General features: G+C 43.4%; 1 protein-coding gene across 1 annotated transcript; it reads right to left on the reverse strand.

Moving 5' to 3' along the window:
• Positions 1-30704: 30704 nt before the first annotated feature.
• On the reverse strand, positions 30705-103826 carry TNFSF11 (TNF superfamily member 11). The gene is made up of 5 exons (XM_029602944.1): positions 103546-103826; positions 88552-88713; positions 42144-42189; positions 41508-41600; positions 30705-32994 (listed from the first exon to the last, which is right to left on the reverse strand). The coding sequence occupies exons 1-5, from the start codon at positions 103729-103731 to the stop codon at positions 32561-32563; spliced, it is 921 nt and encodes a 306-aa protein (XP_029458804.1). The 5' UTR covers positions 103732-103826; the 3' UTR covers positions 30705-32560.
• Positions 103827-144179: the final 40353 nt, after the last annotated feature.

Here is a 144179-nt window from a genome sequence, read left to right on the forward strand (position 1 = left end):
ATCCGTTTGCACATCGTATCGGTTTACATGGAACTAAAATGGCAACACCAGGAAACAATGGTGTTGCATTGTTTATGTTTATAGGTCTGAAATTTCATTTTTTAGTTCCTTCAGAACTCTGCGGTGTATACCATCCGGTCCAGGTGATTTACTACTCTTCAGTTTGTCAATCAGGTCTATCACATCTTTTAGGTTCACCATGATTTGATTCAGTCCATCTGAATCATTACCCATGAAAACCCTCTCCATTACGGGTACCTCCCCAACATCCTCTTCAGTAAACACCGAAGCAAAGAAATCATTTAATCTTTCCACGATGGCCTTTTCTTCTCTAAGTGCCCCTTTAACTCCTCGATCATCTAACGGTCCAACGGACTCCCTCACAGGCTTTCTGCTTCGGATATATTTTAAAAAGCTTTAACAGTGAGTTTTTGCCTCTACGGCCAAATTCTTTTCAAATTCTCTCTTAGCCTGTCTTATCAATGTCTTACATTTAAGTTGCCAATGCTTATGCATTATCTATTTTCTTCTGTTGGATCCTTCTTCCAATTTTTGAATGAAGATCTTTTGTCTAAAATAGCTTCTTTCACCTCCCCTTTTAACCATGCCTTCTTTCCACCTTTCTTAATGTGTGGAATACAACTGGACTGTGCTTCTAGGATGGTATTTTTAAACAATGACCATGCCTCTTGCACACTTTTGTAGCTGCTCCTTTCAGGTTTTTTGTAACAATTTTTCTCATTTTATCAAAGTTTCCCTTTTGAAAGTTTAGCACGAGAGCCATGGATTTGCTTACTGTCCCCCTTCCAGTCATTAATTCAAATTTGATCACTATTGCCAAGCAGCCCCATCACCGTTACCTCTCTCACCAAATCCTGTCTCCACTGAGAATTAGATCTAAAATTGCTCCCTCTCTCATTCCTCAACCAATTGCTCCATAAAGCTATCATTTATTCTATCCAGGAACTTTATCTCTCTAGCATGTCCCGATGATACATTTACCCAGTCAAAATTGGGGTAATTTAAGTCTCCCATTATTACCGCACTATCAATTTGGTTAGCTTCCCTATTTTCTCTTAGCATTTCACTGTCAGTCTCACCATCTTGACCAGGTGGACGGTAGTATACTCCTATCGCTATAGTCTTCCCCGACATACATGGGATTTCTACCCATAAAGATTCAATTGTGCATTTAGTCTCATGCAGGATGTTTATCATGTTGGACTCTATGCCATCCTGGACATAAAGCGCCACACCACCTCCCGGGTGCTCCTCTCTGTCATTGCGATATAATTTGTACCCCGGTATAGCACTGTCCCATTAGTTGTCCTCCTTCCACCATGTCTCTGAAATGCCAATAAAGTCTATGTCATCATTCACTGCTATACATTCTGATTCTCCCTTCTTACTTTTTAGACTTCTGGCATTAGCATACAAACATTTCAAAGTTGTTTTTTTTTGTTTGTATTTTCATTCTGCTTTTTAATTGCTAGGGATAAGTTAGAATTTTTTAGCTCAGGTGAGTTTTTAGTTACAGGCACTTGGACTACTTTTCTTATTACTGGAACCTCATGTAGGGATGCCCTAATTCTAATGCATCATTAGTATCCTTTGAAGATACTTCTCTCTGAACCATGCGCTGTTGAGCGATTGTCAGCTTTCCCCTTTGTTCTAGTTAAAGCTGCTCTATCTCCTTTTTAAAGGTTAGCACCAGCAGTCTGGTTCCACCCTGGTTAAGGTGGAGCTCATCCCTTCGGAAGAGACTCCCCCTTCCCCAAAAGGTTCCCCAGTTCCTAACAAAACTGAATCCTTCTTCCTTGCACCATCGTCTCATCCATGCATTGAGACTCCGGAGCTCTGCCTGCCTCTGGTGACCTGCGTGTGGAACAGAGAATGCTACCCTGGAGGTTCTGGATTTAAGCTTTCTACCTAAGAGCCTAAATTTGGCTTCCAGAACCTCCCTCCCACATTTTCCTATGTCGTTGGTGCCCACATGTACCACGACAGCCGGCTCCTCCCCAGCACTGTCTAAAATCCTATCTAGGTGATTGCCCTAACAGTTTGTTGAGGCCATGGTCATGGCAGACCTAGCTGCACTACAAGCCATTCCAGGTATGGCCCACTTCATTCAGCAGCAGCAGGGAGTCTTTGATCAAGTGATGGGGATTCTAGAGAGGCTTGCAGCCTGGTTGGCACCCTGTCGACTCCTCCAGCTCCACCAATATCACCACCAATACCAGCACCAGCTCCTCCTGTAACACCCAATCCTCAGCTGCCTCCAACACCTTACTAACATGGGAATTCACAAGAACTCAGGAGCTTCATCAATCAATGCCACATGCATTTTACACTTCAGATGTCATTCTTCCCCATGGATAAAGCCTACGAAACATTTATCTTGTCTCTACTGGAAGGTCTTGCATTGACCTAAGTCTCTCCTCTATGGGAGTAAAAAGGACCCACTTATGGAAGATCTTGACCACTTTCTCAGAGACTTCTATCTTATATTCGATGAGCCTGGATGGTCTTCCTTTGCGGCTTAAAAAGTCCTCCAGAACTGCAAGGGATCTAGAATGGTCAGAGAATACTCCGTGCACTTGAGGACACTGGCTTCAGAGCTGCAGTGGAGAGATGACAACATAAATGCCATCTTCTGGCAGGGATTATCCAACCCCATCAAGAATGAGTTGGCTGGATGAGACCCACTGGACTCATTGGAAGAGCTTATCAGTCTAGCCATCCAGTTGGACCGATGCTTCCAGGAACATGCAAAAGAGAGGGGTCAGTCTCAACGTCATATCTGACTAGCACCCTTCTTCCAGTGTCCGGTAACTCCCATCAGAGTTCCAGAACCACAGGAACTGCCAAAAGACCCATGCAAGCGGATTACCTATGGATTTCGCCTAAGAAACGTCAGAGTTGAAAGCACCTCAATCTTTGCTTGTACTGTGCAGCTCCCAGGCACTTTGCAGCTAATTGCCCAGACAAGCTGGGAAACTTCCGGACCTAGAGTTGGTAGGAGATGCCACCCTAGATCGACCTCGCGCCTATTCCAATTCTACTTCCAGTCTATCTTGCTGTCAGGTACGTGAATATACACCTTTCTAGACACCAGTGCAGCCGGTAATTTCATTAATGAGACATTAATAAGCCAACATGACATCCCCACTGAGTTAATGAAGTCTGCCTTCATGGTTTCGTTGGTATCGGAGGACCCATTACTGGGGAGGATTTCGGAATCATGGTTCTGCTACAGATGCAAACTGTTCTGCTGCATCAGGAGCAAATCAGCCTCTATGTCTTATCAAGGCTGTCAATGAGGTAATACTGGGCTTACCTTGGTTAGTTCAAAACCACCCCCATATTGATTGGGGATTCCTGCAGCTTGTAAAATGGAGTGCCACCTGCATGAACAGTGTATTCCTCAAATCCTGCTGGCCCCTCTTGGGCTCTGACACACTATTGCTAGGTTATCCAGATTACTATCTTCATCTGGCTGCTGAAGAAACTGGCAGCATTTGTCTGCTATGCCAGAAGGCTTCTGGTGTCGTAGGGATGAGTGCTGCTGAACATGGGATGACCCCACAACTGGAAAACTTTTCAGTTCCTCCTCCTACTCCCCCTCCCCGGGTTCCTTGGCTTAGGCTTCTGGGGAAAGCATCAAAGTAAATCCTTTACCATCTGGGGCTTGGGGATTGGATGCAAGTTCCCATGAGTTCTCCTCAGAGCAGAAGCCTTTCCAAGCAATTAGGTATTCAAGCTGGTTTACAATGCCTTCTTTAGTCAAGGATCTCCTGAACCTTGAATTTGGTATTCATTTCCAATATTGCTTTCATTGGACTGGAGGGATGATGTGAAGGCTATGATAGAAGAGGTTTTAGGAGCAAGACGTGAAATACATTCTGGATCCTCAATATGGGTGGTAGTTTTATCTTGTAGGCTACTGCCCCTATCTACAGAAGGATGGGGAATGGCCCAATGAACTTAGGTGCAAACTTGATTGAAAGCTTCTTGAGATGCAAGTTTCAGGTGCTTAGCTACACCTATTCACTAGAATTGTCAGCTTGTTTTTTGAATTGCTAAGCTGCTGTGATGAGAAACTGATGTGTTCTCTGCCAAAGAACTTTGAAATTGTGACTTATGGAATTGGTCATGGTACAGGAGACAAAGAGTGGAATTGGGAGCAGCACCCTTGGGTGTTAGTTGAAGACTATATGGAAGGGCAAGGATCCAGAACAGCTCCCCACATGGTTGTTGTGATTGGACTCTGCCAACGGAAATAGCAAGGCCCATTTGTCTTGGGACTCATTAACATATACTCTTAGAAACTTTTTGAGGATCTGGTTGATCTTTTCCATCTACCTATTGCTTTGTGGATGGTATGCAGATGTGAAGTCCAGAATAATATCAAATTTTTTACTGTAAAGAGGCAACTTTTGCTGGTGTCAGGGGTTAGCCCTCCAGCCATTCCATAAACCCTTTCAGACTGAGTATATGTGATGTGGACTGTGTGGAACTGTAGCCAAAGTGCCGCAAAGGAAAGTCCTGGTGTCTACCTTGATTATACGAGGAGAAAGTCCAGGTCCAAGCACTGAATGGATCAGGCAGAAAGCAACAGAGTCCAATAGAATATCCAGGGTCAGGACAGGCAGCAGGCAAATGAGATCAAACTCAATCTGGGGGCGAGGCAGGCAGCAAGCAGGCAGAATCCAGAATGGTCTGAGGTCAAAACAGGCAGCAGATAGGCAGAAGCAGGGACCAGAACCAGGCACATGAAAAGCAAGGCCAAGGACTCTGTTGCCGAGGCACAAAGTCCAGGTCTAGGCAGGATAAGTAGTCCTATGTTTCTCCCTCCTGGGTTCTAGTAACACATGTGTCACTACCATGCAGTAAGTATCCAAAGCTGAGGAATCTGGGAAGGTGGCCGGATTCTAACATTTACAAAGGCTCTTCCAAAACCAGGCTGAGAACTGAACTACTCAGAAACCAGAAAGCGGTGTTAAGAGAGCCATCTTAGAAAAGCAATCTACCACTACCCATGTAGTGGTAGATTGAAGGGGAAGGTCAGTGACAAGGTCAGTGATAAAGTGGTTTCAGGGCTCCTAAGGGGCAGGCAATGACTATAACAGCCCCCAAGGGAGAGCATGAGAGCTCTAATGCCTTGCACAAGTGGGACAGGATTCCATGTAGTGCTTTACTTCTTGCTTCACCTGAGGTCACCAATAATGGCAGAGGATTAATTCCATGGTTCTGGTGACCCTGGAATTTCGGGGCAGACAGGAGTCATGTGCCCATTTAAGTACCTTTTCTCTGTGTCGCTTGAGATTATGGTTTACTGGGTGGTATTGGGATTGCAGCAGTAGTCACAATACTTGCAGGATCCATTATGTGGCGAGGGGGTTCCAGGGCATCTTCATTCTCAAAAGACAATGAAAACGTATAGCTCAAAGTCAAAGTGGTTGAAAAACAGTGACCATCAAGCCTATCGGGGGTTTAGACACTGGGTTTGCAGCAGAGATTCCAAGTTCTTGAGGTCTGTATAAATGGTAATCAGATGCCTAGCCCCTCTAATTGATGGCAAACTTTCTGGAGAAGTATAAGCATGGAGAGAGAGCCCCTTGGTCATTATGTTGAGCGAGGACAGCACCTACCTCAATAGCAAAGACATCTACCTCCAAGATGAAGAGTTTTGATGGGTCTGGGTGGTGAAGACAGGGTTCCCAGAACTCTTGTTTGAGGTGGTTAAAATCCTAGATCACCTCTTCTGGCCAGTATCTGGTGTCAGTTCCCTTCTTCGTAAGGGCGATGAGGGAGTCACTAATAAGGAGCACCCAGTTATCAATTGCATGTGGTAATTCACAAAGCCCAAGAAGTGTTGTAATGCCTTGTGTCCAACAGGCTGGGGCCAATATAAAATGTTTTTTTGCTTTTCAGAGTCCATGTAAAACCCATTTCGGGAAAAGATGTACCCAAGGTAGATCAATTCTTCTTGTTCAAATGTGCATTTTTCAAGTTTGGCATACAAGTGGTGCTCCCAAAATCTCTGCAGGACTTGCTTTGTGTGATCATTGTGATGTGCTAGAGATCGTGATAAGATGAGAATATCATCTAAATATACCACCACATGTGACTACAGAATGGTCCTGGAAGATCTTGTTCACTATGTGTTGGAAGATAGCAGGGGCAATACATAGGCCAAATGGCATAACCCAATATTCATAATGGCTGTCCCTGGTGTTAAAGGCTGCCTTCCATTTTTCAAACTCTCATATCCGTATCAGATTATATGCCCCATGGAGATCAAATTTCATGAAGACCTGTGCTCTGTGAAGGCAATTGGTGATAAGAGGCAGAGGATAATGATTTTTCCAAGTGATCACATTGAGGTCCTGGTAGTCTATGCAAGGTCTGAGTGAGCCATCCTTTTTCCCTATGAAGAAAAAACTTGTTCTTGTAAGTGAACACTTGGGCCGGATGAATCCTCTCTCCAAATTCTTTTGTATGTATTTGGACATAGCTTCTATTTCAGGTGCTGATAATGGGTGGATCTGACCTCTAGGGGTGTGTTCCCAGGTAAGAAACCTATCAGGCAATCACAGAATCAATGAGGTGGCAATATCTCAGTCTGTTGCTTGCTGAAGATGTCCGAGAAAGGGTGGCAAGCTTGGTAACTTGAGGGCAGTAGTCCAAGCCACAGTGACTGGAGATAGGACCCAAGTAAAGTAATTCTTTATTTGGAAGGGCCCCAATGGGCAATTTATAGCATGTCCCAGTATATGGCCGGCTGGTGAAGTCGGAGCCAGGGCAGCCTGAGGATGACAGGCTTGACTACCTTGGATAACACACAAAAGTCAATGTGTTCATTTTGGAGGCGACCTGTCTTCATGATGAGGGTGCCAGTGATCACATTCTGGCAACCATGCAGAGGCTCACCATCTACGGAGTCGATGATGAGGCTGTTTTTCAAAGCGATAGTGGGCAGGTTGTGCTGCTAGATCAGTGACTCTTCAATAAAATTACCTCCTGCCCCAGAGTCCAGGAAGGCATCTGTATGGATCATGGTTTTCCAAATGGTGAAGCAGACAGGCATTACTAGTTGTGAAGAGTACGAGTTCAACCTACAGATGCCTCTCTGACCAACCCTAGGTGTGCTAATTTCCCAACTTCTCAGGGCAGTGGCTGGTGAAGAACCCCTGGCTGACATAATAGAGGCAGAGATTTAACTGGCTTTGCCTGTGTTTCTCTTCCTTGATAAGCTTGGAGCGACCCATCTGCATAGGCTCTTCCGAGGGGGTTGCCTGCACGGGTATGGTCGAGGAGGCCAGGGGGTGATGGAACTGAGGAGCCAGATAAATAGTATGATGGGAGGCTTTATTCTTCTCTGAAAGTGCCTGAAATCAGAGATCCACCCTGATAGCTAGGGTGATCAGGCATTACAGCGAGAGAGGAAAATTGCAGTTTGCTAACTTTGAGTCGCCCAGATAATCTTTGCCAAAAGACAGAGACATGGCCAGGCCATGTGGCACCTATGGCCAAGTGAAAAAGTGCGCCCTCATCCTGAGCACAACACCACATTCTGGGAAACTGCTAAATAGAGGGGACTTTGAGTTTTATTTTCACCCGGCAGTTTCTTCCCCTGACTTTTACAATCTGGGGAAACAAGCATGGGGGTAACTTGCTGATGCAGCTGTAACTACCATTAACCAATAAGCCTGATACTTTTGATGCAACTCCAACATTGCTCTCTGCTTCAACAGCAAGAGATAATGGGGAATTGGACTCAGACAGCAATAAACAAGGGCCCTGACTTTTACAATCTGAGAAACTGATAAGTAATGGGGTGACCTGTACGGTGGAACAGGTGCTGCCATGGGCTTGCTGGGCAGACTGGATGGATAGATTTGCATATCATGGAGACGCAGTATATGCAAATTTATCTCATGCATATTCATTGTGGATAACCTGAAAACCTGACTGGTAATGGTGTACCCGGCCAGGACAGGTTTGGGAAGCCCTGATTGATTGATTATCTGTCTATCTATCTGTCTATTTATCTATCTATATGCATATCTATATCTATATAAATATCTACATTTGTAATGTATTTTACTTCCCTGTACTCCTTCACTCACTAAATTCCAGGATCAACAAGTTTTTGTAGAAAAGAATATTATGTTACCTGACTAAAAGTTTAACAGTGCAATAGAGTAAATATGAGCTATGTTATGTTCCAGGAAAATAGTTATTAACTTAATGTTTATTTTGAGATGTTGCCAAATTCAGAACTCTATGGCAGAGTACTAAGATTGCTTCAGATATTTGCGTTTGAGCAATACTCTTCTCTCTGTTTCTTAAATGTGCCCACATATGTAGGGGTATAGAAGTTCTTAGGATCACTGCAGCAAAAAAGCTATAACAACTCATTTACCTCTTAAGTATGAAAAACATCCAAAAAATAAGATATTTGTATTTTAAATGCTTAAATATCATATGTATTTGGTATTGCAGGACTTCCCAAATCTTTCCTAGTGGGAAAGACTAAAGACTAAAGAGGTTAGGACTTTTCAGCTTGGAGAAGAGCTGAGGGGGATATGATAGAGGTCTTTAAAATCATGAGAGGTCTAGAACGGGTTAATGTGAATCAGTTATTTACTCTTTCAGATAATAGAAAGACTAGGGGGCACTCCATGAAGTTAGCATGTGGCACATTTAAAACTAATCAGAGAAAGTTCTTTTTCACACAATGCACAATTAAACTCTGGAATTTGTTACCAGAGGATGTGGTTAGTGCAGTTAGTATAACTGTGTTTAAAAAAGGATTGGATAAGTTCTTGGAGAAGTCCATTACCTGCTATTAATTAAGTTGATTTAGAAAATAGCCACTGCTATTACTAGCAACAGTAACATGGGATAGACTTAGTTTTTGGGTGCTTGCCAGGTTCTTATGGCCTGGATTGGCCACTGTTGGAAACAGGATGCTGGGCCTGATGGACCCTTGGTCTGACCCAGTATTGCATGTTCTTATGTTCTTCTTATGTACTTATGATCCTATAGCCAGTTGGGTTTTCAGGATATCCACAATGAATATGCATTAGATAAATTTGCATACATTGGAGCCCTAGTGTTTGTTTCCCATGTTTGTAAACCGTTATGATGGCTTTATGTTGAAGCCGAATGACGACATATAAAAGCTGCTAAATAAATAAATAAATAAATAAATATCCTGAAAACACAACTGGCTGTGTGGTCACCAGGACAGGTTTAGGAGGCCCTGTCGTATCACATTCAGTTGGACCCAGAATAGCCAAGAAAGCCAATATTCAAATCCCTTTATTGCACCTTGTGACCTTGAGCAAGACACTTTACTCTCTATTGCCTCAGGTACAAAAGATAGATTGTGAGCCCTCTGGGGATAGAAAAATACCTACAGTACTTGAATGTAATCTGCTTTTGAAGTATTGAAAAATGGAAACTAGAATAAAAATAAGGAGTAATATGATTCTTTTTGTATTGTAAATAACCACCTCATTCTATGTACTAACAATATACCATGTCTGTTAAGATGCAGTAAATAGTATTATCATTAGTGCACTAATGATTATCAACAGTCTCCTATGTAATATGCCAATAGGCATACCATTGAAAAACAATCAGCTGCTCATGCATTCCACCCATATGTACTAAAGTGTGGTATATACTGTGTAATAATTAAAGGCCTATTTGCTAAGGTTTTTCTCTCATTCTTTGTCTATGAGAAAAAGCTTAGAGAATCAGGCACTAAGTCAAAGCTTGCCACCAAAAGGGATAAAGACCAACACTTGACAGGATGATTTATTTCCCTAATCTCTAACATAAAATAATGAGAAAGCTAACAGAATGCTGAGTTGTCAGGGCAAAAAAAAAAAAAGACGTTTGACTGGCGTTGAACCAGGGAGCAGTTGGTAAAGGCTATAGGAACGCTTATATTGAGGCAGTACCAGAGCAGTTGTTAACCTGTAACATGCCCCCCCTCCCCCCCCCAAGGATCCAGACAAAAAGGGGGTGCTGGGAGTAGCTCTGTGTTCAAGCAACTAGATGGCTGAGGGTTGAGAGCTGCAGAGCTGAGCTTGACTTTGAACTGGAATGCTGGTGAAGGCACCTAGCGTGATCAGATCTGGAGAAGCATTCATAGCCAGTAGTGGACTGTTTAAGTTCAGTGCTAATTGTAAATAAACCAGCATTCAAGTTAAAAGCAGAACTGTTTTGTGTCCAGAGGGCCCTAATCTGACAGTTGAATCAATGGAGGTGTCTTCTGGTCTAGGGTGGTCTGTGTCACTGGTGTGGTGTGATCTGCCTGCTTGTATCTCTTTCTGTTTTTGGGTGTGGTGTATCCATCCCTCTGTTTGTCAGGGTGTAGGGTAATCTCTGTGTTAGTGATATGGTCTGATCTATCTGCCTGTGTCTCTTTCAGTGACATTGGTGTGGTGTGTTTGTCTCTGTCTGGGTGTGGTGTGTCTGTTTCTATCTTGTGTGGGTGGTCTGTGTAAGTTGTGTGGTATGGTGTGATCTGTGTGTCTATGTAAGTATTATATGATCTGTCTGCCTGCGTCTTTCTCTGTGTCTGGGTGTGGTATGCCTCTCTGTCTGGACGTGGTGTTTTTATCTTTCTATGTGTTTCTGGGCATAAGGGGGTCCATTTTTAGCTGCTGTACAGCTCAGTTAGTTAGACAGACAACTTTATCTGGCTAACTAGCAGGGTATATTCAGCAGCATGGACACACCGCTGAATATACCTAGCAATCTTAAAGATAGCCAGATAAGTTTATCTGGCTATCTTTAGGACAGCTCTGTGGCCCGATCAGAGTTACCTTGATGTCAATGAAAATGCCAGTTTTGCCATTTAGACGGATAACTTAAATTATCTGACTAAATAGCTTTTGAATATCAACCTCAGGGTGTCTGTCTCTGAATGTGGGAGTATGGGTATGGAGGGTCTATCTGCCTTTCTTTGCCTCTCTAGATGTTGAGTGGTATAAGAACATAAGAACATAAGAAATTGCCATGCTGGGTCAGACCAAGGGTCCATCAAGCCCAGCATCCTGTTTCCAGCAGAGGCCGAACCAGGCCACAAAAACCTGGCAATTACCCAACCACCAAGAAGATTCCATGCTACTGATGCAATTAATAACAGTGGCTATTCCCTAAGTAAACTTGATTAATAGCAATTAATGGACTTCTCCGCCTAGAACTTATCCAAACCTTTTTTGAACCCAGCTACACTAACTGCACTAACCACATCCTCTGGCAACAATTTCCAGAGTTTAATTGTGCGTTGAGTGAAAAAGAATTTTCTCCGATTAGTCTTAAATGTGCTACTTGCTAACTTCATGGAATGTCCCCTAGTCCTCCTATTATCCGAAAATGTAAATAACCGATTCACATCTACTCGTTCAAGACCTCTCATGATTTTAAAGACCTCTATCATATCCCCCCTCAGCCGACTCTTCTCCAAGCTGAACAGCCCTAACCTCTTCAGCCTTTCTTCATAGGGGAGCTGTTCCATCCTCTTTATCATTTTGGTCACCCTTCTCTGTACCATTTTCATCGCAACTATATCTTTTTTGAGATGTGGCGACCAGAATTGTATACAGTATTCAAGGTGCGGTCTCACCATGGAGCGATACAGAGGCATTATGACATTTTCTGTTTAATTAACCATTCCCTTCCTAATAATTCCTAACATTCTGTTTGCTTTTTTGACTGCTGCAGCACACTGAGCTGACAATTTTAAAGAATTATCCACTATGATGCCTAGATCTTTTTCCTGGGTGGTAGCTCCTAATATGGAACCGAACTGTGTAACTACAGCAAGGGTTATTTTTTCCTATATGCAACACCTTGCACTTGTCCACATTAAATTTCTTCTGCCATTTGAATGCCCAATCTTCCAGTCTTGCAAGGTCCTCCTGTAATTTATCACAATCCGCTTATGATTTAACTACTCTGAATAATTTTGTATCATCTGCAAATCTGATAACCTCACTCATCATATTCCTTTCCAGATCATTTATATATATATATTGAAAAGCAAATGTCCAAGTACAGATCCCTGAGGTACTCCACTGTTTACCTTTTCCACTGAGAAAATTGACCATTTAATCCTACTCTCTGTTTCCTGTCTATTAACCAGTTTGTAATCCATGAAAGGACATTGCCTCCTATCCCATGACTTTTTAGTTTTCTTAGAAACCTCTCATGAGGGACTTTGTCAAACGCCTTCTGAAAATCCAAATACACTACATCTACCGGTTCACCTTTATCCACATGTTTATTAACTCCTTCAAAAAAATGAAGCAGATTTGTTAGGCAAGACTTCCCTTGGGTAAATCCATGTTGACTGTGTTCCATTAAACCATGTCTTTCTGTATGCTCCTCGATTTTGATCTTTAGAATAGTTTCCACTATTTTTCCCGGCACTGAAGAAGTCAGGCTCACTGGTCTGTAGTTCAAGATCTGGCAGGTTGATGATAAACTTTGATACCACTCCAGGAATCCAGGATACCCTTTGTATGTGTGTGTGTGTGTGTGTGTGTGAATATTTATCTTTCTATCTCATGTATATCTATATATCTTCATCTATGTATATAAAACCTCCTCTTCGGGGATCTCCAGGATTACAGAAGCTCATGGTTTCTCCAGGGCCACTCTTACTTCTAACTTTCCTTCTCCTCGGACTCTGGCATCATTCCAGCAGGGAGGAGGAGGAAGCTCCTTGTGCCCTAGACTCATGGCGGTGGAGGTCAATACACAGGCTCTCAGTTTCTCTTTGGTTCTTCTCAGCAATGTACTCACTATTGCCTTAGGGCACCTCTGACTCTGAAAAAAGTTGCAGGACACTCTGGTGGGGAGTTCAACAACTATTTTACTGAAACCGGAAGTACTTAAAGTCCAATTCACAACCAGAATTCTCCAGTTTATCTTTACACAAAATAAACTGTCCTAAGGTGTCTCTTTCTCAGTTCTGTTAGCTGAGTTAGGGTCCCTTAGGATGGCACTAGGAAAAGACCCAACATTCCCAAGGGTTAGAGAATGAGTTCCTAGTGGGGACTGTGATCTCCTAGCTCCTTCTCTGAGAGCAAAACTTGGACTCCTGATTGTAGGAAGCCCCAAAATTGTTTAAAAATCCAAAATCTCTATTCCTTTTTAGTGGGCAGGAACTGGTGGCAAAAATTCCTCCAAAAACAACAGAACCAAAATCTCTACAAAAATATTTCTCTCTGCTTCTCTGTCAGGTCATTGCTGTCTCTCCTTCGCTGGGGCGGAAGGAATCATAGCAGCTTACCCTGACCTCTCAAGGCAGGGATGACAGTCCTTCTCAAGCAAGAACAGGCGCCTAAAAAATAAATAAATAAATAAGACTCACAGGAAAAACCACAGCTCTTCTCCACAACTCCTTCACCATTCCTCCAAGACAATCCCTTCCAAACCTGGGGAGTACTGGCAAGTGCAAAGTCTGTTCCCTTCATTCCAGGCTGATGGCCCAGTATAGGGAAACTCCCAGCACGCTTCCTTATCTTCCAAACTTTACCAAAAACCCCATTTTGCCCCCAATATCAGTTTGGTGTTTAAAAATCACTCAGCACTGAGACCCTGTTACTTTCTACAATTGACACTGTCAGACATAGCTTTCATATATATCCTTGTCCTCCTTGATATTTCTGCTGCTTTTTGTGGCATCAATATGCAAATTACTGGCAAGATTGTGTGCGGGATATAGACTGCATACCGATGACATACAGTTCTATATCCCCATCCAATCCTCCTAGGCAGAGACAAGCAGTATGGTATTGTTAAGAGTGTGGACCCTTGAGCCGAGACAAGGTTGGCGCTACCACCAGGAGACTCCTGATGGTCCTCGTCGTCAGTAGGTGGAGAGGGCGGAGAAAACCCAGTGGAACTTCATCTATACCAGCCCTCATTCCCCGCAGGTTGAGCCCTTGGGTAACATGACCGGCAGGACTTAGGTGGGGTCTCTCGAGGCGAGGAATCAGAGGAGAAGGCTGAGGCAATATCGAGCAGGCAGAAGTCAAGGCAGACAGCCAGACGAGTGGAACCAAGAGCAGGCCAAAGGTCAGGACGGGCAGCGAACAGGCGTAGTCGGAGAAACAGGCTGAAAGTCAGGGCAGGCGGAGGTCAAGCAGAATCAGATACCAAGTGGAGGTCAGGCGGACGGAGGTCAAGCGGAGTCAGGCAGGCAGGATTAGAACCAGGAGATCAATCCAAAGGCAGGAACACTGGATCAGGAAAAATGAACTGGATTGCAGAACTCGCACTCAAATACAGAGCAGAACCAGTTGCTGAGGTGAAGTAGTGGAGGCAGGACCAGATATAAATACCCAGGGCGTCTAATGTCATCTCTACGACACGAGGGGGGTTTTCCCGTCCTGGTCCTTTAAATTTGGTGAAGTGGCGCGTGCCTAGGGGCCAGGCAGAGAGCAGAGCGTCGGCAGCATGGGACCACTGCGAGAGCAGGCTGTGGCTGTGGTGTCTGGACAGAGAAGACGGCAACAGGGGAGACCAGCATGGGCTTCCTGCCCGTCCAGGTAAGGGAGTCCGGCCGCAGTCTCCTGTGGCCAGGGACCCTAAGAGGTATTCATCTGTCTGTCTGCTGTACAGCCGTGGCTTACCCATAATAATTTTGTGCTGAATCTTGCAAAAACTGAAATTATGGTCCTGCAGTGGGTTAGCTTCAGCATTTGTCCTTCCATCTGTCATGTGAGAATATCGATCTGCCAATTCAATCCTGTATGAAGAGCTCAGGCATTTTAGTTGACTCCAGTCTGACATTTTCCAACACATCAAGTCAATAGTGAGATACATTTTTTTGTCAAACTGTGGTTGCTCCTGGAGCTAAAGCCTTTATTGAGGAATCATGATTTTCGGTCTGTAGTACAAGCTTTGATTTTGCCTCTCTTGGACTTCTATAACTCTCTTTATTTCAGGTTACCGACCTATGCCCTTCAGCTTTTATAGATACTTCAGAATGTCACTGCTCATTTAATCACAGAAGGAGACTGAGATACCATTATCACTCTGGCTTTGTTTGAATTGTACCAGCCACTAATTAAGTAGTGAGTAAAATATAAAATTGTGCTATTAGTACACAGTTTAATGAATCTTAATTTGCTTCCTTGGGTTAATGTAATATTGCAGATACATAATCCCTTTTGTGCCCTTCGGTCATTATAAGCTGATGCTTGATACTCCATCTGTCCATCAATCTCGCCTCTCATAAACCAGGAATCGGACATCCTCTCTAGCTCCTCCCATCTTCTGGAACTCATGGCCAGAAAATATGTGTTTGGTTTTCTGCACTGAGACTTTCAAGGCGATATTGAAAACATTTTTGTTTCAACAGGTGTTCTCTGAGCTTTTGTAATCATCTGCTTATTTTAATATGTAATCCCCCCCTTTCCTGGGTCAATTTCAGTGGTTACAGTGGTGGTGAGTGACACTTCTGCAGCCTCGGCATGAGGTAAAGCCCAACAGAGTTCACTGGTTGGAGACCAGAAAACTTCTAAGAGGCCCAAGGGGAGACTTACATCAAACAAGGATCTATTCCTCAGTTTGTAGTTCTCACCAGAGATTACATTTATTTTAAAATTATCAGGCTTTACTTATCTACCAAGATGGAATCCTGAGTTAGGAATCCTCTGTCTCTCCTTCTGCTGTCTTGTAATCCCTCCTCACATGAATGGCTGAAATAAGGGGGTCATAGCAAAGTCCCAGGGCCATGATTCTCTCCCAGATCTCTCACACAATTCAATAACACCAAGGTGTCGGGTTTCAGTGGTGGGGAGAAGGTCGCAAGTTATGCCTGCCCGGAAACAGGCGTAACTTCTTCGATAAAGGTCAGGGAGGGGGTTTAATGAGGGCTGGGGGGTGGGTTAGATAGGGGAAGGGAGGGGGCGGAAGGAAAGTTCATTCTAAGGCTGCTTTGATTTCAGAGCGGCCGCGGAAGGAACGGAAGAAGGCGGCTCGGTGTGCGCAAGTTGCACAATTGTGCACCCCCTTGCGAGCGCTGACCCTGGATTTTATAACATGCGCGTGGTTGCGCGCGCATGTTATAAAATCGGGCATAGATTTGTTCGCGCCGGGTTGCGCAAACAAATCTACGCCCGCGCGCATGTTATAAAATCTGGCCCTTAGTGCTATGGTCTCTTTATCCATTATTTTTCTCCTTTCTCCTTTTCTCTTTGAAGCAATATCCAAATATCCTTCCTCATGGAGGGTAGGAAATTCCCCTCCTCTCTTGGCATAGGCTAGCAGTGAAGAACAAAATCCGAAAAACTTCTATTTCTCAAAATTCTGGGTGCAACAACTTCTCACAAAAAAATCCAGTTGGTTATTCCTACTGTTTATTTTATTTATTTATTTAAAACATTTTATATACTGCGCCCCTACAAGGAATAGCTCAGGATGGTTTACAATAGTACATTCAAATTAAAAATATCATAAAATAGATTCAGAATAAAATAAACAACATAAGTACTAAAATAAAAGCATGATGACGTACACAAATTAGAATGTAAATAAATTCAATATGAACTACATAAACTAAAAAGGAAAGCATGATGATTCTGCAAAAAAGGAATGTATAGGACTATCACTGGGATGCAAAAGGCAAACAGTTCTCTTCAGTTTACAAATATTTAAAGATTACTAACCTGTTTTCTCAAAGGCTATTTTAAAGAGATGGATTTTTAAATTTCTTTTGAATTCTTTGGAATCACCTATTAAACGGAGAGTATCAGGTAGATTATTCCAAAGAATGGGACCTAATATCGAAAAGGCTCATTTTCATGTGAGATCTAACCTAGATATTTTTGGTGTAGGAACATCTAGTAAGTTTTTATTTGCAGATCGGAGTTGTCTTGCTGATTTATAAACACAAAGGACTGCGCATATCCAGAGGAACTGCTGTGTAGGAAATTCTGAATCATTACTAAAATATTATATTGGATGCAAAATGAAATGGATAACCAATGTAAAGAAACAGAATTGGAGATTTGTGTTGGTCAGAATATGTGCTGCTGAATTTTGGATTAACTGTAGAGGGCAAATTTATTTAATTATTTATTTTGAACTTTTTTATACCGACCTTCATGTTGAAAGAAAACATATCAAATCGGTGTACATGTAACAACAGAATTGCACAAGGCATTACATAAAATCAATGTTGCACAGGACATTATAAAGAACAAGAACAAGAACAAGAGGATACATAGAACTGGGAGAACAGGGCGAACTGAGCGGAGAATTTGCAACGGCAAATATGAGAATTAACAATTGATAAAGGAAGTGGGCAATTGAGCAATTGAGGACCTTTGTCTATTTAGGACAAAGGAGGCGAACCTGCACCTAACGTGAATGCAAATTGATGAAATAACTGAATTGGCAGGAAGACCTAGGTACAGAGAATTACAATAACCTAAACTGGTGAGGATTAATGCTTGTAGAATGAGACAAAAGTCATACTGACTGAGAAAACGTTTCAAGTGTTTGAGTAGATGGATCTTATAAAAAGAAGATTTCACAATGGAGGATATGTGATGAGTCATTGATAGCTCAGAATCTGTTTACCTCAAGGTTACAAGCTCTGTACACTATTGAAATGCAATGGAATTTGGGGGATGGTCAGAATGATTTGGTATGGTTCATAACTACATAATTTTAGTTTTAGAGGTGTTGAGTTTCAAACAATTATGTGATAACCAGATGTTGACTGAATTAATGCAAAGGTTTACGAAAGATAATATGTTAGACCATGAGGTACTGTATGGGATAAAAAAACTGAATGTTGTCGGCATAAATTTTGAAATTTACGCTGAGGCCAGACAGAAGATGATATAATCATGGGAGAAGATAAATATTAAAGAGTTGTACAAAGTGGGAGATACCTTGGGGTACATCTGAGGGGATAAAGTACCAGTCAGAACTGCAAAAGTCAATTTTCATTTGTTGAGGGTGGTTGAGTAAGCCATGCTGCTGAATATACCTTGTAAACTAGTCAGATAAGTCTAATCTGGCTATGTTTGAATTTTGAGCCTTAACATTATCCCCCTGTCTTCTTTCCCTGGTGGCCTAAAAAGCTTATTCACCCGCACACAATTATACAGGTATTATTTGCCTCCTAGAATCTCTATCCAAACTAATTAGTGCTGCCTAAGTCTGACTACCATTATGTTCTATAGTAGAAGTTGTACAAATTATTATTTCCTTCAATGTAAAAAGATATGAGTCAGGTCATGCTATCTTCTGTCATTTTATTCTTTCATTTTCCAACCACATAGAATGAAAAAGAAGTATCAGAACAGACATCACCAAGAAGGCGGAATAGCCTAGTGGTTAGAGCAGTGGGCTATGAACCAGGAGACCAGGGTACAAGTCTTGTTGTCACTCTTTGTGATCTTGGGCAAGTCATTTTACCCTCCATTGCCTCAGATACAAAACTTAGATTGTAAGCCCTCTGGGGATAGGGAAAAACCTACAATACCTGAATATAAACCGATGTGATATCTCAGATCAAATGTCAGTATATAAAAATAATAAATAGTATTATGGAAGCCTTTTTTCTGGTTTTAAAGAAATATTCTATTATGAACTCCCCTGCCCACGGGTTCCCCCGTGAGCAGGCACTCACCACTCGCTGCTGTTTCCCCGATGCGGCATGGACGCCGCTGTCGGGCCTCTCCTGCGCCGCTGGAGCTGCGGACTGTCTCTGCCCACACGGCCCGCAGGCCGCCCTGGATGTCCTCCTTCTTTGCGGCACGGTGCCACTTCTGACTTCTGCCACTTGTGGGGTCGGGACCGCCCCTGATGCCACTGCCATCTTCGTGGCGCTAGGCCGCAAGCCCCGGTCCCATCCGGCGGCTGGAGCTGCCCCCGGGGCCTCCTGCAGCAGCTGAAGCCGCTGCCGACGTCAGGGCCTGCTCCTCAGGCCCAGCCTGCGTCTGTACACACAGACGCTGTGCAAGCCGCTGTCCACTGTCCTGCACAGCCCTGCTTCCTGCTCCTTAGGCACTGGCGCATGCCTCTCTGCATGATTTAAAGGGCCAGGCACAGGAAGTGTGCTGGCCCCACCTAGGAAGTGGACTTCTTGCTTTAGCCCTATAAAGGGCTGCTCCGTCAGTCTGTCCGTGGCCTTGCATCTGAGTGACATCCCTCTGGAGGCTCCTGCCTGCCAGATCCTTGTAAGGTCTTCTGTTCTTCGTGGAGCTCCTCGTCTTGTCTGCCTTCATACCACGTCTTTGTGTCTTGGTGTCTTGCATGAGGTCCCGGTCCATGTCCTGATGTCTCGTCATGATCTTCCACATCCTGATGTGCCTGCCTGTCCAGATGTTCTTCCCTGCGTCTTCGTCTGGTGCTCCTGAGCCTTCTGTTCCTGTAGAGCTGTGGTTCTCGGATGATGTGTGCCCGAGAATGGAGTGGTCTGCAGGTGGGATTGTCCCTGTGCTCCTGAGCCTCTGTTCCCGCCAGCCATTGATGGAGCTTCGTTGACATTGATTCCATCATTGGAGTTCCTCCTTGCCTGGGTCTTCCCTTTGCTTGTCCCGCTCTCCTCGTGGTCCATGACCAGCCTCTTGGGGCTGTGTAGGGCGCACAGTGGGACAGGGTAGTCCGTGACTCAGTCCCGCGGGTGGGCTGAGTAGGGCGCCCTGAGAGACAGTGCCATTGTCCTCCTGCCTTACGTCTTGTCTTGTTTGGATCAAATTCCTCGCAATGCTTGTGATGCTGTTGCATCAACCCAGTCTTGTCCGAGATGCCGTCGCATCAATCATAGTCTTGTCTATGTGTCAAGGCTTCCGTCTGCCCTCATCCTCAGGCCAGCCTGCTGCTCCTTGCCAATTCAAGCGGCAGGTCTGAAAGGGCTCGGAACAGTCGGAGGACCGTTCCCCTACCAACATATTCTGTTGTTGGCTCTGGGAGCTTGCAGGCCCGGCAGAGGGTCAGCCCGTCAGCCATGCTGAATGCCGTCAACCCTCGGTTCGGTCCTGGACGCGTCTGGGGCCGGGCTGAGGCCCAAGGGCACACTAAAACACCAGAGCGTAACAGAATGTAAGGCCTTTGAGGCCCTACACAACAGAATGCAAGGCCTTCGAAGCCCTACACAACAGAATGCAAGGCCTTAAGGCCGCCTTACATAACATATTCCAATAGACAGAAGAGAATTAAATTTTAATGTAATAAGTAATATAGATACTAAACCATTTTATTATACTTTGAAGAATCATACAAAATTAAACTAGAAATATATGACAAAGTAAAGTACAAATATATTACAAAAACAAATGTAAATGAATAAAAATCATCTTGTTTTAAATCATATAACACAAAATCCCTGTGTCTTATACATGTCTATTTGCGAGATAAAAATACCAGTACATCACATATACAGTGTTGGATTTGTGGCATATTGTGGATTCTTGGTTGAAGTGGTGATGGCTCTTGGCACACCCATGTGACAGTAGGTCAACCCAGCAACTTCACATGCACACGTTTCTCAGCTACAGAATGAGGCAGTAAAATGGGAAATCTATCATTGAGAACTTAAACTGTCTACCTGTCCCTTTAGGCTGTGCCTTTAAGCTTCCTAGCTCTTTGAGATTTACAGCATTTCTAGAGCAGTAGCTCTCCATGCTCGAGGAGCAACTGGGGTGGCGTCATACTTATGGCACTATCTCATCCACATGTGAGTGCTAGAATTGGAGCCACTGGGGAGGGGCGGCAAGCCACACGGTGCTACTTAGACCACAAACTCTTGTGCCACACACGCCTCTCTTACCGTCACTATCAGGCAGAACAAATTATGGCAGCCACATGTATTTGAGGTAATCTTTACTTGCACAACTGTTTTTCAAGTACGTCCTATTGCTCCATTGTCAAGATGAATCCTGAGCAGGCTTATGTGTTTCTGTTACACACCGACATACACAGAGAAGCAATGAGAGAAAGAAAGAAGATAGCGAGGACAGCAGCAGCTAACAGTCTACTGGAAGGGAGTGTGATAGCTGAGGTCTATCAGGCAAAGTAGCGTTATATAAAGTTTTGGTGAAGCTGGCTGCCACTCAGCGTGATGTCCTGAGCTCATGCGGGGATACATGGGGGATCCAGAGGGAGATCCGGAACTGTATCCATTCGTAGTCCATTGCATAGAGCAAGGTTATGGAAGACACAGCAGAGCAACACTATATCAGCTGCCTTGGATGGGGCATACATTAAAGCTCCACCCGTCGTGTCCAAACAGTGAAATTTACTTTTGAGAACTCCGAAGGTGCATTCGATGATACAGTGGGTAGCACATAAGGCCTCATTGTACCTCATTGTACCTTGTCTTTGGCAGTATGTTGGGAATGGCATCGGGGATGAGCAGCTAGATCCTGCAACCGTACCCAGAATTGCCTGTGGCAATGATAGATTTAAGCTATGAATCATAGCATTGTCATTTGCAGATCTGGCTGGGAAACCACTGCCTCCTCTAAGACTGTATTAGATAGCCTGTACCTTTCCCTGAATTTTAAAGGCTGATTTGCCTAGCCTAGGTGCATATCACATAGTTGTGGGCCAGTATATGTGCAGGCTAGCAGTTGCCAAAAGTAGCTCAGGTGTTCAAGACTAGTAATTCACATCTGGGTATTCCAACAATTGCATGCCAGGCCCTCACAACTGAGCTAAGGCTACTGGTGTATAGCAAGCTGCCAACTTTGAAGCAATTCATAAGAGTTGCCACACCTGTGCTAGTTGCAAAAATGGTACCTGAAGGTATGATTGCGAATGTCCCTGCCAGCTCTGCAATATGTCCTACATTGAAACGCATTTGTGAGGCCCAACACAGGGAATATGCCACGCCACCAACATACACAGGACTCTGCATCTGGTTGAGGTGTGTGAGGCTCAAGACAAACTGTGACCAACAGTTTGAATGACACCTCACTAGCTGGCCAAATGTGATTGCGCAGTACCAGTAGTGTGTATACTTCAAGCTTGTCAGTAACCAGTAAGATTTAAATAGCTCCCAATGGGAGGATAGGAACGGTGCCATTTTGACAGTGAAGATGTTGAACATGTATAGTGCCTGTTACACCCCAAGCTTTAAGGACGGTGCTTTGTTTGCCATCACAGGATTTGCATGCATCTGCAGCATGGGGCGAAAAAGTCAGGACCTTGGCCAATGGCCTGCAGACATAATTGTACAAGCTACTTGTCATGGCAATTTTGCTTTTTCTCCCCCCAGCCACCCTCCATTTGCATGCCGTTTGCCACAAACACATAGCTAGAGATGGAATACAGAAAGAAGCGTCTGTCTTACCTACAAGCCATACCATACAGGCCGTCCTCAAAATTTTCAAACAGGCCCAATTGCCTAACTATAAAGGAATATTGCATGGCTCCCAGGTACCTGGCTACCACATCCAGGATGCGCATTCGAGTGTCACAGACCACTTGCACATTGATGAAACAGAAGAGCTTTCTCTCAAGGGGTGGAATGAAGGCCACATGAATGCAGTTGATTACTCCTAAAACATTGGGAAAGTCTGCAAAGACATAAAAGCCTCTCTTCAAGTTTATGAAGTCCTGCCTGTCCCGAGAAAATGCTATGTAGTGATTAATGCGTCAGAGACTGTTGGGATGGCCTGGTCCAGACAGCGGGAAAAAGTGGTTTGGGACATTCCCCCCACGACCCCAAATGTCATTTGGAAGGAGCCACTTGCCATGAAATGCAAGGTGGCTAACAGTTTGGTGAGGCCAGGCACAGCATGGAACCTTTGTGACGGGATTCATATCCCCTCGGATTTCTTCGTATAATTCCAGGATAGCTTGAGAGCTGAGATGATACCTGAAAACCACATAGTCCTCTGGCATGCCAAGCAAGGATGTTCGTTGAGGAAAGATACACTCCCTGTATCTCCTGTGCCGTGGGCGCCTGCATGTCAAGTGCTTGTCTGGGCCCCGACCCTGCAGGGCCTGTGGCTCTGCCTGCAGTACAGGGACTTCCCCAGGAGGGCATGGAACTGGCCTTGCCTGTTCTTGAGATTGCTGTTGTTCTGCTTGTTGATGTCTGCAGTGAGTCTGCTGGCGCATCCAGTATCCCACAACAATTAAACTCGCCACAAACATTATGGCTTTAGGAAGGTAAGAACAGGTGTTTTTATTGGACCAGGAAGGCCTGCTAAGTGTGTCCCTTACCATTTCTCTTTTTATGGCGCGTGATAATCACTGCGATAATCCCCGCAATATCGTCCATGATAAATTTTTCACCGTACACAAATAAAATAGGTGTAGTTATTTCTTGAGTTAGTCCTGCGATAATGTGCGTTACTGTATCACACACTGCACTAGCAGACCCTCATTTTCATTTACCCCACCCAAATTCCTCCCACTCGAATACCAATTTTTAATTTGCATATGCATTTTGCGATGCGGTATTTATTGTGCGCATAAGGGCCTTATCATACGTTTTACGGCTCTAAGATGCATGATAAGGCCCTAACGTGACATGATAATTTGACCCTGAAAATGAACAAATAATAACATCAAGTGAAAGGATAATCACAAACTTAAACGTTAAAATTTAACAATTGCTTTTAGATACTCTTTGAAGTCTTTGGAAACTGGATATCGTAGGTTAATAATGCAATATCAATGCAAATGAGTTGAGTTGAGGTATACATATCTGCTCAAACATGACTAGTTTACTGCATACCATGATCACCATAGGCAGGAACAGGGTGCATATTTTTTTCTTCACATGCTACAGGACTTGATGATGAAAGGTGGAATATAAATATATATATATATATATATACATATATATATATATAGCTATAGATATAGATATATAGTGTTGCTAGGTAATGTTGGCTCAATTCTTGTAAACATTTTGCATTATGCCTTCAAGAGAGTAGCAAAAACACAAGTAAAACAAATGCTATTGTATTAACTGACGTCAAGACCTGCCCTTCTCTTACTATTCATTCTCAAAGGGATCCTATTGACTTCAGTTCTGATCAGTTTCTGCTAGTGAGTCTCATGGAAGTCCCAGTTCAGCGGTTTGGTTAAATTATACACAGTGTTTCATTTGCTTGACATAAATTTCAGCTCTACAGTTCCATATGACCTTTTCCCTCACAAAGCAGTGCTGGATGGTGATGTACTTTGTCCTGGACATCTACATAGTTCTTGGTATGAGTGATGAATGTTTGACTGCCACACCTTAAATTGGGTCCATCCAGCTGGAACAGGAGTTCTCATCCTGGTCATCTCTTTCACACATGCTGACAAGACCATTTGCTTGGTTTCTATTGTGCTGGGTATGATCATAGTCTGTCTAGAGAACATGCGCTCTAGCAAGCATCATTGTGTATACAATGGCAATTTGATGGATCTTGGAACATGTCACCCAATCCGCATCTGTATGCACTTTCAGTTGTTACAACATCTGTTGGTACATGATTCTGGAGTCCCTGGTAGCATTTTTGCAGCATCCCAGTAATTGTGTAAAGCTTATAAGATATTGTATCAGCCAAAAAAACACAGCATCTGCCAATGAATTCACAGTCTTCACAGTCTTCATCTTTCTCATCATAGAAGCATGGTCATACTTCCATTGGTATTGTATCTTTTTTCATATCCAAGTCCAAAGCATTCCAAGAAGTGGATGATGTTGGTCATTTCGCCTAAGCTTCTGAGGAAAATTAAGGTCAAGGAATGGCCTTTATCATGAGCTGTTCATGAAACCACTTGTACAAATTCCTTGGTATCAAAAGCAGCTACAAACTCAGCAGCACTACTGGTTAACTTTTTAGTGATGAAGATATGAAAATCCCCTAAAATTAGCAGATTTGGGAAACCCATACTTACATCAAAAAGTACTTGCAACAAGGTCTCCAGAGAAGATTTTTCATTTTATGAGGGACAATAAACTACTAAAACCTTACCCTTACTGGGGTTCTCAGTGCCACTATCATATATCCTTCTGTACATATGTATATATTTACAAACCTCGTTGATTATTTAATGCAAATTTCCCCTTGTTATTCACACCCTCATTTATTCAATTTTTAACTTGTTTTATTTGTTCAATATAAAGCGCCATGCCTGGCGTTTGTTTGTGTTACACTGTAAACCGATGTGATATCCTGGATGAATGTCGGTATATAAAAATTTTAAATAAATAAATAAATAAATAAATAAATAAATAAATATTCAGAGCCTGCAATTGGTGAAAAGGGCACAACTTATAACTAAGGTATAACTATTGATCATAGCTACCCCACCACTCCTACTCTGTCAAGAGCTAAAATGGGCCTTATAGCTGCAGGGGGAGGGAGAAACAGAGTGCAGGGGCCGTATAACATCAAAGGTTTCAGTAATATAACGCACATCTAAGTCCTGATCAACTATATTCTCATAATGTTCCACTTTGAATGCCTAAAGCAAGTATTAATAAGGCTAACACAGTGAGGAGGATTCATGCTTATGCTTTGAGTACAAGTAATAAGGACTAAACTAGATCTACTAACAGTGTCTTTTCTGTGTTTTAAATGCAAACAACCAGCAGAGTTGGCATGCTTGCCTTTCCCCATTATAATTTCAATGAGATGGGATGAAGAAAGTGAAACAGATTTAGTAAATAAGCTAACCAAATACCAAACTCCAGTATATGCAGGAATGCATGAACAGGTGCACAAAGGGGCAGACCCTTTGGCAGTCCCTTCAGTGACTAGCCTGCTGGTGGGCCTCTTATGAAGCAGTAGTGTAGACATCAGTAGCACCATTTATCCAGTGGCATGGGCAATCTCAGCATCACAAGATGAGAAAGCAGAGCGGCAATCGCAGCAGGTAGACTAAAGACTAAAGAGGTTAGGACTTTTCAGCTTGGAGAAGAGACAGCTGAGGGGGGGATATGATAGAGGTGTTTAAAATCATGAGAGGTCTAGAATGGGTAGATGGGAATCGGTTATTTACTCTTTCAGTTAATAGAAAGACTAGGGGGCACTCCATGAAGTTAGCATGTGGCACATTTAAAACTAATCGGAGAAAGTTCTTTTTCACTCAACGCACAATTAAACTCTGGAATTTGTTGCCAGAGGATGTGGTTAGTGCAGTTAGTATAGCTGTGTTTAAAAAAGGATTGATAAGTTTTTGGAGGAGAAGTCCATTACTTGCTATTAATTAAGTTGACTTAGAAAATAGCTACTGCTATTACTAGCAACAGTAACATGGAATAGACTTCATTTTGGGTACTTGCCAGGTTCTTATGGCCTGGATTGGCCACTGTTGGAAACAGGATGCTGGGCTTGATGGGACCCTTGGTCTGACCCAGTATGGCATATTCTTATGGGCTTCAGAACTGGAGGGAAGAGTCCAGGCCTTGCTGAATTATAGTGTTGAGTACAAAATCAGGAGCAATATCTCCTTTGTCTATGTAATCCCAATTTAAGGTACATAAAATTTGACCAGTGACTGAGAGACCAAACCTTTCACTAGGGTTCTTTGAAAGTAGTCAAGCAGATGATGTAGCACCAAGCTCAGAGGTTGCTCTTTACTGGTGAGGGAAACTTTCTCCCCATTTCCTCCTATGGACTAGGTAAGATTAAGAGGTTTTAAACATAATAATATGAATCACTGTAGTGACTGAAGTGCAAGTAAGCATTTTAATTTCTTAGAGCATCTAACACCAAGCCTTGCAATATAATCCATGAACTCCTAAGCCTTGTCGAAAGGGGGAATATGATAGAAATATTCAAATATGTCAAAGGTATTAATACACAGGCAGAAAACATTTTCCAGTGGAAGGGAAGTTCTAAACCAGAGGGCCATATGTGGCTCATAAAAGATAAGCGCTACATAAGGAAACATTTCATCCCAGAAAGGCTGGTGGATACAGGGTACAGTCTCCCAGTGGAGGAGTTTCAAACAGTAGCAGAATTTGAGAAAGTTCAGAGGATCTTTAGATAAGCTCAGAGGATTCTTAGGCACCAGAATGTGAGTAAATCCTGAAATTGGGTAAACTGGTATTACATCACGAATTGATAGGCTTTGCAGTCCATCTGCAGTGATTTTCTATATTTTTGTGTACTCTGAGTCTTTAACAACCTTTGTAAAAGGAGTTTATTTAATTTTACTGAGATACACAGTAGAGATGTGGTTCGTTTTTCGCCCTATTTAGGAAATTTAACGAAATTTCCTAATTCGTTTCTGTTTCGGAGTATCCGAAACACGACATAAACGCCGTTATTTCGGAGCCCCCGAAACCGGAAACTAAATTTTCCCCGCAATTCGGGGGAAAATTCGTTTTCGGGTTTGCCTGGGGAGAGGGGCAAAAATTATTTTTTTTAATTAAAAACCACCCCAAATTTAAATTAATTATAATACACCACCCCCCGATCCCTCCCCAAGACTTACGAAGATCCCTGGTGGTCCAGCGGAGTCCCGGCTTCCATTTGCCATGCCCTCCGTGCCCTAGTTCGTGCCAGTGCAAGCCGCGTGCCAAAATGGTGCCGAATAGCCCGAACGACCATGTCACAGGGGCTTTCGGCGCTATTGGTCAGCCCCTGTCACATGGCCATCGGCGCCATCTTGTGCTCCTATCATGTGACAGGAGCTGACCAATGGCGCCGAAAGCCTCTGTGACATAGTATGGGCAAAGGCTATCGGCGCCATTTTGGTTACTGGCAGCCGAAAACGAAATCGCTTTCGGACCCTTGCTGGACCCCCAGGGATTATTGGCAAGCCTTGGGGGGGTCAGGAGGGGGCTCCTGACCCCCCCAAGGCTTGCCAATAATCCCTGGGGGTCCAGCAAGGGTCCGAAAGCGATTTCGTTTTCGGCTGCCAGTAACCAAAATGGCGCCGATAGCCTTTGCCCATACTATGTCACAGAGGCTTTCGGCGCCATTGGTCAGCTCCTATCACATGATAGGAGCACAAGATGGCGCCGATGGCCATGTGACAGGGGCTGACCAATAGCGCCGAAAGCCCCTGTGACATGGTCGTTCGGGCTATTCGGCACCATTTTGGCGCGCGGCTTGCACTGGCACGAACTAGGGCACGGAGGGCATGGCAAATGGAAGCCGGGACTCCGCTGGACCACCAGGGATCTTCGTAAGTCTTGGGGAGGGATCGGGATGGGGGGGGTTGTTATATATGTACGAAAATGCTTAAAATTGTTTTTAAATGCTTGGGGTGGTTTTTTTTTTTTCGCTTCGTTACCGATTCGTTTTTCGGTCCGGTTTCGGGTTTCTCGTTTCGTTTTCGGGCAAACGACCCGAAAACGAAACGAGAAGACCCGAATTATACCACGAAGTATTCGAACCGAAAAACGACCCGTAGAAAAAAACGAAGCACATCTCTAATACACAGGGCTCTGAGTCACGTTTTTCCAACATATTTTTGTTCACCAAAGTTGGCAATTAAATTTCTACTGGAAATATTTCTGAGTCCTGACTTTGGGTGAATCAACCCCATAGAACAGAGGTAGGCAACTCCCATCCTTGAGTGCCAGAAACAGGTCTGGTTTTCAGGATATCTACAATGAATATCCCTTTCTAGAACAGGGGTTCTCATCCCTGTCTTTGGGACATACCTAGCCAGTCAGGTTTTCAGGATATCCACAATGGATATGCATGAGATAAGATTTGTATGAACTGCCTCCATTATATACAAATCTATCTCATGTATATTCATTGTGAATATCCTGAAAACCTGATTGGCTAGATGTGTCCTGAGGACTGGGTTGAGAGCCCCTATTCTGGTAGTGGTTCTCAATCTTTTTCCCATCATGACACAGTTGAGAGACCACGCTTTCATGTGACACACTGCTCATTAGTGCTCATGTGCACTGATTTTTTTTTTGTGTCGTTTTCATTTCGGGTATTTGTATGCTTAATTTATTTTATTTAAATGGTTTGGGGGTGTTATTTTTGTATTTCCCTAATTTCGGACTTAGTGCGCACTAAGTCCCGTTAACGCGCACTAACAAAAATACTAATTTTTCTGAAATTATCTTTTTTTTTTTTCGTTTCGGGGCACTTCTGAAACAAGACAAAATAGAAAATGTTGTTGCCATTGTCTATTTCATCGAAAACGAATGCACATCCTTACTGTTCATTGCAATCCATGGCAGAAATGTAAAAAAAAAAAGGCCCAGTATTACTTTTACTGTTAAGAATGACACAAGGGAAAGACAAGTACTCTTTCTGAACAAAAATTACATAAATAGTACAACCTTCCATTCCAGAACAGCACCAATTTCCAGTACTCAAACAGTTAACCACTTACCTAAGAAAAGGCAACACTGAAGATAATACAGCAGGCCTTAAAACACCAATACTCCTCCTATTAGGAAAACAGAATAAACCAGGCTGCTATAGAGCCTACACAGAAACTACATTCCAGGAGAATACATCACCTCAGTCAGACGTACAGACCCTCACCTAACAAAGAATAAAGAGACCATAAAGCATAAATAGGAACATGCAGACAAAACCTGAACTGGAAACCACCGGAAGCCAGAAACTAAGAATGCAGTGCAGCATGGAAAAAGAGAAACATCACCAGTTGTCAAAACAAATAAAGAAATATAAAAATCAATAGCAGTAAAACCATACAAATAATAAGAGCAGATTATTTAAAAAAAAGGTGATGAATGGAATATCCAATTACTAAAACTCAAATTTCTAGACATAATAAAATATTTTAAAACAGAAGACACAAAGACCCAATAATTAAAAATAATGATAAAAAAAATTGTCTTCTCTCCATACCTGGGAATGTTGGCTTTCCAGGTGCCCTGAGATGGTTGTGAATTAGCAGGAGGAGGGGAGAGGAGAGGAGAGGAGGAGGGGTTTGCGTTCAACTTTCTCCTCTCTCTCTCTCACACATACAGGATCTCAATCACACACATACATGCTGTCTCTCTCACACACAAAGGATCTCAGTCAGTTGCACACATACATGCTGTCTCTCTCACACACAAAGGATCTCAGTCACACAGGCTCTCATTCACACACACACATGCTGTCAATCAACACAGTTACACATTTTATGTCTCTCACACCCATACAGGGTCTCAAACACACATGCTTACTCACTCCCCTCCCCCACACCAAAAAATAGCTGTAAAACAGCTGTGGTAGTAGCATCCTTCTCCTCTTACAGTCATTGCAGTCTTGAGAAAGGAAACCCATCGGCCGTGGGGGCTGATGTTGCTCCTCTTTTTGCTCCAGGCTGTGCTGTTCTTCTCCTTCAGGCTGATGCTGCATGCACTTGTAACTTAGCATGGTCTCTCTTCGTCCCACACATGTTGCCACGGCACACCACTTCCTCTTCCAGGTTGCGGGTGGGAAGAAGAGACCAAGCTGCTAATGCCACTGACTGAGTGCTTCTTCCAGCTCTTCTGCTGCATTCTGCCTGGGCTATCAGCATTTCAAGCCTGGGCAGAGGAAGAGGTTGCATATCGCTGGGGCAGGGGGAACCGCCGGGCCAGGGGTGGATTGGGAAATGTAGTGACACACCTGCGTGTGCTTGGCAACACACTGGTGTGCCACAACACACCTGCTGAGAACCGCTGTTCTAGAGAATATACCTTTAGTATAGCCTTTTGCAAAGCCACAGAAACTGAAGCCAATAAAAAAAGAGTAAAACAACTAAATCACAAGTCTGTTTAGAAATTTATTTTGTAACCAAAAATAGTAACATTCAAAGGAAAGGTGAATTGCAAAGTATAAAAACATTCTAGAAAATTCCAATAAGTCACTTTGGCGAAAGGTTGCATGATTTATTTTGTACATAAAAATTTTAGCATTTTGTATTTTATAAAAAAATTACTGCAGCCTAGAAAATGAATATGCAATTCTTAATTACAGAAGTACTCTAGAAAACTATCTAGCCCGTTCAGTACTCTAACTTTGAAAGTTCAGCTATCTGGCAAATTTAAAAGGAATCCGATGATTGCTACTCTTGAAATGGTTAGCAATGACATTCATTTTTTGGCATAATACTGACAAGTTTAACAGGAATCTATTAAGTTAAAAAGAATAAGAAAGAAATATATTACATTTGGTAGCAAACAATCTTTTTAGCTGCAAGTCTCCCCATTGGGATTATAAAAGTGCACCAGTTAAATATGTCTGTACAATAAAAAAAACAGTATGAAACATAAAATATACAAACAGCAAGTCAAATTTTAAATACTTAGCATCAAATAGTACATCACAAGTATAATTTACATTTAGCACAAAACATTATATCCAAATTGTAACTTTTGATATACAAAATACATATTTTTGCCTCTTTAAAAAAATTGCAGTTTCAGGCATAAGATATCAAAACATACCACTATTTCAGATATGTACTTATTTTTCACTAAGACTAAAACATATGTATTTGCTTTATTAAAACTCAGTCTTTTATAATGGCAGATACTTGTCATTCTGGTATCAGGTATCAGATTAAGATATTTTTGTGGGATACCCTAAAGGTGTGCCAGGTTATCCATGTCTATTAACAGCAAACATATGGCAGCATCCACTAAAAAGGACGACTGATCCCAGATTCTACCACGCCTAAATGAAAGAAGGCAGATCCATTTCCCTGCATGGGGTCTGGGGTCTTCCTGAGGCCAGCCATGGCAAACCTGAGACCCGCACTCTTTATAGTGACTGCCAAAATCATTTACAAATAAGTTAGTGCTGATTATTCTTGCACACACGCATGTTAGCTTTAAATCAAACATTGATAATGTCATGCATGCCGATGATACATTTTTTTTCCCCACGCATCTTCTTGACAAACATGCCCATTATGCAGAACAAAAACCAACATCTCACACAAAAATATCCAGTTTCAGTGAATATAACCAAGCCTGACATACTGCACTGGGTCCTGATGCTGGCCAGCAGATCAGAACCCACAAAAGTAGGCATTTAATCTTAATGCAGTACTCTGTTATGCCTGAACATCATAAGTACATGTTAGCGAAAGCAGCGGTTTAATATAGCTGACTTTTTTTGGAAGAGGAGGAACATTTTGAATTCTGCTTTTTTTTTTAATCATCTTAAACAATTTAAACAAAAATAGTATCTGGCGTCATTTTTCTTTTTATAACTGTTCTTCGATACACAGCAGGTTCCAGCTGAGGAGTACCTCTTGAATGGAAGGGGACTACTATGGGTCACAGAGCAGCAAAAGGAACAGTGTGCACCATATATTATTTCAGATATTATCGATGTTTATCAAAAAGTATTCTGTGCTAAGTAACGTTAAACCCACTGTACCAAAGTTTAACAGAAGCCCCCAAATTTTTCAACTACATTATACAGCTGCTTTAATAAACTAGTTTTAATTCAAGTGATTGAAAACTATATACCTTTTTTTTACAATACAACCTTTACATTTAGAAAATGCATGTCAAAGAATGTACTCATTTAGTAGTCTCTGAAATAGTTACTTTAAGTAACATAACTGTCTTTCCTGCCTTGATGTTACCCTTGTAAAATCATAGAGGAAACATTTCAAAGAATCATGGATCTAGACCACGTATTTTAAAAGCCCCAAAGTAAGTTGCCTGCTGACTTGGGTCCAGTAATGATGGATTTGATGCCTGGATAAATATTTCATCATCAGCCATTAACTTAAAGATCCCTCCTTGGTATACTGAATAAAAATAGTATGGTGAATTTCTGGACCAGACCTTGGTCCCACCTCCTTTCATCAGGGTTTCAGAGCTCCTTTTTTTAACATTTGATTTACATACATAAACCATCAGCTGAAGGACTTTGTCTCTCAGATCATCATTTCCTAGAGACTCATGATGTCGAAAGCAGATATTTGCATAGACGTAGTAAAATCCATCCTGATTGACTTTCAGTTTTCCATGGTTGTATGTCATATTTGATATGTTTGCCCAGCCTTCTTTATAGTTCCAGGACAGAAGGTCAACTTTTTGTTGTGTACCTTAAAAAATGTTCAAAAAAATGAAACACAAAATAGTCACAACACACTACATAGAAAAACACTATACTTAAAAGAAAAAAAAAAGTCTCCTAGTTAATGCATATCGAACTTGCTTCATTTGTAGCCATACAAACCATCCTGTACACTAAAGGCACTATTTAAAGCACAAATATTACTTTTTGGTTAACTTTCAAAACAAAGCAGTTAAAATGTATAATTTGCTTTACAGGACCTTGGCCTCATAAGTCTGAATTTGAGTGTGCTGGAAAATAAAGCCCTAATTTCCAGAAGCCTGCGCGTGTAGAATCGGGAGGTTATGAGTGTGGCTGAGCCCTGTGTGCACCGCACGCATTTTCCAAAGAGCCCAGCCACGCTCGTAACTCCCGATATGCGCTGAAGTGCTGGGCCTCAAAAAAGGGGTGGGATGGGAGCAGGGGGGCTGGGACAGCACCATTAGCTGCTGTCCCGGGGATGCACGCGTCAGCAGCCTGGAGTCTACTGCTGCTCCAAAGGAGCAGCAAGGTAACTAACAAAAAAAAAAAAAAATCTACTAGGAAGGTTAGGTAGGGGTACAAAGAAGTTCCCTCCCAGTCTGGTCCTTAATTGGAGTGGAATGGGAGGGAACTGGGGAAGCCCTACTCGCGTCATCGTGCGTTGCTTTTTAAAATTCCTCTTCCTGCGCGCAAGTTGCGGGCCACCCACACATACACATGCGGATGTTAAAATCCGGCATGCGAGTGTGCATTGACATTCTATTTTATAACCCGTGCGTGGTGACATGTGCATGTTATAAAATCTGCACGTCCATGTGCACGTGCTGGGAACCGTGCGCACATGGACCCGCACGTGCTTCTTTTAAAATCAACCCTTAAGAGCATAAGAAATGCAAGGTCACAGCAAAAGCTCAATCAAGCCCAGCATTTTATGTCTGATAATAGCCAATCTGGGTTGCCTGGGATAAATATCCCATAGAGCCTAATGGGGAGATCCATTTCCTGTTATTCATATCCAGCTCCCAGAAGCTGAAAGTGACATTCCCCAAATCTACCTGGCTAATAGTTGTTAATGGAGATGTCCTCTAGAAACATGTCATAATCTTTTTAAAACCCAGCTATACTCTTAAGCTTCGATCACATTTTCTTACTTAACTGTGTACTGACTAAAAAAAAAAAATACTTTTTAAAATGTTTTTATTCTGCCTTTGGCTAGATTCATGGAGTATCCTGTAGAGATGCGCATTTATTTTACACAAATAGATAATGGCAACAAAATTGTCTATTTCGTCTCTTTTCAGAAGCGCCACAAAATGAAAAAATAAATGACGAAATTTCATAAAAATTAGTATTTCGTGTTAGTGTGCACTAATAGGACTTAGGGTCTCATTTCCCAATATCGCATTAAGGGGCATTTCCCATGCAAATGAGACTTTTTTCATGCAGCGGGGAAACTTCGCGTGCGGCGATGTTTTTGCGATTTGCGCAAACATCTTCGCGGTGCACAATAACACAACCAAAGAATCATCACACTGCACAAAACAGGCTGTTTCATGAAAGGTTTATTGTGGTTCATGACATTTCCAGACAGCCTGTTTCAGACTTGCTATAATGTCTACTCCCTAGACAGGTATTTGTATACCTATGGTAGGCCCACCTAGTAACTCGAGGTGGGGATTAGGTATGAGTGTAGGGGGTTGGGGCCACTTTCACATTCAACAGGAGACGTACGAACAGAACAGTGGTCTCTTGTGAAGATTTGATGGCCTTCGGAGTAAGGAATCTCACTCCAAGATGAGATTTGGCCAATGTTCTCTCAACCTAGCTTGATGGACACTCTACCTGGGCAACAACAAGCTAGGTTGAGAGAACATTGGCCAAATCTCATCTTGGAGTGAGTTTCCTTACTCCGAAGGCCATCAAATCTTCACAAGAGACCACTGTTCTGTTCGTACGTCTCATGTTGAATGTGAAAGTGGCCCCAACCCCCTACACTCATACCTAATCCCCACCTCGAATTACTAGGTGGGCCTCCCATAGGTATACAAATACCTGTCTAGGGAGTAGACATTATAGCAAGACTCTCTCTCTCTCTCACACACTCACTCAAACTGCAATAAACCTTTACTGGCCTCTAGTACACAATGTATCACAAATGAAAGGGTTGTAGCTATTGGCCACGCTAGCACTGCAGCTGTTTCACCACACACAACAACATTACATATGCTCCGCCCCTGAATACAAAATTCACAAATCACATTAACAGCTGTTAGCGTGATTTGCAAACTTATCTCCTGCGGTAACTCCTTGGAAAATGACCCCCTTAGTGTGCACAAACCGGATGTTAGTATGCACTAACTATAGTTATGGGATTTAGTGTGCACTAACTGAAAATATTAGCAATCAGTTAAAAAGTGTCAAGGGAGCAATTTGTTAGCTAGAGTTATGGTTATGCATTCCCATAGTTACTTGTTTGTGTAGCCAAGGTTGCAAGTAATATTTGTGGGAGGATGGCCAGTAGGGATGTGAATCGTTTTTTGATGATTTAAAATATCGTCCGATATATTTTAAATCATCAAAAAATCGTTAGGGCCACGATACAATACCAATTCCCCCGATTTATCGTTAAAAAATCGTAAATCGGGGGAAGGGGGAGGGCAGGAAAACCGGCACACTAAAACCCCCTAAAACCCACCCCCGACCCTTTAAATTAAATCCCCCACCCTCCCGAACCCCCCCCCCCCCCATGCTTTAAATTACCTGGGGATCCGGTGGTGGTCCAGAACGGCGGCGGTCCGGAACGGCCCCCTCAATAGAATCGTGTTGTCTTCAGCCGGCGCCATTTTTCAAAATGGCCGCCGCAAAATGGCGGCGGCCATAGACAAAAACGATTCGACGGAGGAGGTCGTTCCGGACCCCCGCTGGACTTTTGGCAAGTCTTGTGGGGGTCAGGAGGCCCCCCCAAGCTGGCCAAAAGTTTCCTGGGAGTCCAGCGGGGTTCCGGGAGCGATTTCTTGCCGCGAATCGTTTCCGTATGGAAAATGGCGCCGGCAGGAGATCGAGTGCAGGAGGTCGTTCAGCGGCGGTCCGGAACCCCTGCTGAACGACCTCCTGCAGTCGATCTCCTGCCGGCGCCATTTTCCGTACGAAAACGATTCGCGGCAAGAAATCGCTCCCGGAACCCCGCTGGACTCCCAGGAAACTTTTGGCCAGCTTGGGGGGGCCTCCTGACCCCCACAAGACTTGCCAAAAGTCCAGCGGGAGTCCGGAACAACCTCCTCCGTCGAATCGTTTTGTCTATGGCCGCCGCCATTTTGCGGCGGCCATTTTGAAAAATGGCGCCGGCTGAAGACAACACGATTCTATTGAGGGGACCGTTCCGGACCGCCGCCGTTCTGGACCACCGCCGGATCCCCAGGTAATTTAAAGCATTGGGGGGGGGGGTTCGGGAGGGTGGGGGATTTAATTTAAAGGGTCGGGGTGGGTTTTAGGGGGGTTTAGTGTGCCAGCTCACGATTTTAACGATTTTTCACGATAGTTTACACACCCAAATGGCAACAATACGATTCCCTCCCCCTCCCAGCCGAAATCGATCGTTAAGACGATCGAGGACACGATTCACATCTCTAATGGCCAGTGCCTGGTAACAAACGTAAACAACTGATATAATAAATATTTAATACCATCAAGTTTCTAGTCAGCAAATGCAAAAGCATGTAATGCAAATGCGTATTTTTCATTTGCCAATACCTTTGTATTTTAGAAAAGGGGCACTAGAATTTTGGTACATGCATACTTTTAATTCCCCTGGTGTCTGTCTGTGTGTTTGTGTGGGGGTGGTAACTGGTGAGAGGGAAAGTGACTGGGGTGAATGTATGGGGTGGTGGGTGGGAGAGAGTCTGCTTGGGGTGGTGACTGGTGAGAGAGTGGCAGCCTGGTGTGTGTGGTGGTAACTGATGAGAGGGGGAGTAACTGGGTTGGCTATATGGGGTAATAGGTGGGAGAGAGACTGGAGTGGTGAGAGGGGGTGAATGGTGTAACTGTATGGGGTGACAGATTGGAGAGAGACTGGTTGGGGTGGTGACTGGTAAGAGAGAGACAGCCTGGTATGTGAGGTGTGACTGGTGAGGGGGAGTGACTGGGATGACTGTTTGGGGTGATGGGTGGGAGAGAGAAACTGGCTGAGATGGTGACTGTTGAGAGATTCAGCTTGGTATGGGGGGTGACTAGCAAGAGGGGGAGTAACTGGGAAGACTGTATGGGGGTGACAGGTGACAGAGAGACAGCCTGTTGTGTATGGGGTGACATGTGGGAAAGAGAGGCAGCCTGATATATGTGTGTGTGTTGGGGGGGTGACTGGGGTAACTGTATGGGGTGACAGGTTACCCCACACATACACCAGGCTGCCTCTCTCTCTCCAGTCACCACCCCAACCAGTCTTTCTCCTACCTGTCACCCCATACATTCACCCAAGTCACTTCCCCTCTCACCAGTCACCCTCCCTCCCCCCACCCAAACAAATAGACTCACACCAGAGGAATTCAAAGTATGCATATCCCAAAATGCCAGGGCCCCTTTCCTAAAATACAAAAGGATTGGTGAATTCTAAATATGCATTTGCATTACATGCTTTTGCTGACTAGAACTTGATGCTATAAAATTACATCACTTGTTTGTTTACACTTGTTACCCCCACAAACACCACCTTGCAATCATAGCAACACAAACAAGTACTGGTAACTAAGGAGGCAGACAATGGAATGCAGAACCATACCTCTAGCTAACAAATCCCTCCCAAATTGACACTTTAACTGAGTGGCAACATTTTCAGTTAGTGCGCCCTAACATCCCGTTAGTGCACCCTAAGTCCGAAATTAGGGGAAACACGAAATAAACACCCCCAAATCATTTTAAAAACAAAATCAAACAGATAATGACCCAAAAATGACACACACAAAAAAATCAATGCACATCCCTAGTATCTTGTAGCCCTCTGTCATCTCTTTTCCAAGCTGAAGAGCTGTAACCTGTCAAGCCTTTCTTCATGAGTCATTCCATCCCTTTCTTATTTTCACTGCCCTTATAAATATCTTTTCTATTGTTGCTATATCTATTTTGAGATGAGGTAAAAAAAATTGCATACAATATATGGGGATATTCTCTATTCCTTTCTGAATTCCTAACATTCTAATGGCTTTTTTGATCACAAGTGCACCATGAGCTAAGGATTTCAATATATTGTCCACAGAGATTCTTGAGGTTTTTTTCCCCTGATTGATATCTCCTAATGTGAAACTTAATATTGTGCACTGCACACACGTTTAGTAGGAATATTTTTCCTTATGTGCATCACTTTGCACTTATCTACATGAAATTTAATCTGAAAATTAGATGAGCCCATTCCCATATCTCATGTCAGCTCATGTTTTAACTACTTTAAATAATGCTGTGCCATCTGCAGATTTAATCACCTTACTCTTTACTCCCTTTTTAACATCAGTAATGAATCCTTTAAATATTGGTTGCAGTAAGGATATAAAAGTATGTAGCTGAAAACTGCATATATTTTTACCCTCATATAGGGCAGGTAATAACCAGAGCCCATTTCTGTGAGTAAAATACTATTTTTATTCCACAAATGTCTGATTATTGTCCTCTATGTTAGTAGTTACTGTTTTATATCTAATTTGCCAGTGCCTATATTTTTTTCCTATTTTCTTCATTAGGACTTGGAATCTATTTTTTAAAGGGTACCTTTTTGGCTCCAAAAGCCCTTACACAGCACCATTTAGCCATGCTGGCAATCATTTGTTCTTCTTTCCACATTTTATTTAACGTATTTATTACATTTTATCTGGGCTTCCAAGATCCTGTTTTTAAATAATCTCCATGTTTCTTGCAGACTTATTTCTCACAACTGATCCTTTTAATTTCCTTCTTCCTTCCTTCCTTCATTTTGTCATTGTCTTCCTTTCTAAAGTTAATTTTCTTCCTGTAATTATATTAGATTTGACTGTGTTATAATCACCATTGCCAAGTGGCTCCACCATTGTTACCCATTGTACCAGGTCCTAGATTCCACTGAGAACCAGATCTAAAGTAGATCCTCCTCTCACTGATCTGGATTTTTATCTCCATAACAGAAGATATATAGCTACAGAATCATCTGGAAATGCATTACTCCATCTTCCATTACCTCACTTACATCATGACCCTCTTCAAATGGAAATTCAGAAAACAAAACTAATGGAATTCTGGAATGAAGCTAGAAGGAGAGGAGAGGACAGTTGCTATGAAAGTTTGGGAAGTAATTGGGAACTCCACAAACCATGATCAGAACAAAATACAAGATTCCAAGAAATAAAAATCATTATTTTCCCAGTATTTGTTGTCACTGAAGAGATCTATAACTTATTAGGGATGAGTTGTCACTTGAATGATATTGCCTTTGTCATTTGAAAACTGAAACGATAAAAATTCATGAAATTTGTTTTTTAAATTTTTTCATTTAGGATGCACTATTTTGATTTAGTGCGCACTAGTTGAGTTAGTGTGCATTATTACAAAGACAAATGGTGCACACCAACTCAATTCATATGCACTAAAGGGCGAATTTTAAAAGCCCTTGGCAAGGCAAAGCCAGGACATAAGCGCATGACTGAGATGTGCGGATTTTAAGAGGCTCGCAGTTACGCGCATATCTCCTGGTACGTGGATAAAAAAGGTTTGGCGAAAAAGGGGTGGGGTCTGGATGGACTAGGACTGCACCTATGAATCAGTTACGCGCACTAGCACATGCCAGGATCCCATAACCATGTAACTTGCTTCTACTATGAACAGCATGTAATATAGTTTAAAAAAAAAAAAAAAAGTTTAGTCAGCGGGGTTTTAGGGGTTGGGGCTAGTAGGGTAAAAGGGAGGCAAGTTAGGTAGGGGGTTTAGGAAGTCCACTCCTTTACTGGGGTGAACTAGGAGGAACTGGGAAATAGGCCTATTGCATACCTGTGCGTACCTATTAAAATCCACCCCTTACGCGCTTGAGATGGGATTCGCGGGCACATGCGCATGTCCATATAAAATCATGCACGTGGGTAGCTAATTTTATAATATGCGTGTATAAATGCAGCAAACGTGCGTACATTTGTGCATGTGTGTCAGTTTGAAAGTTACCATCCCTATCAATAGTGCACACTAAATCTAAATAGTGAGCACTAAATGAAAAAAATTGAAAAAACCTTATGAAACAAAAAAAAAAAAAAAAAAAAGGAGAAGCAGCAAATTGAAACTAAAACTAAACAGTTTTATTGATGCACACCCATGTAACTTAAGGAGTGAGCAGGCTTTGTTGGAAAACATCATGTTGTACTACAAACGTCTGCTGGGAGATAAAACACTAGGGAAGTAGTTTTGGAACAGCCCATGTAAATTACACCAATTTTCAATGCAAAATTATATGCATAAATTTACTTTCAAACTTATCCCAGCAAACCTTCGAGCATAAGTTATACCTGGTAATTTGTGTGGGGAGTCTTTCTGAGAAAATGTAAGCAGGAAAATCCAAATCTCACCCAATTCTAGTCTCAGAATGCCTCTCCACTATAGGCCTGATTCACTAAGGCATTTCTCCCATTCTGTGTCTATGGGAAAATGCCTTGGTGAATGGTGAATCAGGCCCTGTGTAAAATTACACACATACAGGGTACATACATGCATATCAGGGGACAATTTTCAGAATGATCGTTTTTATGGGTAAAGCACTGTTTGACCCACAGAAGTGCCTTTGAAAATGTCCCTCCCCAATGGTAAATATTTTACCATTTATTATTTATTTCAACATATCCTCTGCCTTCCACCAATGCAGTAGTCAGTCAATTTTCTACTATGTCTTTCATACATTCTTGCCTACACACTAACAGAGAATATAAGATTTTAAATAAACAGAACATTATCTGAAAGCACAAAAGTTTCATAATGCAGAAAAAATTTCACAATGAGAAGAAATCAGATAAGAACAGTAATCTGCTACTCTACAATGACAGCTGTGAGATATCGAGTGCATAGGCAAACAGAAGCATTTTTAACCATCCTAAGCCATATTTGTTTAAGAAACAATGCTTTATTTAGCATGAAAATATTATATGATTAAATTTCATTATTTCAAGTCACTAGTCAAATGAATGCCAAAGGAATCATATAGTTTGGTTAAAATAATTTCGTACAATAAACCTCAGCACAACTAACTGATTATTCCACCAGCTAAAAATTATAGTTATAGAAGTACAGAAAATGCATGATCTACAGTCTATCTGTACTTCTGGGTGGTCAGCTATAAAAAAAAAAAACCCTAGCCAAAACATAAAGACCATCAAGTTTATTTTTTTTGGAAAGGATATCCTATTCATTCTTTCAAATTTGGTGGGAAGACAAAACTCTGAGAACTACTAGTCAATGTTTTTGATAGTCAGGTCCATAAAAAATATTTCTAAAGAATATGCTGGGTTAGGTTTGAGTCAAACTTACCCCAAGTGTGATTAGAGAGATTGATAGTGAGATGAGCAATAGGCCATTTCTCCTGTCTGCTTTCCTTGGTTATCTGAATTTCTTCCATGACAGCTGAAGATGAAAGAAGAGATGGGGGGGAATTGCTCAGGTTGTATTCCATTGAAGGAACTTGTATTTAGTTGCACATAAGAACATGCCATACTGGGTCAGACCAAGGGTCCATCAAGCCCAGCATCCTGTTTCCAACAGTGGCCAATCCAGGCCATAAGAACCTGGCAAGTACCCAAAAACTAAGTCTATTCCATGTTATTGTTGCTAGTAATAGCAGTGGCTGTCAATTTAATTAATAGCAGGTAATGGACTTCTCCTCCAAGAACTTATTCAATCCTTTTTTAAACCCAGCTACACTAACTGCACTAACCACATCCTCTGGCAACAAATTCCAGAGTTTAAATGTGCGTTGAGTGAAGAAGAACTTTCTCCGATTAGTTTTAAATGTGCCACAAATTTAAATGAAGGCCAACTATAATATATTATCCATTGTGTTATACAGTGTTAAAAATAGTACATATTATATAGTCAGTAAGTGGGTATAGTGAAAATATTTACAGAGAATACAGTTTTAATTGCTTCCACTGATCAACCACCACTTACCTCTTTCTGAACTCGGCTGTTTTCCTTTAAGGATATGCTGTATTTCCTAAAATGAAAGAAAAACACACACACAAAAACACATTAAAAGGTTTGTTTACAATATGTTAACATCACAGTATGAAGAAATAAAAATGTGTTCACATTTTCAACTTTCGCTAAAAAAAAAAAAGTCAATTCACCCTGGTCTACCCCACTCGGCAAATAGTAGCCAAACAGCAGCTCTTGCCAAATATCAGTTATCCTTAACAAGGATATTAGCCTGCTACTCAGGCAGTTTTAAAACTCTCCAAAAGATATTCATAAGGGCCTGAAAAAAATATTTGCTGTGAGCAGGACATGGAGACGTTATGTTCACTATTATCTGGATTTGCTCTGTTTCCATTCTTACCTATGACCTGGAAATGCAAGGGTTATTCATCTCCCCAAGGTCTCTACCCCAAATAAATGTACTTTTGCTCAGGGCAGGATAAAATCCAGGTGGCCTCCCATTGCACCCTATGGGAGAAAGCAATTTTTTTGTTTTTTGATCCCATGAAAAAGCATGAGATCCAGTTCTGCCATACCTTTTATTTTTACTCTCTACCATTCCAGAGAAATAAAAGCCAAAAAAAAAAAGACGCAGGAAAACTTTTCTGTCGAAGTCCTATTTTGGCATGCTCACCATGGCATAAGATGGCTTTGCCTCTTGAAAAGCAACATTGACAGTGCGACTTATTGCGCAATCACCATATTCTATCCAGATGTGTCCCCCAATTCATAATTTCATCTCTCTTTCTCACAATCACTTTCACAAGTATATGCTATTGGAATCTGCACTGTACACAGGCTCTCACACCCAACATTAAGAGGCACACTGATAAATCTTCCAAAGAACTACAAAGGACACCAAAAGTTCAAATAAAAACACAATGTTTGTTAAGAAGAGAAGAACTTTTAAGATTTTTGACCTCCCTCCGCAGGGGCAGAGTGGGATCCAGGGTGATGGCCTTTTTGAGGCTCATGCAAGTTCCTACTTCCACTTCTGGCGATATCTTTTCCTCCCACTGCTCCCGGAAGTGGCACATCTGGCAAAAAAAAAAAAAACAGAAAAAAGGATGGTCGCTCAGGATGCATAGCAGACAAATCGATAAGCTGCAAGTACAGAGCAGGGAAGGCGGCAGCACCTACAACTACACCTCCAGCTGGGGACATTTTCCCCTCTCCAGAACAAACGCCCAGGAGTGAATGCATGCATCTATTGGGAACAGAAAAGAAGGGGGAAGAAACTCAGATGCAATGGTGATCGGTTACACTGAAAAGTATGAACAAAGAATGCAAAGGCAGAATGCACAGAAGAAAGCAGACATAACCAAAGGAAACAGAGAGAAACAACCTGATAGTCACTGCTTAGAGAAGACAAATAGCATGTGCCTTTCCAATTCAGGCAACACAAGCCCATGCAAAGAGCGCAAAAAAGGAAACACCATCGCATCCACAGGCACAACAGAGAGGAATACAGGGAGGAAGCAGATATAGTATAAAAGTTGGACTAAATGATATGCACAAACAAGAAAACACAGTAGGAGCCACATGAGCATGTCAGAAAGAGATAGACATCACATAAAAAAAATTGTAGACACATGAAAGACAATGACATTCATGTAGGGGAAATAGAGAGTGGATCTCCTCCAACAGCTACAGTTGGTCTGCTAGGCCATCGTACTTTTGAGGGCCCTCCATTAGCCAGTAGGTCACCCTTGCCTCTTCCATTTCCACCTCCCAACAGGTTGGAGGCAGAATGCTGGATCAGGAGTAACCATATCATGGAGTTCAGGTCAATCTGAAAAACATCCAAAAATAAGACGACACTCACTAATGGACTGAGTCCACCAAGTATACAGCAAAGTATTAGATTGCAGAAAAGACTCTGGCTCACTCAAGCAGCACACATTGGACCAATCAACAATGTGTGTGGACTCTACCCTTGTCATGCAGAGAGATACTACTGACGTACCGGAGATCGCTGGATGACCTACCAGGGGTACCGTAAAGTCCTTCTTCTCCCAGTACTGGTCCCGGAGGAACAACTGAAAGAAGGCCAGAGTAGGGCTGCAGTTGCTGGGGAGGGGGGGGGGGGGGGGTCATTGAGCTGCTGGCCCTAGCAGTTAACCTACCTCAGGCAATAAACATAAGCACACGATGCCTGCATATTTATAATGTGTCCAGCTCCACTATTAGAGTGTGCCTTACCAGTCCTTAAAGGACCCAAATCCATTTATGCTACCTAGGTACTGCTGGAAGGTATTATGTGCTCTCTGGCAATTTTAAGCAGGAGGGTGGAAAGAACAAACAAGAAGAGGAAGTGGTAACAGTCACTCTTTGGCTTCTACCAGTGTCCATTAGTTGTGGAACTGCATGGTTGTCTCCATGATTATTTCCCATTAAAGATCTAATAGCTGTAACTCAATTAGATAAGTGTCAGTAGTGAGCATATTGAATATATACAGGATATATTTTACACCCTGACTGTGCAAGACATGAAGAGCAAATGAACCATATTAAAAACCACTGAATGTTACACATTAATATGGGAAATTATCTGTAGCTGTGCAAAGGAAAACATTTCAAAGGGATTCTGCCATAATGAAATACAGATTCCCTTGGGTGCAAATGGTCCTCCCTACCCACAGGATAAAAGGATGCAAGAGATTTTTCTGGGAGCATGGTTAGGTCGAGGAAGGAAACCAAATGCAGAACTGAATTTTCAAATCTATGTGCATTTTCTTTCCCCTGTTCTGCCACCCATGAAAACAAGTGTAAAATGCATGGGTACTTTTTACCAACACGCCTGGTAGGCAATTTTCAAAGAGAAATGATGCTGGTACAGGGTCTGTAAGTGCAAAAGTACTTGTGCTCTTTGCAGCAACATGGACCACTGAAAATTGCCTCCATGAAAACCATTTAGAGAAGCATGGAAAACCTTTGAAAATACTACAAGACTCAACCTTACAAACAGGGGCGGATTTTAAGAGCCCTGCTCGCGTAAATCCGCCCGGATTTACGCGAGCAGGGCCCTGCGTGCCGGTAAGCCTATTTTACATAGGCCTACCGGCGCGCGCAGACCCCGGGACTCGCGTACGTCCCGGGGTTTTCGGAGGGGGGCGTGTCGGGGGGCGGGCCCGGTCGTCGCGGCGTTTCGGGGGCGTGTCGGGAGCGTTTTGGGGGCGGGTACGGAGGCGTGGCTACGGCCCGGGGCGGTCCGGGGGCGTGGCCGCGCCCTCCGTACCCGCCCCCAGGTCGCGGCCCGGCGCGCAGGAGGCCCGCTGGCGCGCGGGGATTTACGTCTCCCTCCGGGAGGCGTAAATCCCCCGACAAAGGTAAGGGGGGGGTTTAGACAGGGCCGGGCGGGTGGGTTAGGTAGGGGAAGGGAGGGGAAGGTGAGGGGAGGGCAAAGGAAAGTTCCCTCCGAGGCCGCTCCGATTTCGGAGCGGCCTTGGAGGGAACGGGTTAGGCAGCGCGGCTCGGCGCGCGCCGGCTATACAAAATCAATAGCCTTGCGCGCGCCGATCCAGGGATTTTAGTGGATACGCGCGGCTCCGCGCGTATCTACTAAAATCCAGCGTACTTTTGCTTGAGTCTGATGCGCAAGCAAAAGTAGGCTGATCGCGCTTCTTTTAAAATCTACCCCACAGTGTTTTAGCAAGTTGTCTCCTATTCATAGCAGGTGGCCTGCACAGCATCCTACCCTTGAAGGCACTATGCCAGCTAATATGAGTGATGGCTGTTTTGTAGATTATGTGTGGAAGGGAATTGAGAGATACTGAGAGCCAGCAATGCAAATATGGAGGACTGCAAGTTGTGTTTAAGGGAAAGGTTTGTGCCTCATGTTCAGTGAATGCTGTCCCTTTGTATATATGCTGCCCCTATGCCATCTGCTGGCAGGCCTAGGAATAATACACCACATCTACGCAGACGACATTCAGTTAATTCTACCAATAGATGACACAATTGAAAAAACACTAGGGCTATCAAACATATACCTAGACATAATAAAACTACTAACCCAAATGGAACTGGTTATTAACATTGACAAAACTGAATTCCTACACCTTGAAAGAAAACATACTGAAATTATTAAAACCCCAATAACTCTAAGAAATAACCAGAAAATAGAACTAGCTGAAAAAGTAAGAAATCTGGGAGTAATAATGGATTCAGAAATCAATCTAAAGCAACACATATCCTTAAAGGTAAGGGAAGGATACGCAAAACTCATGATCCTAAAAAGATTGAAACCATTACTCACACCTGCCCACTTCAGAACAGTTTTCCAAACACTTGTTTTTTCCAGCACTGATTACTGCAATGCACTCTTACATGGACTCCCCAGCACATCAATAAGACCACTCCAAATACTTCAAAATACTGCAGCCAGAATACTGACGGGGAAAAAAAGGAGGGACCATATAACTGAAACTTTAACAGACTTACATTGGTTGCCAATCGAATACAGGATAAAATACAAGGCCTTATGCACCATACACAAACTAATATATGATAAAGAAGCAGATTGGCTAAACACAGCCGTACGAGTCAATGTACCACAAAGAAACCTTCGCTCAGCTAACAAAGCACTACTAACAGTTCCCTCGGTAAAATCAGCAAAACTAACCCAAGTAAGAGAAAGGGCCTTATCACTGGCAGGGCCCAATCTATGGAACACAATGTCCACTGAAATCAGATTACAGAGTGATATCAAATCTTTTAAGAAAACCTTAAAGACATGGCTCTTTAAACAAGCCTTTCCTAAAGAAGCGGGAGGGTAGAGAGGTAGAGAGAAACCAAATCAGAGAAGCGCAGTTGAGAATGAACAACATAACAGTTTTAAAAAATGCATGTTAATATAACTATGAAGAGTAATTCAATATTACACCTGGACTCGACAATCACTACTCAAACATCGATTTTATTAATGAGTTGTAACCGTACTAAATTGGCACCTGTTAGAATGTACGATAACCTACCTATACATATCTTATTTTGTGCCTGTTTGTAAACCGTTGCGATGGTACATAACTTGGCGACGGTATAGAAAAGTTTTTAAATAAATAAATAGTTAAGACAGTTGTGAGAGAAAGATAGAGTTTAGAGCACAGGGACAAGGGTTTCTGTTTATTTTTAGTGGTATACCAGCACTTTGTCCTACTCTATAGCTTGCTAAGGCATTGTTGGATTACGTTGTGCCCATAAATATCTGAATGGGATGGGCCATAGGGGCCATGACCCTACCAAAATCTTACCCTTCCCGCAGAATTGATGTGGGTGAACCAGGGCCAGTAACGGCAGGCAGCAGCTATTCAGTAAGAGGAGGTGAGCAACTGTTCATCACCTGCAATCCACACTGCAGCTTTGGGCTTGACTGCTGCTTTGAACTGACGAGGACTCTGTATAGCCACACAGTTCAAAGCAGCAGTTGGGCCAGGCAGAAGAGGAGGAGGAGGATGTGGCCCAAGGCACCATCCCTCTCCTTCTCCTGATCAGCATGAGGGGGAGAGAAGGGAGTTCATATGTGGAGAGAGACATTGGGCAGGACAGGGGAAGAGAGAAAAAGATGAGGGAGAGAGGAAGAGCTGGCGTGGGGTGCTGCCCCTTGTCATGCCTATATTAAGTATTTTTTCTGTGTGTCACATCTCATATTTTCCTCAATTATTATGTAGTCATTTACATCCAGTTCACCTCTGTTAAACCTCCTGAATATCCCCTGCTCCAGCTTTGAATAGAAAATATTTGTATTCATTGATCTAGCAGAATAGCTATTGACCTTAGACTTCTTTCTAGCCTCTAGCTAGGAAATCAACCTCGAAATATTTAGCATGGTTTTCAGGGTTTCACCAGATGAAATTTACAGTTTCAACTCACCAATAATCATGCAATCCATATAACGATACATTTATTAATTGTGCACTATAGTGAAGGAAAATTAAATTTACACAGGCAGCATTAAAAAGAAATACTAAACAGAAGAGCATTGCAAGCCTGTCATTAGGTTCTGCATATCACTTTTGATTTAATGGCATTTGGAGATGTCTCTACTTAAAGCTGCAAAAGTGGTTGATAGTCTGGAAACACATTTGATCAGCAGCTGTTCGTGCATACTGTTCGTGCATGCTAGCTCGAGGGATATTCATTTCTCCCCATGGAGATTTTCTTCTGTTTCTAATTTTTTGCAGACCTCCAAATTCTGAAAAATAGGAGTTTGAGAAGGGCATAATGAGCCTCCCTCATTTTCAAAGGGAAACTCCTAATGGAAGCCCACAGCACCCACTGCAGGTAAGAAGCACCCAGCTACTTTGCACCTGCACTGAAGTGGGTGTAGAGGATGCACTGAAAGGTCTGTGTGGTAGTTTAAAATGCAATCACATGTACTCTCCCTTCACTGACCTAACCTTGCCCACTTTTGCCTGTGCATAAAAGCACATGCCTTGAAAGAGCATGCATACTTGTATCTGCAGTAAAGGGGGTGGGGGCAATAAATAGCATTTATCCATGTAAAAACTTTTGATTATTTCCCATTAAAGATCTAATAGCTGTAACTCAATTAGATAAGTGTCAGTAGTGAGCATATTGAATATATACAGGATATATTTTACACCCTGACTGTGCAAGACATGAAGAGCAAATGAACCATATTAAAAACCACTGAATGTTACACATTAATATGGGAAATTATCTGTAGCTGTGCAAAGGAAAACATTTCAAAGGGATTCTGCCATAATGAAATACAGATTCCCTTGGGTGCAAATGGTCCTCCCTACCCACAGGATAAAAGGATGCAAGAGATTTTTCTGGGAGCATGGTTAGGTCGAGGAAGGAAACCAAATGCAGAACTGAATTTTCAAATCTATGTGCATTTTCTTTCCCCTGTTCTGCCACCCATGAAAACAAGTGTAAAATGCATGGGTACTTTTTACCAACACGCCTGGTAGGCAATTTTCAAAGAGAAATGATGCTGGTACAGGGTCTGTAAGTGCAAAAGTACTTGTGCTCTTTGCAGCAACATGGACCACTGAAAATTGCCTCCATGAAAACCATTTAGAGAAGCATGGAAAACCTTTGAAAATACTACAAGACTCAACCTTACAAACAGTGTTTTAGCAAGTTTCATCAAATTAGAATTTAATTTTCAAGCTAAAAAAAAATCTAGTGCAGCAGTATCTGAAAGTTCTGACAAGTAAGCATTTTAGTTTTTGAATCAGTTACATGTTGTAGATGGCTGGGAAGATTATATTCTTACTCCAAATAAGATCTATCTCACAGTTCCAGGGAACCTGTGGGGCCAAACCAATGGCACCACTTACCAGTCAGACCAAGAACAGCCTTAGAACAGTTGTGTAGAAAGGCACGCCTTCCTCTCCCTGGTCATAGAAAAACAAGTTCCTTCTGGGATGCTAGGTAGAGAGGGTAGCTTGTGGAGAAAAAAAGGAGCCAGAAGTATTTTTGAAGATTTTATGGCACCAGCTTTACACACTTCACAGCTGATAACAACCATTCCAGGATAATTCATCATTGCGATATTCATGTGAGAATTTCACATTCCAGACATTTTGCCTGGGCTGCAGATCTTACAGCTGCGCTCTCACTGCTTTCAGGCTCTTGAAGATCCTTCCCTACCTGCTTTCTCTTTCCTCATAACCTTTTATTTTCTTCTGCTCCTTTCCTCCTATGCCCACTCTCCCACACTTCATTCTTGCCACTCAACTAGTATTCACATAAAAACTGAAAATCTTACCACTAAGACACACTCTATATGTTATAAAATCAGGGGTCAGCGAATGCAAGAGGGTACACACTAGTGCACCTTGCGCGCGCCGAGCCCTCGGGGAGACCAGCTGGCTTTCCCCGTTCCCTCCGAGGCCGCCCCATCCCCGGACCGCCCCACCCATGCCCATTCCCCGTCCCTTTTTGCAAGCCCTGGGACTTACACACGTCCCGGGGCTTTACGCGCGTCGCAGGGCCTTTTGACAATAGGCCCAGCGCGCGTAACCCCCCTACGCATGTAAATCCACCTGGATTTACGCACGTAAGCCTTTTATAATCTGCCCCATAGAGTATGACAAATTACTTCATCCAAAAATATTATGCTCATGGAGGGTAATTCTCAAAGCCTTTCCATGGGTATAACAGTGCTTTACTCACAGAAATGGGCTTTTAAAGAATTTCCCACCCTACAGGAGGGTAAATGTATGCACACAAGGCCTTAATGCTTGTGTTTACCTGCAGTATGAAGAGGCATTCCTGGAAAGCGGCACTGGGAAGGGATTTGCACTTGCTTACATACATTTGCATTTTGAAAAGCATGCACGCCATTTCTCAGAAAACTTACCCACACAGATTAGCAGGTGTACATGTGTTTCAAGTTTTTGAAAGCTCCTCCTAATTAACCTCTTCTACTATCGTGAACATAAGCAACGGAAGTAACAGTGTGCTGGTCCATATGAGAATCAGTCCCATGCAGACATCACCATGATACAATTAGGGACAATTTTCAGTAAGCTGGCTGTGTGCAAGCCTTGCAAGTATTTTTGTACCCATGTAACCTGCAGCAAAATTTTCCAAGAGATGGTATATGGGTAGTCTTTGAACATCTGCTCAACATTTATGGGAATCCAAAAGTGCCCATATATTTTGCACCTACTATGCATGCATGCAGAGGAATGGGGCAAAACTACACGTGTCCATGTGAAAATCCAATGTATGCATGTAATTTCCTCTCCTGACCTAAAATGCCTCTTTAGCTGCTCTGAGGGAAACAATTTTCACTCAGGGAAATCCAGCGGAGTAACTCCTCAGTTATCCAGCTAGATCCCTTGGAGAACTGTCCTCCTAGGGCCTGATTTTCAAAGAGACTCATGTGTATAAAACCCTATTTTATGCACTTGGGTGGGGCTTTGAAAATCGATTAGGGGATCACTCATGTAAAGGTACATTCATGATGCTCCATTTCTTGCATGCTTTTACCCAGGCTAGCAAGAGACGCTCCAGTGGCGGAGGTTGGAGGGCAGAGTCGGGACAGGGGAAGCATTTCCACACACTTTTGAATTTCACAAAGTAAACGCAAAAATGTACATGCGGAAAGTGACACCTGCTCTGGAGCAAGCGTAATGTTCTGCATGTATGTGTGCCTGCAATACTAGGACAAACTGAAAATTTTCAAAGCAGACTTACATGCCCAAGTCCACTTTGAACCTTCAGGCTGCTTTGTACCTGCAGACTTTAGTCTTATCTGGGCTGTTACAAAATGGCCATCCTAAAGTATAACTACAGCCAGGGCTGGTGCAAGAGTATTTGGCACCCCCAGGTAAAACTTGGGTCATGCACCTCCCCCCTCCCCAAAATTAGTTATTGGTGGCAGCTCCAAGATAGCACTCCCTCCTACTGGTGACAGTGGCTCCAGCACAGCGCACCCTTCTTTGATAATAGCGGCTCTAGCACAGCACACCTCAGGGCCTTGCACTGGCTGGAGTTTGCTACCCCAAACATTCTGACACTCTAGGCAAATGCCTAGATTGCCTAATGGATGCACCAGCTCTGACTACAGCATGAACAGCTGAAGGACAGACTTGGTGAAAGACATTTAGAAAACAGACTGTTACCAGTAATAGAAGATGCATACCATTTATTGCATAGCAATCAAATAGAAGGAATAAAGTACATCAGGGCAATAATGAAAGGAGACCTAATAGTAAGACCAAAAGAGGAAGCAAAAGAGCTAAGTAGTGGGCAAGTTCATACACTTGGGGGAATCTAAAACTGCTGTGCAAGCAATTCTGAGTGCAGAAAGCTTGTCTTGTTTTCTCATTTACCTGTGTGACTCATCCCTTGGCAGTCAAAACAGACGCTAATAGCATCAAAGATCAAATGTTCATCCACCGAAAGCAGTCCAAAAGAACACAAAGGTAGCAAAAAAATTGATAATTAAACAGAGAATTTAACTAGTGAACGTAAGAACATAAGAATATAAGATATGCCATTATGGGTCACAGCAAGGGTCCATCAAGCTCAGTATCCTGTCTTCAGCAGTGGCCAATCCAAGTCACAAGTACTTGGCAAGTACCCAAACATTAAATAGATCCCATGCTACTAATACCAGCAACAAGCAGTGGCTATTCCCTGTTGATTAATAGTTTATAGACTTCTCCAGGAACTTATCCAAACCTTTTTTAAACCCAGCTACACTGGCTGCCTTAACCACAACCTCTGGCAACAAATTTCAGAGCTTAATTGTGCGTTGAGTGAAAAAGAATTTCCTCCAATTAGTGAACTCAGTGACTATTACAGCACTTTTGTTAATCTCTAGGGATGTGAATCGTGTGATCAATCGTCTTAACGATCGATTTTGGCTGAGGGGGGGGGGGGGAATCTGATCGTCTTAGTTTTTTTGGTTAAAAAATCGTTTTATCGGGGGAGGGCGGGAAAACAGCACACCAAAACAACCCTAAAACCCACCCCGACCCTTTAAAACAAATCCCCCACCCTCCCGAACCCCCCAAAATGTTTTAAATTACCTGGGATCCAGTGGGGGGGTCCCGGCGTGATCTCCCGCTCTCTGGCCATGGCTGCGTTAATAGAAATGGCGCTGGTGGCCCTTTGCCCTTATCATATGACAGGGCAAAGGTAGCGCTGGCGCCATTTTGGTTCCTGGCTCCCGACGTCACGAGTGCAGGAGATCACTCCCGGACCTCCGCTGGACCCCCAGGGACTTTTGGCCAGCTTGGGGGGGCCTCCTGACCCCCACAAGACTTGCCAAAAGTCCAGCGGGGGTCCGGGAGCGACCTCCTGCACGCGGGCCGTATTGCCAATATTCAAAATGGCGCCGGCGCTACCTTTGCCCTCACTATGTCATACGGGCCGACGATCTGGCACACGATTCACATCTCTACTGGCCACAGCTGCGTTAAGAGAAATGGCGCCGGTGGCCCTTTGCCCTTATCATGTGAGAGGGCAAAGGTAGCGCCGGCGCCATTTTGGTTCCTGGCTCCCAACGTCACACGTGCAGGAGGTCGCTCCCGGACCCCCGCTGGACTTTTGGCAAGTCTTGTGGGGGTCAGGAGGCCCCCCCAAGCTGGCCAAAAGTCCCTGGGGGTCCAGCGGGGGTCCGGGAGCGATCTCCTGCACTCGTGACGTCAGGAGCCAAGGCGGCGCGCGCAAGTTACGCCTGCTTCAAGCAGGCGTAACTTGCTCAACAAAGGTAGGGGGGATTTAGGTAGGACTGGGGGGTGGGGTAGATAGGGGAAGGGAGGGGAAGGTGGGGGGACACGGAAGGAAAGTTCCCTCCGAGGCCGCTCTGAAATTGGAGCGGCCTCGGAGGGAATGGAGGCAGGCTGCACGGCTCGGCGCTCGCAGGGTGCCGATTTTGCGCAGCCTTGCGCGCGCCAACCCCGGATTTTATAAGATACGCACAGCTACATGCGTATCTTATAAAATCCGGCGAACTTATTTAAGATCTACCTCTTTGTGAGGAGTGGTCTTTTGGGGATTTCTAAACAGCAGTTACACTTTTCAAAGATGGTTATTGATATCTCCCCTCCTTTCAAATTTTTATTATTGACACCCTCCCTTTTTTTGCTTCCTCTATTGTCCTCCTGGGTTATTGTACAATTGTTCACCGCTTATAATTTTTATCTTGTTGAGACATCAGTTTGTATTCTACTATTGTTTTAGGGAATTTTGATTTGCACTTGGATGAGTGACCTTTGTCTCCAGTTAGCAAGATTTTGTTGGATGCTGTGGTTGCTTTGGATTAGCTACAGCTGGTTCAACAGTCTACCCACAAACATGGCCATTCCCTGGATCTTAATCAAATTTGCAGATGATACAAAATTATTCAGAGTAGTTAAATCACAAGCAGATTGTGATAAATTGCAGGAAGACCTTGTGAGACTGGAAAATTGGGCATCAAAATGGCAGATGAAAGATATAGTTGCGATGGAGAAAGTACAGAGAAGGGCGACCAAAATGATAAAGGGGATGGAACAGCTCCCCTATGAGAAAAGGCTAAAGAGGTTAGGACTGTTCAGCTTGGAGAAGAGACGGCTGAGGGAGGATATGATAGAGGTGTTTAAAATTGTGAGAGGTCTAGAAAGGGTAAATGTGAATTGGCTATTTACTCTTTCAGATAAGGATTAGGGGGCACTCCATGAAGTTAGCATGTAGCACATTTAAAACTAATCAGAGAAAGTTCTTTTTCACTCAACGCACAATTAAACTCTGGAATTTGTTTCCAAGGGATGTGGTTAGTGCAGTTAGTGTAGCTGGGTTTAAAAAAGAATTGGATAAGTTCTTGGAGAAGTCCATTACCTGCTATTAATTAAGTTGAGTTGGAAAATAGCCACTGCTATTATTAGCAACAGTAACATGGGATAGACTTAGTTTTGGGGTACTTGCCAGGTTCTTATGGCCTGGATTGGACACTGTTGGAGACAGGATGCTAGGCTTGATGGACCCTTGGTCTGACCCAGTATGGCATGTTCTTATGTTCTTAATGTTTCCATCATTGTTTTTGCTGGAAGAAAACCATAGGGAAACTTAGGTGCAGGATCTGCAGGAGAAATGGAAATAGAACCTTTAGATGCTGTGGAAGAGTTTGAGAGATCAGATCATGACTCAGTTTAGCTAAGCCCTGGTAGATATGAAGATGTATAAATAGAATTTGATGTTCATAGTTAGCTGAATTAGTTTTGAGATGAGATGATGTGAGAATGTGTATTAGTTATACAGTACATATTGTACCTCAATTGCGTTTTTGGCTGTGTGTTGACTAATTTGTGAAGCTCATTAATGCCTCTTTCTCTATCCCCAATTCCCTATCTTTGCTGTGCTAGTTCTGTCCTGTCAGTGGATCCTCTCCTAGGAGATGTGGAGTGGAAACTGAAGCTTCTGAGTTGTTTAAAGATATGTTGTCTGAAGCATGGGTAAGCAGTTTTAGATTCTTGCCTTTTAACTCAAACTAACATCACATGAGCATGCTCATGTGTGCTTCCTCTGCATGATCTTAGATGTCAGTTATACCAGAAGTGCAGGTTGAATATCCAAAACGAGATAACAAAGGTCATGTGTATTATAATAAAGCTGATAATGTATTATGCAAGTCCATATGGGGTCCAATCTAAAAAGGGTGAAGGGCAAATTTTATTACACATGCAGGATTTCTCAGACAAGTTTATTTAACAGAATGTGATCACTTATTTGCCAAATTCAGTAACTTAAGTTGCTGAATTTCTATGTGCCAAATATATGTGAATCAAGTCTCCCTGTGAATAGTAATTCTATAATAAAAATAAGAAAATAAGTGACCTCACACTGGCATCCAAATAATTTTCTCATTGGAGTATTTCAGCCATTAATGAATCATTTCATTGACATATAAAATGGAAGTTAACCAGTGAGTGATGTTCATATAACTCAAATCTTTTGTTTCACCTTTGCCTGGATTACCATGTAGAAATAGTATAAGACAACTAGTAAAGAGTTGGATTCAGTGGAGCTCTGATCTTTCAGCTTACGCACCTGTGTAACCTTCACCACTTTAAAAACTTATAGTAGAAATCTGAAGACATGATTGCGCTAACAATACTCCTGCAACTGGACATACATAGCAACCCCAACACCTAAGCAGCCTTGTGGACTAGTAGTTAGCACTCGGTGCTGCAGAATAGGATACCTAGATTTGAATCAAAGTTTAGGATCTCACTCTTTGGACTGAAATTTCTGATGAAGTGGCATTTATAGTCCAGAGAGCAGACTGACAACAGAGAAAGTGAAGTTCTTCGCTTATGACATCTTACACCCAGTGACTTGGAAAGAAGAAAACCATATGGAAACTTAAACAGAATACAGAAACTGTATTCTGTTCCCGTGGCCAAAAGGAGGCAGTTGCAATACTTGACCTATAATAGGGGAAGGGATGAGAAACGGTAGCACCTAATAATTGAAGTCAACCACAACAGAATTTTACATTGTATGTGTAGGTGTTCACCTTTTCTTCTACTGCAGGGCCAGATATTACTCAGATTGTGTCAAACTGCAAAACCAAAATGGAAAAGGTCACATGCACTTACATCATAATTACTAAAAACACAAGTAGAAGGTAATAGCTTTTCTTGGAATTTTTAAGATTCCATATTGTAGGTAAGAGTTTCTGTATCTACTATAAAGCTAGACAAAAATATTTAGTAAGATAAATATAAATTTTAATCTGATTGTTTGATAACTGGTAAAACGTGTCTGAAGTGTATGAATAGGAAACTGCATTGACTATTTAACATGTTTTTTGAAGGGAATAATTATGCCTACAACTGATGGAGACCCAGCCAGAGCTGCCAGTATTGCCACCCTAACTCCATGCCAAGCTATTTTGCTCTCAGCCCAGGGCCAGATTTAAAAGATTTTTCCTCAGAAAAGGAGAAACTGCTTAAAAAAGGCAGATCAATGGTTTTCAAAATTTCTCTACCAATGTATTTTGCAGGACAATATGAAATCAACTGCACTCTCATCAGACTTGGCATGTAAATAAAGGCTAACAAAAAAAACAAAAAACAAAAAAAACACCACAATACCTTTATATTGGACTAACTTAATACATCGTTTTTTAAAATTGATTTTACATGCCAAAAAGAATGAATATAAATCCCTAAACAGAATCAAGTTAACAATCACACCAATAATTTAACTACCCAAAATAGAGATAAGATGGAGGTAACAATGTAACTTAATGCATGTCTGGCCTATCTTCTGGGAGTGGATTCTCGCTTCCGCTAGTTCGAACATAATGAGCAAAGCCCTTGTTGTCTCATATGGTTATTTGCAGCATCTTCCATCTTGGCTAACTAGTGTAGTTGCTGCTTGGATCAAAATAGCAACCTCATTACGATATGCAAGCATGAGATTTAGAAAACCAGGTCGGATATTGTACAGATGTAGTAGAAATGGCTAATCACACAGATTCTGGAAGAACTTTGATAGTATAAACATTAAATAATTTTTCTTGTAAATATTGGATTTGCTCTACTAGGTTATTGTACTCCTCTAAACATATTAAAAACATTTTGGGTCACTCACAGTCACCAATCTTTTGAAAATGTGGTCCAAAAAGATATTTTAGTAATGGAATATCTAACTCAGGGCTTCCCAAACTTTTAACCAATGTGACCCCATTTTAGGACTTGACAATTCTTATCACCCCAGATGACAACCAAAACAAAAAGGAGGGTGGTTCCACTTCAATAATCACTCCTCCCTCACTCCCACAAGGCAAGCTGATCGCATCTCTAAATCCCACCCTATCCAGTCAAACCTCTCTCTCTCAACCTCCATCCCCTCCAGAGGACTTACTCTCAATCTTCCCCCACTCCAGCCAATTCCTCTTACATCCCCCAGCCACCTACTCAGCTCATTCCCTCTCACCCCTGCAGCTGTTTTTGCATCCTCCAAGCTGACCCTCTCATCTCCAAGCCATTTTTATAACCCCAATTGATCCTCTGTCATCCCCTCTTGCTCAATCCATCTCCCATTCCCTCTCATCTCTCCTTCACTCCAAGCCTTCTCTAATATCCAAGTTGATCCGTTCTCACCCTTAGCTCCTCTTTTGCATCCCCTAGTCAATCATCTGTAATCCACCCCCCCCCTTACCCTTCATAGCCAATTCCTCTCCAACCCTCCACCCATACTGCATCTGATCCCTCCTTTCAAAGAGCCCCTTCTCCAAAGCCCAAGTTCAGCAGCAACATTTTTGTGCCACGGGCCAGAAGTGGATAATAATTGGTGGGAAGAGAGGGCAGGCTAGTGAAAGGGATAACAGTTTTCTTGAGTAGGTTCAGTGGTGGATGAAGAGAGAAGATGTGGCAGTCTCTATTGTCCCATGCACACTCGATTTTCCCCTGCCTTTATGGTTGGTTCTGAGCCCGATGATGACCTGTAAGCAACAGCAGCAGCAGTATTAGTCATGAAAGCCAGCTTGGAGCCTCTGAACCAGTGCAAGCTCACAGGCCCTGCGGTGGCCCTGATACCTCCTCACACAGAGCTTCTTATTGGTGCAGAAACTCATGCAAGGGTAGGGCCACCACAGGGACTGCGCGTGTACTGGCTCACACAGGCCCCAAACTGACCTTCACTACCAATGCTGCTACTGCTAGTGCCTGAATAGTACTGCCTTTTGAGAAACCTGTTTGAAAGTTTTTGACTCCATTTGAGATCCCAGCCTACCGTTTGGAAAGCTCTGCTCTAACAAGCTTACTTTCAAGATTTCAGCAATAAATACATTGCTATAAGGTAACCATTTCTCCAGTATGTGGATATATGCATACTTTAGAAACTAAGCCATCTACCTTCTACTTTCTTTCCATTCTGAATCAACGTCCCTCTACCTATTAACTATCTTTCTCTTAAATATTGTCTCAGTTATCTTATAAAACCAAATAATTTCTATTCATACAGTTTATTTTGCCAATTTAACACACTGGAAAGTTAGGTGGTGTGACTACATGTATAATAAGACACTGGAGAAGATGTGCATTCCCTGCTGGCCACTCTATTTCTGCTGAGATAGTCAGTCAGACAGGATCTGCATGTTTGAAATATCCATGGAAGTACAAAAACTGGCTAAGTTTTTAATTCATACATTCCCTTAAGGCAGGCATATCCTATGCTGATACACCATCACATCGGTGTGTTGACAACTGAAATCATTTTCATGTGCATAGATTTTGAAACACAACCTTTTTTATGGGAGCTTTTTGTATGGTGACATACAGATTTGTATGCCACCTTTTCAGGTACAAACCCATAGAAGGCGGTTAACAACCAATAAAACCAACGTAGTACAGTCAATGCATTAAAAATACAAGTAATATCACAAACAAAAATTCTTCAAATATAAAACAAAATACAGCCTGACAATTTTAAATTACAGAAATTCAATTAAATTCAGAAGTCAGCAACACAAATACCCAACTCAGGAATTAATATTAAAACCCCCCTGACCAAATAACCAAGTTTATAGTTTCCATTTAAAAGGGACAAATTTTAATTTCCTTCCACATCGCTGCTAATGTATTCTTGAAACTGAGTACTACATCAGTAAACACTGTGGATCACTAAAAGCTAGAGGATGGGAAAGAATGGAAAAAAAGCAATAAGGTAGTAGGCCTGGGGGCAATCTGAATGGAGCAGCAGTTACTACCCTTAAATATAAACATGGAGTAACCTGCACGGAGCGGCATTTACTGCTGTGGGAAGGTTGCAGGGCGGACTGGATGGACCATTTGGTCTTTTTCTGCCGTCGTTACTATGTTACTATGTAAAAGCCATGAACAGATCGCTTCAGGTCTTACACAGTATTTCAATATGATTTAGGCGGCCATTTCAAAACATGAAATTTCTTAATTTTTTTTTTCAGCCATTCTGTAGTAGATTTACTTGAATATTTAGGGTTGTTGTCTTGCTGTATGACCAATTTTCATCTCAGCTTCAATTCAGATGGCCTGATGCTCTCTACAGTTTTCTTATATAAAGCAGAATTCATGGTCCCACGAATGATGTCAGGTCATACTGGTTCTGATGCAGCAAAGCAGTCCCACACCATGATACCACCACCATCATGCTTCACAATCAGGATGAGGTTCTTATTTTTGAAGGCAGTCTATTGTTTGTCAAACAATATTTGTTATTGTAACCAAAAAGTTCAATTTTTGACTCATCTGTTCAAAGAACAATATTCCAGAAGTCTTTGGGGTCATCCAGATACTCTTTAGCAAACCCAAGGCAGACAGCAATATTCTTCTATGACAGCAATAGTTTCTTCCTAGCTATCCTCCCATAAATATCATTCCCATTCATTTTTTTCCTGATGGTTGATGCATGAACCCTTATATCAGTCACAGCATGAGAGGCCTGTAGATCTTTAAAATTTAGTCTGGAGTTCTTTGTGACTTCTTGGATGATTTTCTAGTTTGCTCTTTGGGTGATCTTGGCAGGATGACCGCTCCTGGGTACAGTCACTGTGGTCCACAGTTTTTTCATTTCTAGACTATCCGTCTGACAGTGAATGGGTGGAGCCCCAAAAGTTTAGAAATGGTCTTGTAATCCTGTTCAGACAGCTAAAAATCAACTACTCTTTCTGTAAGTCCTCTGAAACTTCATTTGATTGTGATATGATGAGTTCCCACTAACGTTTATGGTGAACAACTCCTCAAAACCTTTTGGACCTTTATAGAGGACAGGATGCCCAAAGTCAGTCAAGCAGATTTACTCTACAGGATGGTTTACTTGTTACTCAATTATTTAAGCGCCTGATTCTAATTAGCCAATTAATTGTGCTAAGAAAACTAGGGGTTCACTTACTATTTCACATACATACACACAAGCTAATTCTGAATTAGACTTATAGAGGTCCATATTCAGCTGCTATGCGACTCATCTAGTTAGCTTTAGGACAGATCTACAGGTAGAAGAGAGTTAGCTGCATAAGTTATCCAGCTAACTCTGAATATCGGAGTTAGTTGGATAACTTATTTGGCTAACTCAACTCTTCTCAGTTACGCTTCAGGAAAGCTCCTAACTTATCCTCTCTTTATTTTGTAATCTTTTATCTTAATTTATTCTAACACTGAATTTTTGTTCATATTTGCTGTATTGCTACTTTTTGTTTTTATCTTTATGTATGTACTCTCTGTAAACAGCTTAGATCCACCACAATTGTATAGGCGGCATACAAGACTTTCAAATAAATAAATAATTAGTTTGGCCAAAATTTAGCGGATAAAAAGTGATCTGGCTAGAATTTACCAAAATAGGTGCCCAAATCTTCATTTAGCCAGATAGATTATGAGTTATCTAAGCTAAATGTCTAAATATGGACCTCACAATTCTACTTTGTACAGTGTGTCTCATGAAACATAGAATTATTTACTTTAAACCTATTTTATTGCATAAGAAAGACAGGTTTCAATTAAACAAGGGGTATCGTGGTAAGACCTTGTAACTTGGGGATGTTGACGTGTAAAAAAGAGCGGGGTGTGTGGCGTGTGTAAAAATGTGTAGGGCTGTGTGTGTCTGCATGTGTGATGTGTAGGGGCTGGATGGTAGGTGAGTGTGGGTATACAGGGAGTTGGTATGTGTGATGGGTGGGTGTGTGGGGGTGGTGTGGGGATATGCGACTTTGGAAGTGTGGAGGGAGGTGGCTTTGAAGGTGCCTTTTAGTGCCCATCAATTGCCTACTGCTTCAGTTACTTTTCCCCTGTGCCTGCTGCTGAAAGGGTTGGGGGGGGGGGGGAGGGAGAGGAGCAGTGGTCAGCATTCTCAGTTCCTAACAAGTTTCTTAGAGAGCAATGGGGATTTGTTTTGGAAGTTTTGGTTCTCTGAAAATACTGCCCCAATATTTCTGGTTTTCAAACTTGTCAGTGATATCAGTTTTCTTCCTGCATGCCAAATGTTTAATTTGGTTAATTTCAGGGATAGAGATTGTGTCTACGGAGAAATATCAATCCCTTTTAAGTAATTCTTTTCAACATTCAGTATAGTGGAAAAGACTGGGAGTCACTGTAGTTGGCTATGACCTCAATTACTATTTCCTCATGAGTATGCCCACTTAGGATATGATTTTTACAGGTCAATTTGTGATTACAGCAGTAGTAAAAATTCTTAATACTGTCTTATAGAACTCTTCTGTTTTCTACCTTCAGAGCAAGCCTACATCTTTTTGCCTTTACCATTCTTATCATTTAATTTCCAAGAAAAGAACATGCTTTCAGATACTAAGGGGTAGATTTTAAAAGGAGCGCGCGCGCCCTATATGTGCACTACCCGGCCCACGAACATATACACCCGACTTTATAACATGCGTGTGCAGGCACGCGCATGTTATAAAATCCGGGGTCAGCGCATGCAAGGGGGTGCACAATTGTGCACCCCTTTGCATGCGCCGAGCTGGCTTCCTCCGCTCTCTTCCCTCTAGCCTAACCTTTCCCCCTCCCTAGCCCTACTCTAACCCCTCCCCCCCCCCCGATCTTTATTTTACTGTTTGCGCCTGCTGGCCGAATGCCAGCACACAATCTCTGACAAATGGCCGCTGTGCCAGGAGCTGCTGACCCCGACTGGACCACCCACACCTCGCCCCTTTTTTCAAGCCCCCCGGGGCTTTACGCGCACCACCGGGCCTTTTGAAAATAGGCCCGGTGGTGCGCGAAACTCCCCTACACGCGTAAATCTTTCAAAATCTGCCTCTAAGAGTGCAGTGTAAAGTCTTTACAAGTTTCTTCTGGATAATGTTTTCCTATCTGAATTTCTATACTGAATGCTTTCAACATTCTTGAAATGTATAGATTAATTCAGTCACTCATATGAAACTGCTGTTTTCTTGGGACTATTCATTATAAACTTAACAAGTAACTGTAATTGTCAAGTAGATTACAGTTGATTTATACTCTCTCCCAGGGATAGCCATCGGCCTATTTTTTCGGCCCAGTAGTTTCCTCTCTACTCTTATACATCCAGCTCAGTCACAGCTGGGACTAAGATGTTCCACCATGAGCCTTCATTCATGACTACCTGGACCATTTTACCCCTATTTTATATCCTTCTCCCTCACTTAAGCCCGAATTTCCACACGTGAAAAATTCGGGGGTTACGCATGTAGCCGGGCCCTGTGTGTGCCGTGCACATTTTCGAAAGGTCCCAGCAACGCGCGTAACCCCCGATACATGCAGAAGTGCCAGGCCAGCTGAAAGGGGCAGGTCGAGACAGCACCATTAGACGCTGTCCCGAGGAAGTGTGCGCTGGCAGTCGGCCAGCATGGAGTTTACTTCTGCTCCCAAGGAGCAGTAAGTATTAAAATAAAAAAAATTTGGGGTAGCTAGATAAGGATAAGGAGTCGGGGTGGAGAGGGGGTATGGGAGGAAGATTAGTTAGGGGGGTAGGAAAGTTCCTGGCCAGTCTGCTCCTTAATTAGAGTGGACTGGGAGGGAAGTGGGGAAAACAGGCCGATCACTTCGCTGCGCATAATTGAAAAATCCCTCCCCCCCCCTGCATGTGCGAGTGGGGCACCCGCCCGGACATGTTATAAAATCGGCGTGTCCATGTGCACATGGACGCACGTGCCTTTTGAAATCGATCCCTTAGGCTGGTCACTTTGACAATAATTGTCAGTCAGGGGCATCATAATGATTTTGTAACACTGGCAAAAAAAAAAAAAATTCTATATTGTCTGAGGCCCTACATACCTCAGAATATCAAATAACCCCCCATTTTGCAGGTTCATACTAGTACTGCTCAGAATCACATAATACTTTTTCAGCTTTATTACAATATATATGACTCATATATACGACTCATATACCTTTCCCAGTATGCAGAGTTGGCTCTTAACATCGTGAACTGGGTAAAGGAAGAGTTACAAAAATGCTCTGACCATGATGTCAGAAGCAAGAAGTTCAAATTGCTTGATCCATATTTTAGTCACCACAAATATTTTCAAAGCTACTTATGCACCCATCCTCATGGGAAGTATTAGAATACAAGGATAAGCAAATACATTTGTTTATTTACTGCGCAGCCCAAATCCTCTGCATCCGAAGTCCTTGACTTGGGTTTTTGGGATTTCCACAATGAATATGCAAGAGAACAATTTGCATGCTCTGCTTTCATTGTATGCAAATAGATTTCAGGAATATTTATTCTCCCGTTGGAAAAGCAAAAACATGCCGTAAAACAAAAACTGACAAAACGATTGTGGAAATCCTGAAAATCTGACTGAGTTGCAGTCCTTGGGGACTTGACCCACTGAACCTATCTTAAAGCTCTCTTTAAAAAGGTGAGTGCCACAATCTCTGGAAATTAAAATACTGAAGGTGAATTTTAAAAGCTGGGCATGCACCAGAATATGGAGATGTGTGATCGTGTACCACTTGTGCATGTCCACTAGAGATGGGTTTAGTTGTTCTGGGTCGAGTCGGGTTTCAGTTCGGAGACCACCAGGGACATTTGGCAAGTCAAGGGACTTGCCGAAAGTCCTGGTGGTCCAGCAGGGGTCCTGGAGCGATCTCCTGCACTCGTGCCGTCGGCTGCCAGTATTCAAAATGGCTCCGATAGCCTTTGCCCTTACTATGTCACAGGGGCTACCGGTGCCATTGGTCGACCCCTGTGACATTGTAAGGGCAAAGGGCAATCGGCGCCATTTTGATTCGTAGCAGGCCTGACAGCCCGACGGCCCGAAGGGAGAGATCGCTCATGGGACCCTGCTGGACCACCAGGGTTTTATTAAGTCTTGGGGAGGAATCGGGATGGTGGGGGGATTGTAATATAGTAAATTTGAAGAGTTGGGGTGTTTTTTTTTTTTAAGTAAATGTGCTGCCCCCTCCCGCACAAACCCGAAAAATGAATTTTCCCCGAAGTTTGGGGAAAATCCATTTCGTGGTTCTGGTCCCCCGAACTACCATGAATTAGGCAATTTAGTTGAAATTGCCTAATTCGTGATAAAAGAATGCACATCTCTAATGTCCACCTGATTTTATAAGCCACCCACATGTGCACACAAGTCCCAATGTACAAATATCTTGCATTGGTGAAAAGAAAGGGCAGAATCTGGACAGGGCATGGGCCTTTTGGGGAGGAACCAAGAGCTGTGCACCCAAGTATCTCTGCGACCGTGCGCGCACCCAGGTATAGTTGAGCATAAAATTACTTCTGCTGTGCAGGAGGTGTAAGTCTCAATAAAACTATTTCCAGGCATCTCTGAAGTGTTTGAGGGGTCTGAATGAACTGGGAGAGTGCATGTTAAAGAACCAGTGGGGTTTTGGAGAACCTAGCTGGAGACTCAGTAAACTGGTGGACAAACTGATGAAACTGGTGTGGACACGTGCCTGTGGTAAAATTCCCTCTCGTGCGCGGCTCAAAGCCAACAATATGCAAAAGTGCGAGCACACATGCTGCACCCCAGGGTTAGTTTATAACATGGATGCGTATGTGTGCACAGGATATAAAACTGCTGCCTATCTGGCCGCATGCCCATATACACATGTATACGTGTGCCGCACATCTGCTTGAAAGTTACTGTCCCTATATTTAAAATGGATTCCTGCATGGAAAAAATTAGCCAGGGTTTATAAGCAAGGAAGAGTTACCACAATGTTTTCAGGTGAAAAGAGATTTTGTTACAGCTAGTTTTCCTATTTTTTCCCCAGAGACAGGAAAGTCTTAAAATTGTCCAAAATCACTCCAACAGAAAATAAATCTGTGTGCAAGCACAGACTTGCACTGGCTTTGAGAAGTAGTAAATATTTGTGCTTGAAGGTTGCCAGAGATGAATAAAAGATGCATTTTGGGTGAATAGGTGTGTGGACAGATTAGGACTGGGGCTTTGTCCCACTCCCTCAAGTCTTAGATGTAAAACACTTCTTGTCCCTGCTGATACCATGAGCTCATCAGGGATGAGCCAAAAACAGAACTCCCAATTCTGTTGTAGTTCTAGCTGCATTTCTAACAAAAAAACCTTGACTACTGTGTAAGCTAAGCTTGTTCGAACATCTCAGAACACAGTTAACCAGGTACCTCAGCAGGCAGTTACCCGAGTCCCAGCTACTCAACCCCCAATCCTGTTGTCTGGTTCAGTTAAGGCAGTGGTTCCCAATGAATAAGAACATAAGAACATAAGAAATTGCCATACTGGGTCAGACCAAGGGTCCATCAAGCCCAGCATCCTGTTTCCAACAGAGGCCAAAACTAGGCCACAAGAACCTGGCAAAATGCATGATAGAAAATTTGCATGTTATGGAGGCAGTGCATGCAAATTTTCTCTCATGCATATTCATTGTGGATATCCTGAAAACCTGACTGGCTGGGGCATCCCCAGGCCAAGATTGGGAACCTCTGAGTTAAGGCCTCTGCTTCTCGCCATGTGGTTTCTCGGTCTCCTTGTGAATGGGGTTAGGGCTTGGTCCCTCTCTATCTCTGAGCACCACACAAGAGCTCCCTTTGCCTGTTTGCAAGCAAATTGACCAAGGTTATTCTTCCTGCTCTGACCCTGGGTTAAACACTTTCCTTCTGGCTGTCTCCTTGTGACATCGCAAGATATTTGTAGGCATGTCTGTGGATGAAGTGAATTATGTTAATGGGGCACCCATAGTGGCTCCTTGCACACCTCAAATATCCTTTTTTGCTGAATATCTTGTGAATGTTTTTACAAGTATTGCTATTTGGGATCCAGAATCTAAAATGTATTGAGTCCAGTATGTACATACTGGAAAAGTATCAAATTAGATAGTGGACATGTGTGTAAAATAATTGCAAAGCTTATTTTGAAAAAGCAAATATTTATAAGACACAACATTTTCATGTCTGCAAACTGAAACATTTATATAGACAAGGTTGGTTTGCATTGTAATTCTTTTCAAGATACTGTGCTGTATCTTTTGTGCCACTGGTGCCATTGGCAATGCTCCAGGCAAACACGTGAAGCTCTTTTTTTTATTATTTGTGTTTGAACAGTCTAATTGTAAGCCCTGTTCAAACTGCACCGATTTAGCAGCATTCAACCACAAAGCAACATTTACATTTTGTGTGTCATAATGGACAAATTGCTGGCTGCTTTTCAGAAAGTAGTAGAACTAGTATTTTCTTTTTAAATAATTTTGATAGCAAAAACAAACTATCATTCTATCCCTTTATCATGGTACTATCTATGCCCCTGAACTACTGTTTCTAAAGTCCTACAGACATTTTACTGCACCCATGATGAGAATAAAAATTCTAAGAGGTGAATTCGCAAATCATTATGCCTGTAAAAATTAGCATATATGCATGTAAGTAGCCTCTATTTACATATTCTGTATTTATAAAGTCCATAATGCGTCCGTATTTTCACTTTCATGTGCATATAGACGCATGGAGCGGAGTGGGGCCAGCATTTACATGTGTAAGGTGCTGTTTTACAAGACACAGATGCATGTAGATTTGACAACTTGCTTGTGTAATTTTACATCTACTGGCATAAATGATATTAAATGTGGGTGAACTGAGGTAGGGGAGGAGCTCAGGTTGAAAAACCAGGAGGGCCTCGATGGTAGTTTCCTTGATGTGCACCTGTTTTAAAGTACACTGACTTGTACATGTAAATCCTGATTTATACAGGTAAGTCCTAATATATTTTTGCACATAAAATATATGCATGAATATTTTTAAAATAGGTAAGAAAAGTAACATAGAAACATAGAAACATAGAAATGACGGCAGAAGAAGACCAAATGGCCCATCAAGTCTGCCCAGCAAGCTACGCACTTTATCCATTTTTTTTCCCTTTTTCTCTCTCCCATGTGTGTTCAGTGCATTGATATACGTTCCTTAATTACACGCAAATGTTGTGGGGTAGAGATCCACGTACTTTATAAAAACGTGTGTATATCATACGCATGGATTTTAAAATACCAGCATACATCTGCTTGCTGGCGTATATGTGCATACTAAGGTGAATTTTAAAAGCCTGGCACATGACAAAACTGCGGGATATGTGCACAAGTCGGGCTGGTACACCCCGAGTGGATTTTAAAAGCCGCCCATGTATCTCCTGCTATGTGCACAAATGAAAAGTTCCAAAAAGAAAAAGGGCATGGGTGTGGTCTGGGTGGAGCATGGGCATTCCTGGATTTCACCTTGAAATTAGTGCATAAACTCTTATGTGCACTTTACTTCCGATATGGATGATGTGCAAGATATAAAATAAAGATAAATAGGCAGATTGGTGGGGTTTTAAGGCTTGGGGCTAACAGGGGAGAAGGGAGGCTATTAAACTAGGGGGGGGGGGGGTTGGAAGTCCTATTCTTTACCTCGGTGAACTGGGAATGAACTGGGAAAATTAGTAATGGCATCGGCGCACTGGCCCTTTAAAATCACCCCACTTATGTGGTAGAAGCGGCATTTGCACGCATAGGTGCGCGTCCACATAAAATTGTACACACAAACAGAAACGGGCTATTTTGTAATATGCACAAGTATGTTATAAAATGGCCGCATTCCTGGGCGCGGGCCGACAGATGCGCGCACGTGTGCCTGCATGTTTGTTTAAAAGTTTCCATCACTTTATGTGCCACGCTGCACATTTGTTTGAAAGTTATCCTCCAAGAGTTGATTGTACTAAAGTCTGCAGACCATCACTGGAAGTCGCATATGCTAACTGGTGAGCTTAATGATATGCATACAAACTCAGATGATAGAGTATGTACATACTATGGACTTTATCGCAAAAACTTTAACTATACCTCACAAGATACAGTTAATTTTTGTGTGCTAAATACATTTGTAAATCAGTTTTCATGCTTACTTTATCTATGCACTAATAGGTAATGATTTATTTTGCATAATTTAGCTTTTCATTACCTCATTAGCATGAGATTTCTACATCAACTCGGAAAAACATGTATGTAAAAAGCTCTGTTAGCACGCATACACCTATTTTGCAGGCATTAACAGTGCTTTTGACATGTGTACTTATGTTTGCATGTTTAAGTGCTCTTCAGTATCTCTGGGCCTCTAAATATGAATACAACTGAGGGATATGTAAAAAATTTAAAAAAAAAAAAATTCTCACATGGTGCAATAGTCCTCCAAGGACACTACTTTGCAAAACCTCAGTGGCAAAAATAGATTCTTTTTATTCTGCTGCAGTAACTATATTTTAAAAATCATAAGTATTCCTTTTAAGTCTAATTTAATATTGGAGAACAGACCCTATTACATGTTCTTCCTATTCAGTTCCTGCCACCATTAATAATCTATGTAAATTAGGGGGTTACCTTGTTGACCCGCTAAAACTTCAGTGAAGGCATCTTTCTAATACGTGCATGAATATAGCATGAACAGTGGAAAGACAAAGGAGAGAAATTTCAGATTGAAATACATAAAGACTGTACAGTATTATATTTCTTTTGCACAGTAACATACTAGTTACATGGAATGGATCTAATGTAAATCCCCAAAACGTTTGCCAGTTTACTAAAACAGGTCACTGCTGTTCAGCACCACATCCTGGACAGTTCCTGTGATCCACAGATGGACAGAAACGCACCTCAAAAGTAGTGGTTTTCAGATTTTTCAAATGTGCTAAAACTCTGCAATTGTGGGAATGCATGATAAAGGTGTGTTCTCTCACTTTCCTTTGGAGAGAACTGTGAAGAGATGATTCAGTAGTCCACTGCGTGGCCTGCCAGCATAAGTTGCTAATTATAGACTCATGGAACTTGTGTCGTGTGTTTTTAAGTTTACAGAACACAAAAAACATATGCCAACTATGCTGCTCAAAATGTTCAATGGCCCACCTACTTCTTAAAAGCTTGAGTGAAGGAGGGATAAGGAGCAACACCTTTATTAAATTCCATTAATTTAGCAAAAACACCAACCCAACAAATAATATAAATACAGCTGAACTCCGACTTACTTTTAAATTGTACATTGATCAGAGCATTTAAGTCCTTCTAGTCTAAATCCATGACATGTACAGTATGCACAGTAAGTTTCCTGGGTGATTCAATAAGTCAATATACTGAGCCACACCTTAAGACTGTTGATGGTTTTATACTGGTTGTCACTTATGACAAATGTTTCCAGTTGGTCCACTATGTTCTGGAAACCATACAGGTCGATTTTTAAAGCCCTGCACACACCAAAACTGGGAGATACGTGAACAAGGTGGGCTGGTGCACACCGATCGGATTTTAAAAGGCGCCCGAGTATGTGCGTATCTTCTCCTAGGCGCACAAGACTTTTTTTTTTCCTGAAAAAGGGGCGGGATGAGGCCTGGGCATTCCTGGATTTATGAATGAAACCAGCACATAAGTATTTATGCACACAAGTGCACGCCAGGGTCCCCTGCCACATAACTTTACTTCTGCTATGGATGGCGTGTAAGTAATAAAACAAAATAAATGAGGCTAGCCAGCAGGGCTGTAATGGGTTGGGGCTAAAAGGATAAAAGGAAAGCTATTTAACTAGGGGGGTTAGGAAGTCCTATGCTTTACATGGGCAGACTAGGAACGAACTAGGAAAACTAGTAATTGCCTTGGCGCGAGTGTCTACTAAGATCCCCCCAACTTATGCGGTAGTGGTGGCATTTGCGTGTGCATAAAACGGCTATGTCCTTTGGCTCGAGCTGTGCACCCGCGCGCTCATAAGAACATAAGAAAATGCCATACTGGGTCAGACCAAGGGTCCATCAAGCCCAGTATCTTGTTTCCAACAGTGGCCAATCCAGGCCATAAGAACCTGGCAAGTACCCAAAAACTAAGTCTATTTCATGTTACCATTGCTAATGGCAGTGGCTATTCTCTAAGTGATCTTAATAGCAGGTAATGGACTTCTCCTCCAAGAACTTATCCAATCCTTTTTTAAACACAGCTACACTAACTGCACTAACCACATCCTCTGGCAACAAATTCCAGAGTTTAATTGTGCGTTGAGTGAAAAAGAACTTTCTCCGATTAGTTTTAAATGTGCCCCATGCTAACTTCATGGAGTGCCCCCTAGTCTTTCTACTATCCGAAAGAGTAAATAACCGATTCACATCTACCCGTTCTAGACCTCTCATGATTTTAAACATCTCTATATCCCCCCTCAGCCGTCTCTTCTTCAAGCTGAAAAGTCCTAACCTCTTTAGTCTTTCCTCATAGGAATGTTTAGAAATCACCTTATAACTAATCAACTATGACCAGATACAAGAAAGAAATGAGGAAGCTATTTGGTCATGCTTTCTAAGCTAAAGTTCATGTGACATAGCACACAGAAGTAAAAAACAAAAAAAAAAAAGAACAAAGAAATATGTAGTGGTGCAATTTCTGAATAAAAAGAAAAATGTGATTACCTTGCCAGTTAGCCTAGCCCATCTTTCTGCAGTTTGCTTTCTTTAATGACCTAGTGTCCAATTCAGAGCTCATTAGTCAATGTGCATTAATTATCCATTATACAATGTTTCAAGCACCCCTACAGCATTCTACATACAAAACAACCCCAGCCTTTCCCATTATCCTTATAATTTGTTGTCTTTTTTTGCACAGCAATCACCAAACTTTCGGTGTCCAATAATATGTTTATTGGCTACTTATAATCATCTAATCCAGTCTATTAAATAATTAAAAAAAAAAAAGCTTCATCCGCACTATAAGCAGAGCTTCCCAGCTGACAAATTGTCTTTGACAAAAATGTTCTGTTCAACGGACTATACACAAAGATAAGTATTTATTTTGGAATCTCTTTCTATGTGCAAGAAAAACCTTTGAAAAAAAATCTAGAGAGACCTATAATTGCTCCATCACTTATGATGGTCTGAAAAATTATTTTCTATAAAATATTCTTAGTGGTCCTTATTTATATTTACACTTTTCCTGGTTCTCAGCCGGTTGCTCTAACCAGTAGGCTACTCCTCCACTCCATAGAGAGACTGAAGAAGTTAAAGATCAACTCTCTAGAAGGAAAAGGGGACATATTCATACACTATTTGCTTACTTCGATTAATTTGTTCAATGTAAAAACTTGTTTACTTAGTTTGTTCAATGTAAAAACTTCATTTTTATTTTTTTTTATTCTGTTCTATGTAAACCGCTAAATGTAGCGATAGTTACTGTTCCTTGTGAACCGGGGTGATATGTATATTATACAGGAACCTCCGGTATATAAATTATTTTAAATAAATAAATAAATAAAATATGTTAAACATTCAACTAGTTAGCGGACCAAAAAGGCACTAGAATGTAACTTATACCAAAGGATGAAAAGCTCAAGGTCAAAGGGTCCACATATGAAACTGGAGAAAGAGGGAAAATAATTTTCCATTAAGAATGACACCTGAAACAGATTTCCAACAGAGATAATAGGAGCTAAAATCGTCCCATGGATTCTTAATTCAGCTACTGGCATAAAGAGGCTTTGGTAGCAGGAGAAGGGAGATTGAGTAAGACCCCTGACAACACATTTGGCAGGTACAACTGGGCAAACCAAGTAGTCCTCAGCTGCCACAACATCTTAATTGCTCCTTTCCTTCAATTTATTTTTCAGAATTTCAAAATAAACGAGGTGATGGGCAGGTAAGTTCTGACTGCAGTGTGGTAATGTGGTGCCAAGGAATACTTTGGGGGGATATCTAATTCCCTGCTCCTACGCTTGGCAGTGTTGCAGAAGAAGGGAAAGGGGATTTGGGGAGGAGGGGGTGAATGTTGAAGATGGAGGTTGTTGGACGCATAGAGAGAATGGGTGGCTACATTTTGAATTTGCGGAAGCCTGGCGGAGGTTGTGATTTAAGTGGCTAGAGACAGGAGAATCTTTGGAGTTAGGAGAGGAGTGGCTGAGGAGAAAGAAAAGGATTGTGGGTGTTTGACAGTTTCCCTCCTTGGCAGTTAGGACTGGAGCACCCTCCCTTCCCGCCCTTTCGCTTGCTGTTTCTGTAATTCCTGTTGTTACGTTTAACACAGCCAGATTTTATTGATGGTGGGAACCTGAGCCAAAGAAGGAGGAATGTGCCATTGTTTGTACTGCTCATGCTCCCATGATCTGCCCAGCTGCCAGGGTGGAGGGAGAGAGAGTGGGAATGCACCACAGGAAACTGTGGAGACCGTTAAGTGCAGGCATCCCAGTTACTAATATGGCGGAGGCCCATGGCTGCCTATATGATACTGGCTGGGCTATGAATTTGGCTTGTTGGCTGAGGGGGCTGCTTAGCTAGTAATATGGCGAGCAGCTGGGGAAATGATTTAATGACGATTAAAAATTCTGGCTCGGGTAATTTGTTTTGTATAAACCTTCAACCTATGCATATTCCAATTCCCGTTTCTGGCGTGCTTTTTTTGTGGGTGGGGGGGGGGGGAGGAAGAGATGTCAAAGTGGGACAGAGGGCTGGAGGGGCACTCTTGGCTGCCCATGTTAAAGTTCTGTGAACATTATAAATACTATACAGTTAGTTATGTATTTCATGCCAGAAGCTATTTTGCGGGGCCTTGAATTTGTTAAGGTTTTGTTTTCAAGGGAGTAGGGCAATTTCCCAAAGTTATTCACTTTTATTTCACTTTATAAAATTGTACTGACATCTAAAATTAAAGCACCTCTATTTCAGTTATACATACTTGCATTTAAAGATGAGATGACCTTTAGTGGAAAGTTCAATTATGTTCTCTGTTCTATCATAAGTAGAGGATACGTATGTTGGGGGTGGGTTTCAGCTTAGGAAGGTGATTGGTCTTTAATGGATGTTACACAAAGGTAACAGCAGATTCTGTTTAACAGCTGTTGCATTGCACAGTATCCTTACAAGTAGCTGTTCGGTAGCTTTTACATAGGCTACCAAAATGATAGTACAAAAAACATGAATACTGTGCTGTAAGCATGAAACCAAAATATGTTTTATCTAAAAAAGAACAGATAGAAATATCTGTATTTGTGCTTTTCATTGCATATATTGGGCCTGATTTTTAAAAAGCATTTGCTTTACTCGATTAAGTGGGCTTTTGAAAATTGCTGCAATATATGCCACTGAATTGTCCATAGGATTTACTCACAAACGGGCCGATACAGTACAGTGCACTCCGACGGAACGCACTATTAACCCGCCATTGGATGCGCGTTTGACGCGCTAGCGTTATACCTTATTCAGTAAGGGGCCGAAAACGCGCACAGAAAAGCAGTAAAAACTGCTTTTCTGTGCACCTTCCGACTTAATATCATGGCGATATTAAGAAGGAGGTCCTGAAAGTTTCCAAAAGTAGAAAAAAAAAAATTTGAAGTCGGCCTGCAGCTGTTGGGTCGAAAACCAGACGCTCAATTTTGCCGGTGTCCGGTTTCCAAGCCCGTGGCTCTCAGCGGGCTCGAGAACCGACACCAGCAAAATTGAGCGTCGGCTGTCAAACCCGCTGACAGCCGCCGCTCCGGTCCAAAAGGTGGCGCTAGGGACGAGCTAGTGTCCCTAGCGCCTCCTTTTGTCTGTTTTTACAGCCGGGCCTCATTTGAATAGTGAATCGCGTGCACAGGAGAGTGGCCTGTGCGCGCGCCGGGAGAGCGGGCGTTCACCCCCTCTCCCGTGGACTTTACGTGAGTAGTTTACGTGAGTAGTTTACGTGAGAAAATGGCATTTGAAAATTGCTACGCTATTATGTTACATTTACACGCATAACTCCTTTGAAAATTACCTCCATTATTTTTAGTCTCTCTCAGCAGCTTTTTGAAAAAAAAAAGAAAAGAAAAGCATACAGCAGGCTCATGGCTTGGGTTTTAGTGGCAGGACATCTGTGGCGTCAGCTGCATCCAAGGTACAAAACACTATATATGCCTTTATTTTGCTTTCTGAGGCATATTGGATAATTCAGCCATATCCACACTGCAAATCCCACAAAACTACTCCTTTTGGCCAAACCTCTTGAGCTTTGGCTAGCTAAACTGAAAATGATAAGTCTTGCAGAAGGTAGATTCCAGAAACAAAACGTTGTAGTGCAATTAATGAATTAAACTGGTTAACTGAGGAATTATCTTACTGTAAGAACACAAATGACCAGTGTTCAACTAAAGTGTGCCAATCATCCACAAATTGTAACCCAGTGATAATGCTAACCATAAGCTCTGGGAGTCTCTTCTCTTTACAATTGGTGCACAAATTCATGCCAGTTCTGTGCTTGTAATTATTTTGCCCTGTTGCTGTAATCTGTCATGATTGAATATATACATTGTGGGTTGGCATATTTAGTCTGTTTGAGGCCTTTCAGGGTTCAGAGCAGAAGCAAAAACAGAAATAGGCATACGCACATTTACATTTATCCCTGCCTAATCACATGATTCTGATGTGTAAACTACTGCCTGCAGGTGAGTTGTGTGCTGGGGCCTATCCGCAAGGTTAGTTTAAATGTGTTGATTTCCAAGTGATAATTTTGTCAGGTATATATCAACTAGATGAACTGTAAAATGGCCTAGGGCACTTTTTTCCTATTTTGATGTACCTCCCTTAAAGTAAACATGAGGAGCTAAATAAACCAGGATATGGAGCTGGTTACCCACTGCCTGATATACTGACTCTATGCAAACCAGATCCCAAATCTGATTATTTTGGCAAGAGACATTTTATTGTTCTCATCTTGATGTAATGGTCATCTACCAAAATAAACACACCCAGTAAGGCTGACTCAGTAATCATGTCTCACTGCTCTCATCCACTTCAAGAGTTCTTGTAACCTTTGCTTCCAGGCACAATGTAGTAGAAGAACCCCAGTCTGCCACAGGTGAATAATCGCAAAGATGCACCGAACAGGGTAGGGATGCATTAGTTTGCTCAGCATGTCAAAATTACTACTCCCAAGAAACAGACACTACCCAGCCTGCTACACATGAGTGAGTGCAACCAAAGAACTGCTGGTGAGAAATACAGGAACACATGAATCATACACTGATTATCAGCACTGCACCACCAAATTACAACCAAATAGTTCTGCAGCTTATCCTTCACTGCAACCTTGAAATGAATTTGATTGCTTCTACACAACAGAATCATTTACAGTGCAGTCTTAAAAAGGAGCGCAGTCAGGGTTGGTAAAATGAGAACTCAAATCGCTGACATTTCATCAGCCACGGTGTAGCAAAGTTATGCAAACTGAGGCAACAATTTGGCCCATCCTGCTAAGCATTTCCATGTACTTGTTGGACACCTAGCCAAGACTTTCCTACTACATCATGGCCATAAGCAAATATCGACCAGTGCAGAGTGGCCCACATTCAAAAGGCTTTGGAAACACAGCCCAAAAAGTTAATAAATACAGGGCATATCTAAACAGGTGGGAACAAGAAGGTAAGATTTATCTTTTACAGATTTTTAAATTCCCATAATACTCACTCTGATCAGCACTGCTGTGAAGAAAATCACTATGTACTAAAATGTGGAAAACATTACAAACAATGCTTTGCATACTAAAAGCACCAAATACTGGTATTTGCAATAGCGTGCACTATTTAATATTTTGGACTGTGAAAGGCCATTTGCCAAGGTTACTGTGTTTGCAACGAAGAATATTCTGCACAGTTTTCTACCTGCAAAATTGTATTCAAATAGTTAATGAGCTCCTGCGATTTAAAGTAGCTTATTAACTGTGCATAATTAAACTATGTGCAAAATTAAATTTGTGGAGGCTAAATTTCAAACAAAAGATTATGGGAGAGATATTTGTTGTGAAATTTCACACACAGTTTTTCTATTGTGCTTTATTTACATACCTGACCCAGTAGAAAAACTGCACACACTATTTCATGCATTGCTACATATGCATCGATGTGTTTGAAATTAGAGTAGTTTTAATCCAGACATGTTTGAAGAAAGAACCAGTGGGGTCTTAGAAGCTCACTCAATAGTGTATAATTATTAAGTTGGCCCATTAACAGGTATCACAAGAGATTAACAAACATGTGGATAATGGTGATCCACTGGATAAGTTGGAATTGGATTTTCAGAAGGTGTTAGACAAAGTTCCCCATGAGAGACTCCTGAGGAAAAAAAAATTCATGGGATAGGAGGCAATGTTCTGCTGTGGATTGAAAACTGATTAAAAGATAGGAAACAGTGTAGGAATAAATGATCAGTTTTCTCAGTCGAGAAAGGTAAACAGTGGAGTGCCTCAGGGATCTGTACTGGGACCAGTGTTTTTTTGATATATTTATAAATGATCTGGAAAAGGAAATGATGAATAAAGTGATTAGATTTGCAGATGACAAAATTATTCCGAGTAGTGAAATAACAAGCAGATTGTAAGAAACTGCAGGAATACTTTTGTGAGACAGGGAGGCTGGGCATCCAGACGGCAAATGAAATTTAATATGGACAAGTGCAAAGCGATGCACATAGGGAAAATGTAACCTACACTGAAGTTATGCGATGTTAGGTTCCATATTAGAAGTTATAATTCAGGAAAAGAATCTGGGCATTATTGTGGAAAATACTTTGAAATCCTTGAGTCAGTGTGTGGCGGTGGTCAAAAAAAAGCACACAGAATGATGGGAATTATTCGAAAAGGAAAGGAGCATAAAATCTTTGGGTTGCTCCATGGTGAGACTGCACCTAGAGTACTGTGTGCAATCCTGGTCGCTGCATCTCAAAAAAGACATAGTTGAATTGGAAAAGGCGCAGAGAAGGGTGACCAAAATGATAAAGGGGACAGAAATGATCCTCTGTGAGGAAAGGCTGCCCTTTGCCTTATCAAGTGACAGGGGCTATGCAATGGCATTGGTAGCTCCTGTCACAAGATAGGGCAAAGGACAGCTGGCACCATTTTGAATCATGACAGTCACCAGGTTGAGAGTGGGAGGTCACTCCCGGGCCCCTGTTAGACCACAGGGGCAATATTGTTGAGTCCAGGGGGAGTTGGGAGGATGGGCAAAGAGAGTCAGCTGGTTGGGATCTCAATATTTTAAGAAACGGAAAGGGTTGGGAAGATTCTGGGGGGTTTTTTGGTTTGTTTTTAATATTGCTTTTTTGGCTCCCCAAAAAAAGATATGAAAATTATGAAGTTTCGTGTTTTTCTTTTTTTTTTAATGAAACAAAAGAGGAAATATCATTGGTATTTCTTATTTCGTTTCAAATGAATGCCAACCCCTAATATATAATCATTAGTGGAAAACAGATAAATGTGAATTGTTTATTTACTCTTTCAAATAATACCAAAACAAATCAGAGAAAATTCTTTCACTCAATGCACAATTAAGCTCTGCAGTTCATTGCCAGAGGATGTAGTAAAGGCAGCTAGCAGAACTGGGTTTAAAAAAGGTTTGGGCAAGTTCTTGCCCAAATAGATTTGGGCAACGCCACTACTTATCCCTGGGCATTAGCAGCATGGAATCTACTTGTAACCTGGATTGGCCACTGCCGGAAACCTGAGACTGGGCTTGATGGACCCTCTGTCAGACCCATTATGACAATTCTTATATTCTTGTTATGATGTTCAAAAATATTTCATGGAGTTTCAAAATAGCTCATTATGTCACATGGATCACTTACAAATAGAACTGTCAAGAATAAAAGTTTTGTAGCAATTTAAAAAAATGTATTTCAAAACACTAGTATTCTACCTATAGCAGTCTAACTGTACTGGCAGATAACAAAAATTCGTAGACATTGCATAACACACAGATGATTATATTATAATACTACAATGTCAATAGTATGTTCATTATTTAGCCTATGATAACAGCATTATCATGCCAAAATAAGTAGTGCACATATTTTAAAATTGCCAGAAACTGATAGCAAACATAGCCTTCTAAATAGAGGCTTTTATGTCAAAGGGTGGACTGCAGCAAAATAGCCACTGCGTTATTCAGCTAACAGGGCTGCTCAACACCCTCTGACATAGAGACCCTGCACATTAAGCTCTGCAGCCCCCCTCGTCGCCAGCCCAGCCTGGAGAAACAAGAACTCCTGAAGTTCCAGCTATACAACATGCTGCCAACCCACCATCAAGCCTGCTTGACTAATCTGTTAATGCGCTCGGTCATGGGCTGTCGAGAAATGACTTCATTTAGCAACAATAAAAGTAGCAATTAGAACTTGTGGTGTGGTTTCTGACTCAGAGTTAATTTAGTTCACGTCTTGCTGTATATTCAACAGCAGCAATGAAAATACCAGCATGGATGACTTATGTTAAGGGCTTTGAACTCTCTGCCTTATAATGCCAATATGTAAACATCAATAGTGTTTCACCACATGTTCTTGTGCTGCATATGAGTTAACAGTTTGGCCACTCTATACTGATTCTAAGAAATATCGATATTTCTAGGTCCTATATATTAAATAAAGAAATGATGTTCTTCCAACCAGAAAGCATGGGACAGCAAAATAAATTGGGATTGGAGGCAAGGTGCTCAAAATTGAGAAATATCACAGTCGACCGATGAGATACAGCATGCTCTCTGGAGGAGTTCAGCAATCTTGCAAAGGTCAGTGATCAAACTTTAATGTCATTGCTTGACTAGAAGTCTGCTCCGTTAGTTCAAAGAAGTGACAGCTTTTATTGGTGCATTATAAGAATTAACCAAAGAGGTTGTGCATGAGCTTCAGACCACATCAGTCCATTGCAAATACAAGTAGATCATCTTTGGATAATTTTAATAGTGGACCAATATTTAAAAATCCAGTCTTCTCCAGAATTCATAGGACTACTAAAATACTGTACCAGTAATGCTAAAAATGTGAGCATGTTCTTATTTGCTGGGACGGTAACTTTTAAACAAGCAAGCGGATGCACGTATTTGCTGGCTCATGCCCAGCAATGCAGCTATTTTATAACATACGGGTGTTTATGTTTGTATAATATAAAACAGCCTGAATGCGTGTACACGTGAGTGCAATTTTAAGTGGGCTCTGCCTGTGCATGCAAATGCCACTTCTACTGCGTAAGCAGGGGGGATTTTAATAGACACGTGCACTAACACAATTGCCCATTTTCCCAGTTCGGTCCTAGTTCACCCAGGCAAGGGATAGGACTTCCAAACCCCTCTATTTTAATAGCCCTCCTTCCCCCCCTGTTAGCCCTGACCCTTAAAACCCCGCTGATCTGTGAAAGGTTTGTTTGTTTTATGACTTACATGCCATCCACAGCAGACGTATAGTTACGCAGAATGGGACCCAGTTGCACGTTTGCTCGCATAAATATTTATGCGCTGCTTTCATTGAGAAATCCAGGTACGCCCATGCTCCACCCCTTTATTAGAAAAAGATTTTTGTGCACGCAGAGGGAGATGACGCTTGTATCTGGGCGGCTTTTAAAAATCTGCTCGGCGCACACTGGCCCAACATATTCACATATCTACCGGTTTTGACACACGCCGGGCTTTTAAAATTCACCTTCAAGTGAGCATGTATCAGAAAATATAACATTGGCTCTCTAAAATACCTCTTCACGCACTCAGAGTTTGTTGGATTTTTGGGATTATTTTAACGGTGCACAAATTGGTGCTGTGCACCCATTCCCCCTAAAGTTGGTCTGCTTTTCAGAATATACCCAATGAATATCTTATGCCATCATACTCTCTTCTTTCTCAGCTGCCCTTTCTTCCTCGCTTTGTATATCCCATCCCCACTACTCCCTTTCTCTCCTGCTCCCTCCCCGCTTCCCTGTTTTTTGTAATTTCCTCCTTTCTTGAGTTTATTGTGAACCGACGTGATGTGCTTCACGAACGCCGGTATATTAAAAGCCAATAAATAAATAAATAGAGTAAATAAAACAATTCCATTCTTTAAGGCAAACGTATGCTAAGTTCAAAACACAAACTGTAAAGGAAAACAGCCCAAGGTAAACATGGAGTAAAGAGAAAAATCCATGAAAAAGAGTATTTTTAAAACTAGAAAAGAAAATACTGTGGTAAATGAAGAAATAGGAATTGTGCAACAAGCACTGTAAAAATTGCAGTTAAGGAAATTACAAGATTTTGAATGGAACCTGACAAAAAAGTCAGATGGAACACAATCTTTTTACATACACATAAGTAAAGAATGTGCAAGTCAAAGACTAGCTCACTTACAGATGAGGAAAATGTGACAAGGTACAACATTAGTAAAAGATGGAGTCTGCAAAAAAAAATATATTCCTTGACTTACTGTCAATCCAGGAAATCAAATATATTTCTTCCAGTTATGTCCCACTTTACATAACCAGAGCAAGGAACGAGAGATGACAATTAGCTAATCAAAATAAACCTCAGACTTTCCACATATATTCTCTAGAAGACAACATTATCTCTGCCCGATCCCTTGGACTTGAATTCAAAGACAATGCAAAAGTCAAAAGTGGAATGAAAAAATGCTGCAGTATTTGCAAAATTATCACAATTATAACTATTCTACCAGAGCAAATTATCAAACGACCACTTTTCTACAGCACTGCCTGCCGTGGTTTAGCGAGGCAGACTAGATTCAAGGTCAGCCAGCACACCCCTTGCTTGCTAGGAAGTGTCCCAGCTTATTGTAAAACCTCCTGTGCAATGTCCAAATTGCTGGAGAGGGACTGGTGAATAGTTCCCAGGCTGCCAGAATCTAAGTTGCCACAGTTTCTCTGGTACTGGGATGTTACCTATCTCACCTGTTTCTGGGGCCAACTTCCTGGAATGAAACAAAATGATACGGGGAGAATTCTTAACACCCTAATCCTTGCAGGGATTTTACTACTGAAGAACAGGCCTGCCAGTGAATATTTTGGGGCATCTGGAGGTCGGATAGCAGGCTGCACACATAAAACAAGTATGTCTAAAGAGGCAGTTTGTAGCAGGGCACCCAGCTGTTATAATAAGGCCAGCATGCATCCTGCAACAAGCTTTACTTGTGATGGGCCATTCAATGGTGTATTTTTCTGAAAGGACATATTAGCTCCCATGAGTCAATTTTCAAAGAGTTTAGGCTCCTAATTTTTGGAGTTAGGCTACTAAATTGGCCCTTTTGAAAATTTACTAGGAATGAGTCCCTAAATTTAGGGACCTAGTTTCATTAGGTGCCTAGATTTAGAAGACTAAAAAATGAGTGTTTGGGGGGGGGGGGGCTACAGGGCAGAGTTAGGACATGGAAACAAAGTTAGGAGCTTAGCACTGATTTTCAGAACTAGGAACCTAATTTAGGCATCTAACTCTAGGCAAATAAATAGCAGGCCTAAATTTAGGATCTTAACTTTTAGGACCCTAAATTTATGTGAATTTTCAGCTGAAAACTTTATAGGCCTAAATTTAGTAGCTCAGCTTTTTTTTAATATCTGTTCCAGTATCTTTTAGCCATAAACTGACAATCTGTGTGTTTTGGGATATTTTTTGGGACATATGAGGGTTCTCATCTACTTTATCTTTGAAATGCTCAGCATAGTTGAGCCAGTTCCACTCCCATAACCCCTATATATATATATGTCTCAAATTTTATATCATAACTTACTGTGAAACAAAGGGAAAAACCCATATTACCACTATAATGATATCAAATAGAGGTGTACATTTGTTTGCAACGTATTGGCAATCTGCAACATATAGGGCCATATTCGTTGCGTCGCGAAATGTATCGCGATTCCCACGAATACAACAAATCTTCACTGAATTATTCGGCCATCTAAAGGAGCGAATTTAAACAAAACCCCCACCCTCCTGACCTCCCCAAGACTTGCCAAAACTCCCTGGTGGCCCAGCGGAGTTCCGGGAGCCATCTACTGCACTCACGCCGTCGGCTGCCAGTATTCAAAATGGCGCCGATAGCCTTTGCCCTTACTATGTCACAGGGGCTACCGGTGCCATTGGTCGGACCCTGTCGTGGTCCGATGAATTATCAGAGTCAAGTAACAAGTCATCAGAAGTAGATTCTGATGATTCATGGTACCTCATTTTCTTTCCCTTCTTTTACTTTGGTATTACAAGCAACTCCATGGTCCAATGCTCGAGCTTCAGAGAAAGGTAATAGAGACTCACCACATGATGAAGGTTCATGCTAATTCATGGCTCTGCCTGCAAGTCTGGGAGAACACTGTGGGTAGAGATAGCAGGCTGAGGTCTACTGGCACCATATACCATACATGAAGGGGGTTGGTATTGCCCTGTGGAGTACTGCCACTGGTGCACACAGACTGAGGTCATCACAGGGCATCTGATGTTGACCATCCCGAATGGGGTCTATTGAAAATGACCGGAGGCTGTGGTGGCAAAGGAACATAAGGATAGAGTATCCTTGAAAAGCTTTGTTGCTGGATGAGAGGCATGTACACATATATTTGTGACAAGGTAGGGAAGAGAATGTGCTTTTAAACTCTGCTTCCATTCAGCCTTGTCAGGCTGCCAACTCCAGCCCACTGGTCCATAAAATTGCGGAGGAGTTGCCAGTGATCTGACCTGCATCCCAGCTCATAGATTCCGCACCAGGATGTGCCAATGGTGGTAGGAGTTGTGACTACTGCTTGTCTGACTGGGGACTCGAGAAGCTAGACTGTTTGAATTTTTAATTCCACATCAGATATTACACGTGATGAAAGATTAAAAACTAGTCCAGAAGATTGCTGAGTTATTGCCGAGGATCGGTTAGATGTTGTTGTTGTTGTTGTCGAGTGTTGCGAGTAATTCGTGAACTCTGTTGCGGTGCAAATAAACCTCAGGAACGAGGATACCGGGAGTTTTTTAAAGTCTGAGCTGGCTCTAAAAAAGGTTGTGACATATGAGGTTGCAATGCAGTAACAGATGTAAAGATGTTGTGCTGACATTACTGAACGAACTTCCCAATTGGTTGTTGACATTGTTTCGTGGAATTACAAATTCTTGAGAAAGGACTTTCATTTATACCTACTATTTTGTTTGATCAGGTTGATGTCTAGATACATTTGTATAGATTCTTTTGTCTGCTTAAATTGAAATGGTTTTTTTCTGATTCTTCACCATCATATGATGAATCAGTAATGTTCAAAAATCAAGATGGGTACCACCAGGTCCTTTTGATCTGGCTTTGCTAACATTTGAGAAATTGGTACATGTGGAAATTGAAAAATTGGGATCAGGCCCTCGGTACATAATCTAATATTACCAGAGTTAAAAGATCCGCTATAAGGGCCTTAGCAAATGATCGCAGCATTGTTATAAAACCTGCTGATAAAGGAGGTGGGTTGTCATTTTGGACAGATCCATGTACGTTAAAGAGATAACACGCCAATTACAAGATTCTGTTTTTTATCATCCTCTTCCTTCTGATCCCACCCCAGCCTTACAAAAGACTATTAAGGAACTGGTGGTGAATGCGGTTGATTGTAAATATATTACCACTCGGGAAGCATGTTTTTGACTGTTGAGCATCCAGTCACTCCGACATTTTACATTCTGCCCAAAATTCATAAGTCTCTCCATAACCCTCCAGGCATTCCCATTGTTTCTGGGATGGGCTCTCTTCTTGAACCCCTTTCTAAATTTGTGGAGTATTTTCTTCGGCCATTCGTTCCATTAAGTTGCTCATTCATTCGTGATTCGGCACATTTGATTATGGTTCTACAGGGTTTAACTATTCCGAATGTTCCCTTCTATTTTGTAATGCTTGATATAGTTTCCTTATATTCAAATATTCCCCAGGAGGAAGCATTATTACTTATTGAAGATATCCTTAATTCTCGTACCACTCCAGTTTGTGTTCCTACAGATTTTTTAATTTCTCTAACTAGATTGGCTTTAACAAAAAACTTTTTTCTTTTTGATTCGGTCTTTTTTCAACAGGTTAAGGGAATCGCGATGGGTGCCACAATGGCTCCTAGTTTGGTGTGTTGATATGTTTCCGACTTTGAAGAAAAATGTGTTTATCCTTCCAGTTGGTCTTCCCATGTTTTTTTATGGTTACGGTACATTGACAACATTCTTTTGATTTGGATTGGAATGATGTTCGATGTTTTCTATTTTTTGACTGGCTGAATAATTGTAATGGTCATTTATAGTTTAACTTTAATATTCACTGTTTTCAAATTTCTTTTCTTGACATTTCTATTTCTTTTGAGCATGATAAATTCATCACGTTCATTTTCCGAAAGGCGACAGATCATAACACTCTTTTGTCTTTTGATAGTCACCACCCCTACACTTTGAAAAACATTCCATTTGGACAATTCTTTAGACTTTGGCAGCTTTGTTTGTCAAAGACAGAATTTGTTAATCAAGCTATGCAGATGCTTGTCTGGTTTAAAGAGAGGGGGTACCCTCATAGCGTTTTAAAAAAAAAGCCTTCAAAAGTGTGTTATATGCTAACCAGGACTTACTTTTTCTACCACAACCATGTTCCTCCGATTGTGTTATCAATTGTATATTGCCTTTTTCAGTCCACAGTAAAGCATTTACCACTATCATCCCTCATTACTGGTTTTTACTTTCCATGCATCAGCTGTTTAATTGCCCTCTTTGATTTACATTTTATTGTGGTAAGAACCTTCAGGACCTCCTAGTCCATTCTGAATTGTGTCCTTCCATTTCCTCACCCCTATCTTCAGGTGGTCACAGTCCTTGTGGGAATTGTTCAGTCTGCTCACTTTCTCTTTCCCTTTCATCTTTCATTCACCCCATTTCCAAAAAAGTATTTAATTTACAGTTTAGCTCCAACTGTCTATCATCAGGTGTTATCTATGTTATTATGTGCCCTTGCCAGAAATTATATGTAGGAAAAACAACACACATGATCAAACCAGAATCATTGAACATAGGTCTCGTATCAACAATGAACATGAAAATGCTCCTTTAGTTACACATTGGGTGCTCCAGTCGCATAGTGTCTCCAATTTAAGGTTCTTTGTTATGGACGTGTTATCTCCTCTACATCGTGGGGGGAATTTTTCGGAAATGCTCATTTGTAAAGAGCAGAAATAGATCTTTAATCTTAACAGTCTTTCTCCACATGGTCTAAACAACGAGATTGAATGGTACTTTTTTACTTAGTTTTAGTCTGATTTAGTTCCCTTTCGCATCCTGCTTGTCTTGTTTCTCTGATCTGTTTTGATTGGTTGGTGGTTTTCATGCCAAAACCACAGCATTTAAAGAATTACTGTTCCCCTAGTATCTGTGCACTCTAGGTCATCTTGTGTAGAAATTGACACAGGTATATTTATGCTTCTTTAGTTATATAGGTTTCCCATCAGTATTTTGTTCCACACCGTTATTTATTTCTGTTTGTATTTTTAGATATGATATTTCCATGTTTGTCCCTCCTGATGCAGCCTTGCGGCAAAACACGGGATCCGTGTCGGGGGACCTGCTTTAACATAATGATGTGTATTTCAGAACAGTGGAGTTGCCATACCAAGTAAATATTTATAAAGTAATTAAGACATTCGTGTGGACCTTTAATTTATTCTGCACTATTCCTATCTGTTTGCTTGTTTAAATAAGTGACGTCTTTCATCGAGAAAGAATAGGAAGATACAGCTATTCTTCTGGTTATCAAGGAGGAAGTATGCATTCACATCCATTGCCAAAGGGGAGGAGTAAAGATTCATTTTTTTGAGACTTTCCAATATGGTCCCAGTGCCTACTGGAAATGACTGGAGAGAATTGGAGTATCGAAAACTACTGGACAGGTGTGAGATATTTGGGACATAATATTCAACTTAATAACTAGTACTATATTCTATCCATTCCAAGAATGGGCAAACAATTGGAAATTTTAGCAAAAGGTTTAAACTTTCTTCAGTTAAATCAATTGGAAAGGAAAATAAGTTACATTAAGGAATTGGTTATTATAAATTTAGAAGATATTTATTAGAAGAGTAATGTCACAAATTTATCTTATCTTTCAATAATGTACATCAATTTAATATCAAACAGCTGTAAAAAAAACCAACAATTTTCATTCATGTGGGGCGGATTTTAAAAAGCATTTACATGCGTAAATCTGGGTTTTACGCATGTAAATGCACTTTACTCGAGTAAGTGGGCTTTTGAAAATTGCTACAATATATGCCATTGAATCGTCCATAGGATTTATTCGCATAAGTGCACTTTACGTGAGTAAATGGCTTTTGAAAATTGCTACAATAGTAGTTACATTTATGCGCGTAACTCCTTTGAAAATTACCCCCTTGATGAACTATCAATAAAAATTGGAAACCCTTCAGCTTCCAACATGTTTATTACTGTTATAGACTTGAGATTGTCAGTGCTGTATGTCAAGGAACCTAAGGGGTTGTGTATTTGTGACACATGCAAAAGGGCCTTGAAGCTAAACCTTCCCCCCACAGGGAGCTCTGGCCCACTCAGAAGTATCAGCTAGTCTGGAGAACAGTTGCACATAGGGTATCTAATCCTTGATTGTGTGCTTTTGGGTCCAGCATCCGGTTTTTATCCCATGCAGGGGTTACATATGTTTTTCAGCTTTTCCCCGCTAACAGATAGCATACCCAGCAGCCAATTCCTTTAATAATTAATAGCTAATCAACACACTTTGTTTGCAGTTGCTAATTCCTGCCAAAGAAAAGGAGGTGGAAGAAGGGGGAAACCCCTGCTGAACATTTACAGTTTCTTATTTTAACTGCTCATGTTAAGGAGGCCATGAAAAAACTGAGCTTGGTTTCGTGGCAGGAAATGTTATGGTGGGAGACCTTGTTATAAAGAAGAGGAAGTCTATGCATTTGAGTTAAGTATATGCCTACAATAGTACATTTAAGAAGCATCATTTAAGATTTCAGAAAAGAAAGAAAGCTCCAGTGATTAAAGAGTGGGATAAGGTGTCAGAAATACATGAGTTCAAATTTTAATTGGCAAATGAACAATGAAAGGTGGACCAAATGATTAAATGGAATATTTGGCATTAGACAGTTCAAAGCAACGATGAAAGAAAATGTATAAAAGAGTATGTTGCTACTTAGAGGCTGGTTTGTTCACCAACCTTAAAAAAAAAAAATTAAGTATGTTAAGTGCATGAATCTCTGTGGGTAGTCTTTTATGTGCACTGAAATAGTTGCAAAAGCACCAAGTTTAGCTCCTGATTCCACCACACACGCTGTGAGCAACACTGGATAAATCACTTTCTTTATGTGCTTCAACTCACCACAATTGTAATTAGGTAAAATTAATTTAATGTGCGCACACATGGGCAGTTGTCCCCCAACTCTGGCCTTTGAGACACAACAGGTACATTTTCAGGCTAAACAAATATACACAAATTAACATGATTCACATACCAAATGTAATTAAACATATTGCATGACTATTTAGTATACATTTTGTGATAAATAAGACTTTGGTTGATCACAAGGACCAGGGTTGGGGACGAATGCATTTAGGGGTCCTGCTTAGATATAAGGAACCATGTTAAGTTCAAATATATTCAGTCCATGCACAGATTAAAGTGTGATGAAAATGCATGTTAATATTTATATTACATTTCAATTTAGCATTCAACTGAACTGACATGTCATAATTGAGTTCTGATATGTTATCATTCACAATGATATTTTTGCAAGTATCTGGCTTCATAATTTTAGTTTTGCAATCTCAACACATCTTGTGTAAATATAATAAAACAATACGTTCTAGAAGCAAAGTATAAGTGGATAAAAATGATATTTAAATATCTTTATTGCCATACTGGCCAAGGAACCAAACCACAAACCTAACGCCTTCTCGAATAGTGTTAAAAATGTTTTCCATTTGTATTAAAAATGCTGAGGAATGCAAAATTAGTTGGGATGCAGACGTGGTTAGCCACAATTGAAGCCATCACAAACAAATGCCATGAAATTAGACTGAAATTTCTTTGGAGTACTGTTATGTACAAGCATTGGTGCCACTTACAATGGAAGTAACTGTCTCGCAAAAATCTAAGCCACATCACCGCTTCATTAAAGGTGTCCTCCAAACAAGCAGCAAAGAATCTTCAGTTTATATAGCCTTCACCTTCAACGGTAATTACCTTTTCTATCGTTGCTTGAAAAGCCTGTTTTAGTTCACTGCATGAAATGAACTTTGCGTCGTCAACTTCTGGCACTGTGTCCCTTAAATGCGAGTTGTGATGAAGTTTTAAAAATGATCTCAAGCAGTGTATCTCCTCTTCCAACATTCTGCCAGGGCCTATCTACAAAACAAAAAAAGGCTTGATAAATAAAGTTCACATTAAGCACTGAAGATATTTTCCAGACTGCTAAAAAAAAACCTGGCGATTTCTATGGGCAGTTCCTTATAAAGCCATGGAACTTCCACTGGATGTCCACTGAATCTGCAGCCTTTTACCACTCCGCACTGTACACAAAGACTCATCATCCAGTAATGGAAAATGTTACCTTCAGTGTGTGAAAACAGCAAAATTGCCTTTTTCTCATCAAGATAAAATATAAGCTTTACAAATAAAATTTAAAAAAAAAACTGTTAACATTCAAGCTATATATGCAATATACTGTACTATAAAGCATCTTGTTAGCAAGAGTGGGAAAGAAAGTCTAGTAATGTTAGAGCAGACCTGAAGCCTAAACTGTGAGATTCTAATACTCTGCTCTACCCACTTCGCTGGTGAACTCAGACAAACCGCCATGCCCTCTATGCTGCACAATTCAGAGGTGTGCAAAAAAACTGTTTATGCACAGGAGAATGCATTAATCGGGCAAAACCAAACAACTCTTTAGCTATACTGAGAATCTTTTCTGCCCTGGATAGGGCATTTCCAGATGGATGGTTATTTAAGCAATGTGGGACTTTGGAGACTAGGGCTATGTCACCGTCACAAACCATAGTCAAGCTAAATTCTGCAAAATCCATCGCTGAACATACATTAGTTTAGTTTAGTTTAGTTAGTTATTTTATATACCGTTGTGATCTTCACTAGGAACAACAGTTTACAAAAGTAACATTCATATTTTAGGGTCAATACATACTTCGGTATGACACATACTTTGGAATAACATATTTTGGTTTGACATATACATTGGTATAACACAGGGGTCAGGTGGATCTACAGGGATGTTCTTATATATCTTAACTGAAGATATGGGACGTAGGCCTAATAGAATGGTGATTCGTAGGGGGGTTGTCATGAGATACTTTGTTCTCTCATTACTTAATATTGTCTTTGTTCTTGATATTGTTGACTCTGCATTCTAATAGATTTAAACATTACTGTTTAGATGCAGAAAGATGGGAGTTCCCCCAGTTTCAATGCACATCTGCTGGGTATGGTACATACATAGCCACCTCCAATTCTATTAGTAGTATGAAAATTTGAGGGGCATTTTTCATTGTCTTCTCATTGTAAATTCTCCAAGATTTCTCCTGTTACTTCCTAAAAGCATTCTTGTTTCTGAATTTCTAGCCTGGATTACAAAGAGTCTCAGTCTTGGTTTATGTACCACTAGTGCACTCCATAATTTACCCTGCAAAGGCAGAAAACTGCAAATATGGTACAGACTCGGCTATTCTTTGCTTCAATGCACGTGAGGCAATCTGCCAGCTGAAAACAGGCAATGCAGGTGTCTTCTATAGCTTTGCAAATATAGCCCAGCATGCAAGCTGGTCAGCCTGCTTTAGTGTAGTATATATGAAGTACTGAGACCATCGGGTATGATGCTGTACTTGAAAATTTCATCCAACGATGTGAAGTCTAACTTGAAATTTTTTCCCCATTTTCTCTGCAGAACTGGTTCCCTCATGACAACATACAGGATTCCAGAAAGCGAACACACACAGCACAGGACCAGGCAATTCCCTGTGCAATGCAAACACTGTGTGTGCCACTGTGCAGCTGGAAACAGTTCAGTCTCATTGTTCAGCAGCTGCCTCCAAGTTAACAGCTCTTATTATTAAAGCAAAGATTAATTAGTGATCTTCATTTTACACAACATTACATGGTGGTGAGTTGCCTGGAAGATCAATGGAAATGGATTCTATAGAGAACAGGAGACTGTTCTGCAAAACAAACTGCTATTTGCCAACACTGAAATGTTTACTGCACACACCGCCTGCCTCCAGGGTAATGGTGGCGTAAAGTAAACCACACACTGCACATAATATTTAATAGTGCTAATACAAACAAGCATCAGGAAACTGAATTGTGAAAGGGAATCGCTAGCATTTTCTGCACATTAATTTAAACCTTTCAACTTTATACAATTTTAATACACCAGACCAGATTAATTTAACCATTGCTGGAATCCCAGCCAATTTAGCTCAGAAATGTGACAAGTTGCAAGCAGTACACAAGGCTGCCTGCAAAGCTCACATGAACAAGCTACAAGTCACCTAGCCCCAGCTGCAACTGTGCCAAGACTTGAAAACTGAGACCATCATCCTTCTTCTGATAAATACCATTAATCTTCTACTCTTATCAAAAACAGTAACAGAGACATATGAGGAAGGGTTCTACTGCATGATTTACAGGTGCCAAATAGCCTACTGTGCAATCATGTGTTCCTGCCATTACACAAAATCCAAGCAGAACGATAGTAGCAGGGGTGGAAAAGCTGGGGCATCCATGTTCAGTTCTGATACTCGAAGCAAAATGTCCAACTATAAACAAGCAAACTCCCACTGATGCCGGAATCCGCTGGCCCAGTAATTTTAGATGTTTTAGCACCTTATGGTACCTGAGGTCAAAAAGGTTCACCATTACTAAAAGACACCATAATAAGATTAGATTTGGGATGTTTTCCTTTTTTTATTATTATTATTTGATAAAGGGAGATGCCAAATCATAATTAATTTTCAAAATTGTGTTCTGGGTGATTCTCTTTTTAATTTGGGGAGGAGGTCATTTTTCAATTAGGAAATCTTAATTGCAGTTAACATTACATCACAATGCATAGGTCACAGGCTGCCATCCCTTAACAGAAACAAAAGAGCATGTGGTGAACTTATATACTGGAGCAACATGAGAAGACAGACAGCAAGAAATCTGTGTTCCTGAATAATACAACTTATATTTACAACACCAAATGCCATTCCAGCCTTAAAATATTACAACAAGGTATTCAAGGGATCCTTCAAGGAGAAATGTCCCCATTTTATGCATATCCATTCCATAAGTTATCTCTAACCACTGTCTACCCAATCCAACTAAAATTAAAGGCAAAAGTAAATTACATTGAAAACAGGCAATGTATTTGTTTTGGAAAAATGTCTACCCTAAATAAGCTCTTTTGGCCCCATTTTTGGGGAATTTTCACATTCAAAACATTTTAACTCAGTTGCCTACAAATGTTGACTAAGCTGAACTGCATCCCAAGGAAGTAGAGTGCTAAAGTATAACCCCTATACGCTCTTAAAAGATGAAAATAAACTTTTAATTAGAATGGTTCAATTAGATCCTAATTGGCTTTCCTTTAGTCCTGACATATTGTCTACACAAATGAGTCTACACGATGGAGGCAGAGACCAAAATCTTGGTGCTGACTTCACTCCCCATTCACTCCATCAGTTGGCCGGAAGACATAACCCATTAGTGTAGCCTGATCTGGCAGGACAATAAGGAAATTACATTTAAGATTTTCCAGCACAAGAGAACTCTGTTTCTCCCCAGAGGTGCTCTAGATTCCTATTTAACTTGTCAGGGGATCACGTGCTCCCCAGCCAGAGATCCCTTATAGGCTCAGTGGGAGGTCACAAATCAAACAAGCACCTTCAACAAAGTTGGGAAGCACAGAATAAAGAAAGGTCTATTAAAAATTGTGAGAGCGTAGAATGTTATATTTTAGCATTAACTGAAAAAGGACCAATCCAGATGCTAGAAATATGAACAATAGCTGAAGTTTTAATATGTGTTGTCATACACAAGTTGCATCAAAAGCCTTTATGCTTTTGATGCAGCTGCAACATCGCTCTCTGGTTCAATGAGGGGAGGGGGGGAGAGGAGGTGGTGGGAACTAGGAAAAAGGAATTGGATTCAGAGACAACCAACATGAGCCCTGGCTTTTTTTTTTTTTTTTTTACGTTCTGGGGGTCTGATGCGCAGACATAAGGGAAAAGACACAGGACTGCTTTTACGGCCAAGTCTATAAGCAAAGCGTGTCAAGCATAAGGTTTGAGGATAACTGCATGGAGCAGCAGTTTCTATCCTTAAGAGAAGCATGGGGGTAACCTGCATGGCATGGCAGATACTACCATAAGAAGCTTGCTGGGCAGACTGGATGGATCATTTGGTTCTTTTCTGCCTTCATTTCTATGTTACTATGATGACTTAAAATCTTTAACCTCTTTCTTTATAATCATAGGCACTGTGAACTCATCATATACAAATAATGTTTTGAAATATTTTTCTTTGAACTAAAAACTGGTGGCACCAAAACAATATGGGCCGGATTTTCAAAGGGTTATGCATGTAAATCCGGAGGGCTAAAGTAAATTTGGAAATAAAAGAAAAGCAAAGAAAAAGGTAGGGGGGGGGAGGGCGGGGGAGGTAGGGGAAGCGAAGGGAAGGTGGGGTGGGGGGGAGGGAACGGGGGAAGGCAGTGCTGCTTGGCGTGGGCTTGGAACACGCAAGGTGCACAATTGTGCACCCCCTTGCGCGCGCCAACCCCCGATTTTATAACATGCGCACGCGCCTGCGTGCGCATGTTATAAAATCGGGCGTACATGTGTGCACGCCAGGTAGCGCGCGCACATGTACGCCCACACGCAGGTTTGAAAATCTACCCCTATATGAAGTACTTATCTTAAAGCCGAGAGAGGCACACGTTTGAACCATACTTTGCTTCTTATTCCCATTTAAGCCATAGCAGAGAGACTAAATGAATTCTTTACTTCGGTCTTCACTGAGAAAGATGTAAGAGATACCCATGCCAGAAATGATATTCCAATGTGATGAGTCAGAGGAACTGAAACAAATCTAGTGTACCTGAAAGGTGTAATAGAGCAAACTGACAAACTAAAGAGTGGCAAATCACCTGGTATATATCCCAGAATGCTGAAAGAACTGAAAAATGAAATTGCTGACCAGCTATTGGTAATCTGTAAACGATCATTAAAATAGTCTATGGTGCCTGAAGACTGGAGTGTTAATGTAATGCCAATTTTTAAAGAGGGATCAAAGGGTGATCCAGGAAACTATAGACCTGTGAGTCTGACGACTGTGCCAGACAAAATGGTAGAAACTATCATAAAGGAAAAAATTACTAAACATATAGATAGGCATAGTTTAATGGGACAAAACTGACATGGATTTAGCTAAGGGAAGTCTTGTCTCACCAATCTGCTACAATTTATTGAGGGTGTAAATAAACATATGGATAAAGGTGAGCCAGTCGACATAATGTATTTGAATTTTCCAGAAAGCATTCGACAAGGTCATTAATGAGAGATTTCTTAGGAAATTAAAAAGTCATGGGATGGGGGCAGTGACCTATTTTGCATTGGGAGCTGGTTAAAAGAGAAAACAGAGTAGGACTAAATGGTAAATTGTCCCAGTGGGGAAAGGTGAATAGTGGAGTGCACCAGAGATTTATACTGGGACCACTGCTTTTTTAATATATTTATAAATGACCTGGAAATGTGAACAATGAGTGAGGCGATCAAATTTGCTAATGATACAAAATTATTCAAAGTTGTTAAATCACAAGAGGATTGTGAGAAATTGCAAAACTGAGACTGGGCGTGCAAATGGTAAATGAAATTGAATGTGGACAAGTACAAAGCGATGCACTTCAGGAAGAGTAACCCAAATTATAGCTACACAATGCAAGGTTTCACATTAGGAGTCACCATTCAGGAAAAGGATCCAGATGTTATTGTTGATAATACGTTGAAATCTTCTGTTCAGAATGTTGGGAATTATTAGAAAAGGAATGATGAATAAAACGGAAAATGTCATAATGCCTCTGTATCGCTCCATGGTGAGACCGCACCTTGAATACTGTGTACAATTCTGGTCGCCGCATCTCAAAAAAGATATAATTGCGATGGAGAAGGTACAGAGAAGGGCTACCAAAATGATAAGGGGAATGGAACAACTCCCCTATGAGGAAAGACTAAAGAGGTTAGGACTTTTCAGCTTGGAGAAGAGACGACTGAGGGGGGATATGATAGAGGTGTTTAAAATCATGAGAGGTCTAGAACGGGTAGATGTGAATCGGTTATTTACTCTTTCGGATAGTAGAAGGACTAGGGGACACTCCATGAAGTTAGCATGGGGCACATTTAAAACTAATCGGAGAAAGTTCTTTTTTACTCAACGCACAATTAAACTCTGGAATTTGTTGCCAGAGAATGTGGTTCGTGCAGTTAGTATAGCTGTGTTTAAAAAAGGATTGGATAAGTTCTTGGAGGAGAAGTCCATTACCTGCTATTAAGTTCACTTAGAGAATAGCCACTGCCATTAGCAATGGTTACATGGAATAAGCTTAGTTTTTGGGTACTTGCCAGGTTCTTATGGCCTGGATTGGCCACTGTTGGAAACAGGATGCTGGGCTTGATGGACCCTTGGTCTGACCCAGTATGGCATTTTCTTATGTTCTTATGTTCTTATAGTGTGCAGCAGCAGCAGCCAAGAAAGCAAACAGAATGCTAGGGTTTATTAGGAAAGGAATGGAGAATAAAACAGAGAATATCCTAATCCCTCTGTATCGCTCCATGGTGAAACCTCATCTGAGTATTGTGTGCTAGGGGTGTGCATTCGGTCCCTACGTATTGGCAATCCGCAACGGATGTGGCCATATTCATTGTATTCGTGGGGAAGCGAAACGTATCGCGAATCCCCACGAATACACGAATCTTCGCTGAATTATTCGGCCGCCTAAAGAAACCAATTTCAACAAACCCCCCACTCTCTGGCCCCCCCCCCAAGACTTACCAAAACTCCCTGGTGGTCCAGCGGGGGGTCCGAGAGCCATCCTCTGCACTCACACCCTCGGTACCGGTTTCAAAATGGCGCCGATAGCCTTTGACCTACTACGTCACAGGGGCTACCAGTGCCATTGGTCAGCCCCTGTCACATGGTAGGAGCACAAGATGGCGCTGATGGCCATGTGACAGGGGCTGACCAATGGCACCGGTAGCCCCTGTGACATAATAGGTCAAAGGTTATTGGTGCCATTTTGAAACCGGTACCGAGGGTGTGAGTGCAGAGGATGGCTCCCGGACCCCCCGCTGGACCACCAGGGAGTTTTGGTAAGTCCTGGGGGGGTCAGGAGGGTGGGGGGTTGTAGTTAATTTAATTTTAGTGGGGGAATGAATAGAAATCGACCGTATCAGGGCGCCATACGGCCGAATGCATCGTATCTGCCCCGCGATGAATACGAATCCCGAATGCAACATATGGCGTCCCTCTGCACATCCCTATTGTGTGCAGATCTGGTCACCACATCTCAAAAAAGATATAGCAGAATTAGAAAAGATACAGAGAAAGGCAACCAAAATGATAAAGGGGTTGGAATAATTCCCCTATGAGGAAAGACTAAAGAGGTTAGGACACCTCAGCTTGCAGAAGAGACGGCTGAGGGGAGATATGATAGAAGTCTATAATATAATGAATGGAGTGGAACGAGTAAGTGTTAATCAGTTGTTTAGTCTTTCAAGAAGTAAAAAGACTAGGGGGCACACAATGAAGGTGATATTTTCTCTTATTAGTTTTAAATGTATTTTTTAAACAATGCATAAGATCTGGAATTTGTTGCTAGAGGATGTGGTGATAGATGTTAGTGTAGCTGGGTTTAAAAAAGGACTGGACAAGTTCCTGGAGGCAAAGTCCATAAACCATTATGAAATTGGAGTTGCAGAAATCCACTGCTTATGCCTGTGATGAGCCTTATGCCTTTTTGGGATCCTGCTAGGTACTTGTGACCTGGATTGACCACTGTTGGAAACAGGATACTGGGCTTGATGGACATTTGGTATGGCTAATCTTATGTTATGTTCTTATGATGAGTTCACAGTGTCTATAATTTAAAAAAGAGGCGGTTGAAGATTTTCAGTTGTGCCCTTGGTGTATGATGGCATTTATATTAAAGTTTCAACTATTATTAATATTATTCCCAGCATCCAGATTGGTCCTTTTTCAGTCATTGTTGATATAATCCGGACCTCTCAAATTGTTTGGACTCTAGTAATATTTTAGCATTGTGCATGTGTGCTTTTCAGCTCAGCTCGTTTCCTAAGGGGAACTGTGCTGGCAGAAAAGGTTTTATATAATTCTAGCACTACACACATACGTTTTGACACTGCTATTATCCTTTGAGAGATGGAGCTAAATTTATTTTACTTTCAGCAAAATTGTACTACTTGTAAGATTTGCTCTAAAATCTTTCCAGGTTACTTTACCCTCATGCATTGTATTGCAAAGGGCAAACATATTTGTTGGTCACAAACATGTGTTTACCAATAACTACATAGTGTCATTCTCAGTTAGGTATTTGCTGAAATTCCAAATACTTTAAGCCACAAAACAAACAAAACCAAATGACACCAAAACCTCAAATGCACTTTATTCTACATCTTGATCCATATTCATTCTCAAAGGGTTTATGGAGAAACAAGTGTAAAATTAATACAGGACTACACTAATTAATTATTTAGTTAAAAAAAGACACAATAAGGAGTTGACTCAGTAAGTTTGAAACTTATGAGCAGTAGTGCCTAGCAAGGCTTCAATCCCTATTTAATCATTTCACTCACCAAAAGACCCCACAATGTTATATTTCAGTAAATAGCTGAGTACTGATCATTTTACTTCATATTTGCTATTGTATCTATGCATGAAAGCAAGGATAGGTTGTTGACATATGCCACTGCCAGTGTGTATTGAACCTATTACACCCAAATCCTAAAATTAATCTTGGTGTAGTGCCCTAGCCAGCTACTGAACACACAAGATGTCAATGCTGAGGAAACATAGTACTTCAGTTCACGAAGAAAATTATAAGAATCCTTTTAGTACTACACACAGCAAACTATACAATTCAAGAAAACAAAGATGTGTGTGCTCCAGTTTAACTATGGCATGTATGAACCTACATTTGGAGCTATCATTCAAACTTATTGATGAACTGCTACTCTGTAACTGCAACAAATTAAATGGTCAAAATATACACTAAAAGCAAATCCTTGCTCCCATTTATGAAAAGTCTGCCCTAGTTACTCTGAATCCATTTGCAAACCTTTTATTTAAAATCAGGAAATTCAGCTTTGGCAGCCATAAAGCTTCCAGTGTCCACATTTGTGAATATAGGCAGATACAACTCTTACCCTGGTGCACACAACTCAGTTAGGACACTGCTAGACTTCATGCCCATAATTCCATAATGGTGAGAACAAAATGCAAACTCAAACACAGAAACAAAAAAAAAATCAATTTTTTTGTATTTACTGTAATGGATAAACTACATAAGTTTTGGCAGTCACCAACTTTCTGCAATATTTGTAAAGGCTGTTGAGCAATTTCTTAACTCTGACTCAATATGGGAGTCAGCTGTCTTACTAAATTTTATAATTTAACAGGAGTCCAATTTGAAAGAAATGAAAAGGACCTCCCCAAGCCACTGAATACCTCTTTAGTGATAAGTTGTAACTTTCAGCAGAGATAATAAACAAGTTAAGAAGAAGGGTGTATCATTTGTTTGTATTCCATAATTACTCAAGAGCAACTGGAGAAACCCAGTGTTTACATATTTTGAGTCTATTTCAGTTTCCAAAATCCAAAGTTATTACATATCAGTGCCCCCATATAAGATGTGGATAAATAAGCTTCTATGAAGAGCAGAACCTTCATAAAAATACTGAAGCAATGCTTTATCGTGTACCATAAATTAGGAAGCAAACATAAAATAAGGCACAAGCTAGCACTAGTCCAATTTTTTTTGATTGGCTTTGATATACCAAAGAGTTTTTCTTCCATTTTCTAAATTAGTAGAAATCAATCTATACTTCATTGGAACTATTCTGGTATGACCTTATTTGTAAAAAAAAACAAAAACCCAACAATTATTATTTCCAACAAACATCAGTGCCAGATAAAACATCGGAGCTGCTATAATAACAGCCCTACAGAAACTTCCATTTTTCCTTTAAGAGCCTGTCCCATCTCCAAAACCTGTTCTGAAATGCCCAAACTCATTTCAGTCCAAGCCTCTTGATTTTCAAAATCAGTCTGACTTTCCAAAACCTGTTTCCACAAAACCTGAGAGAGGGAGAGAGAGAGAGAGAGAGCATGGTCCAGGAAGGAAGAAGGTAACGAGGACCACCGGGATCAAGGAGGAGGGAGGACAACACAACAACCAGGTGTGGATATGACATTAGACACAAAAGTTATTTAGGGGGACACACAACCATGGAGATCAAATAAGCTTTCTTTGAAAAGAAGGCTATTGTTTTGCTTTTTCTAAAATCTAGATGATTTTGTGACTATCATTTTCTGTATGTTTTTGTAACAATCATAAAAGAATAAAGTTAAAAGAAGAGCAGGCTACAAGGGGGTCAGTTTTCAGGGAGGGCATGTGGATTAACACCTGTTTACCCATGTGAAAAGACCCTTTTAAAACTTGCTATTCCCCGTCACTGAGGGTAAAAATACCTGCGCTGTGAACATTGAACAGCATGTGGACTTTTATCTGTGGGGGGCAAAAGAGCAGGGCTAGGATGGGGGAAGGAAAGTGCATGCAGAGATTGAATTCTGAAATCCTCGTGCCCTCTATCATGCATGTACTTTGCACCTGCTTCAAAAGCAGATGCAAATTACGCAGGTACAAAAGTACTAGCTTCCCCCCTCCGGCCCAATTTTTCAAAAGGAAACTCTGTGGGCAGTTTACCTTTGAAAGCTAGATTGCAAGTCTGCAGGTACCGGTGCTAATTTTCTGCCACACCATGCCAAGTTGCCACCCTGGAATCTTTTGAACTTGCTTCCTTTTCCCTGTTGCAGCTGGAGTGGAAGATGGAGGCCATTGTTGGCCTCAACCTTCAATTATGAGGACAACTTTTAAATAGCTTTGGAAAAAGCACTCTGCATACTCAATTAGGATCAAAGATTTGTACAATATAAATGATTCTGGAATGCATATCATTTTACTTCTTTTATTATGGCATGCAAAATTAAAGAGAAGTGTGTAGGGGTCTGTGAAACGTTTTGAATTTGAAAAGGTTGGGAACATCTGATGTATACTCCAGATTTTTGTGTACTGCTTTTCTCATACTCTAAGAGCACAGCTTGGTCTCCTTCCTGGGCCTGAACATTGTGAGGGCAATCTTCCAGCTCTAGCACTTCCTCCGAAAGCCACTGGAGTGCCAGGTGCCACTCCACATTCCCGCCCCTGGTGTACTCTTGACGCAGAACCCGGAGGTGGACTTTTCCCATGTCCCATCACTAAATGAGGGGGAGAAGTCCGCCTCCTAGCAGCGCCAGTTCAACTAAAACTCTCGGACCGCCACCATCAACCTCTCGTCCGCAATGAGAGATTTATGAAAGTTACAGTGGGTCAGTCTGGGCTGTGCGGGACTGAGCACCACCCTCAGAGCCACAACATTGTGGTCCAAGAGGGAGGCTGACTCCACTGTGCACTTTGTGGCCTGATGCATCATCCACACCCTTATAGGTGAAGCCAGAACGGGCCCTGGATGCTTCTCATGCCGGATAACTAGAAAGGAAAGTCATACCATCCTTCTGAGGCAACTGGCCACATCCAGATATCCCTCCAGGACATCGCGATCAAGCGGGCTGAAGGTGGTGTTGAAATCACTCCTGAGCACCACCTCTTCGTCAGGGTCCAGGTCTTCAAGGCAGGCTGACAGCTGGCCAAAGAACACTGACTATTTAGCCTTGGTGATGGGGGTGTGCATGTGAATACAAATAATGGTGCAATCCCCAAGCCATAGCCTCAGGTGCAGTATCCTGCCCAGCGTGATGGCCTTGGGATTGAGCACCTTCACCTCTGGGACTTGCGAAGTCAAGATGGCCATCCTGCCAGCCAACTCTTCTGCACCTGCCTAATGACTTGTTCCGGGCCTTCCTTTGTGGCAGCTACTTGTGCAGCCGTTGAAAGGTGGGGAGGGTAAAACTTCAAAAAAGAAAAGTGTGGGGGGGGGGGGGGGGGATAGGGTGGATTAACTAAAACTGGATAAAGGCACCTAGAGCCAGAAAAGAAACTTGGACAACTTGAGTTAATGGAGAGGGAGGGGCAAGGGGAAGATTGCTTCATCTTCTAGTTCCTCTATTACCTCTCTGAAGGGACAAAAAAAAAACAACAAACCCACTTAAAAGGAACAAGAGATAAGCCTTCCTCACATCAGAGGCTTAACCAAAAAGATACAAACAAACAAATAAAAAACAATTTTTCCAAAAGGGAACAATAGGGTTTCCTGGGGGGACTCTTTGGTGAGAAAAAAAACTGGAGAATCAGTCAGGAAAAGAAGAAACACAAGCAGGGGAACCCCCCTTCCCCAAAATGATGGTAAACTGGGGAGGGGTCAGCAACTTAAAACTTGGGACAAGGTTTCTGCATCAGAAAATGGAAATCTAAACTAAGAGCCCTTTTTAGTGATTGATCACTAACTACTGCTTTCCCCCAGAGCAAACCCCACCCAGCAGTCCCCAGCCACTGTCCCAGAAGGCAAAGGAAGGAAAAATCAAACAAACTTTTACCTTTGATTGTTGGGGAAGAGCAGGGGCTTCATTCTCAGGTTGCTCCTGGGGGCAAGCAGCAGCAGCAAGGACCAAGGCAGGGAGAGGGAGAGGGAGAGGGGGAGGGGAAGGGGGCTTTGGCTGGTTTGTTTGCCTAGCTGGGTTGTGGGGGGAAGGGAGGAAAGAAGGTGATGGAAAAAGAAATTGAGCAGCAGTTTCCTGAAAGCTGGCTCTCTCTTTCCAGGGAAATCAGTAAACAACCCTACTCTTCTCTGCCCTCTCAATCTCTCAGGGGGAAAAAAAAAAAACCAAAACCCAGCAAACCTTCTCTTTACTCGTAGAAATGCAAGTGTTATTCCCGACAAGCATCAGTGCCAGATAAAACATCCTAGCTGCTGCTACATTAACAGCCCTATAGAAACTTCCACTTTTCCCTTATGAGACGGTAACGAACACTCCTATTCCCATCTCCAAAACTGGTTCTGAAATGCCCAAACTCATTTCAGTCCACGCCTGGTGACTTTCAAGGTCAGTCTGTCTTTCCAAAACCTGTTTCCATCAAACCTGAGATCGCCCCTCAAAAGGCAAGAACCATATTAAAAGAACGACGCCTTCATCATAGCTGCAAATTGCTTTGAAATGCAACTTTTGTTTCAAAACATCACCTAACTGTGCATTTTACATCTTTCTTTCCATTTCTGGGGTTGCTTTTTCTGAGAGCTACGAAACAATGTTTTTGCTACAGACTGCATGCAAAATGTTCATAAAGCCGAAGTTATGTACACTCCAGATTTTTGTGGGCTGACTGTCTGTGTGTATGGTTAGAGTTGGGAAAGCAGGCATACAGAGTTTACTGACTCTCCTGCAATAGTTATGTCCCAGGGTAGAGTAGACAAGCCAGTATGGGCTAGGCTTCAAGATGCAAAATGCTGCAGAGAACAGGAGCAAGGTGACAGTCACATGTTTCTTTCTTTGCAAAGCTCCATGCCACAAGAATTTATAAATACATCAATGTGTGCTATGCATACATTGATGTATATTCAGCAAGGTAAATAATGACATTACAGGTGAATACAAAGCAAAGTTCTATAGGGTAGATCAGCCAGAGAAGGATGTGCATGGTGGAAAGTTACAGATCCTTAACATACATACCTGACCCTTCTTTGCACCCAAGTGAATACTGTACAGTATGGACTATACATCTGTATACTCCAGAAGCAGGACACAAGATCCAGTAAACCACCCTCACTCCTCCCCTCTTAAAACACAAAACTAGAACTTCCTTATCTGTTTTTTAAAAGTACAGTAATGTGCAGGTTCAAATAATATCCAACTGTGACTTCTGTACTGCAAGAAGTGACAACATTCCAGACTCATTTTTACACTTCTCATGGTTGCTCATTTACCTCAAATACCTCATCTTTTTAAAGAAGTTACTAAACAAAATTAGAGACAGACTGTGCAGACTGAAACTGGTGAAAAAAAAAATGAAAGGCAGCAGGACTAACCTTTATTTCACCAAAACTTTGGTGACTATTACAAGCAAGTAACAAATTAAGATGCTTTTCTAGCACAAGAAATCTGACACACCATTAACTAGTATAACAAGTAAAAACAATAGTTATAGAGCCATTGGTATGAGCACTTTTTTCCTAAAATTAATTTTCTTTTTTGTTCTCAATTTTGCACTAAATCCATATGCTGTTTAATAGGGAAAGATTATTGTGTTGTCTAGCTTTTATATAGATGTTCCTAGCCCGAAATTTTGTTTCAGTAGGTTGAATGGTTCATGAGCTGATCAAGCAGAATACTGGAACGCATGTTTTCCTTATTTAGCAAAAAAAAAAAAAAGTACTAAAAAGTATTCTTCTTTTCATCTAGAGCACGAGGCGATGTCTTGAGAATAGGGATGCACCGCACCATTTATCCTTTTAAGTCATCTGGGGTTTTACACTACCAATATATATGTATACGTTCTAGTAAGCCATGCATTATTATTAATTCTTACTGAGCTGTTGTATATGTAGATATGTATTATTGTATTTCCATGTGGAAATATTAAGCCAGAAATGTGAAGAAAAATCGTAGGAACTGCATGCACCAAGTTATAAAATTCTGGTAAACTTAATTGTAATCTTCTCTTAAATTAAGCCACACCACAAAAGTCGCCAGATTAAAAATGCATGCACGCCTTTGTTCTTCTAAGACTTTTACAGTTCCTTTAATCTACTTGCAGCAGAATAATACATAATATATTATAATATTTGGATTTTTAGCCTGATTTTCCAAATAATGCGCAAGGTGGCTGAAGTCCACTACAGAAGAAGAAAGTTGCGCTGGGGCAAATGCTACCCCGCAATATAGTTTTAAGTATAGGAGAAATACCTGGCTTCTGAAGTAGAAAAATAATCCAAGAGTGCAGGCGACTTGTGCCACCCCCAGGAGGATGAGTGCGGCGAATACGGACCTGGGCATGGGCCCTGACGGCGGCCGGGTGGGCAGCGGGCTCTTCTGGTCGCTCCCCTGCTCCACAGAGCCGCACAGGTAACTCCGGTACTTCCCAGCGCTCATTGTGCACCACGGCTTCGGCAATCTCCGCAAAGGCTCCGGAAAAACTCGGCGTCCGCAGGGACTCGTCCCGTATAGCCCTCTGCATGCAGTCTCCCGGCCACAGTGGATCTTATAAGGGGCGGGCGAAAGGCTTCGAGCTGCAGCCAATTAGAGCCGGGCAGCGGTTCTGTGCCTGCCCCCCCGCCCCTGGTGCTTTCACGGGTGTCGGATGTTACAGTAAAGCATTGTTGTTAAGTCGGTGCCTTTCCTGCTAAATCGGCTGCTTTTCAAATTTATAACCGGGTTTGTTTGTTTTTTTTTCCCCCTCCCACTGTCCTGCTGCTGCAAATGTGCTCGGGCCCCCCTCGCTCTTTCTTGCTTCTACATTAAGCTCCCGCAGACACCCCGGGGGAAAGGGGGGAGGGGGAGAGATGCTGCTGATCGCCGTGTATGCCAGTCAGGGTCGCAGGTTTCCTGCAGGTTAGAGATGGCTGGCTGCCTCCGCTCCTCTCCCAGGTGCGGTGCATTATGAATGTAACTCCTGGGCGAGAGGGATCCTTTTACTGGCACCCCGGGGGCACACAGAAGATGAGAGGGCGGACCCTTTCTGCACAAACTCCTCTAAAGTCTCTCTTTATCGCTCTCTTGCAGCACAGATAGCTTCAACCTTCTGAGTCCCAGGATTCCAACGTGGGGGCGAACAATAATTATTATACCTGTTTCTTGCCCCTTCTACAGTCCTCTGTACACAGCACTAATAATCACTGACTGCATCCAGTAAACACAATGAGATGCAGGGTGGTTTCCAACTTCTTTACTGATAGTTGATTAGATGACTGACTAAAATTTACATCTTCAATTTATTTTATTTATTTATTTATTTAACAACTTTTCTATACCGACATTAAAATACACATCATATCGGTTTACATTGTAACAAAAGGTAGAAAATACAAATAACAGGGGGTGGGGTGGGGGGAAAACTAAGAACGAGGGGTCTGAGGGGGAGACCCCAAACTAAGATAGGATAGGGGAGAAGGCGAGAGGAACAGTAACAAGGTTAATTAAATGCAAAGGAGCACAAGATATACTATAAATAATATACATAATATACAAATGGAGCCAGGAATCAAAAGGGTGGGGGCAGTTATACGATTAAGTGAATATACCGTTATACACATATGCAATTATACAAAAGGGGGGGGGGAGAGGGTTACCGGGGGTCTGAGGGGTGAGGGGGTGAAAATGTTAATCTGGGAAGGCTTGATGGAAGAGCCATGTTTCTCGATTTAGGAAATAAATAATAGTAAGTAGTGTGAGCTCGTCTTGCGCTGCTGCAAGTAACATGGGCACAAGGGGCAGAGAGCATAGAGAGGGTGGGGGTTGGGGGGGGGCGGGATAAGCGGAGGTAGGCATTGGCAATGGCAACAATTTTGAATTGCTGCATTGTCATTGGCTGCGAGGCACTTATATTAGGTTCTAGTGGGGAACGTTGGCAGTTGGGCATCAACAGCTAAGCAAGCAGCAGAATCCTGCTTCTTGCTTGGTTGTCAATTCCTAACTGCTTTTGTCAGTCGGTTTTTGCTTTTTTCTGCCGTGAGAACTTTGTGCTGTGACTGGGCCATGAGGAGAGTGCAAGCTAAGCAGGTGGCGGGGGCCTTAGTGACGCCCTCGATCCGATCGCGTAGGGCTGTCGGCAGCGAGGCCGTGGTCCCGGGTTCAAAACTGCCCCCCAGCCGGGATTCGGTAAGTTTACCGAGACCCGGTGACTTGCCTGGCTCCATAGCCATCGCAGTCGGTGTGGCTTCCGTCCTCCTGGCGCATGCCATTACCTGAGCATGTCCATCCCCCCACTCCTAGTCTGGCGAGAGCGGCCCTGAACTTGAGGCTTACCAGGCATCTTGCATCCTGGTATCGCCAACGCGTCCCTCTTGTTTCCTCGATGGAGGAAGTGGACCCAGTTTTGGCTTCCTCGGGTCCGGGCCCGGATGCAGAGCGCCCGTGAGGCGCAGAGGCGAATCCTTTAGCGGCCCATGATGCGGCCTCCAGACCGGGCAAATCGGCAGAGGGGGAGTCGATGGGGCCTCCCAATGGGGCGAACCCGGCCCAAAACAGCGTTGTGTGGCCCACGCGAGGCGTAGGCCAGCCCCTCATGCAGCGACTCCCAATATGCAGGTGACAGGCCAGGATCGGAGGAGCAGGGGGCAGAGTATGGGAGCAAGGGGCTGGGACATGCCCATATTTGGCAAACAGCAGCAGCTAGCAGGTGCTGCTGGAGTAGAGAAGGGCACTCACCCTCAGCATAAGGAGGGGAGACCTAAGGGCAGGCAAACATCCCGGGATAACACAGAGCAGGGCAGCCAGGGAAGCGGGACATCGGGAAGGTTGCCCTGTCTAGGGCAGGGACCTTCCAGTCAGGCCCCCCCCCCACCCCCTCCCTGGACTCCTCCGACAACCCACAGGGGAAGGAGCACAGCATCCCTGTTGCGTTAGTGGCAGACATCATCAAGCATTACCTGGGCCAGGGGTCGGGGGGGGCCTGGAGGTCCGCAGGCGATCCAGGCAGGAGCTCTGAGAGATTTGGGGGATGGCCACACATGGTCAGTGAGTACCCGGGGATGGCCACACATGGTCAGTGAGTACCCGGGGAGGCTTTTTTCCAGGGAGGAGCCCCAGCCACACTGTGGGAGGTGAGCTGAGCAGGCATGGTGAGCCAGGCAGGCAGGAACAGAAGCAGGGAGTCCGACCCTCTGCCGGACCTGCATGCCCATGGTAGCCAACACGGGGAAGTTGACAAATGAACGGTCCTCCGACTGTTCCCGGCCCTTTCGGACCCGCCGCAGGGAACGGCAATGGGCAGCAGGCTGGACAGAGGCGAGGGCAGACAGAGTCCTTATACAGAAGACGTCAGACGGGGGCTGAAGCAGACATCCAAGACAGGCTGAAGCAAGACACTGAAGACATCAGGGCAAGGGCTGAAGCAAGAAGGAAAGGTCCAGGCGAGCAGGAACTCCGATGCTGGGATACTGACATCCGAAGCCCCTTCGGCTGGCAGAAGCTCAAGAGCCCGTGGGACGAATCCCTCCTGTTGGCCACTCCAGGGCCCAACAGGACAGAAGGCTCAGGAACCAGACGAGGACATAGGTCAAGGCAGAGACAGGAAGACATCCGGGCAAGGGCTGAAGCAAGACACTGTAGACAAGGCTGGACGGAAACATTGCACTGTCCATCAGGGCGCTCTACTCAGCCCACCCGTGGGACTGAGTCGCGGACCACCCTGTCCCAGACGCACCCTACACAGCCCAGGAAGGCTGGTCGCGGACCACGCTGAGAAGGAGGGTGCGGGGAAGACCCAGGCGAACAGGAACTCCGATGCTGGGATACTGACATCCGAAGCCCTACAGCTGGCAGGAACAGGAGCATACATCTAGGCAGGGACACAGGACAGGAACCCATCAAGGCATAGGCGAAACCGGGGGACCTGGATCGGCAAGGTTACAGACGACTGTAGAGCCCGATCCGGAGGCCTCTTGCAAGTGAACAGAAAGTCCTTAAATACTGGAGGTAGAAGGCAACTCCCTGGGAGGAGCTTGCCAGGACCGCCCACCGCTGGTCCTATAACTGGGGAAGAGAGCTGCGGGCCAGCCCCTAGGGAAACAGGCGTGGCTGGAAACCAGGAAGTCCAAACGCAGAGGCATGCAAGCCACAGGCACAGCTAGGCCTCTCAGGCCCTGGAGCAAGTCCCGGATGGAACGTAGGCGAGGCCCTGGCTTCAGAGCGGCCTCTGCAGGAAGGTAAGAGACCTCCTGTAGCGCAGCAGCAGGGGGGATCGCAACAACTATGACGAAATATTTAGAGATAAAATGGCAGGGAATAAGTTTATGTCGTGGGGAACCCAAGACATTCATCTGTGGTTAACACAGATGACAAATAAGGGCATCAGGAATACCAAAAGCGGGGGGGGGGGGGGGGGGGGCGCAGGCGGTGTAGTGAGTGATAGTACAGCAGGATCCTCGGGAGGGGGAGCTAAGGGTAGCTCCTTTTGAGGTTCAGGAATTAATCGAAGGACTAAGCCTGGAGGTCAGGTCATTGGGAGTGGGTCAGACACATGCTGGAGGTTCAACAAGCTCACATGCTTGTTCCCTGAATTCAAGTTCAGGCACGCATGTTCGTCATGAGGTGGTGCACACCCGGCTACCAAATGTTCTGAAGGTCAGAGTGCCGCCCTTATCAAGGGCAGTAAATTTTGAAGGTTTGTACCGAAAGGCCGAGTCACCGATTGAGCTTTCTGCCTTGATAGAGGGTTTGCGGGGTTATCCTGATTTAGCGGCTGCTGCATTGTTGAAGGAGGGGTTTAGAGCAGGGTTCATCATTCTTTTGTGGGCCTGGGTTCCGGGGGGAGGGCAAAAAATGCCAGGTTGGCGTATAGAATGGCGGACGTGGTACGAGAAAAGTTGAGGGCTGAAATTCTATTAGGGAGGATTGTGGGGCCTTTTGAGGCTCGGCCTTTTGACAGGATGCATTTGTCACTGTTAGCAGTTATCCTGAAGAAGGTCCCGGGTAAGTTCCGGTTGATTCTGAATTTATCGTACCCCGAAGGCTCATCGGTGAATGACTTTTCCCGCGACGGGAGTGCACGGTACAATATGCTTCATTCAACGAGGCTATAGCCTTGGTGCGAGGCGCAGGGGCTGGGGCGTTGCTAGTGAAGGTGGACATTGAATCCGCTTTCCGGCTGTTACCAATCCATCCGTGATGTTTTCCCCTATTAGGGTTTTATTTTGAAGGGGGTTATTTCATTGATCGTTGTCTGCCCATGGGTTGCGCGGTTTCGTGCTCGTTCTTCGAGGCCTTTAGCCCTTTCCTTCAATGGGTTACAATGCAGTATAATGAGAGCTCGAGCATGTTACATTACTTAGACGATTTTTTGTTCGTAGGGTCGGGAGCGTCCACCGATTGCCAGCATCAGTAGACAGGTTTCTTGGAGGTAGCTGAGTCCTTAGGAGTGTCTGTAGCGCTGGATAAGACCGGAGGGCCGGTCACCAGGCTAACCTTTTTGGGCATTGAATTAGATTCAGTGGACATGGTGTCGCGTTTGCTAGCTGAGAAAGTAATTCAGTTGCAGGAAGTCGTGCAGATGGTCCGTGGTTCGGAAAAAGTGACCTTGAGGCAGATGCAATCGCTAATTGGTTCTCTGAATTTTGCCTGCTGAGTCATACCGATGGGTCGAGCTTTCATTCGGCGGTTGTCAGCCAGGACCATTGGGGTAAAGGCAGGGCATCATTTCATCCGTGTCACTCGGGCAGTGAAAGATGAACTGGCTGTGTGGGAAAGATTTCTAGATTCATTTAATGGAGTTTGTCTGATGCAAGAAGTAGAAGTCTCAAATGAGGACTTGGAGTTATCTTCTGATGCAGCGGGAGCCTGCGGTTTCGGTTTATATTTCCAGGGGCAGTGGTGTGCGGAAGCATGGCCAGCCGGTTGGGTCAAGGAGGGGTTGAAAAAGGAGGCTGCCTACTGTTTCTAGAAGCCAAAAAACTTAAAATCAGCACTCTTCCCATCAACTCCCTACCTCCCATTGAAATCAGTCTCTTCAAGTCCAAAACCCTGCAAATCCTGCTGATATATGCTCCCCCAGGCGCTCTCAACAAAGATCCCTGCCCTCTCATCGAAACCATCTCATCTAGCATCAACACCAATCACCCCACCATCATCCTAGGAGACTTCAACCTCCATTTCGACAAATCTCCCCACTCCCCATCATGTGAGCTCCTCCTGAACTCACTAACGGCTATGGGCTTCATACAAATAATAAACTCCCCCACACAGAAATAAGGCCACATCCTGGATCTGATATTCATCAACAACAAAGTAACACTCAACTCCCCCCCCCCCCCCCCCCCAGTACCTCCACTGTCCCCTGGTCAGACCACATGCTAATAAAAACCAAACTCCAAGTGGACTATACCCACATCCTCACTCAAAAAGACAAAAAGCGTATAGTGTTCATCAAACTGTGCTCTAGTGAGATCCTAGAAAAAACCTTACTTGAAGCCCTAAAACAACTGTATACATCAAATACCATAAATGCAGTCAACTCATGGACCACAATCAACACGGAGACAGTGAAAAAGATATGCCCAACCATCGAAAAAGAAATTGCAACCACAGCAAGACACAAATCACCCTGGTATAACCAGGATCTAAAAAACATAAAATACCAGGTAAGACAAGCAGAAAAAGCTTGGAGAAACAACCCCATAAGCCAATTACAGACCGATACAGAACACTCCTATACATATATACAACAGACATCAACAAAGCTAAACGGAACTTCTACACTCAAAGAATCCACAACTTCCAATACAACCCGAGAGTCCTATTTGAGTATGTTACTCAGCTGATGCGACCCATCAACAATCCCTCTCAAAAAGAGACTTCAACAATATCCATTCATAAATTCACCCAATACCTTATAGACAAAACTGCCAAACTAAGTCCAAAAAGCCCACCGATCAACCTTGAACCCACCGCGCAAACACCCCTTACGGCACCAACATGGTCACAGTTTGAGACCGTAGCCTCCATCGAGGTAGAAACCATTGTTCGGAAGATCAACCCAGCAGCACACCCTCTCGACCCCATTCCAACCTTCAAATCCTCAAACTAATCCCGAACTGACTAGCAAGACCCATCGCAGACATCACCAATCTCTCCCTCAAGCAAGGAGTACTCCCGGATTCCCTTAAATGCGCTGTGGTCAAACCTATCTTAAAGAAATCCCAACTGGATCCAACCATCCCATCCAACTACCGGCCCATCTCGAATCTACCGTTCCTGGCCAAGATCATCGAGAAGACAGTCAACCACCAACTTTCAGAATTTCTGGAAAACCGAAATATACTGGCTCCCGCTCAACACGGCTTTAAAAACTTTCACAGCACAGAATCACTACTACTCACCCTCACAGACACAATACTACGAGGGTTCGACAAAGGTACATCCTTCCTTCTAATTCTACTGGACATCTCCGCTGCATTTGACACTGTCAATCATAAGATCTTAATTCACAGGCTAAGAGAAATAGGTATTAGTGGCACCATTCTCCAATGGTTTCAATCATTCCTCACCAACAGATCTTTTAAGGTAGCCCACGAAAGTACAACATCCAAAAGTATCCCCCTCTCACAGGGAGTCCCACAAGGCTCATCCCTATCCCCTACCCTCTTCAACATCTATATGCTGCCATTATGCAACTACTTAGACAAAACAGGGTTCACCTACTTCCTATACGCTGATGACATACAGATCCTGCTCCCCATTAGAGACAACATCAACAATACTCTAATCCGATGGGAATCCCACCTGACAGATATAACTTCCATCCTCACCCAAATGGCACTAACGCTCAACCAGAATAAGATGGAAATTCTTAACCTCTCCAGAAAAACGTTAACACCCAACTCCGACCCCACAACACTGTCCAAATACAACATGCTCACGACAGTTAGAGACCTCGGAGTCACCTTGGACAAGGAACTGAACATCAAATATCATATCAAGACACTGATAAAAGAAGGATTCTACAAACTTCAAATCCTTAAGAAACTCCAATCCCTACTTCATCCCCCGGACTACCGGATGGTACTGCAATCCCTCCTCTTCGCCAAGATAGACTATGGCAACGTCCTCCTAACAGGCCTTCCCGCAGCCACCCTCAAGCCCCTCTAGCTTCTTCAAAATGCAGCTGCATGGTCACTAACAAATAAAAAAACCAGATCACATTACACCCACACTCAAACAACTCCACTGGCTGCCCGTCCCTTTCGGATCTCAATACAAAACCCTCATGCTCATACACAAAGCAATCCATAATGACAAAGCTAGTTGGTTACAGGGACCACTGACCCCTTGCAACCCCACCAGGAATCTCCACTCAACCAATACATGCTTACTCACCACTCCCTCAATTAAGGAAGTACATCGAGTCTCCACAAGGGAACGCGCTGCATCCATAGCAGGCCCTCACCTCTGGAACAACCTTCCACCCTCTCTCAGAACTGACCCCTCTATGCCCTCCTTCCGAAAGAACCTCAAAACCTGGCTCTTCCAGAAAGCATTCCCTCCAGATAAATAATTCTGCCATTGCTACCCATTCCCCCCAGATAAACAATTTCTGCCACCCCACTCACCTGCTCCCCTGGCCCTGCCAGTTCCCCTCTCTGCTACTGTACATAGTAAGTTAAATCAGAACATTTTACTGTTAAAAAGTTATTCTGTAAAGCAAATTATATTTGTAATATTATTTTGTAAAGCAAGTTGTATGTACTTAGTTAATTAATCTGTTACACTGTATCATGTCATTATAAGGCTTGCCTTAGACATCATGTTGTATGTAAACCGATGTGATATGTCAAATCGAATGTCGGTATAGGAAAATAAATAAATAAATAAATACATCAGACTGCTGGTACAAGTGTAGTTCTAGGTAGGTAGGTGTCCTTTTATTTCAGGCATCTGGGTAGAGCTTTCATGGTAGTATTTGCACTTGCAAAGCTCATTCAGCGGATACCCAGGAATCCTATTGGAGGGTCCCCAACTTCACAGCAAAAGTCCTAACTTAAGTCATCTTCTCCTTGGACACCCAGCCCGTCCTGAATCCCTTGGTGTTTGAGTGTGGCGATCCGGTTGGGGTCTCCCGATCCTGTTCTTCCATCCTTAGTTTATTGATATCTCTGGGGGACTTCTCTTAGGGAAAAGTCAGTGGGATCAGGCTAGTTCTCAGCACTGCAAACCCACTGGGGAAGGGGAATCAAAAAAAACTCCACACTCTGCTCAAGTCCAAAAAATACTTCAGAAGCTAAACTGAATATATCTTCTGCCTTCATTGTCTCTCGGAGCAGGATCCATCACTGGTGCTTGCCCACCTAGAGTTTAGAGTAGGATCACAAGTCTTTGGTCCCCTGTGGAGATCCCTTTTCCCCTAAAGAGTATCAGGCTTAAAAATCTCGCTGTGTGTAACTTAGTAGAAAAAGGACCTTCTGTCAGGGAGTGCATGATGAGGTGTCACTTCTAAAAGAAACTCCATCTGGGTGAAGCTGGGAGCAGTGGCATACCTAAAGTATTTGGCACCGGGGGTGGATACTTCCATTGGCCACCTCTCCCCCCCCCCCAGATTCACTTCTCCATCCCTCCTCTCCCCCCCCCCCATCCCGCCGTTGCCCAGTGATCTCCGGTTCCCCTCTCCTTCACACAGGATCTCTCTCTCTCTCTCTTGCACACACTTTCACACACCCCTGCACACAGCTCCCTCTCTCACACACAAACATGCACCCTCACTCCCACACACACACACACACACACACACACACACACACATACTCTAACACACACATAGACACAAACATACTCTCTCTCACTTCCTATCCCACTCCCCATCAGAAGCAGAGCAGCAGTTTCCTCCTTCAGCCCCTGCAACAGACGGGGACTCTTCATTTTTCTTCAGGCGGCACGGGGATTGGTGGGGCTCTGCTTCCTGCATCTGTGGTGGGGAGGGTGGGGGGCAGCGCTGTTGCTCTTCCTCCTGCTTCAGGCTGCAACTGCATGTCTTTCCTTCTTCCTGCCCACACGGACCCTCGACTTCCTCTTCTGAGCCACAGGGAGCAGGAAGAAGAAAAGGCTATACAGTTGCTGACTCCAGACCCATGGCGCTCTAGGTGGCCGCCCAGTGCTCCCACCATTCATGGCTCGGAGGCCTCCCTCTTCTTCTAGCGTGAGCGGGATGGGCTCTGCTCATGGCCGCCGTCTTCCTGGTTGTCACCCGGGGTGGACTGTACCCCCGCACCCCCCACTTAGTTCGCTACTGGCTGGGAGGCCTCATCAGAGTGTGAAACTGAAATATCCTTACTGTTCAAAGGCTTCCTCAAACTTATCCCAAGGTGTCTTAAAATGACTGGGCTAAATAGTATTGAGGCATCCAATCCAGATCCTCCAAGTTCGAGGGACTGAGGGGAATGGATGGCTTCTTACTAGAGTGTTATAATTCAGGGACAGTGACATCTGGTGCCAGACCAGGGGGCTCTGCTACATATAGATTTATGAATGATTCTGGAATGCATATTATGATTTCTTTTGTTCTGATATGCAAAAATTAAAGAGAAGTGTGTGAGGGTCCATGAAACATTTTGAAGCTGAAAGGTTGGGAGCACCTGCACTAGATGAAACAGGACTTGAATGTGACAGAAAGCTTGTGATTGACATCTGTTGTTGAATCGTTGCTGGAGTCCTAGGGGAAGCCTCCTCACTGTCCCCTTGTATTTAAACATTGGGAGGAAAGAAAAACAGTAAAGCTGAGCACCACTGACCTGAGAACTGAAACAGTGTGCCCTCTCCTTATGCTGCCATATTGGATCTCCTCGATGTATGTTTTTTATGTACCTACTGGTGTACTTCACTCTGGGCAACCTGTGTTATAATTAAGACATACTAATAAATAAGTAAATAAATAAATAGAACTTTCTCCATTGTTATTTCTTTATTCTAGTACAAATGAGCCCACAGTGTCTTCATACTTTTATTACTTTTTCTAGCTTTCTATAGAATTGATTCACTTCAACTCTTTCTGTATCTTCAGTTGGTACGTATTGTTATTGTTATGGTCCAACTCCTGTGGAAGGAGGAGTTAGCAATCTGATATGCTCAGCTCCTGTAGAGGGAGTAGTTAACAAACTGTTAAGGTATAGACTGCGGAGTAGCAATCTGTTATGAATCTGTAGCTGAAGACTCCTGATGGGGAAGGAGTAGCCATCTGTTACCAGCAGAGTGCTTGGAGAGGACACTCGGCTCTAGAGGAATGTAGATGGGTGGATCCTTGGGCCGATGGCAGATGACTGCGTCCCCAGGAGGATATCCTGAGACGGACCACCGGCTAGGCTTGGGTATGGAGACAGACACAGATAGTTCTTTTATTAGACAGGTTAGTAGAACCACCAGAGGTGGCAGTAGTGAGCTGATATGCCCGGCTGACTGAAGTCCCTCAGGTACTGGAACAGCGATCCCAGGGTGGCTGATCTGTAGAGAAACTATAGATAGTGAGTAGACAGGGTATACTGTGTTCATAGCCAGAACCTTCCGACCACCCAGGAAGCTCAACCAACCCGGGAGTGCCACAAATCTCACCCACGCCGTCCACAAGAAACCTAGGCGTAACAATCGACAGCCAACTCAACTTTAAACGACACATCTCCAATACAATCAAGGATGGATTCTTCAAACTCCAGACACTAAAAAAACTCAAACCCCTTCTCCAAGAGCACGATTTCCGAACAGTCCTTCAATCAATTATCTTCACAAAACTTGACTACTGCAACTCCCTCCTCCTTGGCCTACCAGAAACCCACATCAAACCCCTCCAAGTGCTACAGAACGCTGCCACCAGAATCATCTCTAACAACAAAAAATCCTCCCACATCACACCCACTCTCAAAGAACTCCACTGGCTACCCATTACACAAAGAATCCAGTATAAAACCCTCACCCTCATGCACAAAAAAATAAACAACAACAATATGAACTGGCTAAACAACGGAATACAACCTTACCCTACTCAAAGAACTCTCAGATCCACCAACACTGGCCTCCTAGCCGTACCCAATCTCAAATCTGCACACCTCAACGTCACCCGCAAACGAGCCATAACAATAGCGGACCCCACCTTATGGAACTCCCTCCCTACCTGTCTCAGAAATGAACCTTCATTGCAAGTCTTCAAAAAACACCTCAAAACATGGCTGTTCCTAAAAGCTTTCCCACCTGACACATAACCTGCCCAAATGCAACTGCAACACACCACGCCCCCTACACAAGCATCTCGCACCACCATCTTCCCTCCCTTGCACCACCTTCCTCCCACCTATCCCCCCCCCTTCCCCCTTTCAACCCTCCTTGCCAACCTTAACCTTAAAATATCCTCATCAACAAGTCATTTATGTACATATGTTATATACTATATCAAATGTTCCATGTAATCCTGTTATTTCTGTTACAATTCGTTATATTTTATTACAATGTTATAATTTATTATATTTATTACAATGTTATAATGTAAAATAGGGCTGTTACTACCCTATTCTTTTAGTTATCTGGAAACCGATGTGATATCTCGATCGAACGTCGGTATATAAAAGAAATAAATAAATAAATAAATAAAATAAACTGGATGACAACTCACATAAGGTCTTAAGGAAGCTCAGTAGCTGAAAAAGGTTAGGCCCTCGAGGAGCAGTACCTGGTTCCAGGGAAAGTTCTGAGAGAGCGATGGTAACTCACGAATGTCTGTATCTGCGATAGCTTCCAGGCAGTAGAGAATCTTCAGAGTGTTCAGGAACATGGGCCCTTGAGGAGCGAGTACCGGTTCCTTATCTGCAATCTGAAATAAAGAAAAGAGAGCGAGGTCCCCGAGGAGCGGGTACCCCTGGTAAGTCCGAGGAGGCAGAGTAGCTTGGACGAATCCTTGATAACTCAATTCGTTAGTGAATACTGAGACCTTTTATATTGGAAGCGGATGACGTCATCCCGGGGGACACCCCCGAGGTTCGCGCCCTTGCTGGTACATCAATCGGAGCGCGCATGCGCCCTACGTCATCAGGCCACATGGCGGATCCGCAGCGTCATGCCGGTCCAGGGACGCCGGAGAGAGACGGCAAGAAGACGCCACGGCAGCTAACCATCCATCAGACCCGGAGGGAGTCGCCACAGAGGCAAAGAGGGCGGAGTGAGGGCGTCGAGCAGCGACAGACGCAACAGTTATATCAAGGCATAAGGTAGTTTATCTTTAAGCTTTACTGCTATAATCCTTTCAGAATACGTATAATAGCAACATTCTTGCTGTTCTTGAGTTTAGTATAAAAAAGGCTGCCTTTTGGCTATTCTCACCTCCTGAATAAATATTCTTGTATTGTTCTTCAGTTTTTGGCAATGTTGTGATGAACTCTCTTGCCACCTTTCAAAAGGATTCAGCTTTTCCCTGTTGTGTCAACCTTCATCTGTTTAATTTCCTGGATGACACAAGCAAGCTTTCCAGGTGTCATAAGAATATATAACATTGCATGTAATAATTTTATAGCAGTAGCTAGATGATGGTGTGAGTCTGTCTACCGTCTCACAGACTTCCCACCAAACTGGATTGTTAGTATTCTCCTATTTGCTTGTAAGGCTTTGGTTTCTTGGCTCATGATCTGACTGATATTTAGTGAAGATCTATTGAATGAAGATGGGATACGTCTGTTAAGAAATGAAAAAATTGTCTTTGCTCATAGGTAACAGCTTAGAGAAGAAGACTTTAAACTAGATTCATTGGGATGGTCACAAAAGACCACAGATACCTAGGACACAAGGGTGGAATTTTCAAAACCCCCCAAAAAAATCCAATGGCAAAAATTAAAGTCCAAGTGATAGTAAACCTAGCATTGATGCCATATTTCAAATGTCCTTTTTTTCAGGGATATGTCAGCACTGCTCTGAACAGTTTTAACTTTTGCCATCTACATATACCCATAAAACTGAAGATTTTACTGCATAAGAAAAAATGATTAAAAATAACAATACTTGCTGGAGTCCAATGATTATAATGGCAGATGGTGACTCTTAATTTTTATACAGATCCTGAGTCTGGATATGATATATAGAAACATAGAAACATAGAAATGACGGCAGAAGAAGACCAAACGGCCCATCCAGTCTGCCCAGCAAGCTTCACACATTTTTTCTCATACTTATCTGTTTCTCTTAGCTCTTTTGGTTCTATTTCCCTTCCACCCCCACCATTAATGTAGAGAGCAGTGATGGAGCTGCATCCAAGTGAAATATCTAGCTTGATTAGTTAGGGGTAGTAGGGGTAGTAACCGCCGCAATAAGCAAGCTACACCCATGCTTATTTGTTTTACCCAGAATATGTTATTCAGCCCTTATTGGTTGTTTTTCTTCTCCCCTGCCATTGAAGCAGAGAGCTATGCTGGATATGCGTGAAGTATCAGTTTTTCTTCTCCCCTGCCGTCGAAGCAGAGAGCTATGCTGGATATGCATGTAGTATCAGTTTTTCTTCTCCCCTGCCGTCGAAGCAGAGAGCTATGCTGGATATGCGTGAAGTATCAGTTTTTCTTCTCCCCTGCCGTTGAAGCAGAGAGCTATGCTGGATATGCATGAAGTATCAGTTTTTCTTCTCCCCTGCCGTTAAAGCAGATGGTCTATACTATGGTTTAGAAAATTGCTGAAGTTGATCAAGTGTGAAATAATGTGAATTTTGAGATTTACTGTAATTTATAGACTGCCATCATAGGAGGAAGTAGATGTGGACATGATAGAAGCCAGTTAAAGATCAGTAGCCAAAGGTGAAGTGCTGTTAATTGTTGACTTAAATCTACCAGATGTAGATTGGAGAGTGCAAGCTGCTGTATCAACTAATTCAACTGGGTCAATTAGAATTCTTGCAAGAAGTCTTCCTCAAGGAAATAGCTGAGAAGTTCATGTGTGGAAAAGTGACACTAGATATGGTACTGACAAATGGAGACAGTATCACTGATGTGACAAACCTGGGATGAGTGATCACCATACTATGGGGTTCAATGTCAACACTGGATCAGAATCAAACTATACTAGAACAAGAGTCTTAGATTTTATAAGAGCAGACTTGAAGAAGATGAAGCATCTGGTTCTAGAGCATGAAGCTCATTTATGGCATCTAGAAACTTAATCTCTCTAGCAGTCCCTGATTAGACATTGACCCAGTCAATTCCGGGGTAATTGAAATTTTCCATTATCATTGCGTTGCCAAATTTGTTTGCTTTTTAACTTCAGCTACATTTCACAGTCTTTTTCTTCATTTTGGCCAGGTGGCCAATCATATATACCCATTGCTATACTCTTCCCCAGCATACATATAATTTCTATCCATAACTATTCCACAGTGCATTTTGTTTCCTGCAGGATTTTTATCCTGCTTGATTCTATGCCATCTTTACATATAAACAAACTTCCACTAATTTGATCCTCTCTTCACGTTGATATAATTTACAACATATACTCGTGTATAAGTCGAGAAATTTATGCCAGAAAAAAAGTCCAAAAAAGCTGGGTCAATTTATACACACATACTAGAGTTGTATACAATTTTTTTTGTGCCCGTTTTGTTTTCGGATTGGAGGTGGGCCATTGCAGTCCATCCCCAGATCGGAAATTTTTTTTGCATCAAAATTTTGTTTTAAAGAAAAACACCCCAAACTTGCCCCAACCCTTCGAATTTCATTAATTATAAACCCCCCACTCTTCCAAATCCCCCCCCCCCCCAAGCCTCATCCAAAATCCCTGGTGGTCCATCGGAGGGCCCGGGAGAGATCTCCCGCTCCTGGGCCATCAGCTGCCAGTAATCAAAATGGCGCCGGCGGCCCTTTGCCTTTTACAGGGGATAGGGGCTACCCAGTGCCATTGGCCTGCCCCGTCCCATGGTAGGAGCAATGGATGGCCCATGCCATTTAAAAAAATAAATTCTGATCTGAGGGTGGACCAAAATGGTAGGAGTAATGGACGGCCGGCGCCATCTTTAAAAATGGTGCGGGCCATCCAGTGCTTCTACCATGTGACAGGGGCCAGCCAATGGCATGGATACCCTGTCACATGGTAAGGGCAAAGGGGCCATCGGCGCCATTTTTATTAGTGGCAGCCGACGGCCCGAGAGTGGGAGATCGCTCCCTGGACCACCACTGGACCACCAGGTAATTTAAAATGTTTTTGGGGGGATCGGGAGGGTGGGGGAAGCTAAGGGAGCTGTTTTGAAGTGTCGGGGTGGGTTTTTTGTTTATCGGCTTGGGTGCAGCCGATAAAAAAAACCCCGATCGGACCGCACGAAAAATAATTCACGATGTGAATCGGAACCGGAATCGGAACCGATTCCGGTTCCGATTCACATCTCTACTTCCTACCTTGATGCCTCTGAAATGCTTATAATATCTATATGCTTGTACAATGCCATACATTTGAACTCACCAGTCTTGCTGTTCAGACTTCCAGCATTCACATTCAGACATTTTAAAATATGTTTTTTATTTATACTTTCATTTCTCTTTATATTTATAACCTGTTTGTTGGTAAATGATACAGGCAGTTTAGAGTCATTCACATATGGATGTTCTTGTCTACGTCTGTCTGGGCTTTTTCAGCCTTAAACACAACCTCTCTATTGGGCTATTCCACTTCCCTGTTTTGCAGGTATTTTTGGAAGATACATCCCTCTGAACCATGCGCTTCTGAGCAACTGACTTACTCCCATGGTCTAGTTTAAAAGCTGTTCAATCTCCTTTTTAAATGTTTAGTACCAGCAGCCTGATTTCATCCTGGATGAGGTGGAGCCCACCCCTTCAGAAAATTCTCCTTCTTTCCCAGAATGTTCCCCAGTTTCTAACAAATCTAAAGTCCTCTTCTCTATACTGTCACATCCAATTCATTGAGATTTTGGAGCTCAGCCTGCTTCTGGAGTCCTGCATGTGAAATAGGGATCGTTTCTGAGAATGCAACCCTAAAGGGTCTGGATTTCAGTTTCCTACCTAAGAGCCTAAATTTAGCCTCCATCCTCCTGCACCTTCCTATATCATTGGTACCCACGTGTACCATGACAGTTGGCTCTCCGCAGCACTCTCTAAAATCTTATCCCTGGGCAGGATGAAGCCAGAGAAAATCTCAGTTGGAGATGTGTGGCAGTCCTGCTATAGTTTCCCTACCAGTGGCATCAATGGGGGAAGGGGCTGGAGTTCATGTCTGGAGATTGACTTCCCCTTTGCTGTGCTTCTGCTGAGGTTAAAAACACCCAAATGCAATATGACAACTCATAACCAATTCCACTCCCATCCGGTGTGTGAAGGAAACTTGATATAAAGAAAACTGCTTTCTCAATGCCACTTGACCACCCACGTCCTTCAGACTGTGGTTCAGGCCTTAGATATTGTTATGCTATTAGCGGCCCATGGCTCACAGGAATTAGGCCTTCCCATAGTTGGCTTACTTGAGAGTGCAACCTAAAATGGGTGGTATAATCTATCAAAAGCTAAATACTGGCTGAAACCAATAGTCAGTTTAACACTGAAAAAAAAGTCCAAGAGGGCATAAAACCATTGACAGCAATTTTCAAACAGCCGCGCAGCCGCACATGTATGCACATATGTCGGCTCGCGCCCAGAGACATTGCTATTTTATAACATACACACGTATATACAAGTAAAATAGAAAATCGGCTGTACGCACCTTTACATTCGCACAGTTTTATATAGACACATGCATGTGTGTGCAAATGATGACTCTACCGCGTAGGTGGGGGGTTTTGATTAGATACAGATGCCAGCAAAATTACCAGTATCCCCAGTTCGTTCCTATTTCACCCAGGCAAAGGATAGAATTTCCTAACCCCCCCCCCCCCCTAGTTAATATGCCTCTCTTTTACCCTTTTAGCCCCAACCCTGAAAACCCTGCTATCCAGCCTCATTTTTTTTTTGTTTCATTACTTGTATGCCATCCATATCAGAAGTAAAGTTACATGGTAGGGGACCCCAGGGGTAGGGGACATAAATACGCGCACATTTCATGTTACATATCCGGACCACCCATGTCCTGCCATTGCCCCACCCAGACCCTTCCCACACCCTGCCCCATTTGTTTGCCTTTCCCATTTGTGTGTGCACCAGGAGAAATGCCTGTACTCAGGCGCTTCTTAAAATCTGCGCAGCACGCACCAGCCCGAGATACTCGCGTATCTCCTGGCTTTGGCCCTGGAGACAGGGTTTTTAAAATGTGCCTTAATAGAGGTAAATGGTTAATGGACGTGTGCTACTCTTGGAGAATTCAAGCTGAGGGTATGATTGGCGGGATCAAGATGGCAGATTGCCTGTGTCATATTCAACAAATCTTGATACTCAAGGCATTGAGTAAAGACAAAGCAGTAGGAGTTAAGGCAAAAACATTATTTTATTTATTAATTTAAAAAAATGTATTACTTGCAACCATCAAACATTTTAGGTGGGGAACAAGTCAAAGACAATCATAAAATCACATTACATTGGAAAGCTTCAAAAGAGGTGCAAAACAGAAGGAACATGGGTGTTAAAATCTAAACTATAGGTGCAGAGCAATGCAGCAAAAAGAGTAGCATGAACAGCCCAAGGCACCAAAAGAGGAGCAAAGCAATTCCAGGGTATTATGAGGGCACAAGGTAGCCCAAGCAGAACCATGAACATCCCAAGGCATGTGAGAGAGGCATCAATAGTGACATCAACTCCCCAAACTTAGAATGAGGGATATGGCAGAAAGCTGGGTGCGTACACCCAGTAGTGTGGACTCATATACACACACACACAACAGTCACTTTTATTATAAAAAAAAAAAGCATACAGGGGCATCAACACCTCCAGATACTGAGATGGGGTAAGGCAGGTAACACTTTGGTCAACACTCCAAGGTACAAACTGAGGGGTATGACTAAGGCAGGAAGAAGAGAGGCATAAAACCCCAAAGCATGGAGTACATAGTAGGGAAGCAAGCATCAATAGTGGATCAAAATCCCAAGGCACAGATTGAGGGGTACGGCAGAAAAAAGATTTATATCAAACTCCCAAGAGGGACAAACCACAAAAACAACCGTGACATCATATATTTATTGTTTGTTTTATTATGCAAGTTATGATGTCATCCATTCTGAACGAATTGTAGGAAGAAGCAGAATATAAGAATGAGTAAATAAATTAACTCTCCATGGCACTGAACAAAGGACAAAAAAGTAGATACAGTGGTATATGATTGAATTCTTCTCTTTCTACAGTACCAGTTCTGACCTAATCTGCTTCTTCAGAGTCAAAACTGGGCATAGGCAGCAGGGATCCCATGCCTCCAGAAAAACACACTTATTGTGAAGTAGAAATGATTCAGAATCTTCTGTGGCAGCCTTCAAAGGTTCTTGGAAAACTGGGATAGAAAATATTAATGTAATGAACTCAGTATCTGTGGGCCCTTAGTGCTGTGGCATGGTTGGCACAGCCTAGCAAGTGAACCCATTAGGCCAACGCTGACAGCCGGCAGAATCGCCCTATGGCAGGACAGACTGGAACTTCACCTACACCAGCAGCCTCCCCCACAGGTTGAGCCCATCGGTTCTGGCAGCCGGTAGGACTTATGGGGGTCTCTAGGTCGGTCAGGCAAATGGGAGTCCAAGGATAGACTGGGGTCAGGGCTGGTGGCAGACAGGAGATACTGGACACAAGCCAGAGGTCGGGACAACCAGCAGACAGGGCATAGTCAGATCCAAGGCTAAGGTCAGGTCCAGGTGGCAAGCAAGAATGGTCAGGTCCGAGTCCGAGGTGAGGTCCAGACAGCAGACAAGTGAAATCATGTCCATTCCAAAGCAAGAGATTAAAACCAGGAGATCAAGCCGAGGAGGAAACATGTAAGAATGAGGATGCTCGAACAACACATACTACAGGAGCAGGAAGATTCATTGCTGAGGTGCTGGAAGTGTGGCTGGTTCTGACGTTATCTCACAGCGCCTCTGTCCTGTTCCCGCCATAGGGCCTTTATGAATGGATGCGCGCCTTTGGGGGGGGGGGGGGGCAGTTCAGAGGGAAGCATGGCGGCATTTCAGCCATGTGGGAAGCATCATGGCTGATGAGGATGTGTGTCCAGTCGAGGGGCAATCCCACGATCAGCCAAACATAACAATTAAACATGATGTATACAGTTGCATGGTTCCATACAGGTGATTGTGCTGGTATGACCCCTTTCCTCACCCCTTTCCATGCTTGATCATTTGATACCAGCTAGGGGAATGTTAATCCCTTACTGTCTGTTATCAGTTCTCCAACATCCCTTCTCAATGGCCGAACAGTCAACCCTCAAGACCCATCCTCTCCAAGACATCCTGTGACAGTCTTTATTGGGAATCTCTCAACTGTCTAAACTGTGACCTCATGGGAAGAGCTTTTTATTTATTTATTAGTACCTTCCAATCAGTATAACTATCAAGGCAGTTCTCATGCCACTCTCCTTCAATTCCAGTCTCATGTCTTGGGGGGGGGGGGGGGGGAGGGGGGGGTGTCTTTCGATGACCTTCCCAATTGAGGACTCTGGTATTTCTTGGACCTGCATTCTGCACAACAGTCTGAAAGCTGGTATACCCTTTGTTTTCTGGGTAGATCTTTGAAGTACAGGTTCCTCTTTAGGCTATGCTCATTCAGTTCTCTGGATTGTCCAGAATCTTCTCAGCTGGTTGCTTCACAGTCTCATTTGCCTCCAATCTGCAGCAACATTTGGTTGTTCTGCAGCTTTGCCTCAGTTTGTCCTAAGGCAATACCTGATTGTTCTATGGCTTCACGTCAAACCATGTTAATGGTGATGCTCACAGGAACCATCCACTCAGAGCTTGTTGGAGTTGTGATGTTTGGTGAGCACACCTTATTGAAATGTACTCTACAAATTACTGTCACCTGGTCTGTCCCAGGGAGTAAACTTCTGAAATCCCAATCTCATTTGCAATATCCAAACAGCGTGCTTTGCTCTGTCTACCATCTTAGAATGCTTTCAATTTGGGGCATGAATGTATGTCTCACAGCCGAATGCCCACAAGTGTTGCACTGGAGGAGGACCCTTGGCCAGGCGCAGGGTTGGTACGGCCCTCTGAGGGATCTCAGAGGGCGCCTGCCGCCAGGAGATGGAGCACACAAGGAGACAGAGGTTGACAGGAACTTCACCAATAATGGTCCGGGGGCTCCGTGGGTTGAGCCTTTGGATTCCCCGACTGCCTGGGCTTAGGTGGGCCTCTGGGAGTCTCCTGGAGAGATGACAGAGAGGTGTGCCCATCAAGAGAAGAGGTGCACGGCTGTTGGTGAACAGGCGAGCTAGACCGGAACTGAGGGTACCAGAGACCATGGGAATAAGGCAGGAACTGAAGGTCCTCCAGATAGGGTAGGCAGCGCCTAGTTGTCAAGCTCGAAGAAGGCCACGGGCAGTGTCAAAGCAGGTGGGCTTGATGGTTACAGGAGGAGCAAAGAGAGTGTCCGAATGGAGCGCAAGGGTCAAAGCTAGGATATCCGTCCGAGGATGGTCACCCACAGAGAGGGTTAGTTCCAGGTATCAGTCTGAGCTTAGTCAAAGGCAGGCAGAGGTCAGTTCCAGGTATCAGTCCGAGCATAGTCAAAGGCAAGCAGGGGTCAGTTCCAGGTATCAGTCTGAGCATAGTCAAAGGCAAGCAGAGGTCAGTTCCAAGTATCAATCCAAGCGAGGTCAGAGACAGGCCGAGGTCAGTACTGGGTATCAATCTGAGAAAGTACAACCTGGGTAGTGGAACGTGGAACAGGACTCTGGAATGAAGGAACTCAGGAACAGATGCTGGAACACTGGAAGGACCACGGGAACACAGGAGCAATGCAGGAACACTGGAACAGGCACAGGAACAAGGAACGCAGGAACAGTGGAACAAGCACAGGAACAAGGACGGCAACTAGCTTCACACTGAGGTGACGACCCGATTGCCAAGGCGAGGGACTGAGGTGCAGGCCCTCACTTAAGTACTGCACTAACGTGACATCAATAGGACGCGCTGCGGAGCAGTTTCCCGCCCCTGGCCCTTTAAAGGGCCGGCCAGTCCGCACGTGTGCACCTAGGGGTGGAGCCGAAGCAGTGGAGGATGCCAAGCTCCAGCGTGGCGTGGAGAGCAAGGCCTGGGACGCCGAAGCGCTGGAGGGAGTCCGGGACGCCGCTGCCCAAGGCCAAGGATGCAGCCAGATTGACGTGGCAGCGGGGGAGGTGAGTCTGGGACCCGCAGAGCTAGGAGGAAGGTGAGCCGGCCCAGGCACGGCCCTGGCATGGCCAGGGCGCACAACAGTACCCCCTCTAGGCCTCCCCCTCATCGGTCAGAGCTTCTCAGGATGTGACCGATGGAACGCCCAGAGAAGGTCTTTGTCTAGGATGTTGCAAGACGGTTCCCACGAGTGCTCCTCAGGTCTGAACTCCTCCCATGTGAGGAAGTACTCCCATTTGCCCCGACAGCGATGAATGTCAAGAACTTCTTTTCTTGAAGTACAGTATCGGGTTCTGTGGCCACTTGCGCAGGTGGTGGCGGCCGACGGGAAGGCCAGGAGAGGACAAGTGGTTTCAGGAGGGATACGTAGAATGTTTTGTGAATTCCCATACTGGCAGGTAAGCGCAACTGGTAGGTAGCATCCCCTACGCGATGTAGGATAGGGAACGGACCCATGTACCGGGGTGCAAACCGTTGTGATGGAAGTCGGAGCCGAATATGGCAGGTGCTGAGCCATACCTTCTGACCAGGGAGGAACGTGGGCGCCACGCACTGGTGGGCATCGGTGGTCTTCTTGGCCCGCTAGGCCGCTTGGTGGATACATAGAGTCACATGATCCCATACACGTCAGATCTCCTGGGCCGTGGCTTGAGCTGCAGGGGAAGGAACCTGGAGTGGAACAGGTAGTGGCAGATGGGGATGGCGTCCGAAAACCACGGCAAATGGAGAGGTCCCAGTAGCTGCTGATAAGTGACTATTGTGGGAAAACTCAGCCCACGGAAGAAGGTCTCCCCAAATATCCTGTTCATCATTCACATAAGCTCTAAGGAATGTCTTTAATGACCAGTTGGTCCTTTCAGCCTGCCTGTTGGCCTGAACAGACTAACCTCGCTGAGGTGAGGTTAAGCGAGATAGTGAACTTCTTACATAATGCTTTCCAGTATCGGGCGGCGAACTGTGGGCCCCGGTCGGATACGATCTCCTGGGGCAGGCCGTGGAGGTGGAAAATGTGCAGCAGGAAGAGTTGGGCGAGTTCTGATGCTGAAGATAGGACTCGTAGCGGGACAAAATGGGCCATTTTTGAGAAATGGTTGATGATGACCCATATGACGGTGTTCCCCTTGGAAGGGGGCAGGTCCACTATGAAATCCATGGTCAAATGGGACCACAGTCCAGTAGAAGCTGGTAAGGGTTGCAGAAGACCCCATGGGTGCCCTGTGGGCAGCTTCTATTGTGCATAGGTGGGACAGGAGTCGACGTAATCACATGAGTCCTTGACCATTGAAGGCAACCATTAATGGCGAAGAAGCATCTCTAAGGTCCGGGTCCAACCAGGATGGCTGACGAGTCTGGAGTCATGGGCCCAGTGTAATACTCGCTCTTGGAGGCGACGAGACACCACCATCTTACTGGGTGGCATCGTAGTAGTAGCTGCGAGGGAAATGCATGTGGGATCAATGATATGGGTCAGACCTTCGGAGGTATCCTCTGGCTCCACCGAACGTGAGAGTGTATTGTCGCGGAGATTTTTTGCTACCGGGAGGTAGCGCAACTCAAAGTTGTTGAACCGCGCAAAGAAGAGTGCCCATCGGGACTGCAATGCATTCACTAGCTAGGCTTCTTTAAGGTGTTCCAGATTTTTATGGTCCATGTAGATGGTAAACTTGTGCTGAGCCCCCTCAAGCCAGGGGCGCCACTCCTGGAGAGCCAGCTTCACGGCCAGGAGTTTGCGGTCCCCAATGGTATAATTGCGTTCTGCGGGTGAGAACTTGTGGGAGTAAAAGGAGCACGGGACTAGGGCTCCTTTCGTGGAGTACTGGCTGAGGACCACCCCTGCACCAATGGCGGATGCGTCAACCTCAACGATGAAGGGGCGGTTCGTGTCCGGATGGCGGAGACAGGGGCAGTACGGAAGGCCTCCTTAAGGGCCTGGAATGCAGACTGGGCTTTGGGACTCTACTCCCAGAGGTTTATAGCCTTTCCTAGTCATGGCAGTGAGCGGCTAGCATGGAGTAGTCTGCGATAAAATGACGGTAATAGTTCGTGATCTCCTAAAACCTTTGCAGGGCCCGTAGACCAACAGGCTGGGGCCAGTCGCAAATACCTTAGAGTTTGTGTGGGTCCATGGTGAATCCCTGGCTAGAGATGATGTAGCCCAGGAATAGAAGACTGGACTGTTCAAAAAGGCATTTCTCAAGTTTGGCGTAGAGATGGTGGTCCCTAAGCCGCTGGAGGATGGTCTGGACATGAGAACGATGGGATTCCAAGTCTTTAGAAAAGATCAAGATGTCATCTAAATAGACTACGACAAAGGAGTATATGAGGTCTCGGAAGATCTCATTCATCATTCTCTGGAAGATGGCCAAGGCATTGCCTAGCCCAAAGGGCATCACTACGTACTTGTAGTGTCCATTTCGCATATTGAACGCCGTCTTCCAGATGTCTTCAGGTTGAATGCGGGCGAAATTATAGGCCCCACGCAGGTCCAACTCGGTATAAATCTGGGCCCCTTGGAGCCGGTCGAATAGCTCACTGATGAGCGGAAGTGATCTTTGTGGTCTTTGCGGGTGCCGGCATTCAGGCCGCAATAGTGAATACATGGCCTTAAGGTATGGTCCTTCTTTATGAAAAAGAATCTGGCGCCCGCATGGGGATGTAGAGGGCCTGATGAATCCTTTAGCCAGGTTCTCTTTGATGTAGGCTAACTTGGCCTGGGTCTCAGAAAGCGAGAGTGGGTATATTCTCCCTTTGGGAGATATGGTACCAGGTAACAGCTCGATTGGGCAGTTAAACTTCCGGAGAAGTGGTAAGATGTTGGCTTGTTGCTTTGAGAAGACATCTTGGTTGTCAGTGAAGAGCATGGGTAGCCCAGGAAGGGTTGTGGACGTTAACACAGGTACGGACAGGGACACCCACCGTAATCAATGCGTCTGCACAGAGGACCCTACTCGGTGACCTGGAGCGACTCCCAGTAAAAATGTGGGGAGTGTAGTTGTAGCCAGGGTAGACTGAGGACGATGGGGTGTACTGACCATTTCAGGACCAAGACAGGAATCTCTTCATCGTGGAGAGTCCCTACAGTCAGTCGGATGGCTAGGGTGCGATGGGTAATGCGGTCGGGTAAGGGTTCTCCATGGATAGAGGCTATTCGCAGCAGAACTTCAATGACTTGAGTAGGAATCTGGAGTAATGTGACTAACTCTTCAAGAATAAAATTCTCACTGGCCCCAGTATCCACGAGGGTGATGGTGGAAAATGAATGCGCCTCCCTGAAGAGGGAGACGGGAAGTAGTAGTTGAGGGCCTGTAACAGTAGTGCCCAAGCTCGGGACCCCCGCCGGGCTTAGGCTTTGGAGTTTCCCGGATGCACCAGACAGGTCTGGATATGGTGGTCTGGACCCCCACAGTAGACGCAGAGACCAGACTTCTGTGGGGGTCCAATCCGTCCGACCAAGGAGATGAGGTCCTCCAACGACTCAGGGATCTCGCGGGTTGCTAGTTCGTCGTTTAGACCGGAAGACAATCCTTCGAGATAGAGTGCCCGCAGGCAGTCTTCCTGCCAACCAGATTCCATTGCCGGGGTTTGGAATTCCACGGTGTATTCTGTGAGGGAATGGGATCCCTGGCAGAGGTGGAGGAGAGGATGTCCGGCGATCGCCTGTCAGCCTGGGTCATCAAAGGTGCTTCAGAACGTAGAAATAAAGTGAGGGAGCTGCTGTAGTAAAGAGTCAGAATGCTCCCAAAGTGGGGAGGCCCATGCCAGGGCCTTCCCCTCCAAACGTGAGAGGATAAATGTGATCTTTGTCACTTAGTCCAGAAACTGAAAATAATACTGGTTAATGAAGCCTCAGCAGAGACGAGGGAACCTATTGAATTGGGGAGGAGCTGGGAGGGCCAGCAGTGCCCGTGAGGGCGATGAACCAGAGGAAGCACTGTGAGGAAGAGTCCTAGGGTTGGCCATAGTGGACTATACAAGTTGTGACCGTAGTTCCTCGATCGAGGTGGCAAATGCCTCGAGGTATTGCTGCTGCTCCCGGACACATGTAGCCAGGGCTGGAATAACCTGCAGGGGGAAGACTCCGCCGAGACCATGGCCTTGGCAACCTGTTGCACTGGAGGTGGACCCTTGGCCTGGCGCAAGATTGGTAAGGCCCTCTGAGGGATCCCAGAGGGCGCCTGCCACCAGGAGGCAGAGCACACAAGGAGACAGAGGTTGACAGGAACTTCACCAATAACGGTCCAGGGGCTCCGCGGATTCAGCCCTTGGATTCCCGGACTGCCTGAGCTTAGGTGGGCCTCTGGGGGTCTCCTGGAGAGATGATGGAGAGGTGTGCCCACCAAGAGAAGAGGTGCGCGGCTGTCGGTGAACAGGCGAGCTAGACCGGAACTGAGGGTACCAGAGACCACGGGAATAAGGCAGGAACTGAAGGTCCTCCAGATAGGGTAGGCAACGCCTAGTTGTCCAGCTCGAAGAAGGCCACGGGCAGTGTCAAAGCAGGTCGGCCTGATGGTCACAGGAAGAGCAAAGAGAGTGTCCGAATAGAGCGCAAGTGTCAAAGCCAGGGTATCCATCGAGGATGGTCAGCCACAGTGAGGGTCAGTTCCAGTATCAGTCCGAGCGTAGTCAAAGGCAAGCAGAGGTCAGTTCCAAGTATCAGTTCAAGCGAGGTCAGGGACAGGCCGAGGTCAGTACCGGGTATCAGTCCAAGAAGGTACAACCTGGGTAGTGAAACGTGGAACAGGACTCTGGAACGAAGAAATTCAGGAACAAACGCTGGAACATTGGAAGGACCATAGGAACACAGGAGCAATGCAGGAACCTGGAACAGGCATAGGAACAAGGAACGCAGGAACACTGGAACAAGCACAGGAACAAGGACGGCAACTAGCTTCACACTGAGGTGACGACCCGATTGCCAAGGCGAGGGACTGAGGTGCAAGTACTGCGCTTACGTGACATCATCAGGACGCGCTGCGGAGTGGTTTCCTGCCCCTGGCCCTTTAAAGGGCTGGCCAGTCCGCACGTGCGTGCCTAGGGGTGGAGATGAAGCAGCAGAGGATGCCAAGCCCCGGCGTGGTGCTAAGAGCGAGGCCTGGGATGCCGACGCGCTGGAGGGAGCCGGGGACGGCACTGCCCGAAGCCGAGGACGCAGCCAGTTTGCCGCGGCAGCAGGGGAGGTGAGTCTGGGACCCACGGAGCTAGGAGGAAGGTGAGCAGGCCCGGGCACGGCCGAGGCACGCAACAACAAGTAGGTTGGAGACTGGGCGGGAGTTTGTAGTTTCATTTGGGTTTAGCGTGGGTTTTTTAAGAATGGATTTGATCACTGCTTGCTTTAAAGCAGTGGTACGCTTCCAAGTTTACTATCTACGCTTCCAAGTTTACTATCCTTGTTGAATGTAACTTTGCTCTTCCTGTTCAAACGATTGTTTTTTGTTACAGTTCCCCAATTCGATGTAAACCGATCTGGTATGGTCATTGAACCATGAAGGTCGGTATAGAAAAGTGTTAAATAAATAAATAAATAAATAAATAAAGCCGAGGGGACTTTACCCTGGGAGAGATATATTTATGATTTGGGCTAATGGATGGGATATAGTGCTAGGGATAGCGAGGAGGAGTTTAGTGGGTATTGTGTTGTATGGGTGTGATGAAGGCTTCATTTTTCTTAGACATGATTCAATTTCAGAGGGGGTGGTGTCCTCAAAGGAGTCCATGGTTGCTTTTGTTGCTAGTGTGTGGGTCATGGGTGTATTAGGTGATGGTGAAGATGGGGTTGTGTGGAATTGTGTTGTGATTTTTGTTATTTTATCATGGAAGAATGTTATGCTCAGGCTTGTGAACCATTGGGCCGATGGGAGGAAGGAATACATTAGGAGGAAGATCCATATGTTCTCCCATCGGGTGGTGAGGCAGGAACAGAAGACGTGACCAGCTGACCTTCGGCACTGGAGACAGAGGCGACTGTGGAGGCATACGAAGAGTCATGACGTCGAGGAAAGGAACTGTCTTTGCCACTGGAAGCCTGCGGTCCCCCCAGGAGGAGCCCGTAGGGACCCGGACTGCTGGGACTTATGTGGACTTTTGAGAGGTCAGGAAGTCGAGTGTTCGGTGCAAGGGCTGACTGGAGCTTCACCCCTGGAAGCCCGCGGTCCCCCCAGGAGGATCCCGTAGGGATCCGGGCCGCTGGGACTTAGGTGGATGGTCAAGAGGAAGTCCAAGGTCAAGTGCCAAAGGATCACCACTTGCCAGTCCGAAGTCACACACCAGAGAATCACCGCTTGCCAGTCCGAAGTCACACACCAGGAATCACCGCTAGCCGATCCGAAGTCACAGTCCAGGAATCACCACTAGCCAATCCGAAGTCAGGAACCAGGAACTCCAAGACAAGACAGGAACAAGGATCCTAAGTAGAAGAACTCACCGAAGCAAGCAGACCTGACTAACCCAATAGTTGCCAAGTCGAGGAATGAGCAGAGGAAGTCTCCTTTTATACTTCCTCTGCTCTGGCTCATAGGGAACAGCTGAACCTGGTTAGAGGGATCAAGTCCCTTTAAATCTAATGAGGAGGCACGGCCTCGCACCCAAAGATGGTGGTGGCCATCTTGGATTTCCTCCACGGAGGAAATGCTGTAGGAACCCGTGAGGGAGGAGCAGGGATGGCTCCCCACCCGGCAGCCAGAGCAGGGACCCACACCGAAGCGACGGGCATCGGGTCAGGGGTCTCCCCCGGAGTTCCCGCGGCGGGTCGCCGTCGCGGGCAAGGTAGGGGGCCGCGCTCGTGGCCCCCTACCTTGCGCGTGGCCCCCTACCTTGCGCGTGGCCCCCTACCTTGCGCGAAACACAACAAGAATTGGGCTAAGTCCTGGCATTTGTTTGCAGCTTCTTCCCCAGGGATAGGTGGGGGGGGAGGTTTTGGTTAGGTTGGCTACGTATTCGAATAATGCTTTGGGGTTAAAGTGGAATTCGTGTATGCGTTGTGCGTGGAAGGATGTTTTCATGGTATATGTGCAGGGCTTGCTTGTATTTGGCGAGCTGTGTAGCAGCAAGGTCTTTTCGCCAATTTTTTTCTAATCTTCTAAGGTTGCGTTTCAGTGTCTTTAATTCTGGAGTGTACCAGGCTTACTTAGGGTTAGGTGAGAGGTTGATTTTTTTGGAATGTAATGGGCATAGATTGTCAGTTATATTGCTCATTATTTGGTGCCAGGATGAGAATGCAGATTCTGAGTCAGTTAGATCGTTTGCTGATGTCATTTGTGATGGCTGTGATGAGGTCATCGCTTGGGCCAGGTTCTTATGGCCTGAATTGGCCACTGTTGGAAACAGGATGCTGGGCTTGATGGACCCTTGGTCTGACCCAGTATGGCATTTTCTTATGTTCTGTAGTGGATAGAGGAGTATTTAGGGTTGGTATCTGAGTTAGGTGTTTTTGAGATGGTGAGGTATTAAAGGCCTTGATTAGTCTTTTATCATTCTTATTCTTATTATTATATTTATCACTTCTAGTATGTGAATGGCCATGCAGTGTGTGTTTATCTTTTTTTCATACATACTGTGATAGTAATGTATTGTCAACAATGAAATACAAATAAAGGGCCTGGCCCAGTGCCTCAGCGGCAGTGCTAGTGCTGCACACTGCCATGAGGAGGAAACTGGGCTCAACTTCCAACTTAGGCCCTCTTCTCCCCAGGTTAGCCAGGACTGAAGATGCCACATCTAGTGGCAAGATTTATGGCCCATGATTGCAGGGTTCCAGAAGAAGCACCGGTGCATGGACCCCAGTCGAGGACTATAGCTGCAAATAGAGCTGATCACCGTAATTATTGTTCAAACAAAAAACCTTTAATTGTGTCTAAAGGAGAGGGCATGAATATGATTGCTCTGCAACGTCCCCAGCCCTGGCTGACCCAGGGTGCAGAAGACAGAGAACAGCACTTACCACTGATCTGCAGGGCTAGCCCTATTTCCTCAGCTAACAGGTAATATTTCCTGAAAGGATAGAACTGCTGAGAAAAGTAATTGATATTTATGGCCTTAGTTAAGCCCCATCAAATTAATAAAATGTATGACTTTGTCGAGTTCTTTCTCCAACCAGACTTTAAAGAATTTTATACGAATAGGAAGCGCAATAGTGCTACAGATGCTTTTGAATATTTACTGTTGCTGCTGTAGTGTTTATCATTTCTAATTTGCAAGTCTATTTTAAAATTGCGTAACTTTTTTCCATAACCATTAATTTGCATTTATAGCATTTCATATTGGACAAAATCACACTTTACATGTAATAGTTTTCTGTGGCATACACCTCAGTTTCTATTACTACTATATTTCTCCTTTTAAACTAAATGCTATAACACAAACATACATAGAAGCCAATTTAAACAGGTAATGCTGCATTCTTTCGGCAACTTTAATTGGCTTACTGGCAAGTTGGTTTGCAGAGGCTGGCCTAGTTTTGAGCCTTAAGCAAAAGCCCTGGAGCCGTTTTTGTGCAAGCTTTAGCTTACACAATATTTTTCTCTTACAGGAAGTATAAGCCTTGAGCAAAGTTTGTACAATTTCAAATCTGTTAAAGCAAAGCTGTCTTACAGATTTTGGGGAATTTTGTAATGCATATTAGTCTTAAGAAGGACAGTTTTTGTTAATTATCCATTTTAAATTTACGTTCTGTTTTTCTCACAATTATGTTAGAGCAAATGTTTTTCTGAGATCTTTCACTGGTGTAGGCAGCCTAGCAACCTTGACTTTGTACTTTTTCGCTTTTCAAAAAATGGTACGGTTTTACAGATGCATAAGCAGAACTCAGGAAGGATTGTTAAATTGCTATTTTTTTTTTTTGCTCCGACAAAACCTCTGAAAAAAAGGAAACTGATAGACATGTGCTTTAATTCTTTTTACAAGATTTTGTTACTTTAAGAAAAATTACTACCTATATGAAAACTAAACTGCAAAAATTATTTTCAAAATAATTCAAACATTGCTAGATTATTTAAAGAAGCAGCACCAACAAATGAGATTAAAATATCACTTTGCTTGTTTCTTGACTGATACTTTTTCTTTTTGGTCTTACTCTTAGCGCTCAGTGGGCCACATTTTATAAAATTACGTGCGCGCGTACTTTTGTTCGCGCACCCGGCGCAAACAAAAGTACACCGGATTTCAATAGATACGCACGTAGCTGCACGTATCTGTTAAAATCCGGGGTCAGCGCACGCAAGGCTGCCCAAAATCAGCAGCCTGCGCACGTCGAGCAGCGCAGCTTGCCTCCGTTCCCCCGCACCTTCCCCTCTCTTCCCCTACCTAACCCACCCCCCCGGCCCTATCTAAACCCCCCTACCTTTGTTGCACAAGTTACGCATGCCCGAGGCAGGCGTAACTTGTGTGCACCGGGTCAGCCGCCGGCGTGCCATGGTCCGGTCCGGGGGCTGGTCAGGAAGCCGCGGCCACGCCCCCGGAATGCCCCCGATGACGCGCCGACCATGACACGCCCCCCCCCCCCCCGACATGCCCCCCCAGGAAAGCCCCGGGACTTATGCGCGTCCCGGGGCTTTGCGCACGCTGGCAGCCTCTGCAAGATAGGCTCAGCGCGTGCAGGGGGGGTTTGGGGTAGGTTTTTGGGGGTTATGCATGTAACCTACGTGCGTAACCCTTTGAAAATCTACCCCAGTGACTTTATGAAATAATGGGCCAGATTTTATAAAATTACGTGCGCGTGTACTTTTGTTCGCGCACCAGGCACAAGTTACGCCTGGCCAAGGCAGGCGTAACTTGTGCAACAAAACTTGTGCAACTTGTGCAACTTGTGCATGCCCCCAGAACACCCCCAATGATGCGCCAGCTGCGACATGCCCCCCAACATGCCCCCGACACGCCCCCCAGGAAAGCCCCGGGACGCACGTGTGTCCCAGGGCTTTGCGCGTGCCAGCAGCCTATGCAAGATAGGCTCAGCGTGCGCGGAGGGGGTTTGGGGTAGGTTTTCGGGGGTTACGCGCGTAACCTATGCGCGTAACCCTTTGAAAATCTACCCCTTAATACATATAACAGAAAAGAAAGTGGGCATCTTCTGCCACTTCTCAAGGTGAAAGAACTAGTAATGTGTCCATTGATTATCAATCTGGCTTGAGGATCGGAATATAAGAGATGTCGCCATTGCAGGAAGGTGCCATCAAATCCATATTAGCCCAGTATCCAAAACATTTAATTCCACTGCACTTTATTAAATGCCTTTTTGGTATCTAGGCTCAAAATAAGCCCTTTCTTATTAATAGGATTATCTTCCCAGAGAGCATGAATAAGTTTATGAACATTGCTAACTCTATGTCTCCCTTTTATGAACCCTACCTGATCTAGAACTACCAAATCAGGAACGACACAGCTCAAGCGAGTTGCCAGATGCCAGAAACTTGTATCCAAATTTAAAAGAGAGATCGGACAATAACTCTCAGTCTTAGCCAGGTCCTTATCCTTTTTAGAAAACACTGCTATAAGGGCCAAGTTAGTTTTAGAGGGAAAAAGAAAACCCTGCTCAAAAGAAAATTTATACATCTGCAGCATGGAGTCTGAAATGTTCGGTTTCATCAATTTATAATATTCTGGACTAAAACCATCTATTCCAAGGACCTTCCCTAATTTCAAATTATTATAGCATCTTCAAGTTCCAGATTAGACATAGGTTTATTTAAAAAAAATTTCTGTAAATCAGTAAGAGTAGGCAACACCAAATCCACCATAAAACGCTCTCATCAACGGTGGGGGAAAGACCAGAATAAAGTTGGGTATAATCAAAAAGATTTGTGTAATATTCCCTGTGTCTGAAAGAATCTTTCCTTGAGTATTACTCATATTAGTAATTTAGTGTTTGTGCCCTAAGGTACAGACGGAGCATGGCGGGAGGCAGCGCCCAAGCCGGTCTGGGGAGCCGGAGAAGACGGCAGACAGATGCCGCGGCAGCCAGAAGTCCATTAACAGCCAGAGGAGGAGCAAAAGGAGAGAGGTAGGAGGAGTGCAGCCGTCAGGAAGGGACGTTGAAACATCCCCTAACCACTCCTCCATCTACCTTGCCTACTCCAGAAGAGCCTATGCAGCTAGTGCAGTGTCACTTAGCCCCAGAGGAAAAGCTCCACTGTAGGCAGCAGGGCCTTTACCTGTATTGTGCTGACCAGGGACACTTGCTGTCTCAATGCCCACGGAGGTCAGGAAACCTCCACGCCTAGGGTCCTGTGGGGAGATGATCCTAGGCCTCACTGTTCCTGATCCCCAACTACTAGTTCCTGTGATCCTGGAGCTAGGTTCTACATGCTTCACCACCCAAGCTTTCGTGGATTCTGGCTCTGGGGGGGAATTTCATCCTGAAAGATCTCATCGAGCAACTTTTGATTCCTACAGTCAGTATGACCTCTCCTTTAGTTATCTCTTATGTTTACGGAGATCCTTTGCCTGGTCAAATCACTCTAATAACAGCACCTGTGGCTCTACGCACCGGCCTTCTACATCTGGAAAAGCTCAGCCTGCATGTAATTTCCAGGGCCATTTATCCTATTATTTTGGGCTTACCCTGTGTTGCAAAGAAAGATGTCTCCCTCTGGCCATGCATTAACTATCACAGACTGAACACCATCACCAAGAAGGACCAGTATCCATTATTTCTAATAACAGAACCTTTTGATTGCCTGCAAGGAGCTAAGATATTCACCAAGCTGGACCTCAGGGGAGTGTGTAACCTTATACAAATTAAGGCTGGTGATGAGTAGAAGACAAAATTTAACACTCGTGTTGTACACTATGAATATTTAGTCATACCATTCTGGCTCTGCAAACCCCCTTAGTTTTCCAAAAAATGGTCAATGAGATCTTTTGCAACCTTCTTACTCCTGTGTGGTCATATATTTAGATGAAATCTTGTTCTTCACAGACCTAAATGTCCGTCTCATTCTCCATTTGTGAGAAAACAACCTCTATGCCAAGTTGGAAAAAAGTCTTTTCAACAAGAAGAACTACCCTTTCTGAGATACTTAGTGTCTCTTGATGGATTCCACATGGGCCCTGCCAAAGTAAAGGCCATCAGGAACTGGCCCCACCGAGGGCTCTGAGCGCTGCAAGATTCTTGGGATTTGCAAACCATTATTATCAGTTTATCCCAAACAATTCATCCATGGCTGCACCACTTACTGCTCCTACCCACAAGGGTACCAATACTAAAGACTGGTCACCTGAAGCTCTGGAGGCATTTTGGAAGTTCACAGATGAGCCATGTCTGCATCATCCGATCCTACATGACATTTTGTTCTAGAAGTCATCGCCTCAACACTGAGCATAGGGGCTGTCCTTAGCCAACCCTTGCCAGAGGGAGTTCTCCAGCCATGTTCCTTCTTTTCTAAGAAGTTCTTTCCAGCCAAACAAAAGTATAGCATTGGAGACAGAGAGCTTCTTGCTATCAAACTAGCTCTCAAGAATGGCATCACCTACTCGAAGGAACTCAACACCTAATTACAATATATACTGACCACAAGAAACTCGGATACTTATACCAAGCTCAGCAGCTCAATGCAAGACAAGCTCATTGGTCCTTGTTCTTCACTTGCTTTGATTTTGAATTGTGGTACTGACCAGCACTCAAGAATCTACAGGCAGATGCCCTCTATGGCTCCTTCCAGATGGAGGATATTCCAGAGCCTCCCAGACACATCATCGACCTCACCAGGATACAGTTTGCCACTACAGTTACAGTCCCTCCAGGGAAGATGGGATATTCGTTCCCTCCAGACTCCATGAGAAAGTATTAAAATGGGCCCATGACTCATGTGTCCCAGGTCACCCTGGGCAGGCACAAACCCTTGAACTGCTTCAGCAACACTATCAGTGGCCCAAGTTGAAGCAAGATGTCAAGGTCTATGTTGACTAGTGCTCTACTTGTGCACAGCAAAACGCACTGCATGACCAACCCTGGTGGCTGTTACAACCATTGCCAGCCTCCAGGGAACCCTGGACCCACCTGTCCATGGACTTTATCATGGACTTCCCACTCTCAAATGTTGCAACCATAATTTGGGTGGTAGTAGACCAATTCTCTAAGATGGAACACTTTGTGCCGCTACTGGGCCTTCCATCTGCACCAGAACAGGTGCGCCTCTTCATTCTCCATGTCTTTCATCTATATGACTTACCCAAGCACATATTGTTGGACAGAGGAGTCTAGTTTACTGCATGCTATTGGTGCTCCCTCTGCAAGAAATTTGGCATTATCCTCAATTACACCACAGCCTAACACCCTCAAGGGAACAGACAAGTGGAGTGTACCAATCATACCCTCAAAACCTTTCTCTGCTCATATGTTAACGAGCAACAGGATAACTGAGCCACTCTTCTACCATGGGCTGAGTTTTCTCATAATATCCACATCAAAGCAGCCACTGGATCTTCTCCATTTCAGCTGGTTTATGGAAAGCAACCACTGCCTCCCCTATTACTACCTGTGATAGTGCCTTCACCAGTGGCTCAACTCTCCACCCAGGAATTGCATGAACTATGGGAATGGACTAATCGCCTGATTGAGAGACCCTTCAACAAAGCAAGGAAGATGGTGGATGCCCATAGGAGACCAGCTCCTCAGTTCAGGATTGGAGAAAACGTCTGGCTAAGCACTCAACATTTATGCCTGTGACTCTCTTCCATGTCCCTGGCCCCATGCAACATTGGACCTTTCCTTGTACTACGGCATTAACTAAAATTACCATCAACATTAAATATCCATAATGTCTTCCATATATTACTCCTCAAACCAGTGGTACATTCATGGCCCTCTAGGGCACCACCCGAACCACAGGATGTGCCCATTGATGGGGATACAGTAGTCGAAGTTGAGGAAGTATTGGAATAACTATGGACCGGAAGAAAATTCCTGGAAGCCAGCCTCCAATTTCTTGGATTGAAACTTTTAAGAGATTTTAACCAACAGTACTCCAGGAAACCCAAAGCCTCAGGGAGGGAGTTTAAGAGGAGGGTACTGTTATGTTTGGTGGTCCGCAGGCCACAGACCACCATATTCACCTCTGCTGCTGGGGCCTCCTGGCTGCCTCCCGATGCGCTCTGAGAGGCAGCCCGTCATGCACCAACACAGCAAGATACCACCGACCTTCCATGCAGCCAGTGCTGCCAGCTCCTGTCAACATCCCATTCCCTAAGCATGCACACGCCAAAACAGCCCTCTTAAAGGGCCAGGGGTAGGAAAAGCCCCATGGCACTAGTTGATGACATCACGGCTTAAGCCCTATAAAGGGCTCACTCATCCCTGGATTCAACACCTCAGCAACAGATCCCACTACTTCATGTAGAGTGTGTTGCTACAGCGTCTTGTCTTTAGCCAGCCTGTTTTCAGCATCTTGTCTTCAGCCAGTTTCTCTTCCAAGTCTTGTCTCCAGCTCCTGCATATCTATCCCCTCTTCCCTTCAGACGGATACCTGGATTGACCTCTGCAGGTGGCACTGCAGAGGTGGCACTGCCACCTGCAGGTGCCACTGCAGGTGGCAGTCAAGCATGTCTTCTCGACATGCTTGACTGCCACCTGCCTCCAACCTCTGCCTGGTTCTTGACACACCTGATGGCTGCCTGCCTACGACCCTGCTATCTAGGGGTGTGAATCGTGTGATCAATCGTCCTAACGATCGATTTTGGCTGGGGGGGAGGGAAATCTGATTGTCGTGGGGTTTTGTTTTTTTTTCAAATCGTTAAAAATCGTAAATCGGGGGAGGGCGGGAAAACCGGCACACCAAAAAAACCCTAAAACCCACCCCGAACCTTTAAAACAAATCCCCCACCCTCCCGAACCCCCCCCCAAAATGTTTTAAATTACCTGGGGTCCAGTGGGGGGGTCCCGGCGCGATCTTCAGCTCTCTGGCCATGGCTGCGTTAAGAGAAATGGCGCCGGTGGCCCTTTGCCCTTATCATGTGACAGGGCAAAGGTAGCACCGGCGCCATTTTGGTTCCTGGCTCCCGACGTCACGCGTGCAGGAGGTCGCTCCCGGACCCCCGCTGGACTTTTGACAAGTCTTGTGGGGGTCAGAAGGCCCCCCCAAGCTGGCCAAAAGTCCCTGGGGGTCCAGCGGGGGTCCGGGAGCGATCTCCTGCACACGTGACGTCGGGAGCCAGGAACCAAAATGGCGCCGGCGCTACCTTTGCCCTGTCACATGATAAGGGCAAAGGGCCACCGGCGCCATTTCTCTTAACGCAGCTGTGGCCAGAGAGCTGGAGATCCTGCCGGGAGGTGTTTAAAATCTTGAGAGGTCTAGAACAGGTAAATGTGAATCGATTTTTTACTCTTTCGGATAATAGAAAAACTAGGAGGCACTCCATGAAGTTAGCATGTAGCACATTTAAAACTAATCGGAGAAAGTTCTTTTTCACTCAATGCACAATTAAACTCTGGAATTTGTTGTCAGGGGATGTGGTTAGTGCATCATCCACGGCGTCTTCGTGGAGTTGGCCTCGGTGAAGCCCTGACTCCTCCTCTTCCGGGGCCGACTCCGCCCCCATTTTGGTATCGCACGTGATAAGGGACGTTTAAAAAATAAGGCCCTTAGTTTTTGGGTACTTGCCAGGTACTTATAGATTGGATTGGCCACTATTGGAAACAGGATGCTGGGCTTGATGGACCCTTGGTCTGACCCAGTATGGCATGTTCTTATGTCGCAACATTACTATTATAAATTTTCCTAAAAAACGATTTGTTACTCCAGTTGAGATGCTACGCAAATACTTTATGGAAATTCTATCCATTAAGGAAAATCTGCTTCCACCTATTTCTAAAGCTTATTACCTTCCAGATTTGAAGGCTTCAAGATTGAATGATACCTCTCCAGAGGTTGACCCCATTGACTCTTCTCAACTTTCCTCCTTTCTTGAAAATTCAATGGAAGAAGCTGTATTGCCTTTACTTTACTTGTTACTCTTTTCCTGGACTCCGACAGGGACTTTAATTTGAAAAGGTTTTTCCGCAAGAGAGTTATTTTCTTTTTAGGTTTAAAGATTAGTATGTTCCCAGATGTATCTAAAGTAACTCAGTCTAAAAGGAAGCGATTTTTGCTTATGCGCCCTGCTGTAATTTGGACGCTTTCTTTTGGTTGTGTTTTCCTTGTAAATGTGTAGTTAAATTTCAGGGGGTTAAATATGCTTTTTTTTATCCTTTCCAGCTAAATGTTTTTCTTAATGATAAAATTAGACAGGAATCAGCTGTACCTACATCCAACCAATAGTTTCTGTTCAGCGCATTCATATTTCTGGATTCTTACCCTCAGCATAGTCGGTCTTCTTCCTTTGTATTGTTTATATATTTCTTCTCTTAATTACCATTGGTGAATTACCATTGGTGTTCCCCTTATTAGTAGTCTGACAGTGTACTATAGAGATCATATATTTCTTACTATGTTAGTTTCCTATTTTGTCTTATTGGATCCCTTATGTACCATTATTGCTTGTCAAGTTGTACTAACTTGTTAACTGATTTAAAATGATAAATAAAGTGTAAAAAAAAAAAATAGACTATCTTCTAATGTTGCTGAAACACTCTTAGATTTGTTCTTCACAAGATCTTCTTTGAGTTCCTTTAAAATCTGTTCCAGATCAACTGCCATCACTGAATTTGAGACCCATGTCTTTTACCTCATGACTCAAGAGGATTTTGTCGACATCCCCAGAGAGCAGTCTGGTAAGTTCTACAGCTGTAAGACTGGAGAGGGTTATAGATCAATAACAAAGTTGGCCCCGCTGGAGCTCCCAGAAACACGTCTTCTCGCTGTGCATTCTAAGAGAGAAACCATGTATGTCTTCATGATTTATGTATGTCTCCATAGCAATGTGGAAACTGAAGTAGTTGTCTATGGTTTTCTCCATGCAGGTGTGTGCTCTATACCAAGGCCAAGATCATCACTGGTTACCAAGGGACTTGTTTTGTCATCCAGGCTGTGTTGTATAATATATATGGTGGTTTGGGTGCTTACCCATGCTGTAGGTAAAAAGTTGAACTATTTTTGTATGTAGCTGCAAATGAATAATTGATATGTAACATTTGACCTTTGCTTTCCCATAGAAGACTGTGCTTGTTGCAATAGAATAGGCCATTCATGTTGTGCTGTTGCCACTGGAAGCATGAAAGTTGTTTTAATGAAATACTGATTGGAAAGTATTACAAAAGACCTCAATGGAGTTAAAGCCATGAGTATAAGATGATGATGATTTCTTCCGCTCCAGGAGAAGGGAGTGCAACACCAGAGAGACCTTTGTCTCTTGTGCTTTCACATAGGTGTAGCATAAATGATTAATGGCGCCATTTGATTCATTTAGAAATGGAATTGTCGAATAGCAAGATTTTTTCAACAGACAAGAGCTGCAATGTGCAATCATGATCACACTATTATCTCTTTAAAACCTTTAAAATCCAATGTCAGTCCTATGGATCAAATAAAACAAAAACAAAAACAAAATCCAACAAAAACTAATGTGTCAACTGCTGACTCCAGTGATTTTCCATGAGAGGAGAGAATTTTTTTTAAATTATTTATCTTCCTATTTGAAATAATGGGAGCTACATGGGTAAACAAGAAGCTGGCTGGACCTACTTTGCTTCTGAGCTGGAGCGAATCTATTCAGGCTAGAGGCTGTCAGATAGGTGAATAAAAGCTGTGTATTTTGGTAGAAAGTTTGAAAACATACTGAATGGTATCCACATATCCCCTTTTTTCACAGACATTTGGGAAAATCCTTTATTCAGCCGTTATTCGCCTCCTGGAGACCAAAACCACCAGGAATGAATGAAAACCTACATAATTCTGTTATAATTCAGTTACAGTAATAGCAGCTGATTGTTTTATGTAGTACAAACACTGATAACATAGTTCAAGAAGTTCACGAACCACTTGAACACGGCCATGCTAACATGAACTCGAGGATAGGCTCGGGAATTAGTCAAAAGCTTAGGAAAACAAAAGCCTGACCAACTGTTCTCCCACTTCTTCACCACAGCCTCTAGGTAGTATATTTTTATTGAAAAATAAAAGCTGGATTAGTTAAACCATGAACTCTGAAAGAATCATACAACCATATACACAGGATTTCGTAAGAATGTGTAGTTTTTTTAATTCATATTTGCTAATTTTTATATATGCTGTGCATTTTGCAGTTTAATATAGTCCAGTGGATTACTTCAGTCTCCACCACAATGGACTGAGCCACAGAAGAAGGGTGAGACAGTTGAAGTTATGGTCTTTTTTTTTTTTTTTCCTTATGTCCAAGGAGACACTTAAAACACTCAAGAAAGTAGGTTAAGCAAACAAAAGATGCAAAACCTGTAATTAAGAATGTCTCCACTACACACTGTGGCTGATCTTTTCAGACAAACACAGAAGTAAAAAAAAACCAAAACCTGGTCCACCCTTCTTGACTACCCTGAACTGGGTAATTTGAACAGCTGTTTTCAAACAAAATATACGTAAAGTAAGTAAGCAGGCCCCATAAGCGCTGTAGTGTAACATTTGCAAGGATCTCTTTACCAGCTGAATTGTAAGCATAATGTGTCTTCTTGATGCTTTTCCAAATGTTTAAAGCACAACTTCAGCACACCGAAATGCTGCCAGGCTTTTTTTTTTTTTTTTTTTTT

The sequence above is a fragment of the Rhinatrema bivittatum genome, chromosome 5 (assembly GCF_901001135.1).
Source record: "Rhinatrema bivittatum chromosome 5, aRhiBiv1.1, whole genome shotgun sequence".
Lineage (NCBI taxonomy): Eukaryota > Metazoa > Chordata > Amphibia > Gymnophiona > Rhinatrematidae > Rhinatrema > Rhinatrema bivittatum.

What these genes read in the sequence shown, in the direction of transcription:
- TNFSF11 (XM_029602944.1), bottom strand. Translation starts at nt 103,731, where the DNA reads ATGAGCGCTGGGAAGTACCGGAGTTACCTGTGCGGCTCTGTGGAGCAG. An exon ending in ACAGCCGAGTTCAGAAAGAG is followed by an intron (nt 41,601 to 42,143) that starts GTAAGTGGTGGT and finishes TTTCATCTTCAG; the next exon opens with CTGTCATGGAAGAAATTCAG. An exon ending in TCTCTCTAATCACACTTGGG is followed by an intron (nt 32,995 to 41,507) that starts GTAAGTTTGACT and finishes ACATTTTTTAAG; the next exon opens with GTACACAACAAAAAGTTGAC.